This window comes from Leiobunum rupestre, chromosome 3 (assembly GCF_980474605.1).
Source record: "Leiobunum rupestre chromosome 3, qqLeiRupe1.1.hap1, whole genome shotgun sequence".
In the NCBI taxonomy this organism is placed as follows: Eukaryota; Metazoa; Arthropoda; class Arachnida; order Opiliones; family Sclerosomatidae; genus Leiobunum; species Leiobunum rupestre.
Genome location: NC_143386.1, coordinates 23584281 through 23728459, shown reverse-complemented (window position 1 = coordinate 23728459; position 144179 = coordinate 23584281). Strand labels below are relative to the sequence as shown.

At 34.6% G+C, this 144179-nt stretch overlaps 2 protein-coding genes across 2 annotated transcripts; one reads left to right on the top strand and one right to left on the bottom strand.

Annotated features, from left to right (window-relative positions):
• Positions 1-38215: 38215 nt before the first annotated feature.
• LOC149949846 (uncharacterized) lies at positions 38216-44432 on the bottom strand. The gene is made up of 6 exons (XM_090169317.1): positions 44348-44432; positions 42837-42898; positions 42415-42540; positions 39817-39909; positions 39430-39531; positions 38216-38425 (listed from the first exon to the last, which is right to left on the bottom strand). The coding sequence occupies exons 1-6, from the start codon at positions 44394-44396 to the stop codon at positions 38279-38281; spliced, it is 579 nt and encodes a 192-aa protein (XP_090025443.1). The 5' UTR covers positions 44397-44432; the 3' UTR covers positions 38216-38278.
• Positions 44433-68946: 24514 nt separating this feature from the next.
• On the top strand, positions 68947-79360 carry LOC149949845 (uncharacterized). The gene is made up of 7 exons (XM_090169527.1): positions 68947-69079; positions 75659-75763; positions 76539-76606; positions 76688-76795; positions 76932-76970; positions 78288-78323; positions 79250-79360. The coding sequence occupies exons 1-7, from the start codon at positions 68947-68949 to the stop codon at positions 79301-79303; spliced, it is 543 nt and encodes a 180-aa protein (XP_090025653.1). The 3' UTR covers positions 79304-79360.
• Positions 79361-144179: the final 64819 nt, after the last annotated feature.

The window sequence follows — 144179 nt, the reverse complement described above, 5'->3', positions numbered from 1 at the left end:
ATATATATAAAAAACCGTGATAAATAGTAAAACCCACTTATTTTTCAATTAATACATTTCAGATACACAAATTAATTAAATAAAAGTATTTAAATAAGAATTGCTTCACTAAATTATGCATTTGTACTTTAAATAATACCTGATTTTGAAATTATATTAGAATAATTATATTGTTAAACTTCTTTCATTTTTAAAAATGTAGTAGAAAATGAAAGATATTTTAATTAAAACATTTCTTAATTTCTTTATTACCTAAAAATATTTACAATATTTACAAATTTTTATATTGTTTAACTTCTTTCATTTTTAAAAATGTAATTGCTTGACTTAAATAAAGCGTGAAAATTATTAGTTTCAAATGATATTTACAAATCTTATCAACTCTAAAGTCCATTTTTCAGGTATTAGTAAGTATTTCATACAAACTAACTTCTAAAATATGGATTTAGTTCGTAAATAAAATTCTTTTAAATTACTTTGAAGGACTCTTTATACGTTTTGAATTTGAATAATATTAAAAACAATAATCTAAGATACCCTTTAAAGTTAAATTCCTTTAGTTTATCAGTAAAACCACTTACTTTAAGTATTTTTTAATCCGTTCGGTCTAATAGTAGATTACGCACCTATAATCCATGATGTTTTCATTTAAATTCGAATTATAACGAATTGAAAGTTTGAAGAAAATATTAATTTAGTTTGTAAATGAAATCCTTTTATAGTACTCTGAAGGGCTCTTAATACGTTTTGAACTTCCAAAATAAATTAATGTACTAAGTTACGTTTAAAAGAACCTTTTGTAACAATTCCAATATATATATATATATATATATATATATATATATATAAAAAACCGTGATAAATAGTAAAACCCACTTATTTTTCAATAAATACATTTCAGATACACAAATTAATTAAATAAAAGTATTTAAATAAGAATTGCTTCACTAAATTATGCATTTGTACTTTAAATAATACCTGATTTTGAAATTATATTAGAATAATTATATTGTTAAACTTCTTTCATTTTTAAAAATGTAGTAGAAAATGAAAGATATTTTAATTAAAACATTTCTTAATTTCTTTATTACCTAAAAATATTTACAATATTTACAAATTTTTATATTGTTTAACTTCTTTCATTTTTAAAAATGTAATTGCTTGACTTAAATAAAGCGTGAAAATTATTAGTTTCAAATGATATTTACAAATCTTATCAACTCTAAAGTCTGTTTGTTTTATTTAAAAAATAGGGTTGTTCACTTTCGATTATTTAAACATTTAACAATTTTTATTTAACTATTGGTTATTTAAATAAATACCACTTTTATTCAAATAAATGCTTGGTTGGGTAAAAAACACAATTAAATAAGTTAAAATGATATTCTTTTTACCAACGTTTTTTAAATTGTAGTAATTACTACCTATATTTGCATTTCAGAAATCTATTTTAACATATTGAACGCCAAGAAAAGAGGCTTTTGTAGTATTTACTACCTATATTTGCATTTCAGAAATCTATTTTAACATATTGAACGCCAAGAAAAGAGGCTTTTGTAGTATTTACTACCTATATTTACATATTGGAATGTAATTTAACGTATTGAAGGTAGAGTATAGAGATTTTGCAGTATTTACTACCTACATTTGCATTTCAGAAATCTATTTTAACATATTGAACGCCAAGAAAAGAGGCTTTTGTAGTATTTTTCCTCCTATATTTACATATTGGAATGTAATTTAACGTATTGAAGGTAAAGTATAGAGATTTTGTAGTATTTTACTACCTATATTGGCATTTCGGAAGTATATTTTAACGTGTTGAATGTAGAGTATAGAGAGTGTTGTAGTATTTTTCTTCCTACGTGACTACACCGGAAACGTCTCTGTGTTATTCGCTTTAGTAATCAAGCCGACTCTGAACATATGTTTTACTCTTTATTCTACGAGGTTTAAACATACACCATTTCAGTACATTCTTAACTTATTCCATACGCTTTTTAAAACACATGCGATAAAGATAACGAGGAAACAAGTTAACTCTGAACATATATGTTATGCTCTATACGTGAAGGATGTTGTAAGCTTAAATTCATAATGGTTAATGTGTAGTATTTTTCTTCCTTTTTACATTTTATAGTATTTCTTTATCTATATTTGTGTATCGGAAATGTATTTTAACGTATCGAACGTAGAGTAAATTTTTTTTTATATTTTCTTTATATATTTGCGTATCAGAGTTGTGTGTTGTCGTATTAAAAGAAGAAAAAGGAACTTTTCATAGTGTTATTCTACCTATTTACATATCGGAAATGTATTTATATTTTACCGTATTTAAAATATAGGTAATTGTTTTTATTGGCTTGACTTAAATAAAGCGTGAAAGTTATTAGTTTCAAAATGATATTTACAAATCTTATCCTCACAAATTTAATTTAATTTTAATTTTAGTGTTTTATAGTATCTTTCTGACTATATTTGTGTATAAGAATTATATTTTACCGTATTTAAATAGTAATAAAAGCGAATTGAAAGTTTGAAGAAAATATGAATTAAGTTCGTAAATAAAATCCTTTTATAGTACTTTGAAGGACTCTTAATACGTTTTCAACTTGAATAAAATTAAAAACAATAATCTAAGATACCCTTTAAAGTTAAATTCCTTTAGAGTTTATCAGTAAAACCACTTTAAGTATTTTTTCAATCCTTATACCTATATTTACATATTGGAATTGTTACAAAAGGTTCTTTTAAACGTAACTTAGTACACTAATTAAGTATTTTTAATTTACCGTAATTAAAATATAGGTAAGTGGTTTTTATCTTATTTTATACCTACGGAAGCGATAAATAAATTAAAGCAATAAAATTTTGGAGTTTGGAGATGGGTGGGAAAAAAAAATAAGGCTCTTCGTTTTTCCAACTGCTTTTCTGATGTACCCAAAAATGGACCAAAATAGAAAAAAAGTACCCTTAAAACGACCAAAGTCACCATTTTCGGCCCTATGTATCCCATTTCGGACCAAAAGTACCCCAAACTGGACCTATTAGCTTTATTGTAATGTTAAACTCCCATAGAGATTCCCCTAAAAGAAAAAAACTTGCGGTCCAATTTTGGGTACATGAATTATTTCGGAGAGGGAATCCATGTTTTAAATTCAAATTAATCCGCGCCTCCCAGGTAATCCACGCCTCCCAGGTAATCCACGCACGCGTGCGCTATCTTCCTGCCTAGGTTATCAAGTATCATACAACTTACATAATTTCTACTTATTTCGTACGATAAAACGCGATCGAGATATTCGTTTTAAGAAATACTCGTGAGATTGGTTCAAGTGTCAAGCATACTACAATGATATTAAAATGAAGTTTAAAAATATTTCCATTCTACTTTAACAACGAATATTCCATGACGTCAAAACACTTCAATTCAAATTAACCGCGTCCCCCGGGGTAATCTGCGCACGCGTCGCCTAGGTTATCAATTTTTACATCATTTCAACTTATTCCGTACGATAAAACGCGATAAGATATACGTTCAAGTATCTTTCGAGATAAGCGTAGATAAATGAACAAGTTGTCCTGGACACAATATGCTGATATACGGGAAAACAAATCGTCGCGAGAAATACCCTAAATACATTGACTTTTCGATGATTTTACCCCCATTTCATCCCTTAAATCCCGGATTTCGATCCCGAACCCAAACCCGAACCCGGGATCGATGCCACACCCTCACTTTCCTTCTACTCATGACTTTTTGTGTTAAGAAAAAAACAGAACCAATAATAAATTGTTAATTTAAATATTTATAAAATGTGTTAAAGGGGCTTTCAAGGGAGAGCTGTGAGGGGGGGTTGAAGTCGATTTAAAATACGCCATTCGGTTGCCGGTCGTCGCCTTTACAAAGTTACACTCTGATGACGTTACAGTGACTCTTTTGAAGCAACTTCTGACCCTTCATACCTCCTTTGAAGGTCCCTTTAAATGTTGCAGTGTACAGTCGCAGTAAAAATACTGAATTGAGATGGATGGAAGAAACATTGAATATAAAAATCCCCGAGCATAGTCGTTCGAGCGAGGGTATAAAACCAACAATTTCACGTCGAAAAACCAATTGCCGGCGAAGATGTCATTGTCTGGCAATCCGGTCGGATGTGCACATTTTATAACGAAAATTAAACCGATTTATAACTGCTTGTAGGTTGAGATAGTAATTTAGTAGATTGGAACATTAAAAAGAATACTATTCTCCATCAATATCCCCCTTTTCGGAGTTCTTTGCTAGGCAACCCATTTTTAATGTTTCGGCTTAGTTTCTCTTTTCGGTGTAACAGTCGCAAGCCAGATCTCCCGTATGGCACTGATGAGGGTCAAATAGGACGAAAACGCTATATCTTTGGAATATCTAGCTATTTTAATTCGTGTTATTTAGTTTCTACTCGAAGATAAATTTCGTCCAAGATTCACGTCTTTATGTCTGCTCGAAGTCCTACTGGTACTAGGTGTTTGTAAGTATTTTAATTTCTTAAATTTTTTGAAGGTTAAGCTAATCTGTCCCTTATAATAATGGACTATTCCACCGTTTTGTGAATTTTATCACTTTTTGTAATGAAGTCCATATGTGGCTCTTATAAACTTAACATTTCCTAGTGCTAAAGTTGGTTCTTTGGAACTAGTTACTTGCATTCCCAACCCCTGCAACTAATAAAATAGACTTTCTGAACAACGTCTCTGTCTTTCTATCCAAAGGAAATGTTTCTCGGTTTATTTTATGGTGACTTTAGCAGATTTACGGTCCTCTTTATTACCACCGAAGAAAGGGTTTTGGAATTTTTAAATAACTTTAATGTTAGTTCACATTAATTAGTGCTTCTATTTATTTGATCAGAGTTCCGTTGAGAATGGTCAAAGAGTGTATTTTTCTTAATCTGATTTAACGAAGTTTTTTCAGGAAAACCCTCTCAAGACAATAATATTCTTTGGTTAACGATAATGGTTCTCTGACCGAGTGCTCAAGCATTAAACAGCTTTCTCGGATCATAAAAAGAGCTTTGAGCAAGTATACTGGATGAACGCCCATTTAAAGTGCTTTCTTTGAAAATTTAAATAGATTCTAAGACCGTTATTCTAGTTACTGTTGTTTATTCGAATGGGAAGGACTACATATTTGCAAAGGATTAGTAAGGTGTGTAATAATTTCACGTATTGTGTAGGCGATGCCGTCGCCGTTCTTATGATTACTATCGAACCATTTAATAATAATAATAAACCAATCCACAGTAAGTAGCAAACCCTTGGTGGCCCAATTGAAATATTTGAATTAGGAGCCAAAGAAGTTGGTATTTGGCACATTTTAGTGCTTTTTGGCTGTTTTGCGTGATTTTTCGCTATTAAAATAAGTTCAAACTTAGTTGAAATATATATTTTAGTGAGCCATGGTCAATTTCACATTACGTTTACATTAAGACATTTTAAATTAAAGTTAGGTTTTGGGAAATTTACGTAACCCTTCAACTATTATTCGAATTTAGTACCGTTTGAAGATTAAGAAATACTCGTCATGTATCTCCAAATATCTTAAAATCGCCGCCTAAGAGATCGGACAATCAACGCCGTGGTTGTCTGGCAGCGACCGAAAGGTGATACCGTGCCCTCATAGCATAGTCTCAAATTTGGGCATTGGTTGTTCCTGCTGACCATAAGAGATTTAAAAGAAAGTGATTAATTGATCGATGTATGGTACTCTCACTGTCATTGTCTCAAATTTGGACATTGGTTGTTCCTGCTGACCATAAGAGATTTAAAAGAAAGTGATTAATTGATCGATGTATGGTACTCTCACTGTCATTGTCTCAAATTTGGGCATTGGTTGTTCCTGGTGACCATAAGAGATTTAAAAAAAAGTGATTAATTGATCGATGTATGGTACTCTCACTGTCTTCCATTTTTGGGCCCTTGGTCTCAGACATTCCCATTGGATGTCCTTCTTAAGTATAAGATAATAAAGGAAGAAAATTAATCAATAGAAAAGGAACGTCGAGTCCTAGCTTTCTATGTTTCAATTTTAGACATTAAGGGCCCAGAAATTAGGCATTGGCTGTCCCTCACGCATTTAAAGATTTGAATGAAAGTAATAACAAGTGCTTGCTATCAAATTGTGAACTCGGAAGCCCAGCTTTTGAGTATTTGCAGGGTTAACTATTAAATAGATCTTCTCATTGAATTTGTGGATTGCCTGTACTCAAATGTCCATAACATCTTGTTTATAATGAACTAAGTGTATTGTTTGAATATTCAAGTCAATACCCAGGCATGGCTATTTCTGTATTTCAAGGAGAATCGATACCGTAACGCTCTCATAAACGTGGAAAGGGAAAGAATCACTGTAGTGCCTCTATAAAGGCCATTTCATTCGTACAATATAATGACCTAAAGCGGAGATATGAAGCCGTTAAATGTTCTTTCTATTCTTATTTCCAGTTTTATAGTGCAAACTATGTACAAAATACTAAGTAAGGAAAAATGACTAAGAACATTAGACCGCTCGAGTTGTAGTTGGTTCAACTACAGTATTTTCAACATATTTTAGCACTCAACCATCAGATTCGATTTTACTTTTTCGTTATATTACCTCGAGCTAGCTTGGAGAATGAGAGGTGCCAAAGTAAATATACCGTTTTAAATTTTTTTAAGTATTTTAAATTTTAAGAAATAGCATCCCCCGTTGTCTATAAAATTTTTGAGTAACTTCTCAATCTTAAACTCGAAACAAATCCTTCAAAGTTGAGTTTTCAAGTTCTCTCAGTGATGTAGAATTTAATAATAATAACAATAAACCGCTAGGCTAATACCCAAGACACCACCGTAGGCCTAAGTCATCAAGCGACTTTTAAAGACATTAATTCAGGTGTGATACTATAGAGTTTTGTACTTCTTTTAACTCAATGTTTCTAAGATACTAGGAAGGAAAGTGCATATTTTTAGTTATTAGTACGAGGCCTCTAACATAAAATGCTTTTCAAATTTTGTATCTAGATTGGCCCCATAAAAAATTTAATATGGTGAAATATGATACCAAGGAATTTGAAGATTTATACTCCAGATAATAAATTTTGATCTGACGATTTTTTTACATAATTTTGTTTAAGAGATATGGACAAAATTGAAGTTGTTGCAATGATTCGCAGCTTTTGGGAATAGTATTCAACTATTATGTACATTTTTTATTTTGGCGTTTCTTTAATGGTCAATAACTAGATTGATGGAAGCCGTTAAAACATTTCACTGTTTTCTTGGCGTTTGCTTGTATTTTGAAGCCTATAGGAATGCAGATCATAAATAATTTGAAATATATAATTCAATGAAGGAAAAATTTGTTGGAAGCAGACTAAGAGGATGTCGACCACTTTCACTCTGATAAATTCACTTTTTATCTATCTGGGAGAGCTTTTAATTTTTAGCCTAAGACGGGACCGACTAAAAAATCCTTCTTAAGTATTTTAGTTTTGTTTAAGAAAGACACTTTTTTCTTAAATGAGAATACTTTATTCGTGTCCTAGCTTGGACGAAGTTGCTTGGTTCTCTATCCTCTGTTACAAAAATATTTCTTTAAGAAACCTCGGTTTGAGGGGGGGACAGACCCCCTACCTGCGCTTGTGTCCGTTCCGGAGTTTTCGTTAGCAAAATAACGCACATATGCCCGATGCTCTCTTCATTGATACAATCCCCGGCAAAACTTTCCCCAGCCACATTGGGCTTTTATATTGATTCCGCTGCTTCTTATATACAGGGATTATTTCTTGAAAACGAGCATCGGGACCAACGTGCTTTTACAAAATAATACAGAAAATAATAATTTTAACCCCTTCACCCCTTAACCTAACCCCTTGTTCCAGAATTTTCAACACACTCAACAACATCTCCGAGCACTGGATTGGGAATTAAATATTTTGAGAAGTTAAAATAATTTCTTATTGAGGTGATTTGGCCAAGTTAGGAAATTAAGTACTAAATAAGTTTCTATCATATTATACAAATTTAAATTAATTCTCCACGAATGTTTTAAGTAATTTTAATGTCAGAATTCAGCTGGAAATTGAATTTATATATTTTACTTAATTTCCAAGAATCCAGCTTAAGGTCTGAGTCTGTATGGAAATGATTTTTTAAATATTTGGGGCAAGAATAAGTTCCTAAATCAGCTTCTTGATATTTTTTAAGCTTACAGACAAATTTTGGGTCAAGTCGTATGAAATGACTTACCTCTTTAAAGCCCTCTAAGTGGCTGTATAAAATCATAAATCGATGTAATGTGCTTGTTCTTTGGGCTGAGATAGATCTGGTTGATGCTGCTTAATGAACGCTAGATAAGAACGCGATTCGGAGTACAATATTATTTAAAAAAATTTAAAATTTGGCTTAATTTTAAGAAAATTTAATTGAACCAAATAATATTTGGACCAAGGAGAACAGTAACCAGAGCTATTTATTAGGTTCCTTACTATATAATCTATATCGGCCAATATTGTTCAATGGTTTTTTAGAGTTACATTAATTTATAAGGAGTTAAAAATTTCTCTAAAGATTTTATAGTAATAATCGCGCGACCTTTAATGGCTTAAGTCCAGATGGGTGGGCTAAATTGCGAAGGAGGGTGGTGACAAGCACTTCATGCCATGCTAGCTAACAGCTCACCTCACTCACTATAACAGTTGACCTTAGCATGTTTTTACGGAAAGGAGAAATCGAAGCACTCGGGAAAAACTCCTTTAACTTGAACAATTTGAATTGATAAAAATTCATTTTGAGACCACTGGACAAGCTATTCGAAACTCGTAATTAAGTCTAAAGCTCTTTAAATTTTATACATTGTTCAATTATATAATCATTAGGGCTGCCTTGTAATGAATACGTTTAACGCTTTGAGGATCGTCTCCATTGGCATCAGGTAAGTTGAATAATCTATCTAACACGAATAATCAAAAGTGAGACGTCATGGATAAAATTCGATAGTAAAGGAAGATGGGCATTAACGTATTTTATGGGGTATAGGTATCGTTGGCTCGTGGGTAAAATTTAAAGGTCAAATATTTTGAGCATAATAAGTTTTTTTTAGATTTTTGTACTTTTTATATTTTATTGGCTGCTAGGGTTTTACGCCACGCTTACTTAGTTTTTACATTATGCGATAGATGGCGCACGGCCTTTTTATAATTTAAGCTTTCAACCAAGTACCCTCCGGACTTTACAAATTTTATGGCGTGGCGTGCTGACACATGCTCTTCTATTACTAATCAGCAGTTGAATACTCTTAACTAGATGGATAACCTTTGTATATACATTAATGATGAAATTTTAGTTTCGAAGAGTCATTTTCCCCACCGCAATTTTTTAGAAATAGACAAATATTTAATTAAAAAATAAAAGCTGGATAATAATTTTTACATTTCTGAAGCATTTGTTTCTGTTCTGGTAAAATTGATTGGGCTGAAAGAAGGCCAAAGATTTGCGCAACTGACGAAACTTATACTCGTCCGACGAATGAAGGTAAAACTAATTTTTACTACAAATCAAATTTTACAATTGCGCAATTAAAAGAATATTAAAGATAGCTGAACCCATTATGCTGTCTAAAAACCTTTGTTTAAAAAATAAAATGTTTTTCTTTTATAAACATATATGTTATTTCCATAATTAGCACACCTAAACAGATGGATTAAAAGATTCTATTGGGTGTTAATTGAAAAGATTCTTTAAAATATCGTCGCGGTTAATTAAATTAATAGTTAACTCTTTTATTGAATTAATAATATTGAGGTTTTTATTCATTTTTAATCCAGGTAAGTTTTTTATTATGATTTCCTAAATTGTAGGAAACCCTTTGGATGTATTTGTTGAAGTTATGATACTTGACTTGTACGATATCAGTGAAGAGAGAATGGTAAGTGCCAAGATAATGTTAAATGGGTAATTTAATTTTCGTACAACGTTAAAAGTGTAATATTGCATTTTTATAAATTATTGTTCCAATTAAATAGTTAAATCCTAAGATCTCGATTAACAATAAAATATTACAATGGAATTTTTTGTGAACAGCAATTCGGGATGCAAATATATTTCGTGCTTCTGTGGAGAGATTCACTGATGAATGCCAGCAATTTGAACATTGATAGACCTCACACCATCCCCGAGTTCATCACGAAGTGCCTTTGGATGCCAGACATAATATTCTATAACTGCAAAGAAACATTTCTTCTGCAATCTACTCTGCCCAATTCGGTTTTTAAATTATTGCCAGATGGAAACATATATCACTACGCACGGTAACCGTTTTATTAAACATTATTTAAAAGTATAATGTAGTTAGGCCGAGTGAGTATGAACTGCATAGATCGATCAGGTTTTAATGGTTTGAGGAAATCCTCGTTTTAACTTGGGACTACTCAATCATAAAAATATGTCCTTTATAAAATTTGGAACAGTTTGCATGATTCCTTGTTTGTCTGTAACTTATGTAACATGTTGGTGCAGTAGTGACCCAAAACATTGTTCACATATTGTTTCAAAGGGCTTCACAGTATCATGTATATGAAATGAGCATTATTGGAATTAATCAGGAAAACGTTTTACATTGAGGAAATATACGATTCTTCACTTACAAAAGAATGGACGATTTATGCTAAATTTAAACTGCATTCAAGACAAAAGAAGCGCCTTTTTCACAAGAGGCTCTTTCTTGCCAGTGACTTCAAAAATGCTTCATTCAACACGTACACTGCAGATTCAAAGTACTTTGGAAGATCACACATAGAACATTCTTAAGCCCCGTTTTCAATTACGATTTCAGTCTTTTCGCTTTTGCTTTTTTGACGCGCTTTTATTTCAAAATAAGCCATATCAAATCCATTTAGATATCTGCTTCTCGTGACTAAAAAGCCGATAGAGAAGCTTCTCCCGGTTGGTTTTGACGCAAAAGCGTAATTTTTGTTTGGAAAAATCGTCATTGAAAACGGGGCTTAAGATTACTAACAATTATAACGATCTAAATTAACTTTACACATTAACACCACACAAAGTACATTTACTTGCTGCGTGCCAATTTGCTCCATGGGTTCACATGGGCGTTCAAATTGTACGTCTTAAGTTATCTAGATCACAAGTGTAACGATAGTAGATCACTATAATTGAGTGATCACTTTTAGATAATCGCTTTTGGATCAATTGAAATTTAGCACTTACATTACAAGTAATCTTCAATTATATCAAACAAGTGGTCTTTAATGCAATCACCAGTATTGCATGCAAAAGTGGTATTATCTATCAGTAATTGGTGATATTAAAAATTAATAGGTTAACTGTTATTTGGTCTCATATCACCTTAATTGATTAATCAATATCAAAATCAAATTAACCCCATTTCTGACCATATGCAGATACCATTTAACTCATTCACTGTATTGAAACAGATTAAAAATCTATTAAGTTTCTCTTGAAACTGAATGCCCATCTATTTTTTTATCTAGAACATCAATTGAAGGCTTTTCCTAACAATTGAATAATTTACTAATAACTGAACATAATACTTTTATGTCATCAGAATGTTTTATTAACAGTGACTTGTTACTGTGACCAGAAGTTCATAATAAACCCCTTCGGGGGAAGTATTCCCCTTCGGTTTATTCGTGATGGAACATTCGGCGGCACTCACGGGCTCTACTTTAACGAGGCGGAATACAAACGCGTCCTACTCGCGGATCGTGATATCCTACACCATACGCGTGTTCGCCGCCCGTCGTCTGCAGTCGGCATAGGTAAAGAAGTTTAAAATACAATTTATAGGAATTCTACAAAGAATCATAAGTGAAAGAATAGACAAGATTTTAAATGTGAATACGTAACATCCATGGTTGAAAATGCATCTAGAAAAATTATATTAATTATGAGGTTAATTATATATTTAAAACTCAGTTTGTACAAATGTGTCTTATCCTACTAGAACAACTGTGAAAAAGAGATAAACTTTAATGTTATTATTTTATCAATTTATTTAATATAAATATTAAATTTATGTAAAATAAAAAAATAAAAAAATGCCCAGATGACTTGAAACATAGGATTTCATACCTTACTATTTATAATTGTGTTTATGTTATTAGGTAATTACATTAGTTGGTTTTCTTATAAATTGTATTTTAATTAAAACTAAAATTTATTTTCAAATATATATAATTGTATTGAAAGTAAAATAAACTTAAATCATATACACTTCAAAATTATTTCCTATTTATATTTAATTGGCTTGATCTTCAGCATGACTTTAATAATATCTATTTCTGTTCAGTTGAATCTGTAATTATATCTTAATAGAATATCATACTGAAAAACATTATTTTAAGCTTTCACAGTTTTATAAAATTAGCTTACCATTTATGTGTGCAACATTTTCCCAACTAAATAACACTAACTAATCGCTAGCTGATAGGAAGGTACGTGACTTTTGGAAAATATTTGAGGAATACTAAAATGTTTAGTTATTGACTTCATGTAATGTATAATATTTTTACTATTTTAATTAATATTTTAAAATATATATCCACTATAAGATTATTATTGTCATTATTCTGGATACAAAACCGAAACAGGTTTGCTTGTTTCTAAACAAGACTTTGTCTCAGGTTGTACAATATTGTTAATTTATTTTCCGTCAGTTGATGGTAATGTTTTTAAACAGTCTTCAACAATAACATTTATTTTCTAGACAATAAATTTATCACATTTTTTTAATGAAAACCAGTTAAAATTAGTAATATTATACATGCAGCCAAAGCTAAAAAATTACATAGTTTATCCTCAAGAGTAGACTGCAGGCTCAAATTTCATTTCTGACCAAGATCCCTGTCAATGTTAAAAATACTTAAATTTCATAACTTCAATATTTTTGTAATAATATAATTGTCAAAGAGGACTATAATTTGCTTAAAGATTTGGGCCCTCTTACCTCTATTTTGTTCTCTGTATTAATAAAAACAATTGAATTGAAATTGAATTGAATTGTTTCATATTTATTATTTACCTTAATAAGTTGATCAACCTTTAACATAAAAATTACATTACATTAACTTGTAAATTTAATTTATAAGGAAAAACAGTAAATACATTTGTAATTGTGGCCGCCAGTTCGGTCAAAAGACGCCATTTTATTTTTAAAGCCCTAAAGCCACCCGGTGACAACCTCCGCACTTTTTTTTTCAAATACATCATAATGCTAAGAACCAATGGAAAGCGCTCGCGGTATTTGAATTGTCGCAGAATGATCTATCATCAAAATAACATGGGTTCAATGAGTAGTGGAATACTTCCCCCGAAGGGGTTTATTATGAACCTCTGCTGTGACGTAGAAAAATGTATGTATTGAATCATTAATTTATCAGTGGCAGATGAGAAGCACCGACTTGATAATAGCACCACTTAATTCATGTTGTTAATAAATCTTAATTCCTTAAGAGTAGAAGCGGGTAACATAGCTAATACTTCCGGAGCGCCCCCCCCCCCCTTGAAGACCCTATTTACGCCATTGCGTAGAAGGTAAAAACAATCAATTTACTGAACCAACATTTTTTTTGAAAACAGGTACCAGCTAGTAATAAATTGCCAAATGGACTTCAAACTTTATCCCATGGATATACAAATGTGCATTTTTCAAATCGGATTCTGTAAGTCTATTCAGCAGGTCCTTTTTAGACTTTTACAAATTTTGAATAAAGTAAATTACCTTTTAACTTGAATTGGGTCTTTCAGGGACACTTAAAATTAATTGGTGGGCCCCAAGTAAAATGAAAAGTGGGCATAAGTAATCGTTGCCTACCCCTGATGGAGCCACTGTAGCCAGCGTTTCGTAAGGAAACGTTTAAAAGTACTTGGTTTTTATCGTTATACATTAAAAGTACAGAACATTTCAGATAAACACGTATACAGCATGCAGCTAATGGGATTCGTTGCATAGTTAGCTATGGATCCCCAAAAACGTAAAAAAATCAGGAAATTGAAGTTCAAAGCTGTAATTTGAGTGGGTTAGCTAGGACAAGGGATCGGTGTTCTCATTATTTATTATCGATTTCTTAATTTGAAAGTTTAGGGTTCTAACCAGAACCGATATTTCAAACGTATTATCCACTTACAAATGATTTGTTGCAAAAACTCGAATTTACTCTTAAAAAGATTTCACGGACATTCGAGTACCCAAAATCTTTCCGATTTATTCAGTAAACCTTGCATATTAAATTTAAATTTGAAAATTCAGTTATTTGGTACAATAACTAAATAATTGGACTAGAATATAATAAGATGAATTTGGTGGAAAATGAAGAACCATACCCCAATCACCCTCTTGTTGAAAATAATTAACACACTAAGCATTAACAACCTATGATGAATTTTACCACAAGTTAATATTTCTTCAACGCTTCATTAATCACCCTGTCCATTTATTATGAACAAATATTTAATAACTTTTACAATAAAATAATACGCACACTTGAAAAACCAAAGAGGAATATTTACTAAACGAAGCTTGTTAAGCAAACAACTTAAAAAAATTATAGTATCTTTTCCTGTGGTACTCTTCATTTTTGTATGTCTAAAACATTGCAGTGTACAGTCGCAGTAACGATGCTGAATTGAGGTGGATGGAAGAAACATTGGACAAGAAATTCCCGAGCATAGTCGTTCGAGCGAGGGTGAAAAACCAACAATTTCACGTCGAAAAACCAATGGCCGACAAGGAAGTCATCGTCTGGCAATCAGGTTAGATGTGCACGTATATATAAATTAATTTACTTTATTTGCGTTTACGTTTATATAACGTTTAAAGATAGGACTAATAATGGGATTCATATAACAAGTTGGCGTTATTTCCTTTCTGGCCCGCAATATTATGGTCTTTTAAAAACCATTCCTGTTCTTATTCTTATTACTATCAAATTAAATTAAACATTTATAGTTTTGGTAGTTATGAGATTAATAAAAACTATATAATATGAATTTTGTTGTACTTAATAAATATGAATTATACAAATTATCACGCTTTTACTAAATGCAACATATAAAATTAGTGCACAGCTTGAATAGACATGCTGCCACCTTCGAATGTTTCAAAAACATCCAAACAAAATGGAGATCATTCGTATTTTGTAAGCTAAGATATCGTATCCAATGACAGAATCAGCTCCAGAGACACAATATCTGATCGAGCCTATATATTTTAAGATAAAAATAATTTCAATTATCTCAACTGTATCAAAGACCACGTTTTGAAAGGGTGCTAGGTTCAATTGGCACTATTTTTTGGATGTTCTTAAGAATTATTGTGAGGCTTAACGCTGTCGCAATATCATATGCAATCGTATTATATTGGTTCTAAGGAAGCCAAGCTACTACAAGCAAAAATAACCATGTTCAAAAAGGGTTATTAATAATTAAATAAAATTGCAGGAAATTCAACTGAACTGAAATGCAAACTTATATTCGTAAGATTCATCACCTCGAGCCTTCTCAACACGTATATCCCTAGTTTTCTCGTGGTGTGCTTGTCGTTTGTCTCATTTTGGTTGGACGTCAATTCAGTTCCCGGTCGAGTGACGCTAGGCGTGACGTCATTGTTGACTCTTTCGACGCAAATCGTATCCGCCCGCAGCGCCTTGCCAACAGTCAATTACATGACGGCTCTGGACATTTGGCTTTTTGGTTGCCTTCTTCTGGTGTTTATGTCTCTGGTGGAATTCACTCTTGCTAATTCCATTGATAGGATGAAAGCGCATCAGGTAATCATATTAACAGAGGCCCTGTTTGTAATCACTTCTGCCAGAAATAGAGCTTATCTTAATCCACCGAACTTCAAGTTTTTATAAAGGTAACCATTGAAATTGGTACACATGACCATAGGTCCTTAAAAATACCATCAGTGTAAACTACCCTTTAGATGTCTATATTATTTAAGTCAAAAAACGCGTTGACGGAGAAATGGTGAAGTGTAAATTGTTCTGACAGACATTTTTCTCAAAAAGTATTACTAACTTTTTAGACCCTCTTTAAATTGTAAATTTTATTTAAATAATTTATCATGGTTAAAATTAATTTATTTTTCTGTGGAAGGTGCTAAAACGGTTACAATAAGAAAATTGTCGGTAACAATAGCTTTTTGCAGTCTTGAAAAAAATATGTTTCAATTATTAATCTCAAGTTTCGTTAATCAACAACATAATTTTTTATAAATTTAATGGTTTGGAGAGTTTTTTTAATCTAGTTTTAAACGTTTATTTCGATAACTATTCCTTCGGGGGAAACACAGGTCCCAACCGGATAAAGAATGTTGAGAAATGTCCTCTGCATCATATCCAAAAAATTTCGATTTTGATGTGTTGGTGCACCATCATACTGGAACCAAAGTCAAATGTTATTCGTCATCGGTTATTAATTTTTTAAGAATTTCTAAGTAGTTCTGTCCGTTTAGAGGGTTGATAAAGAACCGTCATTAAGTAACTGATGAAATGCTCGTTGTAGAACTTTTTAGACATAGGCCACTTTCAAACCGAAGCTCAAATTCTGGGTGAAGTGTATGTAACAAAATAGATGTCATTGAATTTACACTACAATAATTGTTCAGTCAACAAGACGTCGAGCAACGGGACGGGGACTCGATCAAATGTTGAGCTGACTTACTCAAGTAGCGTTAAGATTATATTTAAAGAAAACGATTGTAAAATATAATTCGAGCATAATTCATAAGGCATGCGGTAGAGATTTATCTCCCCCTATAATCTGTTTGGTCGGAAACCATCTCTTTCGTACCTTTTTTATTATTAATTAATAACGCATACCGGTTGATTTATATTTAGCTGCAGTCTAGGGCCGGTAGGCTAAACTAAAGATAAATTAATGCTTTACGATAAGAATTTTCAATATTTAATACTAATCAAAATATTAAAAGTAATCCATTAATTAAGTTGCTCTCTTTATACGTTTTCGCGAAAGGCAGTATCGGCATATGCCTAGGCCTCGCACTCATAGAAGCCTCGCAGGGCCAATCAACATGTCAAGTTGAACTTAACATTTATAGATGTCTAAGTTTGTAGTGCATTATACGTAACGGAAACAATGAAAACATATTTTAACCAGATATCATCTAAAAAGTACGTGAGCCAAGGGCTGAAAATGAGCTTGTCGATACCAAATGGGCGCACCATGGGTTGATCACATATTCAAATAGGCCTACTCCAAAGGTCATATTAAAAATTGTTGCACATTCGTGGGGTATGCATCCTCTTCCCCCAAATGAGGTGATGAAACTAAAAAATTGGGTTAAATATCGCGTTTTTAAACATTTTTATCTACAAAACTAGTGGCGATGTAGAACTGAAAATCATTGCATTGGATACGCAATCACCCGTAGCGTAAGGCATGTTCAGTAATGCAGTGCCATAAAAGGCACCATCCGAAAGCATTGAAAATAGTTAATGACGTCACTCAAATCGAAGCATGCATTCTGATATGTTTTATCGCTTTTTCGAAAAAGGCTACACTTAAAGGTCACAGAAAAAATGTAAAAAATTTAAGGGGGGCATTTCCCCCCAAAAGCTCGTATGTCCTTATTTAAATACTTCAGAGTATCTTTCGATAGGTCATCTTACGTACAAAAAGTCATGCTCAGTGTAAAATTTCAATATAACAAGAGGATCGGGTGCTATTGGGTTTCGAAGTGGTAAAAAAAGAACGTTTTTTGAATCGCTCAAATCGAACCGAACGCTCTTGACAATTTTCGAATACGTCTACGCCTTGGGTCAACACTTAACATCCCTTTTCCTACAGGTGATTGGGTATCTTTTGCAATGAATTTCAGTTATTATTAATCAGCAAGGCTAGGCTAATACCCAAGGCACCACCTTAGGCCTAAGTCATCATGCTACGTTTAAAGCCATGAATTCAGGTGGCCGTGTTATACTGCGTAGGAGGGTGGTGGCAAGCCAACAGCTTCCTCCACTAACTATAAAAGTTTACCTAAACAAGTTTTTTTGGAAGGGCAAACTGAAGAACTCGGGGGAAAACCCATTTTACCTTTAGTTTTTCATCGCTACTAGTTTTTGAGACAACAAGGCTTAAAAACGCATTATTAAACCCAATTTTTGAATATAATCCTCCCTTTTGGGGGAGAGGGGCAAGCTACCCCCAACGAATGCCCACCAATTTTCCCATGAACTTTGGGGTGGGTCTATTTGAAAATGTGAGCCCATTTGGTACCGGTAACTTGGCTTGCTCACGAACTAAAATAAGTAACGATTAAATACAAATTCGATCAAATCGGGCACTGTATCAAATCTTGCGCAAGAGTGTATATAATCATGCACAAAACTTGAATGAAAAAATTTTAAATCCAAATTTCATTTACTTTCTGGATTTAAACCATTATGGATCAATGTTTGATCCACAAATATTCTATCCTTTCTTGAAATGATTGGATCCAATATTAATCATATGTCCAAATTGTATTAAGTCATTATAGTAAAGGCCTTTATTATGATCTGTTAAAATACGGCCTAGAGTTTTTTGAACTTTCCACATCTCCCTAGGGCCTCGCAACCATGCCGATACTGATCGTGCATTTCGGGTTTTGCCCCACAGCGCGTCGCCTCACAGGAAAGCGTGCACACAGAGGTCCGTTGGCTCAACCTCTTTTACGTCATAGACCGCCTTCAGAATCACTTGAGCAGCTCTTTCGAGTAACAAAGGCATGAAAACTACCTCTCCTACCTGTCACTCGCGGTCAGTACTGTTGGTGCCGTTGGTTAAAACAAGTCGTTTACAGAGAACATTCGTTCTACCTGAGTTTAGCTTTTTCCTTAGAGTAAAGAGCTGTCATATTACCAACATCTCATGTTTAATATTTGTTTTTGATACAGTTTTTCTTATCAATTTTGAAACAGCCAATCATTTTTCTAATAATAATGCTATATATTTATTTTCAAGATTGAAACATTTTAATAAAGCGTCAACCGCCAGAAATTTCAGCAGTAAATGGATGATATCACTTGAAACTATTATCTAACCCTAGCTATCGTTATGGTGACGGAGTTGATATTGAACATGTGTTTCAATAAGTATACCAATGGCAGATCTTTAATTCATGATTTGAACCACTTATTCTCGGGGTTTTAAATTAAATATCTCCTAAATTATGAATTGTTATAGAACGCGCTTGAAAAATTTGTATTCAATAAAATCTATACATATAAAATGTGTGGTGGTATGATTAAAAAAACATTCCGAACAGTTTCTAATAAGATCGAACCAATTTAATTTGTACGTTTTGAGTATGACCTTCAACGCTCTCAGTGAAACATTTTGTAAACAAACTACCTGTGAAATAAAAATTCCCAAACCGTGAAATCATTTACAATTTTTCTGCAATTTACAAATTAAATTGTTTCCTTTCGACAATGTACCCCATTAATTTCGTTATTCTAGTGTACATACGCAATTTACAAGGTAACCTTTCATTTGGGGGTGCATAGTTGTCAATACTACGGGTTGTAGCGTACCGTATAATGACCCTAATCTTATGAAAGTGCCCTTGGAAATGCTCTTGTAAAAACGTTTTCAGGAATAAGGTCTGATCGAGCAATATGATAATTAATGTTAAAATGACTTAGGTCATGTGCTTTTTATAATAAGATGCCTTTCGAATACACACGCAGCAATTCATTACGCATAGCCTTGTTATTATTTGCATTTTAACAGGTTTTTCTTCCACCATTTCCGTGCCAACGTTCATAAACCATTATTGCCATAAAATAATGTGTTTCCATTAATTATTTCAGAACCAAGTTCAGCCCATCGTCACATTAGTCAAAGAACTCAAACATAAAAACAACCGTTTGAAGTTCGAGAAATTGAAAAGTAGCAAATGGAATTACACCAGTCTTGACATTGATCGGATCTCGAGATATCTATTCGTAACAGCGATGATGGTGTTCACGTGCGTCTATTGGACTCTGTTTCTTTCGTTCACAACAAAACTAAACATTTAAAAAACAATAACTTCAAAGACGAAATCGAACGGTACATTTTAAATTTCATTACTATTATAATTAAAAGCTAAAATCGAGTTTATAAAAATGGCGTATATTAACACAGGCTAGTGATAAAAGATGGAGTTCGGTTGTCAATGTTATAAATCTCGTATTCAATCATTTAATTTGAATAAATTTAATTGTGTTGTAAATTAATTTTCCAAAATAAATGCTTCAAATTACTGTAACAATTTTATTATTTTACCTTCGTAATTAATAGATCTCTAAATTCAGTAAAATTTGGTTTATATTCGACGGTTTTGATGCTAGATAGTTCAATAAATTGCCCCAAAGTTGGGGGGAATTCGTTCAGGTGCAGATTTGGCTGCATGCTACTAAAATTTACAGCTTTAACATATTTGATTGATTTGTGTGCTATTTTAATTGTGAGGGTTATTTTTGTTATAAGGTTCATTTTATTTGTGAGGGTTCTTGAAGTTGGGATTGAGCTTTTAGTTGGGAGGATAGTTTCGAAAGTGGTTTGTGTATTTTATTCCCCAAAAAAATAAATTTTTCGGTTTTTACAAAACTTTGTTATATTTGGTTCTCAATCTCTAGATCATTTCTTTTTTTTATATACCTACAGAAGTTTAAGCTTCGATTTTTATGACGTCATTGTACAATAGGACATTATAAAAATCTAAGAAGTGAAATTGAGATTTTAGCTATTGTAGTTAGAGCAAACATTAAGATATCCGAAGTATGTTATATCTTTCAATGAAGCTGGTACATTTCCCAATTATTTGTTATTTTTGAAATCTTATTATCTTTTTTTTGCAGATATTCTATTTTCAATATATTAAAAATCTAAAAAAACATTGTACTTTATTATTGTGATATGAATAGCGCTTTTTATCTAACTTAGCACATTTAGGAAGTTTGCTGTCTAACTTTCGCTGTAACTGTCAAAATCATATCTTTCGGGAGTTGTTTCTATTTCAAACTAGCATTCATTTTTAATTTACGACTTTTCGATATCCCGCTGTCAAATTGAAATATATCGACCTTCATTTTCTAAAATTCAATTCACGAACACCCGATAAATAATTTACCAACAAAATCATTTAAACGATTCCTTTGAGATTTAATTCGCTGAATATTGGAAAAGAAGTGTAAAAGTATTTTGATATTATATAACATATAAGAACAAAGCTTCGTTTTCTAGGTGTAACGGTAAATTTCTATAACGTTATTATTTGAAATCGACTTTTTCAAAAGTTTCACTGCAAAAAACGGCATTGCTAGGGCTATCCAAGAAATAATACCTGCCCAATGATATCAGTTGACAAGGTATCCCAACTAATAAAAACGATCGATGTAATTTCTTACGTAGAATCGTTCAAGTGCTTTTAATCACCTAGAAACATAAATCTACTTAGAAAACACATGAACCTACTTAACTTATGTTAAAACCGTTGCTGATAATTTTTTACCAGTAAATGTTTATGGACTGCATTACCCATTCTTTTATGGTATACAGGTATAATAAAATAATTTCAACAGACTTGATTTTCTCGTGAACGAGTTATTTAAAAAACAGCAAGACAAATGAGGGTCTTTACTATTTTAATACGTCTGATATAAGTCAAAAACCATAAAGGCGGGTTTATAAGCGAGCGAAAAGCCGACGCTGTCGGCGTCGGCTCTCGCGTAAGCGTTTAGAAAGAAGCGAGAGCCGATTTCCTATAGCAGACAGCTTACGCTGAATTCCGTCGCTGGCGGCATCAAACTCCGTTTGATATTCTCGCGTGTTTTTCTGGGGCCTCGGCTCTCGCTTGAAATCACGTGGTCGTATTTAACCAATAATAATGCAAGCATTTTTATGACCTTCGTGGATTTCTTGAATTTTTTAATTTAATTAATAAATTTTTTTAAAAATTAGCAATTTTCGTTTTTGAAGCAATAATAAAAAAAATTAATACAGCACAGCAATATTTCAACTTTCTTTCGTAGCTGCCATTTATTCTAAACAAACCACGTGATAACGTAAAGTTCAGGAACGGGCTCAGTACAACAAGCGCTATTGTTAACAGTAGCTTACTGCGCAGAGGCAGATTCCGAAAGCTTTTTCCGATAGCGTCGATCAGCTTTCAGCTTCATGCACAAGATTCTTTGGATTTTCTCGCTCCTTTATAAACCCGCCTTAATACTATGTAAATAAAGCCGATGACAGTCCCAATTTTATACTGTTCCTTTCTGTATTTTCATAATTGGAAATGCTACAATAAAAAATGCAACAAATTCTTGTGAAGATAGCGGCCATTGCTAGAAAAAAATTACAGCATTCTTTTGGCACCTATGCTAACCACAGCTAACTTAAATTTACTTAATTTTTTTGTGGTTTTACTTTAATGATCATTTTAAATACTCTACCAAGAAAATATTTACTTTCTTACAGTGTACATATCACTAGTAAACAATGGTAAATAATGGTTTTTAGGTATTTTAGTCAATAACGGTATTTTAGTAAAAGTGAAGAGAAGCGCATTGTGAAAAAGCGAGCGTTTTTCCCTGAAGGTAAGTCAACCGTCGAAGGGTTTTATGAGCAACGGGCTCGTTATCTTCGTTCGCGCGCGAGGCTACTATTGTCGGTGTGGGAGATTTTCCGAGAGAAGGAATTGGTTTGTTGTGTGGCAGAGGGTGAGCACCAGAAAAACCATCTTATCGGCAATTATCCTCACCACATTAAATCGATGGCATGACCATGGGTATACCTTTAAGCTCATTACTATGTATTTCATTTATGGTAAAATTTGAATTTCTTGTCCTCAGTTCTCCCCCAAAAAACGTAAATGGTTTTTCCGATTTTATGACGACACCTTTTGTATTTGGCCCCATAGCTTAGCTTCTCTTTATGAATTCCACAAACATCTAAACTCAATTAATCCAGCTATTCAATTTACCATAGAAACCAAACAAGACAGCAAACTGCCCTTCCTAGACATTCTTATACATAACAACCAGGCCACCCTCCAATTTGAAACATCAGTTTATCGTAAGCCTTGCAATGCCTTATTTTAATTAAATGCGAATTCATGCCACCATCCTTTACAAAAATAAGTGCTCTATCAACATTAATTCACCACGCTTTCCCCATTTCCTCCAATTCTTCCTTCCTCTCCTCCGAATTACAATTAGTTAAATCCACAGCTTTAAATCATTAATTTTAGGAATCCCAGATAGATCACATAATAATTAAAAAAAATCTCTAATACCGTCAGTTTCCAATTCTAGCTCCTGAAGTTCCAGAACGTAAAAAATATTTCATCCCAGCATGTACCCCTTTTTATCTTGGCTTCTCCCAAAAATATAAAAAAATCTTAAATCAGTAGGCCTCGATCCTATTTATCTCCCACCACCCAAATTGTGAGCTTTATTGTTTAATAACAAAGAACCAACTGCCCTAATTGACAAGGCCATAATTTATAAAATCACCTGTGAATATGGTGATTTTTACATTGATGAAATGGGCGACGGCTTTGCCCAAAGACTTAAAGAGCACAAAAACATAAACAACCCGTACCATAATTATCCCCTTAGCGAACACCTTCGTGTTTTTGGCCTTAATGCTAGGTGGGACTCAAAAGGCGTACTAGCTCAGCCGAAATTACATAAAACTTAATTTAATGTACGTGAACCTATCAAAATTTTAAATAATCAATCTGGCATGGGTAGTAATACCCTACTACTGATGGTCTTGCCCTCGGCGCAAGCCACTCACAAAAGGCGCAGCAATGGGGCGATCAGGTCCCACTTCGCACACAGCTGTGAGATAAAAAGTGGATGCTATAGCAACTCCAGCCGACACCCTAATTACCACACCCTTCAGAAAGAGCTCCTTAAGGGGAACGACGGGCACACAGCGGTCCACGTAACCCGGAACAGCTAACATCTCTACAAGAGCCGGATCCCGACTCCCCGGTAAAATCACCAGTTATTGCACACTGACCCATTAAGGCCACTTAAACAGGTGTTATTCTTAACGAGCTTCGTATCGGTTTTTTAAAAGTAATGATAAGAATAATTAATAAATTAATTCAAATAATGTACTGGCTGTTAACTATACTATAAGATATTTGTTAACACTAAATATATATAACGTAATACAAACGAAAGTGTAACCAAAAAGTTAACTTAAACAAAAATATTTTAAGTATTTGGACGACTCTGACCTTTTTAGTTGCCAAGATATTCGACCTTTTGTTTATACTATAAAACCGAAAAATGGGCAATTAATAAAAATGTCCATGCGCCTACCAAACTCGGGATACATATGCTATCACACTTTGAAATAAAACTCGGATATAAAAATTGATAGGCCTAGTTTAATAAAATTTTACTACTTTTTTTGTTGAGACAGGAACTACCTGCGCATTTAACACGCTATCAATAAAAGCAACTAAATCGTCTATCACCTTTAAGAACCCAGTTTTTGGAGCTCCTTTTGAAAATATCTTATTCTTTGTGCTATCAAATCCATTTCGAGTTTTCGTTTCAGTTTTTTCAATTCTTTATTAACATGTTTCAGTCGTTCATAGTCCTTACACGGTTACTTATTTTCTTTATAACTCATTTTTCGTCAAAGAACTTATATTATTAATAAACAACCTTGTTTTAAACGCGATGCGGTTTTGCTTTTTCCAACAGGTCAAGTGATATAAACTGCGCCACTTGACTTTAAACCTGTCACGCAAGTCGTCACGTGATAACTCAAATGATTTTCCTAGATGTGTACTAGAAGAACTAATTGTAAATTATATCAAATTTACTACAAATGCAAGGGCAAAAATATTAAATATAACAATAATTTATACCAACATTCGTAGGGACATGCTGTTGTAAAGTTCGTGTAGTAAAACGATATCCCTGCAATTACAAAACTCGGATACATATTTTCAATTTTCCCGTTTACACTGAAATAAAAATACTAAAATCAAAATATGTTTACATTTCCATCTTGGCACCCTCGAATAAATGAACACAAAGAATCTGATCGCAGATGGTAGCCTCTATCCTCGGCCGTTGGCAAGTAAAAAAGCGGAAGGTAAACACTGAAACCCTGAGGGATACAACCCGAAATTACCTCCTGTTCTATATATGTTTTTTGTTTTGTTAATTATGTTTGTTTGTTTTAATGTATCTAAACTAAAATCCAAAATTGTTAATAAAATGTTAGTAAACTTTAAATTATTTTAAAATAACTTTTGCAATGTTAAAGTATGCTATGTTAGCTGAGCTCACTTATGTAGAGTCGCCCTGTTTCAAAAGGGTGTTTTAATGACAGCTTCATTAAAAACCTTTAAAACTGGTTGAAAATGATACACATTGAAAAAGTTTAACCATTCAAGTATAAATTAGTTTTATCGATTGTTGAAAGGTTTTAGTAGTCTTTATAAAACATCATTATCGTATACGCTAAAATGTAAAATAATAATAATAATATTTATATAGGATGTATACATTCGAATCATGTACGGGTGGGTGACCTATGTTATATTTGTAAAAAGATATTTGTTAACTCTATCACTGGCGTAACAAAAGGTGTAATTGCGAATGTATTACACTAAAATATAACAAATACAAAATTACAAATTCGTTATCCTAACATTTAAAATTATCTGTACGCAATATGAAATAATGTCAAGTTAGAGGGAATATCACTTGCAAAGCAACCTTTATGGAAGACCCCTTCATCTTGTTTGAAACCTTAAGAGAATAACCGTGAACGTTAAAAAAAACTATGTAAAATCAGATTGCACGTGTCACGTGACGCGGCTTTAATCTTTTAATCAGAAATTAACGAACCATATAGGGCCAACTTGTTACCTTGAACCCATTGATCTAAACACATTCCGATTTTAGATTCGGGGTGTATTGAAATGTCCGTTACACTGGACAAATAATTTATATGCAAACTATATGAAGCACGGACTCATATCAACTTTACCCCCAACAAATATGTATTGTTAACCTTCAAAGGTCATAAACGTATTTACCGTGTTTGGCTTATTTCAAAACACCTCTTTCCAACGCATTTCTCAATTTTCAACATATTTCGGCAAGTTTAACTAATTTTTGGAAGTCTAATCAACATTCTTTCGGGACCAGGGCAAATTATTTGAAAGTACTAAACATAGGAGTTAAAAACGCGTTTTCTAATTTTTGCGACCCAAAAAAAAACCTTTAAACAAGGGATTTTGTTTCCAATTTCAACGCATTTTCCAAAATTTTAGCAAATTAGATACGATATCACTAGGTACGATGTCAATAGGAGCAATGTCGGTAGGTTCGATTCTAGACGGCCCAAACCCTGAATATAACCAAACCTCACCCTTACCCTAACCTTAAGTTAAAAGGAACCACCTATGGACTGCATTGTAAAGGATGATAAAATTGGCGAATAAGTAGATAAGTCCATAATGAAAAGCGATAATAAAGCTAAACCCTAAATAAATTTGAAGAAATTTAAAAACTTACTAATAGCTCGTACCGATAGGTCGTCGAGCAAACAAAAAACGCGAAACTCGGACCAAATAGATCTTCAAGTGAATAATTAAATAAAATAAAATAAAATAAAATAGCCAGAAAATCCAACGGTAGACCAGTTTCGTCCTATTTGGGACTTGTCAGTACCGTGCGGGAAATCTGGCTTGCGACTATAACACCGAATAGAGAAACTAAGCCTAAATATTAAAAATTTCAAAAAGAGTTGCATAGCAACGGAAAGCCGAATAGGGGGAGAGTGGTGGAGATTAGTATATACGTAATGTTAAGTTAAAGTGTTGTTTGCACGAAAAATCGATAGTAATAAAAATGAATGAATAAAAACTTTAAGTCCGAAGCTGACCTTTTTCGCTCCCCAAAATCGAGAAATTTTCGGCGAATTTTCTCCTCCGTAGCACGAGCAATTTGGGGCAAATCAAAGCTGTAGTTTTATTCCTAAAATAGAAGGAACTGAAGTGGAGGGATTCTGTTTACTTGTGGAAGTTTTCAAACCAGACGTTTTTAATCATAATATTAGGCTTATTATCGAAATAAAAAAATATTTTTTTTACGCGCGCGCGACCCGACGTTTTAAGAAGAATTTACAAGGAGCCTTCGGTTTCATATCGTTTTTCTACTACGTAGGCTTGTGTATGCCTAGTTCAATTACTACCGCGTAGTACTTTTTCCTGGGTGTTAAATCAACCTGCTTTTAATCCCAGATGTAAAGAAATGTATTACAGATAATTAGCCAATTATACGCTTCGCATTTTCTGACGTCATGGGTGCCGAGAAGTCTGGAAATTCGCCCAAAAACTCTATTTCCACCATTTCGACTTCTTTTTATAATAATTCAAAGACCACTTAACCGATTTTGATGAAATTTTCTGTACTTGCTAAAAAATGTTTGCTCTTTCTAATGAACCATTAATTAGCCATAGCTAAAATTTCGTGCAACCAACACTTTAAAAGGAACCACCTGTTAGTCAATGATAAATTTCAAAATTTTCTTCAAAATATATTTATAGATTTTATTTTTCCGGAGGATATACATATTAAATAATATTTACAAAAGCCAAAAAGGATCCAAGTCACCCATCTTCTCCACAAATATGTGCAAAGTCATTAGGTTATGGCGTATTCCTTACATTTCCTCTTTAACGCACGCCAGAAAGATTCAAAGGTTTGCGTGTGGGCACCGGTATCGGAATTGACAATCTCTCGAAAAGGATTTTTTTGAATAAGTTGCGTTCTAGCAAACCTAACAGCAACATTCCATCCACTTTGCGTCCTTGATGATACTTTCTTTCTTCTATTTTTGTTTCGTCGATTTCGACGGTTTTGCTATAGCGTATAAGATTTTCATGTGATTTGATTTTTGTTATTACACTCATATATCAAAACGTCATTTAGCGCCCCTTGGAGTTTTTTGTATCCACCACTGGAGCGAAATCATTAAAAAGGCCCACAACAATAATTAAATTGTATGAACTATATTTAAGTATTAACTATAAAAATACTTTACTACAAGTATTATAAAGGCCCGTGCACGCGATATTTCTTGATTTTTTTCTGGCATTTTATGTTGCCAATTAAGGCCGCTAGGTTATCTCTTACTTGGACCTCGTTGCTAGGCAACGTTTTCAACTGTTCAAAACAAATATGGCATTGCGTTATAACGTCGAACGTGAAGTTTTTTAACGATGTAATTTAACAATTATTTATCTTATTTCAAGAATATAAATTCCCAGATTTAATGGAAAAGAAAGGTTAGCACGTGTTTCATTAATATTAGTCATTTTAAATTAAAATGTTGATATTCGCATTAAAAAACATTAGGACTAACAATTTACAGTTCAAGAGCAGTTCTTGATCTTGTGTGTTAAATTTTGGTAATAACTAATTAAAGCATTTAAATGGTCGTCTGTTCAGTGCCCACTTGTAATGAAAGTGACAAAAAGAGAAGAAAACGAAATATTCATCAAGAAAAAATGGGGTACATGTCACTTTTCATTTGTTTCCCACGGAAGAAAACATGAGAAGGAAATGGATAGAAGCCGTATTTGGTCAGGAAGACATTAATCAATCAATTGCGTTAATTGATTCGCAAGGAGAAGCCAAAGTATGCAGTAAACACTTAAAGGAAAGTTATTTTAGCGTATCATGTACAAGACGACGCTTGAATCTCAACATTGTACCCCATGTTAGCAGTAGCGGCGTCAGCAATAGGCCGGGGTAGGCCTGGGCCTACTTGAAATTATTTAATATAAAAAAATTCTGTAATTCTTTTTCGAAATACTTTATTTATATATTAATTTTCCAATATGCAATGCGAGTGATTGGCTTAACGACACTGCTGTTTTTATTCCTTTCAAAGGTACGAGTCACTTTTCTGATGTAAGGGATGTACATGCGAAGTACCGAAGGAATGAATGTAAATTGATAGACTGAAATTCAGTGGTAGAAATAAGTAAATAACCACGCATTTGTTAAGTGTTATCAGTACACAAAAAGGATCAACACACACTCAGTTTTTAGTTTTATTTAATTCATAATTAATTTTTTCGTCGCGTACCCATTTTACGCAAGATTTCACCACTTGCTTCAAAAAATTAAATAATCCACGTGGACGGATTTGAAAAAATTGTGGTGGGGGGCCTCCATAATTTTGGTGGGGCCTCCAAATGATTGGCCTACCTCCCCAAAGATCCTGGCGCCACTACTGCATGTTAGAAATAATGTTACCCCAATTGTGATAAATTGTGATACATCTAGATCTGAAAGTGTGGCAATACCTCAACAAGTTAAAAATTTAGATATTGATTATTATCATTCCCCCAGCGTTATCCGTAAACAAAGTAAAGGTTCTCAGCTTGAGTCAACCCCAAGACAACATTTATCACTTATTCCATATAACGTTATTAACCATGAAAAGCAAACTGTGATAAGTGAAATCTGTGATAGGTTTAATTATCCTGCTAGAGAAGTTCATCTCCAATGTAAACCCAAGGGAATAGGAATATCATTATCTCCAATAGTCAAATCAAAAGTTGCAATAGAACAATTGAAGGGATTAAAAATAGCACTTCGTAATAATGACAGGAAGTTTGCGATAAAGAAACGTTTATTTACACCGACCAACACAAAGATCACAGTTCCTACCAAAAGTACTCCTCTAAACAAATTGATACAAAACACTCAAATGTCATCTGTTTCAAATGAAGTCCCTTCGCAACATATTCCTAATGTAGTGACTTCCAAGCGTGTTCCTAATGAAGATCAACGAACTGATAAAAAGAGAATGGATCAACATGAAGAATGTACTCAAAGTGAAGTTGCTCAAACTAGAGATGTATCAACCCAGGCTTCAGTTTATGTTAGAAAAAGGACCACTAAAAATTCAACTAGGAAACTTGGTAGAATTGTTTATAAATTACTGACGAAAATTGAGAAGATGAGAAAAACCATATCTAACTTGATTACCACTACCAAAAAGCTCAAAGAACTAAGCAACCGGGAAGAAGTAAAACAAGTATCTAAAATTATGGAGACTGCAAACACAACCGAGGAGATCAAAGCTAAATTTTTAATTGAACAAGTTCTATCATATGGAAAAAAGGCTGTCCGCTATCAAGAGTCAACCCTAAGAATTTGTTGTTTAGCCAGCAGCCTATAGTTACATGAGAGATCTTGAAGTTCTGCATTTACCACACCGTACAACATTAAAACGATTTATCGGCCATTTCAGTGGAGAAGATGGAAAAACAAAACTAGTCAAAGAAAGATTAGCGGCAGAATTCTCGAAAGTTAAAAATGACAAGAAATTATGGGCAGTTTATTGTTTGATGAAATGTCTATAAGAGCTAAATTAATATATGATCGAAATTTGGATAAGTTTTTTAGTAAAACGAGTACCAGTATACCGATGGAAAAGGATGAAGAACGAAAACTGGCAACACATTTACTCTGTTTAGTCTTCCAAGGACTTGCAACTTATTTTAAACTACCAGTTACTTACTTCTTTACTGAAAATTTAACTGGAGAGAAGCTACACAAACTGGTTTTAGATGTAATAAATGCAGTAGAAGAAAGTGGCTTTAGGATTTGGTGATTTTGTCTCTGATAATGCTAAAACAAACACGGCAACATTTAAATTTTTTGCAAAAGGAATTTTATAGCATCCGCTTGACCCAGAAAGAAAAATGTTTATAGCTTTTGACCAAAGTTACGTCATTAAGAACATACGATCACAGTTTCTTTCTCGATAAATGATAATTATTGGGCTTCTAATTACATCTAAATTTTTTATTCGTATTTACAATATGCAAAAAGGAAAAATAGTGAAGCTAGCAAGGTGTCTCACCCGCAAAATCCTTTTTCCAACAAGTTTTGAGAAGATGAATGTCCTTAGAGCGGTGCAATTTTTTCCCAGCAAGTCACTGCTGCCTTAAAAATACTGTTTGAAATCACAGGAGAGCATGTTTTAAGTGATGCAGAAAAAGAACATCTCAAAGCAACCATATTATTTATGGAAACCATTCGCAAATGGTTTGAGATTCATGCAATTTGTAACCGAACACAGGGCTATTATACGAGAAACGAAAACAAGATTCCTTTTGAAAGCGTTGATGATGAAAGATTGGTATGGCTTAAGGAAGAATTTCTACCTTTTATCGAAATGAGCCAGAGCAACGCACATTTAAAACATGAAAGGCTCACAGATGAAACCTTTGAGGCTATAAAAGTTACCACAAATTCAACAATTGGCCTTGTAAAATATCTATTGAAATATGGCTTTAAATACGTTCTTACTAGAAAATTGTCTAGTGATGCCGTTGAAGAAGGTTATAGTCAGCTTCGGAATTCTGGAGGTTTGAATGATGTAATGGGCGTACGATCCTGTACTTTAGGGTTGGAGCACGCCTTAAAAAATGGAATTCTTAAAGCGAGCCGAGGAAATGATATTAAAGTTGCAACATCATCGGATAAAGGCTTTGGAAAAAACCTTCTTTCCAATTCCAAAGAAGATATACAATTATCAGTTTGGCTTGAATCCCAAGATTTGAAAAACCATTATCACCTTATTTGTTGAGGATTTTAGATTCCATTGAAATTTTCAAAGGAAATGGTAAACTATACGTAGTTTTCCATCTATAACAAATGATATCTGACCCTTTTTTTCTCTTTCAGAAAACTGTCCACCAACCGTCCAAAATGTAACTTTTGCACTAATTGGAGACTGTATTGTCAGAGTCGCAGAAGAACATAGTTCATGTTATGACTGTATCGACAAGTTGATTCAACCAGTTTCAAACGCGCCATTATACAAATTAATGAAGAACCAAGATAGTGGTGGTTTAAAATACCCCAGTAGATTATTGGTCTTAATATTAGTTTCTGTTACATAATTTGTGCAATCATTCTTGCACAATCTGCCTGAGGAATGCGTACTAGCTACGGCAGTTCAAATAATTCTTCACCATTTTTCCAAAGCACTCATTTGTGACTGTGGTAATGTCAATTTACCCAAATTATTACTTGAGAGGTATTTAAGACCCTTACTCTATAATCACGCAAGAGACGTAACCAATACATTACAAATTAAAAAAAAATCAACTATGTACCTTTATCAAGAAAGGTTCATAAAGTTTAGGGATGGTCTTAGTTTTTCATTTAACTAAGCTAGTTAACAAAGTCAGTTCTTTTAAAATTAATCTAACCGAAATAAATAAAATAGTATGTTTATAAGGTTGTTACTATATGACTCAATCTGTCTTTTCACTGTTAGCCATGTTAACACAAAATATCTCTTAAAATAAAAAAACTTAATTTTATTGCATTCTAGTTCTATTTCTTCCTTCATTTTAATAATAATATTATATTTATAGTTTTAAACCTTTATTGCGGTTACTTGGATTCCTAGCCCGCTTAAATGACCCCCGTGCATAAAATAAAAGTGAATTTTATGGAAAACCCCTTACTAGGTACAATTTGCAACGCCATCTCTCGTAAATCAAATCATAGAAACAAGTAGTCGCGATATTGAAAATACCCCACTTCTTAGGGAGCGTGCTCGGACCTTTACAATAACGTAGGCAACTGTACAAATGGCACTATCATATCGCGCCACGACGGTACGTTACTCTACAGGAGCACGCATTTCCGCAATTACTGGATTTACATCCACAAAATAACAAATTTAGAATTCTTTGCGGGGCTGGTGGTTTTTCACACGATTTTTTTCTAAAATCTGACTAACTTTATTCCAACACAAATTATCTGGATTGAGTTTATTTCCAATCCAATCTTTGTGTTTGGTAATAAACACGATTTATATGGTGTTTCGCTGCTTCAGAGGTTGGCGGTAGCGTCGCTAGATCAAACGCGTTCTTGAGCCGTTGCTTTGAAACAAAACGGTTGTAAATGAAGTAACGCTGTTGGTTTAAGGATTTCGTACGTTTTTGCACTCCGTACAACCGTAAAATGATTTTCTCACCAATTTCGTGTAGTTTTTCAACATCGGCATCTGCGCCGTTGAACACTTACACTTCCGTAACTAACTCGGAAAGCGAAACATTCTTCTAATTCTTGAGGAGACGTATTCATGGAAACTATCCGCTTGAAAAGTGGAACGGGATTTATCGTTACAATATTGTCCTTAATCTTCACCGTTTTGCAATTGGTTAGAGCTAGTGTTCTAACCCGGTGGTTACGTCTAAGAATCAGTGCTTCGAATGTTTTTCTTCACAATTTTTCAACAAGGAGTCGCCTATTTCCTTAGCTTTTGCACAATTGATAGTGGCGTCCGCTACCAATCCGTTGGCTAATGATACAATATCAAAGCCAACTGTTGGTGAAAATGGAGCCAAGCAATGATTTTTGAAAGATCTTGTTTATCTCGAACTTTTCGGGAATCTCTATGTTCCCCGTACTGCTCACTGGTTACGGAAATACATCCAGCGAACTCTTAGATCACGTTACTTATAGAAATGCACAGCTGCGATCAATTACGCTACAGCACCATCGCCAAAGCCTCTTCCATGGATTAAACCTCCCATAATTTTCATTGGTCGCATCAAATTTAATTCAATGACCATCATTTCACGTTCCATTCCAAAATTTTTCTGCGTGCCGAATCGTAAACATTCCTTTGTCTGAAAAGTGCTCGTAGTCTTCCACAAAGAATGTTGATTTTATCTTTTCTATCTGTTGTGAATATAAAAGTGTTGATTTTGCATAATGAAGAATTTTAGAATTTCAGAATTTAATTATTTTTAAGTTGTACTAAAAATGACATTAGCGGGCCAAGATGTCCAGTAGCAAAAACATATGGTAGTATCTGTTTAGTAGCGAAGACATGAAGGTCTCAATTTCCAGTTCTCTCTACATAAATAAAGATCTTTACAATTTCCAGTTTTCCCGACATTCTTAATTCTAAGCATTTCATTTCTAAAATCATTATCGATTTTGTTTCGATTTTCGTTGTTAAGAACTTGATCTTCTGCTGGATTATTGTATATTATTTTCAATGTCTCTAGGTCCTAGTTTTCTAACACTTTTCCTCTCAAAGATTTTGAATACGCGTGCCCATCCAATAAATGCAAAACCGTATTTTTGGCGTAAACGGTTTGTAGAGCCTCTTCAATTCCACTCGAGGTCATTACGTATCCAATAAAACCCAAATACGACATTAATGTGTGAAAACCTGCAAGTCGAACTATAATCTTAGATAAGTGGCTTTCGGGACTCGCGGATTCTAACATTGCCGCTGCTTTATGAAACAGTGTCTGGTCGAAAGTCACGAGACAATGATCTTGATTAAGTTTTTCGCAACTTTTTTTGGCGTACATGAGAGCAGTGAAAATAGTACTCAAATTTCATGGGTCTAAATTTATGATGGGTACAGGTATAACTGACGTTTTATAGTATTGTGACGATATATTTGCTTCTGCCATATACCCACTCCACGAAGGATTCGAATTGTTCTCTATGAAATCTCCAACAAGCCAAAGTGTGTTAAGGTTGTTTATTTTTTTTAGAGTTAACGACATTTCGTAAGTTTCGGTGGTGAACGTTTTGACCTTCAGTTTAGATAAACCATTAGTGGGAGGTGTAGTGTATTGAAGCGCAGTAATACTTCCAAATTCTCCGATATCACTCGATTTAATGTTGGTTTTAGGTCTTGGAAAATTGGAAGCTATCTTTATCCAAATTTCTGGGCTCAAACAACTGTAACGGGAATATTTTATCCCATTACAATTTATTGATGCTCGCATAACTGACACTATTGGGGTTAGCGAGTTAATAACTTTTACTTGGCTAAAAAATCTTAGGGACGTGTTTCGGCTTAACTACGAAGGAAATAAAACTATTCATTGAGAATTGCCATAGGTGAAATTTAATAGTTGACTTTAGAAATTAATTTCATTAAACAAAACAAGAAATGGCGCAAAGGCCGTGAAAAGGTAATACACTGAAATATATAACAAATTAACCCGTAGGGTTAATGTCAGAGGCACATAAAAATGGTAACTTGACCAAAATACTAAAATAGAATAATTATTAAAACTACACTAACAATGTTCTACGCCCGAAAGCCATTGAAATTTTTTTGGGAGCCGTATTATCGGCTTATACCGCTAACCATAGTTTGTGGTTAACGCGGAAGTAGCGACGAATCGCTATTATGAGTTAAAATTATACTCATGTGAAATTAAAAGCAGCGTCCAACGAGGTAGGCCGTCGAGATGGAGGATTGCTGGCTCCGGTTATCTCGGACCGCACATAGAGCTGGCGTCGAGGAACCGCTACCGAGAGGCACCGGTGAACACTTCGATGTCTTTATTTTAACTTTATTTTGGAGCGGTTGGTTGGTCTCTCTTGGAGAGAGAGAGAGAGAGAGAGAGAGAGAGAGAGAGAGAGAGAGAAACTCCAACTTCAGTTCTAGTTGTCATTCTGTTTCTCTAAATCACTGATTTCTGGTTTTAATCAAAAGGGGGCCGTGACCTATTACATCCGGGTCGGATATAGTGTCACATGGACCAAATAACCTCTTGGCATCCATATTTGAATTGCCCAATAGGCCGAGGTGGCATGTGCCAAGTCTAATGACCAAGGGGGTCTTAAGTCTTGATTACCCCCAGGGTCAGAGGTCGGGACACTTTCGCTGGAAGTCGGTAAGGCCCGCACACCTCGCACAAGATCCAAGGTCAGAGACCCGTATTTTTGATGAAAGTGTAGGGCTAGTGCGCAAAATATTGGTGAAATAAATGACCTTGGTCGTACCAATGACATTATGGAATTCTCTAAGGAAAGGGCTTTAATTTCTCCATTTAAATCGATCTTATCAGTTCCCAGCAAATTATTTATAAATGATTTTAATGTTACAGGTAAATCTTGTTCACCTTTACTTAGTATATTCTCAGTCGAAGGGTGACAATCGAAATCACAGGTCATTAGTCTAATATCCTCTCTTGATATTTAAGCGCAGTTTTGACTATCCTCAACCTCTCTTCTTTTTCGTTGAACATTCTTTCTTCGTGCCATTTATTTATTATGGACAATCAGTTCTAGTGAGCCCTTGAAACAAAGTATACCGCTTCCTCCTCGATGTCTTAGCCCAGTTATAACTATGCTATCTCCAAATTGATCTAAAAGCTTGGTTTTCAAATGTTTTTCCGTAATAAAGTCATCTTCGTCTTCCATAAAGATCTTTAATTCGGCATTAATTTCCGAAATAGAAAACTGGCAACGCTCAGAACATATTAAATTTCTTCAGACCTTTTTCAGAGCGTCTTCTAGTTTGTCATTTTGAAGTCTAGCTTTATCTTTGCTTTAAATTATCGAGAAGGATGTATGGCAACTTTTGTGGTAGCTGGTTTCCAGAGCTACGAGGTCTATTTCTGAACCTATTCGTCGAAATACTTCGTTTCCCCATTTGTTACCACGAACTTTACATCTTGCTTCAATAGAATGCTTTATTTCGAGCGTTTATTCTACTTTACGAAAATCGCGAACCTTATTCTCTTTATTCTTGTTCGATGTCACAAAAAATACAATCGCTCATAAAATTGAAAGTGGGTGTGCTTATGGTTTCTGATGGTGTTGAACTACTAGAAGCAACTGCATTCTTCGTTTCTAAGTATTTTTGAATACTGGCTCTTCTAATATAGTTCAATCGACAATCTTTATGGAACGTTATACTGTCGAGTTTCTCAAAGTGTTCGTGCTTATTATCCAAACGTTCCTTACTGGCTTTTAATCTTTTATAAGCCCCTAGATTCCTCTTTTCTTCACCTTTGTAACAGATCTATTTTCTAACGGCTCGTCACATATCAAACACACTTCCATACCGAAAATTCGTATTGGCTAAAATTTATTATCCTTTATTTAACACAAGTTATATTAGTTTATACAAGTACAATTCCGATCATTCAACACTAGCTCATTTACTTTTAGCCATAGCGCGCAAGTTTCAACTCGAAAAGACCGAGAGGAACTACATTTTGAAAAAGGTCTCGAAATTATAGAAAATTTCGTTGGCGAGATCAGCCTGTTATTGAAGAAGAAACACGTGACTTAAAACAATATTTATTAGCTATCTGATATACTACAAAGGCTTTTGCAAGAGCGACTAGTTAACTTCCATTCCTGGACACTTCCACTAATAGCGTTCCTAAGGTTCATTCTCTAAAAATAATGACCTTTATTTTCCAAAAATTGGCGAATACATGTCAAAAGGTTTCCTATAAAGCAACGCGTTAAATTTTTATCACCTTAAGAACTTTTAGTGTCAAATTTCTGTATTTATGAGCGTTGTAACCTGAGCGGTCAAAGTCAGGACTCTATTGCCCCTTTCCGAAGTAATTTTTTAAATTCAATATTTTGTATGTTTTTTTTTAAATTACAAAGAAAAATTCGTATCGTGATTGGAATATCGAAATTTATAAACGTCCCATCTATGCCCACTAGAGAATATCTCATTCGATAGATAGTTGCAAGGGCTACATCTGTTGTCCAGTGACTTAACGCGATATATCTTCGCATTTAGCTTAAAAACGTAAAAAAACGAAAAATAGCCAAAATGGCGGGCGTTTTTAGACATGTTCCGCTCCGCGAATTTTTTAGAACTTTTTTGTCCTTACTCAGGACATCCATCTGAACACATTTCCGTTGCAAAACGGTTGTCCCAAATTATTTCCCGAACACCCCATTTTGAATTTAATTTTACCGTACTAGGCTCAAGTCAACATTTTAAGCTATTAATTCAGGTGGCGGGTTATACGACGTAGGAGGGAGGGTATTGGTAAGCCCTTCATGCCTAGCTAACTTTTAAGTTTAATCACAACAAGTTTTTATAAATAAAGAAACCATCAGTAGCGGCGGCGGGTGTAGGTTATGCTTGTTAAAGCTTACTTTTGATTTTATTAAGGTGTCTAATAACCGATTTAAAGGACCCAAAAATTAAATGGTGGGGTCCCAAGCCAGATTCTGTAGGTTTTGTTAGCGCCTTAAAATGACCCACTTTTAGGAAAACCTGTGAAATTTCTCGCGCCACCACTGGCGCACAATGATGTGTGTAAATATAGAAAGAAAAACGTAAAAACTAATTTAATTCTCAATTGTTTTATTATTTAAATTGAGGCTTATTTGCTTCGCGGGTCGCGGTTTCATTAATCACCCTGACGGCGACGTCCGCCTCCGCCGCGTTTCTCGCTACTGTCCCTCTCTTCGGACGATTTGCTCTCATCTGATCGAGGGGGTGGGCGAGGTTTAGGGCCGGGACCTCCAGCCTTGCATTGACCTTTTTTGCAAGTACCCTGAAATTCAAAAGATCCTTATAATAACTATGTATTATTTTAGATATCACGTTTTAAAAGTTAAGGTAACACCGAGGAGTTACAAAACAAATTTCATACCACTAATGCCTCACAAGCGCTGTAGAAAAAGTGGGTTTGCGGGTGATAATGATAAGTTAATCACCATCTATCTAAATGACCCATATTTTCGTTAAATTATTGAAAATTTTTAAAATTTGTATTAAAAAAGTTTTTTTAAAAATCACCTCTCTGTAACATATTTTAACCAAGGGTCCTCTTTCACTGTCGTGTTTACGTAGTTTTTGGATAGTGCTTTTGATTGGTACGAGTTTTAAGGAAGTTCCTAAATTACTTTAAATTGGTTTAGGGTTTTGCTTTATTGTCACTTTTGAGTATGCACTATTCTACCAATTCGCATGTTTTATCACTCTTAAGGTTAAAATGGTAGAAATACACAGATGAGAAACAAAACACAACTCATACCGCTTACGAATAGAAGTTTTTAAAGCAAAATCATACATTTTAGGGTATTTAAGGCTAAATTAATCCAACATTAACTACCGGTATGGAGAAGTTATAACTGTGGTATCAAATAATGCTTTAAATTTTAATTTAATTAAATAATATTATTACTGTTACTTTGTTAATTATCACCTTAAAATCATCCCAAAATATCTAAAGACATAAAATAATTCAATCACGGCCGTTACCCACATTTATTAAAAACTCTTTTCGAGGACATTCCTCACCCAAGCCCAAGAGTTTCAGTGGCGTTGGTCCTTCAAACGTTTCTACTCCCCATACGACAGCGCTACGCATTTGGTCGAAATCACTTTTATTGGGCACATCTATTCCAAGAGCTTTTTTGACGGCAGATTCCACTTCCGAAGTTTATATTTAATTAAAAATGTAACATTGTACAGATTCATGATACGTGTTCATAATTAACTAATAGAAAACGTAACGCAGCTAGTGTTACAATTTAAGACAAAAGTGGTATTTACTCTGATTCTTCTGCGATCGGTAACGCAAGGGCTGCCTTCTTGTTTTGTAGCCGATGTTTCTGAGTTGCTGATTTGACACAAGACTGAACAGCCTCCTGTCTCCTGCGATGACATGAGTAAAATAATAGTTCTATAGTAATAAGTGTTAAATAATCATATTTGCAAAATTAATTAAAATGTTAAACTTATTGAATTCGGTCTATATAATTTTAGTTATAATTTACTCTAATTTAAATAAGAAAATAACGATGATTACCATACATTTGCTGAAATAACGCAAATCATTTGACTTTTAAAGCTATGCTGACGCCTAAGCTCTATTGAATCATATATTTTTTCACTGAAAATACTAACGAAACAAAATTCATAACCGAATTAGATTCTGACCTCCGAAACACTTTGTAATGTTTGTCCGGTCTTTGTCAAAATAAGGCAGGCTGATAGAGATCTTGAATCTATGCAGTCGCCGTTTATACATCTCTGAAATCAAATGAAGATTATTAATATTACATTGGTTCAGTATATCTGAAATAGCAGCTCAAACAAATATGGCAAATATGTTATCCGAAGTTACTCGACTAAATGGAAAATAAAATTAAAAAATTGGGAAACATTTTTCCTATTGCGAGTGCAACGATTATACTGTTACAAGCTCTGTCTCATGACGTAAAAGAAAAAATTTATATGGCTATTTTTGGTTCAATTTATTTTTAGAAACATTTATTTCACATCGACGTCACAAAGAAGGTTGACTTAGAGTGTACTGAAAAATAATATATGAATATTTTTCTTGCTTATTTTTTTGGTTAAAAAGACAAATCACCCGGGATATGATTACCCATCAGTGGCGGATACAGAACAAGCTCAAGGGGCGGGTGCTAAAAGACATCTTGAGCTATGGGTGAAATAACAAATCATTAAGTCACCGCGCTTGGTGCTGGACCACCCGCGTCAAGGGGGAAGGGCACCCACATATTTTCCCGCTACTGGTACACGCAATCACCCCGCTATGCAGATCCATCATATTAAAGTTAAATTTGAAACTAATTTCCCATCATACTGTTTATTTACTTAATAAGCGCACTATAACTACCAAAGAGGAATATTAACAAACCACTCTCTACAATATGAACCAAATCACAATCACCGTTAACATAAATGGTGCGCTAAACCGTGAAATAACAAAAAAGACATAAAAAAATCCATTACAACGCTAATAACAATCACTTTGTCCATTAAATACGAACAATATTTGAATCACCCTGTAAATGAACTTAGTCAACTAACTATCAGAACGTAAGATTTACCTAAAGCCAAAGTAGCTTTTTCATAAGCACTTCAATACGAATAATCATATTTAATCACCCTGTCTATAAGCAAAAACCACGCACAAAAAGAAATACTTCAGTAAACTACGACCTCAGAGTAACAATGTCTTTAAAATTCAAATAAGAAAAAGATGCGAATAAAAGTCCCCAATTGTTAGACTTATAATATTGACAAATCTCAAAACTAGAGCTATCCCATTAAGAACTTTGACATCAGAGTCACAATATCAAATAAGCAAAATATGTGAATAAATTTCAATAAGAGTTCGAATTATAATACTAAGAAACCGCCAAATTAGAGCATCAGCCAGGCACCACGAAATCCAACGCCACGCTCGCCGATATTTCATCCATCACCGTACCGCCGCTGCCGATACATTTTTGAGATTTCCTACGACGTTTGAGCTGCGAGGGTTTGATCATTTCTAACAATTGATGTTTCATTCACCCTTCTCACCATATCGGTTGAAGAGTTAGAATACAGTAGAATAATGAATACTGCCACTGCCCAAATCCTTGATCACCGAAATCAATAATGGTTTATCGAGGTCATCTATTCCCCTAAAGATTAATGCGTCATAACGCCTCCTAACCCTATCGGTTGGACAGATTTGTACAATAAAGACACAGGCCCTACTGCAAAACAAAAATCGGCACTGGTCACATTTTGGGGTTCCAAACGCGAAAATGGATAAAGGGACACCAGTTCCAGTTTTGTATCATTAACTCTTATTACTCCATTATTTGAAAAGTTTATGTAGATTAGGGTGAAATTGGAAACATGGGCACGGCGAAATTTCCCGGCCCCGGTCGCCGGAAGTAGTAATAGGCTATTTAGAGTGTGTAATATCCCTAATTTTTTCCGTATCATTTTCAATTCCTACCCTAATGAACGAAGATTTATGCTTAGTATGGGAATGTTTGAAAACATTGAGAAGTGGAGAAAGTGCGTCAACAAGTTAGGTTATATTAACAAATTGCGTATCACAGAGTAGAGGGGATGGCTCACTGAAACCTTTTACGCCACACAATATAAAAGATGTTTCCACAAAATAATTATAATAAAAAGTATAACAAGTTTTTATCCACGTCACTAGCTTAAGATTTATTGTTCTTTATTTTCACGCGCGTTTCGCATGTGGATTTAATTTCCAAAATATTTAGCTAATGGAGCTCGTACTTTCTATCTTCAATAACAAAAGATAATGACTTAGAAAAACATGAACACGTAACCTCTATGGAGACATCTATTCTATTGTATTATTAATAATTAATTAAATGTACGCTAACACTTTAGTACTTGTTTCGAAGTTAATATTAGTTTTTCAAGATCAAGAACACTAAACAATGTATTTATATTGAATGATATATAAATATTTTGAAGATTTATGGTGCTATTAAAATTGAGTGGTTCATTATATTTGTGGCGTAATTGAGGGGGTGGTGATTTTCCCAGTTGTACCTTTTTGTTACAAAGGGAAAGGGGAAGTTTGCGTTACGTAATTTGTGAACCGCCCTTTGACGAACAAAAAAGTTTAATAGTGTTTAAATAATATCAATTTCATAGAAAACGTAAGACGAGGCTCTTTTGGTAAAGTGTTATTTAGCAGAAACGTTCTTCGTCTGATAATTCCATGTACAGCTGTTAATTACTTACACCCTTATTTTGACGAGGGTCTGCCGCGTTCTGGACGGTGCACGAAGTCATATCTGCTGCATTTTGGTTGTCGGCGATTTTCGAAGTTCCATTCATGCACATATACTGACAGGAGCCTTCGTAAACCTTTTTAACAAAAGAAATGTTATTGAAATATCAAGGATAAACTGATTACTGATGACAGTTGGTATTTCTGGTAAAGTGTTAGACGTTTGACTTTTTTCGAGTTATGCTGCCGAAATGCGACCAAACTCAAACAGCTGTTATAATTAGGATAGACCATGTTCATTTTGATTATGTTAAAATTTTAAAAGTAAGAACCAACTCGAAATTTTAAATGAATTATTCCGTTTGTGAGCATTGTACAAAACATTGTACGTGCATGTCTAGGACACCTCAGTTACAAAATGGGTCATACTTACAGGAATGGCCACTGCATTTTGATCCAAATTTGAGCATGCGGTGTCATCAGTAGAAGTTTGTCCTGCAGGAAACAAAATTAAGAAAATAGCATTATAACGCGAAGATAAGTGCTTTCACCGGGCGTATTCTAACCTCACTCCTATGAACTATTTCAGTAGCAAGGCCATATATAATTGATATAAGACCTTATTTTAACAATTCAGTTTCAATTGAAATTTCAAATGGGTAGGGAATTAGACGTTTACCTGAGCCGTAAAAGGTTTAATAGTTTTTAACTAAAGGCCAGACCTGAATACTCGATATTTATTTAACTAGGGATAATTTTGAGGTCCTGACTGAGGTTTTTTACATTTATATATCTAATCAGTTCATTCATCAAAAAATCATGACCCTTTATAATCTGAAAAGTAAAACATAATTCCTTTAAGATTTAAAAAGCTACATATTTTATTTTAACGACATAATTTTGAAAAAATAAAGCTGTTTTTACATAAACTTTAATATAAATTTCGTAATTTTCCCGAATAATTTTAAATATCTTATTACGTTAAAATTGTATATAAATTGAAAACAATACAAAATATTTAAATAAATATATAAATATATTTAAAAACATCGATAATAACATTAAAATATTTCAGAATTGATCCAAAAAACTTGGAATTAGATTATATTTGGCTTTTCAGGGATAATAATCAAATGGAGATTGCACAAAACTATTGCTCATAAAGTAATGTTTCTTTGGGTCATTTGTATAGCCAATTGCCTAACCGTATGAATCGTCATATATGGTATAGCTCCTAAATAAATACGATCTTAGGTATTGGGTGTTTTATTTACTGCCATAAAAAATTGCGCGTACAGCCACTACCTATGTAATTAATCAAAGCCCGTGCATGCTTGAAAAAGAAATTATGGTCTTTCAAGTTCGCTGCATATTCCCGCTAGGTGCTCAAGCCTTGTGTATAGCATAAGCCATGGTGATATAAATCACTTAGGCTACGGCCGGTAGTAATATATCACCTGGGCCTATGATATTGACAGGGCCAACGCAGTAGATTTAACGTACATGCGCACCTAGCGGGAAACTGCGGCGAATTCAAAATACTAAAAAATGTAATTATCTAAGAATGCATGGGCCTTGATTTATAACGTATTAATAACCAATTGATCCTTAAGTTACTAGACAAAATGGACACCTGCATTTTCGGTATCAATAACAGAAAGACTTTTTTCTGAGAAAGTTATCAATACAAAAGTTTGAAAATTGAAATTAGTTGTACGTAACCCGGAAATTAACTTAAGAAAATCACAAAAAAATGGTTATATATCAGTTAAATCCTCGAAAAATCAGTAATCATATGTACAAACATGTCCCTAGTGGCAACCGCCTTAGAAATAATAATATGACAAAAAAGCCAATATCAGCCAGAGGCCAGGTGCAGCGGCATCGGATACACCGTCGTGCCATCTCTAACTGTGCGAGCTTAACAGTTTCTTAAGTACATACCAAATCCTCCAGCTACCAGAGAAACGACTGCGATAAAGATGCGTATCATTTTCTTTATATTAAGTTGTTTACAATATTCGGAATCTGCCAGCGCACGGAACTTTATATAGACCACGAAGACAAGGAGTTATTTTTCTTCCATATTTTGACATATTGTTGTGAATTTATTGACAGCGCAAAGGACATTCAAATCAAACTTTTACAATTGATCATTAATTCTATGCGAGATGTTTTTCCAACTAAATAATAATTTTTATTATAAAGGGACAGGTGGTCGTGATTTATTTTATGAAGGAAGACATTTTAAACGTGTATTAGCAGGTACACTGAAGTAAAATAGTGGAATAAACATCTTACAACTAAAGTGACTTTATGCAGCTATAAGCCCTAACTACACATTTTTAATAATCTTTACTTCAAAAATCTTTGAAAAGCAAATTTAATGCTAACTAGAGAAAAATAGTGAAATATAGTTTAATAGATAATAAATAATCACTTTATTTATTTTTATCCACAAACAAAAATTATCCGGGAAAAAACGATTATTTTACATGTTAAATTGCTATATAGTCATGTATAAACAGTTAATCGTAATTTTTATGGTTAATCAAAACTTTAGCGGTTAATTTATCTGTTTCGCCGAGCTATAATATTTCCGCCCTTACTTTTATGTCCTCTCATTTTCTGTTTTAGGAGCATTAGGCTATGTGAAAGGTCTGTGGTATTGACTGCCATCTTTCAGAATGGTAGGCATTACTCTAACGCGTGTAATCGAATCGAACCAATGAGAAGTCGTTCATATTCAACGTCTCACACTTATTTTCCAGAACTTTAATACCACCATTATTATACTAAATTGAGAGATTATTAATTAAAGATCACAATATGATCACCAAATTAATTTTAATTCATTTAAAATTTTTAGTTAATATTAAAATTGAGTTGAATTACACCCCAACATTCTACACAGTTAATGCTATATGGCAGCTATAAGTCATTAACAGGCAAGCTTCACAAGATATCATACTAGAAAAGTGTTAATGAGATAATTCTTCATCTAACTGTATCAGTTCAGATAAGATTGATATGTAAAGACAATGTAAAAAAATAAGCTAAGCATAATGAGATAAATAATCTGATCAGTTCGTTGTTTTTTGGCAAAACATATAGTAAAGGCAAATTTTGATAATTTAGAATTAATTATAAATTTAAAATACATGCGTATTTAAAATAAATTTATTTCATTGAAGAAATATATCTGTAAGTACCACTTTCATTTCCCCCAGAAGTTATTTAAAAAGAAATTATAAAATTTAATTATTTCAATTTTTTTTAAATGGCGTCTACTAGGTTTTTAACGTCGAGCGCTGTTATTTAAAAAATGAAACTGTTTTTGGAAATATAGTTTTCCGAAAATTTTGGTTGTTTAAACCTATTTGGTAAAGTTTAAACTAAGAAGCTTACGCTTAAACAGCGTTGCTGATATTGTCATTGCGCCAGTTGAATTTTCTAACAGTGAGACATATCGTTGTTCAAATTTACGACGTTTAAAAAAACTTTCCTTTTCCTGAAATAAAAGTTTTACATTTAATGTTATTTTTATTAATTTATATCCGTTTTTCTAGCCATGGTGATTTTTATATCATGTTTTTAAATTTTCTGATAACGTTTTTAATTTATTAACAGCAGTTGAGTTTGATTGATTGTTTCCCAAAAGTCTATATTTTATACGTAATTTAACTAATAATCGAAGAACGTTTTAATACCAGGGGAACACTTTAAAGTTAAATTAGATTAAGGAAATAAAGAACGCACAGTTTATTTATTTTGTACTTCACAGAATTGCATCTATGGTTTTATTCTTTTTATTCCAGCTGAGGTTGATATTGATGTTAAATATTAAAAATGGTATTTATGAAGAAATATTTTTGCGAAATTGTTATTTTTAATTTTGACTGACTCTTTTTTTTCTGTGAGAATTGCTAAAATATAAACAACATTACATAGACGGATGACTATATAGATAGCTTTTCTGTTCTGATACCGTTGAAGAAGCGGATGAACATGTTAGGGTTAATGGTCGGGAGCCGTTGGATCGCGTGGCATTAAGGGTTTGTTACCCAGCCATCTGATTTAACATTAAAACTTGCTAACTGACTTGCCCAAAATGCGGTGCCTTAGGTTTAAGCCTAGCAGATAAGCTTACAAGCACTATTAATGAATTCTTGCTTGTATGAATGTAGGTTTTATTTGTTTTTCTTGCAATTTTCTTCCTCTCGGAATTGTATTAGTTACAGTCGAAAATGTTCGTTCATAGTTAAATATTCGCCTGGCATATGTCCTAGGTAGCAAATATTACAGATGCTGACTCTTGGTTTATTTTCTTACCTGGGCACGAAGAGTACCGAGTATTTGGGGCAAAAAACAAAATTTTGATTTAAATAAAATTTCTTTGAATAAAATTGAACTGGGTTGCAATAGTCCATGTAAATTACAATGAATATTTCATAGTTTACTGATATCGGCTGATTTTAAAGGATAGCTAATATTTCTACAATGTACTCTTGAAATAAAAAATGGCCAGTCTATTTTCAAAATCCTTACTTACATTTTGATTTATCAAACCTACACGTTTAATCAAAAACAATTTGAAGTTATTTTTAAATTTAACCGAAAACGTTATAAATTGAAATCCTAATATCAAACTGCATATCTGTGGTAAACCGTTCTAAATCAAAAGGGAGGTAGTCCCTATGCAAGGTCCGGTAGAGTAGAGCACCTACCCGGGCACTTGCTATATTATCTCGAGTCAGAATTAAGCCGATTTTACCCCCTCGTATCTCAAAAACTATAGGTCGTATCAAACAAGTGATGTATCATTTGAAAGGTTACAGGCACGCGACAAACATATACGAATTCCATCGAACAGGGTTGAGGCGACGTTTCGTAGTAATGGGGCAAAGTAAGGCTTAATTTTTCTTCTTCTTCTTCCATCTTCTCCTCGCAGACCGCTCTAAAGCAAAAACTACTGAACCTATTTAAATGAAATTTAAATGGTTTACAGTTTCAAATTAAACTCCCATTATGTCCTGCCAAAGGAGAAGTTCGTATCTAGTATAGTTCTTGAGCTATGGTGACAAATGTACAGTTCAGCGAGTCGGTAACGAAACCATGGAGTAATAAACACATAAGAAGTACTAAACCGGAGCGACCAGCGATTTAAAAAAATAATGCAAAAGGTTTGATGGTTGATTCTAGGTAAAAAAGTGTCGCTGTGTTCGAAAAAATAGTCTTAAAGGTTAAAATGCCCGCTATGACGGATATACTTGTATGCAACATATTTATAGGTGGATTGTAGGTAAAAAGGGGCGCTGAGTTCGATAACAATAGTCTTGCGAGTGTCAGGGTGCCACCACCCTCCTACGCATTGTAAACCGGGCACCTGAATTAAAGGCTTCAAAAGTCGCTTGATGACTTAGGCCTAAGGTGGTGCCTTGGGTATTAGCCTAGCTGATTATTATTATTAAAGTTGTCCGCCAAAGTGCTTGTCGATAAATAAGTCCAGTTTATGACGTTTATGGGAATATAATTACAGATCTTGTCCTAGGGAAATAGAATAAACATTCGAATGCTACTGATTTATAGGTTGTTTCTAAGTGAAAGAGGTGCAGTGAGTTCGAAGTGTCTCGCCAGTGTCAGGGTGGGCAGTGTGCCTCCAGAGGGCGGTAAACGATGCCAATGAGTAATAAACACAGTTCAAAACGTGTAAAGTTTAATAACAATCGTACAAGCTTATTTATTAACATTAAAAATGAATTAAAGAGCAAAATGACGTCACGTTTTAAAAAAATTAACGTAAACAATATCTAAACGTACACAATGTTGGCGAAAGAGCTAGGCAGTTCTCAATATTCCAAATAGGTGAAATTTCACTTTCCAATTTTGTTTATAAATATTATTTCCGCTTTGTTACTTTACTTCTATTGTTATAAACAAAAAGACGAAAAATCCACCCAAAAACCATTCGGTTAAAAATTGCAAGGTCCTTTAAACAAAAACGTCACGTCCTATATTACTCTAGGCCATAAAAGTAGTGAAATCAAATAACGGGAAAGATCTGTAATTATATTCCCATAAACGTCATAAACTGGACTTATTTATCGACAAGTGATGTGCTCTGAAGTAATATGCTAGACCTTGTGCGTCCTAAGTGTTTTACTGAGTTAAAATCCTTTGTACAACCATAAAAGAAAGAGAATGGCTAATATTAGAATCGCAGTGTATCAAATATATTGTTTAGATCGAAATACATTATCTACTTTGTTTAAATTTACTCTTTTACCTTAAAACCATAATTAAATAAAAATTTGTTGACTGCAGTAATTACGTCACTGCAGTCAACAACTTGTCTGCTTTCAGTAATTTGCCAGTTTCAGTAGTCGCACCGCCACCTATCGATAAAGTACAGAAATGTTCGAATACCACTAGTACGGACAGTTTCAGTAATTTTATCGAGTGTTTTTATTTTGCGAGAACGAAAGAAAACTTTAAAGTCAAGAGGTTGAAATGGTCCCGTGATTAGGTAATGCTGCCATCTACATCGTTTTTAGGAACTAAATTTTGATATTTATGCTTGCCTTTCGTCCGCTATGTTGTAAATTTTATGATTTGTTCACTCTTTATACATTCTTAAGAAAACGTTTTATCTTATATTGACCTATTTCTTTAATTAACTTGGTAAATTATTTAAGTGATATTGTATCAGTAGAATCGTTACAGCTAAGCTAGGAAATGGCTGTACAAAGGATTTTAACTTAGTAAAATACTTAGGACGCGCAAGGTATAGCATATTACTTCAGAGCACATCACTTGTCGATAAATAAGTCCAGTTTATGACGTTTATGGGAATATGATTACAGATCTTGCCCGTTATTTGATTTCACTACTTTTATGGCCTAAAGTAATATAGGACGTGACGTTTTTGTTTAAAAGGACTTTGCGATTTTTAACCGAATGGTTTTAGGGTGGATTTGAATATACTTATCACGATAAAGGGCTTAGAACAAGATGTTATAGATAAAATTGGTCTTACCCAATATGGTGCTAGGACTAAGGTGATAACAGTATGGATCAGTTCACAAACTAGACAGGTGTTATAAATGTAATCCATCAAGGATTTTATGGCTTAACCAGCTCAAAGCGAAATATATACAGGCAGGCCCCTCTCTACCATTGGGCTAGTTAGGGCTAAGCGCTAGGGCGCCGCGCCCGGCAGGGGCGCCGTCTAGCCCTTAATTTTTTTTTATTTGAATTCTAGAGTATTCGATAAAAGACCGTAGACGGCAGGCTCTCACCACCAATCCTAAAGTCTACGTCACTGTTAAAATTTCCTAACATCAAATCTGGTACAGTGGCACATTATAATCTTATAACTTACGCTGCTAGCGCCCCCAGGCCACGGGAATTTCTAGCCTTTGTAAACGCACGCCCAAATATTTCTCCTCTCAAGCTACAATTACATCAATACCGCAAGTATATTACGTCGCTGTATTTTTCAAAAACCGGATAATGTATTTATTTATATCTTATCACTAATTTGTTACATAGATTTGTGGGGTGTTATTGTTATTTTAATCATCCAGAAGTTTAATTATATCAGAATAATCAGAATTAAGAACTTACATCACTAGAGACATCGATACAATACCCACGCGATCTCAACTATCATTTGTCACGATAGTAATATTTATTAATAAAACCGGGTACGCGACGTAGATAGACTGCAGTCTATATATGCTATTTGTCTATCTTTTAGTATGTTTCATCTAATAGTTCTTTCTATAAAATATTTACGCTTGCCCAACTTGTTTGAGATGGGTCCCGCTATGTCACGAAAACGTAATTTTCTAGGGGAGTGGGGGCAGATTTTTTTGGCCTAGGGAAACACGTGTTAGCAGCCTCTAGTGGCTCGAGTAAGAGAGCTACATGTCGTATCTGATTGCCATAATATTAATTAAAAATAAGTCAGTCGGTTATTTAATTAGAATTTTACCACTTATAATAATGTGTTAATCTTAAAGATTTAACTTGATTATTTACATAAAAAATGTCATACACCATACAAAGAACGTCTACAACGAAATAAAAATAAAATACCCCGCTAAACCGCTTAGAAAATTCTTAAAAATTTCGTCAAAATTCACGGCGCTTTCTAAATTTTGTAGTAAAAGCCCCAATGACGTCGTTCGTGACGCGGCGGGTACTTGTTTTCGCTCACCCCATTTTCTAATCCCACTGCTGTGTGCGAAGTGGGGATTGGTCCACCCATTGCTGCACCTTCTGCTAGGTTGAATGGCTTGCGTCTAAGGTGCGACCATCAGTAGTAGGGTTCTGCTACCCATGCTGGATTTGTCACCTGTCCAGGCTTGGGGACGCTGGCGAAGGGCACTACGATGATAGGCCTACGGTGGTATGGTCTTTGTTACTAGGTACACCGGGCTATAAATTCTGACACACTGCCCGATTTTATAGAAAGAACTATTATTCGTCCATCCGGCACCCAGCCGCACCCTAACTTACCACGAAAAATTTAAATAAACACCGGTATTCTGCGCTTAAGGTAAGTTGAACGTCATCTTGACTAAGAGCTTTCATTGGGCGGAACGCTGACGACCCCCGCGTTTCACCCCTCTTGACTAAGAGACCTGATTAGCGAGATCAGATAGCGTTCGAGTGACGTAAATCGCAACTTCCGTCATGTTTTCCATAGACTCTCAACAGTACTCAAAAGTTTGAAATTTATTTAGTCTTTGCTATTTTCCCCATTATTTCCCAAAATGCCTAGTGCTGGAGCTGTTGCTGTTGTAGCTGCTGTTGCGGAATTAGGCTTAGCTTATAATGAAATTTAAGGTGGCAGCGACGAAATACTTTCGAACTGCCGAGTAGAGAGTTTTTAGCGCAATATCGGATGTCGAAAGACGATGTACATAACTTGTGCGATATATTAAGGCTTCATTTAGAATTGGACAAGCAGTATGTAGGCGCGTTCGTGATAACTGTAGAACAGGAAGTCCTAGCTGCTCTGATGTTTTATGGCTCTGGTTCGTTTCAACGAGTAGTAGCAAGTAGCTACGAAAATGGGATGAGCCAACCATTTGTCAGTAGGGCAATAGGAAGAGTATCTGAAGTCATTATAGCTAAAATGCCGAACATTTTGTGCATTTCCCACACAACCAGAGTACGCTGAAGAAGCCAAGGTACGTGCAAATGATTTTATTGAACATATAATACACAAATTTCAAGGTTTCCTTTTCAGAGGTAATTCTTGAGTAGGTGCGTGTTACCACACGGTCTTGGAGCCTTGGACTGTACACATGTCAATATAAAAGCACCAAAGGAAAATGCTGTTGAGTACCTTGACCGCAAGAACAATTATTCCATCAATATACAAATTGTCTGCGATAATCATCTGAAAATTACCAACCTTGTTGCTGGCTGGCCAGGCTGCATCCATGACTCATTTATTTGGCGTTCAGTGATTTCGTGCATAATAGAATGCCTGTGGGATATCTGCTTGGTGATAATGGGTATGGCTTGCAACCCTGTGTTATGACTCCATTTCTAAACCCTAACACTCCAAAAGAGGTTGAATTTACAAACGCCACAAGCGAGGTATTACATAACATTCACCCAAATAGTTCCCAAACATTTATGTCAGTTTTTCAAAGGGAGGAACGTCATTGAACGGTTGAATGGTGTCCTGAAATCCAGATTTAGGTGCCCAGATGAGAGCGGAGGTTATCTGTGCTATGAGCCTGAAAAAGCCTGCCGTATCATTACAGCCTGCTGCTATTTACATAATTATTACATAAGCAACAACGTTCAACATCCAGTCGTACCTGGTAAAAAAACACAATCGATATCAAAGACAATTAAGTTAAATAAATTTATCCGCCTGTAGCCGATGTCAATGCTGATGTTCGAAGGATTGCAACTGCACATGTAATGCCACGAGAATTGGTTGAAAGAGCAGAAGAAGGCAATCACTACCTGAATCAGGGGAGACTACTTAGACAGCAACTGGTGGAATTGTGCATTACAAGACCAAGGGTAACTTACCGCCTTTCAAAGTCCAATCCATTTGAGTTATTTCATTCCCACACCACCCCGGAGGTAGAAATAATGACGCCTTTTTGATAACGGGGTATCCCATCCCACCAATTGCGTGAAGTGACACAATTGGGTTCAGGCCTAAGTCCCCGGGCGTTTATAACCAGAAAAATGTTTATGGAGTAGGTTGCTGAGGAGGCTGCACCGGAACACCAGTAATTGAGGCAACTACTTGACAGAAGGCATCTGTCTTTCTAGAGTCATTTTCAAGAAAAATCTTGAAATCTTCACCTCTTTCCGTGGAGCAGTCAGCCAGTGTTTTGAGGTGCGCATTAGTTTCCTCCAACTGCTGTGAAATGCGAGCAAGTTGAGGTGAATCCTGGCTCGAGTTGGGGGCCAGCGTAGCAGGCGAATCCTTGATATCGCCAACATCTCTACAAATCTGCTTCTCAGCTTCCACGAAATCGTCCATCGCACTACCCAGCATTTGTTTTAGGGTACGTTTCTTTGACTCTGGAAGTAGGAAAGGGTTAAGCTTCAAGCGGAAGTTTCCCTACCTACAACTGATGAAGGCCAAGCAGCCAGAAACCGATTTGAGGAAAGTGTTCTCAAATCAGTCTTCTAGTGGATATCAATATCGTTTCATCTCAGCAGGTAATTCTCTTGAACAAATGGCAATAGATATTTGTTACTAATGGATTTTAACTTACCAGTGGATGCTGCTACTTTGTTGGTTGAAATCATTTCTCCATCGTGCTCAAGGACAGCAGATGCACAGGAGCTCAGATCACTTCCTTCCCCTTGTTCATTCAAAGTCGTGTCAGCAGAATGAACTACCTCACTGGACCCGGATTGGCAACTTATGTCATTGGCCACCGCATTAAACAAATCCAGGAAGTTGGTGACTGCATAACCAGTACTGTCCCTGGATAAAGATGTTTTGTCAATTAAGTACTGTACATTCGAAGTGCAGAGAAAAACTTCAACTTGAATACGTACTGAGTTGCGAAATCCCCAAACTGTGCAGAGACGATGGTACTCCTGTGGAAGACATTCAAATATTACAAGGTGTTTCGATCTTTTGGAGAAAGATATTACTAGTCATTGCTGTGCGTTATTCATTGAAATAATGGGTTTTGGGGGGTATGTGTTAAATAATGTTTCTATATTAATTTATCGCATGTTTATTATTTTCTTTCATTTATTCGCTTTAATTTTTGCTTGTATTTTGATTCTGGAATATTGTGCATGTACTCTGCTTTTTTGACATCTGTTATGTTTTTGGTTGGTTTTTTCAATGACTTAACGTATTGTTTTTAACATATCGTTTAATTTTGGCACTCATTGTTACATTTTGGCCTACCTAAGTAGTTAGCTTTTTCATTGGAACTATGTATTGCTAAGCACGAATTGCATGTTGGTAACCTATTGTTAATTAGTATATTTGGTATTTTTATTGTCGTACTCAGTGCCGTAACTAGGCAGGTGCGACAGGTGCGGCCGCACAGGGCCCACGACCGAGATGGGGGCCTATAAATTGACTTCCTGTGATTTATATATAATGGGGGGAATCACGTCCTTGCACAGGGCCCATGAAAGGCTAGTTACGGCACTGGTCGTACTCGTTACTTCCTGAAGGAACTGGTGTCGCTTGGGGAAGAGCGGAATCGATACTCCCTGGTATCCCTTTGTACGTGGCCTTAGCTACAAAAGGGCTAATGCGCTCCTCCGTTGGAGTCAATTTAGGCACATCGGATGAAGATCCTCCACAAGTTTTCTGCAACGTCACGGCCACTTTAGCAGCTTTGGTTATGAATTCTTTTTTAAGGGTGCTCCATTTCCTCCTAATTTCTTCGGGCTGTCTGCTGTTATGACCAACTTCATTAACACAGTTGGTGATGGTATCCCATAATTCAGATTGAGCGGATGACAGAGCCCCTCCTTTATGGTTTCCTAATGCAGCAAACCTATCACCCTCCATCTTCGATAAAAGTACTTCAATTTCTTCATTACTGTATGTTTTATTTCTTGTCTTAGGCGGCATAGCAAATAGAAATAAAAAATAAATTTTTAATATCACAGCTCGAACTAAATCAGAAAAACTATTAAAAGAAGAAATTTGTATGTCATACCTGCTTTATACGTTTACAAAATATAATACCATAAATAGAAAGAAGAACCATGGTTTCATTTTAAAAATTGTGTATTTCATGCTGTTTTAGTTGTATTTCTATGATGTCATTGGATTTAATTAATGGCAATTGGATGAATATTAGCACCATTATTGAATGTAAATTCTAAATCCTGCTGCAACACGTGAAATTTCTAGTTTCCATATTTACGTAACAGGGGGGTCGAAATAAATTTTTACAAGTTTTTGGTGTATAGCGGGGGAGGGGGGGGCTCACACCTGGCGCGCAATTTGAAAATTCAGAAAATAACAGATGATGTGCATAGATGGCAGTCAAATTACATTTGGAGGTCACGCTGTAGATGGCAGTCAAATCACGTTTGGAGGTCACCCTGTAGATGGCAGTCATATCAAGGTCAAATTACGTTTGGAGGTCACGCTGTAGATGGCAGTATTTGTTTTTGGGTTTTTTTCTCCAAATAGATGGCACTTTATTATGAGCTTTGAGTTATGCTCAAATAGATGGCAATGAAATATTTCTTCCGGCAACCGCGTAACATGTGACTTTGACTCACTCTGATCCCGCTAATCAGGTCTCTTAGTCCAGAGGGGTGAAACGCGGGGGTCGTCAGCGTGCCGCCCAATGAAAGCTCTTAAACAAGATGACGTTCAACTTACCTTAAGCGCAGAATACGGGTGAATAATGCTCAGTGTTTAACTGATTATCTCAGAAACATTTCCTCGGGGGAAAGTTACTAGGCTCAGGGTGGTTTTAACCCGACAAACGTGTGTGTGATGTCCATTGGCAAGCTCTGAACGCTCGGGAGGTAGACATTAACCCCGGAGAGATGCCTGAAAGAAACCCATATAATGCTTATTCAAACTCAATACATAATTAAGTTCGTTTTCAATCTTTGTACCTGGAATATATTTTTAACGATGTATTAAAATATAACTACCAAAAGAAGAAACATACAGATAAGGAACGTCGCAGATATAGCCCCTCAAAAAAAGATAGATACCAAAGGGCAATAATTAAGATACATAAGATACATTCTTTGCAAACAGATACGGAAAAAGAGGTATGTGTAAGAGTTTTTTTATTTATCTGTGTTCACCTGAAAATAAGTAGTATCTTTTACCCACAATTGTATCTTGTACCTAAAAAAAGTACCTAAAAACGTAGCTCTGAACTTGTTGCTAGATTATAAAAAGAAAAAAACCATTTGAAAATCGTACACCCCATTTATATAAAAAATCAATTTGGAAGATGAAAATTTTGAGTTAGAATATGTTACTAGGCATAAATTATCTTAATTTTTACATTAATATATTTAAGTTCAACTATTTAAAATCTTTACGTGATACAATGTGAAGCTAACCTTTGTGTATTTCAATAATAATTTTATGATAAAAAAATAGTGATGTAAGAAATAAAAGTGATAGCCAATTTTGAAATTTGAACATAAATATTGTTTCTAGACCAATCCACATTCCGAAAAACAATACAATACGGGAACAAAAAAAAAATTAAGGAAAGGGTCACTGTTGCTGGTTCCTAAGGAAAGACCAGTTTATTTTTATAGACAATAGGGGTCATTAATTCTGGATACTAGTTTTAAAAAATTCCTTATTTTTAATATACCATGCTTCAAGGTCCTGTCTCTCGGAAATATTACTTCTTGGCGATTTCCTTGAAGATGTTTTATTACAGCGTCTATTGGTTTGTTTTCTAGTTGCCTTTAACATTTTTTAGGTATCTTGTGCATAAAATTGCCCAAAGGAGGGGAACGAACCGATTCACGACATTTATGGCCAGTATTTCGGTGGGTTATTGATTTCCTTAATCGCAAACTAAAACAGGACATTTTCGGTACCTTAGATTAAACACATCGAAGATTGGCTTACATTAAAGCTAGAGTATTTTTTTAAACTATCCCCAGTAGCTATTGTCGCCTGCCCGACCGCGCTGATTTTCGGTTGGGCCGACTGTCTGACGGCGACTATTTCGTGGCCAAAATACAGTTGGGAAACTACACTTTTGACTAGTACTATGTCCGCCTGAATTACAGCCAGAGAAACTATTTTTACCGCAAAGAAATTACTTTCCGACTAACAATGGGTAGGTATTACGCCTCAATATTGCAATGATACCCGACTCCATTTCGGAATCATACCCGACCCGGTTTTGGATACACACCCGACACCATAACGGATTAATATCCGACCCCGATAAAGATTCTTTCCCGACCAAATAAGGGATTCATACCCGACTCCGATTAGGATCCTTACCCGACTACGTTTCAGATTCTTGCCCGACCCCGTTAATCTTTGGAATATTAAGATGTCTCTAGACGTATAATTCTGGAATTAACCTATAAAACGTATTATATTAATACATCCCGAATTTAAATAGTGCAATATTTCTTAAAAATATATTTATTGAGAAATAGTTTATAAAAGTTATAAAACTATATATTGATCATCAAGTTCGGTTTAGAATTTTTTTTAATACTGTTAAGATTTCCAACATTTCTCCCAGTTTTCAAATCAATAGGAACTTACAATTTCAATTTTGCTTGAATTATATTTCCCAACAAATTAAACTTAGTAAAGTTTCATTTATTAACTAAAAATTTAAAGCAGCAAATGTATAAAAACTCACCTAACTAATATAATCCCTTCTCAAAATTCTTAAAAGTGGCTATTTTAGCAATAGGTCCAAAAACCATAAAAATATTTGTAGAAGGAAAGTAAGGGCGAGGCTCCGAACCCGGGTTCGGGATCCGGGATTTAAGGGGTGAAATAGGGGTAAAATCGTCGAAAAGTCAATGTATTTAGGGTATTTCTCGCGACGATTTGTTTTTTCGTATGTCAACATATTGTGTTCAGACCAACTTGTTTATTTATCTCCGCTTATCTCGAAAAGTACACTTGAACGTATATCTTATCACGTTTTATCGTACGGAATAAGTGGAAATTATGTAAAAAGTCATAACCTGGACGGCACGCGTTAATTTAAAACACGGAGTGTTTTGACGTCATGGAATATTCGTTGTTAAAATGACCTTGAATGGAAATATTTTTTACACTTCAATTTAATATCATTGTAGTACTTAAATACGCTTGGCACGAATATTTCTTAAAACGAATATTTTAAATATGAGAAACGTATCGTTCTCAAGTATTGTAATTGTACACGTGATTCCGTATGAGGACCGGGTAAATTCCTATATACGTAACGCGATACACTTCAAAATGCGTATACGTGGAATGGAATTAATTTTAAACCCCATTTTAATAAATAAGATATCGAAGATAAATAATTTCAGAGTATAAAAAGGGAAAACCGTATAATAGTAAGACCATATTTAGAAAGTTCACCATCTGAATTGTATTGGAAGTGACTCCGAGGAACCTTAAAATGTAAGTAGGAATACTCAGTGATAATTCTTAACTTGTCTTAATGTATTTATTTTATAGGAATTGTTCATTTCCTGTGTCTGGTGATAAAGGGTTAATCTTTTATGCAGATGAAACCATCTACTGCGGTCTATTAGATTTAACAAAGGGCATCAAACTAACAGAAGTGGAACTGCAAGAGCTATGGACAAAGAAAGATGCTATTGGAGCTTATTTCAATAACGAAGCTGAAACTTCATGGGTTTTCACAAGTTCTGAAACCAAACGGTTTTCGGTTCATAGATTTGCCGAACAAAAGGTTTTAGATGTTAGACAAATGTACCATGGTTATGGGGTAAACTATGGAAAACTGTTACCGACTAAAGAGGGGGTAGCTTTCGCTTAATCTTCTTGGTTGAATTTCCTCGACCAGTACGAGTCTATTCAGAAGTGTTTAAGCAAATCAAGGAAATAAAGGAGGTGATGACTAACGTTGTAATTATACAATTACACGAAGCTCTTAAGAAAGCGTGCAATGGCTGTCAAATTGATCATCCATCTCAACTCCAGCATGATTGTATCATGACCGATTATTCTAAGCGTGTAGATTTGCATTTTTATGAAATAATTATGTTGGTATATTGTGAAAATATTATTGAAATGTTTACTATTCGCTGTAAATTGTCGAAAGAAATTTTAAATAATATAATGTAACTAATAATATGCAATGCTAAAAACTTGTTAAACAACTAATAAAATTGATTGCACTAATGTTCCGATTCTCATTAACCATTATGGATTTAAGCTTACAACATCCAATGAATGGGCTTGTAGCCGGGTCAACCCAATGCGGAAAGTCATTCCTGGTGGGACGGTTGATTCAACATAAGAAGACCTGCATATCCCCTCCTCCGGAGAGGATAATATGGTATTATACCGAGTATCAGCCGAAACTATTTCAATCAATATTAGAACACACACCTTCAGTCGAGTTTCACGAAGGGTTACTCGATGTTAATATATTAAACCCGCAAAATAGGAATTTAGTTATATTAGACGATTTATTATGCGAGATATCTAATAATAAAGATGTAACTAATTTATTTATTCGTGGATCTCTTCACAGAAACACCTCCGTACTAATTTTAATGCAAAACCTTTATTTCCCCGGAAAAGAAATAAGAACTTTAAATTTAAATGCTCATTATCTCGCGAGGCAGATATCTCCAACCAATAGCAACTACGTTATTGATGCGTTTCAACAAGCTACGTCACGGAAGTTTGGGTATTTATTAGTTGACTTGAAACCTCACACTCGAGATCAGTATTTACTTCGAACAGGTTTAATACCGGGTGAAGAATCAGCGGTCTTTATTCCAAAATGAAGTGTATTATAGAAGGGAATTTCTCTAGGGTTAATCGAGAGTGGATTGTTAAAGAATTAGCTTACGTAGTATTAGAAACTGAAGAATCGGAAGTGTTTACTTTAAAATCTCCATGCCCTTTCAAAGAGCTTTCAAACGAAGATAAAAGAAAATGCAGATGGATATCTCATAACATTTGTCATCTTCGATGGGATGACGGCGAACGTCCTTACAAAACGAGACGTGACATTTGCAATCAGATAGCGGAAAAAGCGACTTCGTTTTTCACCAAAGGTTTAGAAAAAGCTGCAGTATTATCGACACTCCTCGGTGTTCCAGTAATTAACATCGAAGATACCGTTTGTGCTAAATTATCAGAACTAGAAGACGTTGAATTAAACTGCCCTTTTCATTCCGAAACTGTTCATTGCGCTTTAAGAAAGGCTAAGAAAATCTCTAAATGGATGTCTCAAAACGAGTAAAGGAAAACCTAGACTTTCTACGTTTCCTGACATCCTGTAATCTAAATCAAAGAAAGACAGCTATTAAATACGCTAGCAAGGAAGCTATATTGGCTCTCCTTGAATGTTGTATAAATGTATTACACGGAACAATTGAACTGTCAGAAAGTCATCGTAAGCGGTTAAAGAAACATAGCGCGGTTATACGAAACGTGTCGAAGAAGAACCCTATATCAAAACGACGAAAGATACTGGTCCAAAAGGGTGGTTTTCTGCCATTTTTATTAGCGCCACTGCTATCTTTCGTTAGCTCAGTCGCCGGAAGTGCAATAAGTGAGCTATAAACCGATGATGGCTCGAAAAATGCTTCTATAGTACCTGAAGATGTAATGGAGAGATGAAGAAACACCTGTACTTCAAAAAGAGAAGACACTCGATGATGAAATGAAATCTATTCTAGATAATCCAGATTATACGAATCAGAGAAATTAGCATTATACAATCAAACTCTCCAACGACGGTTAACTTACGTACGTAAAGAGCAAATCACTCCCAATATTGAAAACTCTGGACGGCCTAAAACCTGGTTCGCGCAAATATCTTATTCTCTACCTGCAACTTATGTTAGTGATGCAATTTCATTATACCGAGGGACTACAGAAGATCCGAGATATATTAGATGGGCTAACTCAGGAGAGCTTTCTATTCGAGGGCAGGTGATTGGAGGATCTAATATAATCGATCTCTTGTATGATGCTGTGAGAAAAACGCCTGGAACAGCGATTGATCCTATAGGAATTAGAGTTTTACGAGGGTATTCCTAAGTCAAATATTTCAAAACGTTTAATTAAAAATCCTGTAAGATTGACACTGTTAAAAACATTTGCTGTATTTCATACACCACCAAGTAGTTCAGTGTTATCATCTTCACCTAGTCCTCTAAGACCTTGGTTGCATACTAAATAAAATATATTAACCTGATAATTTTATTATCATTTCATAGTATAAGCCTACAATGGAAGGTTGTACAGAAACGGTCTCTTTAGGACTTTTAGCCTATTTATCACAATCATTTTCAAAATCACCGAAAATTATCACAGCTGTAATAATTATCATAGTTAATATAATATTAGAAGTATCTAATTTCCTTTTTTGGCGTTACATGCCATTACATAAAAATATTACCCGATATGGAGAAAGAACTTGAGAAAATCTATAGTAATCCCGCAGACCCAGGGTCATTCGCTGGAGTTCGAACTCTCTGTAATTCAGCTCGACATAAAGGTTTAAAGGTTTCATTGGAAAAAGTAAAACAATTTCTAATAAAGCAGGATACATATACGCTGCATAAACCTGCTAGAAGACGATTCAAACGAAATCGAACTATTGTTTATGGAATTGACGAACAATGGCAAGCGGACTTGGCAGATTTTCAGAAGCTGCCTAAATATAATTTAGGATCTCGCTACGTTTTATGTATTATTGACATATTTAGCAAATACGCTATGGCTGTAGCGGTTAAAAATAAGAAAGGTGTAACAATTTTAGAAGCGTTACGTAACGTTTTTTGAAAAAGGTCGTCAACCGAAAAGAATTCAAAGTGATCATGGAAACGAATTTGTCTGTCAAGAAGTGCAGAGTTAATTACAGCGAAGAGGTATTAACTTTTTCGCTACTCGATCAGAAATGAAAGCGTCCATTATTGAAAGATTCATTAGAAGTTTTAAATCTCGTGTATATCGCTATTTAACGCAGAATAACACCCTTAAATATGTCGACGTTTTAGATGATATTATAAACGCTTATAACAATAGTTATCACAGATCAATTAAATGGAAACCCGCGGAAGTTACTCTAGATAACTCTGCTAAAATATGGAAAAATCTTTACGGTTCGGTAAATTTTTCTCCTCCGTTAACATACGCGTTTGAAATTGGAGATATTTGTAGAATAAGTAGAAATTTATCAATTTTCGATAAGAAACATAACCCGAATTTTACTTCAGAATTGTTTAAAATAGCTGAGAGACTACCACGTGACCCACCTGAATATAAGCTGATGGATTTAAATTCTAACCCCCTTTTAGGAGTATTCTATCGAGAGGAGGTTCAGATTGTTGTTCGAGATTTAAAAGACCGTTACTTCATAATCGAAAAAGTAATAAAAAAGAGGAAAAAATCGGACGGCCGCGTAGAACTGTATGCAAAGTGGCAAGATTACGACCCTACATTTAATTCTTGGATACAAGAAGTGGATTTAAAATGAGTTTTTACGTAACGCTACCTTCAGATTCCTTGTCATTATATTACCAAGATAATAGCGTTGGTAAATTTCGAACGTATTTAGCTGAACCGTTAAGATTTGAGGAACAGAACGAAGTTGGGTTAGCGGAAATAAGCTATCCTCGGACATGGCATAACGTTCGAAAACCTAATCTATTGGTTATTAAAGACCCTCTCGAATATGATAAAATGACTGATAACCCTCTAGTTAAAGACCCTCTCGAATATGATAAAATAATTGAAGTTCCCGCGGGTTTTTATAAAACTCCGGAAGAACTATTACATCTTATGAACGTTCACAACCAAGAATAACAAGTTACATTCACTTATTTAAATTATTCTAATCGAATTAATCGATCTATCAATTTTACTAGGTTTTAAGGATAGAAGAGATAATGATTTAACCATTTTAAATTCAATGATAACCCCCTACCCAGTTGATATGAACGCTGGGTTACATTCCTTATTCGTTTATTCTGATCTGGTTGAAAATAGCGTTGTTGGGGATAGTTTAGCACCTCTATTAAGAATTATAAGCGTCGAAGATAAAGCTGAGTCTAATGGGAAAACAGCTACGAAAATATTTTCACAACCTCATTACCTACCAGTCGTGTGTAATAATATTAAGACTTTAGAGATTAATATTACAGATGATTTAGGTGAGCCAATACAGTTCCATAGTGGGAAAGCTCACGTTGTATTACATTTTAAACCCCGAAAATGTGGACTTCACTTTAAACCTTTAACCATTCAGGACACACCCTCATTCTAGCTTAAGAGAGCGAACAGTTAACATCATGAGGTCTGAATATTCACCTTCAAGAACTGATTATGAAAGTTACTATTTAAACCAGGTTGGTTTCGGTGGAATACCCGTATATAGGGGTTTAGCTGTGCAAAGAGGACATGGTCTAGGAAATATATTATCGTCAGCGTTGAGATTCGCGGTACCTTTACTGAAGAAAGGCGCTTCTTACTTGGGGAAAAAACTTTTAAGTACCGGAGCGAAAGTAGCGGCCGATGTTGTTAGCGGAGTCCCAATTAAAACAGCGCTTAAATCGCATTCTATTAACGCTGGAAGGCAAACTGTAGCTTCAGCAGCTGATGAAGCTATGAGACTAACATCTTCAGCTACGGATCATATTAAAAGAATGACAGGTTCCGGAAATAAAAGGAAATGAACTCAGTCTAAAAGCGGCATTTCAACAACAAGCAGGATAGCGAAAGGTCGGTTCCCTAAACGTTCCGATATATTCTTATAATGGCCCTTTTACACCCGCACTCGGTTGAATGTATAAATTCCGAGCTAGATTTGTTTCAAGTACCAATGACACAATCTTCGATTATTGGTGGTGAATGGGTTGAGTATAATCCAATATCAAATATAGTTGATAACGCATCAATTACATTTTCTATCAACGGTAACTCTGAAACGTATATAGACCTTTCACAAACTTTGTTGCACGTTCGAATTAAGGTAACTAAAGATAATGGTCAACTACCGCAACCTGCGGTTCCAGGTGTTGCGGGTGGGGCAGCCGGAACTCCAGCCGACAATATCGCCCCCGAGAATTTGTTTCTTCATTCGCTTTTTAGCGACGTTCACGTATTTCTGAATGAAAGATCAGTAACACCTTCCAGTCAAAATTACGCTTATAAAAGTATGATACAAACTCTATTAACGTTCGGAGAATCTGCGAAAAAAAGTTAACGAGTTCACTTTTCTATCGGGATACACCTGGAAAGTTCGATTCATTTTTCGATAACGATGGTTTCTCTAAACGAGCGAGTTTAGCGCAAAAAGGGGCGATTGACTTGTTAGGCGTAGTCCATACTGATTATGTCAACAACCACGTTTTTTATTAAATATGGTTGATTTGAAATTTAAATTCGATAAAAATAGAGCAGATTTTTGCGTTCACTCCGACGTAAAATGTAAAGTGGAGATTTTATCAGCTTCCCTTTATCTGAGGAAAGTTAAAGTGATACCGGAACTATCGCTCGCTCAAGCCAAGGCGTTACAATATGGAACCGCTAAATATCCTGTAACTCGTTCGGAGTGCACCTCATTTTCTATACCCGCTGGTCTTATGACTAGTGTGCAAGATCATTTATTTACCGGACAAGCACCCAAGAAAGTTGTTATCGGGTTTGTGGAACAAAAAGCGTTTCTAGGAGATTTAAAAAATCACCTTACAACTTTCAACATTTCGATTTATCAAGCATTGGATTGTACATTGACGGTAGCAGCGTCCCTCATAAGGCGTTATCTCTAAACTTTGAGGTAAATCAATATATTCAAGCGTATTGCAATCTTTTCGTTCAAACTAATCAGTGGAACGTAGATGAAGGGAATCAGATAAGTCGGGAAGATTACCCTAACAGAAATTGTTTATTCACGTACAATTTAACCTCGGATCTTAATAACAACGCTAATCACTTGCATCTTGTAAAAAACAGCAACCTGAGATTAGAATTAAAATTTGCAAAACCGTTACCGGAGACGATTTCCATTCTAGTTTACGCTGAGTTTCAAAATTTGATTCAAATTGATAAAACCGAACCGTGATTTTCGATTACAGTAATTAATGGATTCGCTACAGATAACTAAAATTCTTGAAAAAGATTTTAGTACTAAAAGTATATTTCGAGGCGTGTTCGCGGCTGACAAGCTACCTAAATATGTAAAAATATTCCCTTCTCTATTTATTGTAAATACCGATACGAGTGCTGAACCTGGAGAACACTGGGTTCTAATATATTTTTCTAAACATAAAAATAGTGAATTCATGGATTCCTTTGGAAACCCGCCAGATTATTTTAAATTTAATGACTTTATTGAACGAAACAGTAAAACTGTTACTACTAATATATATTTTGCTATTAACAGGTGTAAAGGAATAGAAATGTATAACATTGTGTCTAGGTTTAAGAAAGATAAAAATGTAAACGATAAAATGATTAAAGAGTTTATGTGCAAAATGTATTCAATAAAATAATTTTAACAATTTATAGCAATAGCAGTTTTTTATATATACATAAATACAAGCATTCAATATCTTTATGACCGTGCGCTAAGGTACGAACCCCGCAGGGTAGAATATATCTCTTATCATCATTTGGTGATAAACCAAGTTTTCTAGTATTTAAAGTAAATACCTCATGCTTGAAACTAGCTATACGCATCATCTCCGCTGACCTGGTTTCTTGATTAAAAAGACAACGTTCATAGTCTTCGTCGCCGATGACGTTTCTAATAACGTTCATGGCAACGCCCTTGCAAACCTTTTTATGGTTTAAAATTGACTCTAAAGATTCCCCAATCGCAACTCCTTTTCTATCTCTTCAGCGGTCTTAGATGAAGTCCTACAAAGCTTTGAATTAACTGTGAATTTGTCTCTTCTTTAAAATAGCCGAGAGCTTTTTTATTCTGATTAGAATGAAGGAAATGCGAAGGTGGATAATCAGAGAAGTCAAAGCGGTTTTTATGACCTTCAAAGTCTTTATAAACATCATCCGTCTTAATGTTGTACGTTAAAGTGTCTGTAAATATTTTATATATTAGTACTATTTAAATAAAAAATTCATATTAAATTAAATTACCAGTGTCTGTAAATAATAGTGATGCTTTGTTCCCGTACGTATTTTTAAGGAATCCATAATGGAACCGATACATGAGCTCCTTGGATAAATCTAGAATGGTGAATCCGGTAAATATAGGCTGGTTAAGAACAATTTTAGCTCTCTTCTTATGAGCGCCGGCTAACTCTTCATTAAAGATGGTAAAGTGTTCAAACTGCGGGGAACTTGTAACTTTTAACATTCTTTCTGGTTTATGAATCAACTCGAAATTTATATGCGTCCGTAGATTTTTTTCTAAAGAATTAAATGAAGTAAGGGAAAAAACAGCAATAAATAATTTAAATTGATTTACCCGAAAACAGAGTTAACCATAAGTTTCCAGAAATTCTTTTCAAATGAGCTCTTGGATAATTTCCTCTGTTCAGTGTTGAATCTAACATATTTTTCCAACCATTTTCCGTTATTGGGAATACTCAGAATATTTTCACAGAGTGCTTGCAAATCATTATCATGAACCCACTGGAAGTCGCCTAGTGGTAGTGGTTCACACATAACAGCACCGTACAAATTATTCGCATCTTCAATTAAGTTAAATTAAGTTAATTAAAATAATTAAAATTAAAATAATTAAAATTAAAAAAATTACCTAAATAGCATATGCTCTCTTTAGACGAATCATATGTGTCGGGCATATATTTGTTATTCGCTTCAGAATAACGAGTTGAGATCATTGAAACACCGCCTCGAATACCTAAAAAATTCAATGTAAATACAATAATATTTAAAATATCAAAAAAGCGTTACCCTTTTCAATAAATAAGTGTTGATCTATATCAAGTACGTGATCGAGGCGAACATCGGTCATCTTCAAAGCTGCTTGCCAGGCTAAACCTGGTGCGGTGTAAGCGTGAGCGGGATCTAATTTATAATGAGTTATAGATAATGTTCTAAAATTTTCAAAAACGTCGGCTAAGAGCAACGCATCGCTTTTCACATAGAGGTCGGTGTATTCCCCATACGAAAACCGAGGTTAAGAGAATTGAAATATTTATACTATAGTAATTTTACTAAATGTTTGAATATTAAACGCTGTTCAAACATTTTGGGCGTGTAAATAATCAGATACTAAAATATTTTGATTTTTCAATGAACTGAAAAACGCTTCTCTAGGTGGCAGCATCGTCTCGTCAAATTTCTTTTCATCATCCATATACTCGTACGGGTAGACCCTCTTCCGCAGAAGCAGTTGAACTTCATCTTTTTCAAAATAGTTCTTCACAATCTGAAATTTACTGGCTCCTTCCAAAACGAGATTAGATACTAGAGCATCGAGGCTATCACTTAGAAATCGATAAGAGTCTAAAAACCGAAATCTCCCTAAAAATCAATAAAATTAAAGTTAAGGTTAAATTCATAATTAAATATATTTTACCTAGTTTCAGCGAAATATAATTTTCACTAGTGGAAGGAATACAGTCAAGTGTCTGTTCCTTAAAATGACCAATCTCCTGACATATAAGATGTAAATCGTATCTATGAAGATTTATTATTATTAGGTTTATTTCCTGGTTAATTAACTTAATAAATTCACCTGCTAAGGTTATGAACGTAAATAGGGATAAATTCTGGAACTTTCTTTTGAAGATTACAGAGGTTATGCGCTGGCCCCCTATATTTATCGTGAAATGACAATGATCTCGAACAGCGGGCATATTTCCCTGATTTAGCTGTTTCTGACAAATGTAGCAATGCGTAGCAGCTTGAAACTGTCCCTCCTCCTCCGGGGTAATAATCATTGGTACATTGGTCTCAATGAGTTCCATCAACTCCGTCTCTAATTCCAGAATAGACTCTAGAAATCTTCGAGTTGCATCTTGTCCTCGATAGCAGTCGGTTCGAACAGGTACACCTATAAGTATCCTATTGTAATATATCTAAAAAGAAATTTTGCCGAATAACTTACCGTTAGGTCCAACAAGCACCCACGAATACGCGCAACTGATATGCATGTGTACTTTGCTTGTATTTATATCAGGATCTAGATCACATCCTTGAACTCTCGGTAGGATTGCTTCAAAATCGGCGTAAAATACATACTACACCTAATAATTTCATTTTATTAAGAGTTAAATTAAATAATTTTTATTTTAACTTTTTCCGTCCTCTCATATTTATCAAAATAAACCGTGTTCTTCTTGGTAGGGAAAACTGTTTTTTGGATGCCGTGGGTGGCGCATTCTTCGATATGTGCATCACGCCGCTGTTCCGCGTTGTTTCCACTGAATCGGTGAAGACACATTATTTAACAGAAAATAATTAGTAGATTGCAAACTAATATATTGGAAACTAAATTACCTGCAGTAATAACTTGTGCTTCTGTTTTTTTAGATGCTGTAAAAGTTTTCCTAGGTCTCGTATAAGACAGTAATGTCTATTCCTATCATCAATATCTTTAGTTTCATCGGGGATGTATAGCAAATCAACCTCCCTTTCCTTACCACACTTGTTAGCGCTTACGTAAAGAGGGAATATATCTCCCGAGAAGCCAAACAAAGATATTGATAAATTATCCATTAATTAAAATTTTTTAAGTTCTGTAGCATTTAATTTGAAAGGAAAAGATATATCACTGGTATCAAGTTCATTTTCATAAGGTCTATATTTGGAAACACTAATATTAAGAATCGCGTGACATCGAGATAGTTTTTCAGGTAGTTCCATATACGATGACCCCCGCAACGGTTGGTAAGATGCTACATTTAATTCTACATACAGAGTACGATCAATTACCCAACCCGATCCTATCAAAAATATAATGTTTTAGTTCAAAATATAACTTATAAATTTTAGTACATACCTGTCGCTTCAAAGTTTTCCCCTGCTGACTGTATTGTTTCAATGCAGTCATTCAGCTGGTTTTCAATGACGTCGAGCGTAAATGTTGTTTGCATAGCGCTCCGGAAATAGGGTCGTACTTCCGCTCTTTGTTCCACACCTCCTAAAGGTCTCATATAAACAGATCTTACGAGTAAGAACCATTTTATTCCGCGTTTACTGGCAAGTCTTTCCATTAGAAATTTACGGAAAGCAGCTCGGTAACGTCCAATAAACATCCCTGCATCAATATCATAGTCTTCGGCATTATAACGAATAGACGCTAGCGTATCATTCAAGGCCAGGACCGTACTTGGGGATGCTGGTGGTGTTTCATCAAGTATTGGTGAGGCAGGAATAGGTGGTGTTAGGTTGTTGGGTAAAGCTGATGTAGATGGTTGTGTACGGAGGGTCACCAGTTGAATATCGTGAAGGTGGACGGTATGGCGATGGTGTACGGGAAGATGCTGATGAAAGTTGTATTGGTGACGGTGTGCGAGACAGGTCCATGGGTTCAGAAGGACCGGGTACATTCAAGTCATGCGTTCGTTGATGACTCTTGAAATGTTCCAATCTAGCAACTTTCTTACCACATACTTCACAGACAAACGTATGTCTATCACCGTGTACTTCTCTAACATGCCGATTTAAGTAGGACTTGGTAGCGAAACTCTTCGCGCACGTAGGGCAAATATGTTGAGCTTTCGGCATCTTGAATATAGCTTCCGCAGTTAACCATGGAATGATCTCCCACAACCCTATACAACCCCTTTTATAGTATATTCAAGTATCATTTGAGAACGATACGTTTCTCATACTTAAAATATTCGTTTTAAGAAATACTCGTGACATAGGTTCAAGTGACAAGCGTATTTAAGTACTACAATGATATTAAAATGAAGTTTAAAATATTTCCATTCAACGCCACTTTAACAACGAATATTCCATGACGTCAAAACACTCCGTGTTTTAAATTAACCGCGCCTCCCGGGGAATCTGCGCACGCGCGCCGCCCAGGTTATGACTTTTTACATAATTTCAACTTATTCCGTACGATAAAACGTGATAAGATATACGTTCAAGTGTACTCTTCGAGATAAGCGGAGATAAATAAACAAGTTGGTCTGAACACAATATGTTGATATACGAAAAAAAAAATCGTCGCGAGAAATACACTAAATACATTGACTCTTCGACGATTTTACCCCCATTTCACCCCTTAAATCCCGGATCCCGATCCCGAACCCAAACCCGAACCCGGGTTCGGAGCCTCGCCCTTACTTTCGGGATTTAAGGGGTGAAATGGGGGTAAAATCGTCGAAAAGTCAATGTATTTATGGTATTTCTCGCGACGATTTGTTTTCCCGTATATAGACATATTGTGTCCAAATTCCTTTAGAGTTTATCAGTAAACCACTTACTTTTAAGTATTTTTTCAATCCTTATACCTATATTTACATATTGGAATTGTTACAAAAGGTTCTTTTAAACGTAACTTGGTACATAAATTAAGTATTTTTAATTTACCGTATTTAAAATATAGGTAAGCGGTTTTTATCGTAATTTTATACCTAATATCATATGTAACATAATTGCTCATAAGTATGCCTATGTATAACATTTCCATTGAAAAAATTCAATAAGACCTTGTTTCACGCGGAACATACATTAAGCGGACCTAAAAATGCCAAAATGCTTATAATCCTTGCGCTATTGAAAAGGTTACCAAGGAAACAAAATCTCGTGATCGCGAGACACGAGCTAAACTTGAGATGGATGGAAAAAAAATAAGGCTCTTCGTTTTTCCAACTACTTTTCTGATGTACCCAAAAATGGACCAAAATAGACCAAAAGTACCCTAAAAACGACCAAAGTCACCATTTTCGGCCCTATGTACCCCATTTCGGACCAAAAGTACCCCAATCTGGACCTATTAGCTTTATTGTAATGTTAAACTCCCATAGAGATTCCCCTAAAAAGAAAAAAACTTGCGGTCCAATTTTGGGTACATGAATTATTTTGAAGAGGGAATCCATGTTTTAAATTCAAATTAACCGTACCCCTGGGCAATCCGCGCCTCCCAGGTAATCCACGCTCGCGCGCGCGAACACTATCTTCCCGCCTAGGTTATCACTTTTTACATCATTTCAACTTATTCCGTACGATAAAACGTGATAAGATATACGTTCAAGTGTCAAAAAACAAATTCCATTCTACGTTACTTTAACAACGAATATTCCATGACGTCAAAACACTCCCGCAAAGTACTTAACGATTCTATCTTATTGATTAAAATAGACACTTAATGACATTGAATGTTGTTTAAAAATAATTTCATTCTACTTTAACAACGAATATTCCATGACGACAAAACACTCTTAAATTCAAATTAACTGCGTCCCCCAGAAAATCTGCGCGCGCGCCGCCTAGGTTATCACTTTTTACATCATTTCAACTTATTCCGTACGATAAAACGTCATAAGATATACGTTCAAGTATCTTTCGAGATAAGCGGAGATAAATGAACAAGTTGGCCTGAACACAATATGTTGATATACGGGAAAACAAATCGTCGCGAGAAATACCATAAATACATTGACTTTTCGACGATTTTACCCCCATTTCACCCTTTAAATCCCGGATTTCGATCCCGAACCCAAACCCGAACCCTTGTTTGGCGCCAGACCCTCACTTTCCTTCTACTAATATTATCTCTTTAATAACTCAATAAAACGGACAGTTTGGAATATATCCACAACAAGTAAAAATAGTATACTTGCGATGTTAATATTTATCCCTCACCTGAACGCTGAATATTCGGTTGGTCACTACGTCGCTGAAATAGTCTTTAAACAATCGCCTAATCCTTTCGATACCGAAACCAAGGAGGACAGAAACTTAGAAAGGGAGACGAAGTAGGAGGCATGAACGCGCCAGTATCCTTGTAAAAAGTTTAGCGCGCTTGGCGGGAACAATTCGGAAAAATGGCAGCACGTAGCGCAAGGTTGGTAAAATTTAAACAAGAAAATATTGCCTAGAGAAGGGGGTTTTGGTTTACGCATCGTCTGATTCTAGGTCTGTTACTCAGCCTTCTACTGTAGTACATGTCGTCACTGGTTTGGAAAATGCTAGCCTTCTCAAAGTTACAGGTGACGTCACCTGGTTCGGCCAATATGCATTTTTTCGTACATGAGACCCCCTTGGCGTAGCGGCCGTCATCTTACCGCCCTTTACACGTCTTACAAGGATGCTGGCGCGTTCATTCCACCTACTTCGCCTCCCTTCCTATCCTTGTTAACCGAAACTAGACTAGGTGGCAGGGTGGGAAATAAGGAATTTTTTTAAAGTGGACATGTGACCATTGCTTAGAATAAATAAACTGGACCTTGACCAACGGGGTCTCGATCGAGAAACGGTTTGAAAGAATTATTACATTGCCTCAAAAATTCGTCTTTTGCTGACGTCACCCAGATGAGATCCCATTGATTTTCAATAGGATCTCATCTCAGTGACGTCACGATTTTCGTTAGCAACGAAGTAGCCAGCCTTAGCCCTTAGAAACCACAGCGTATCGAGGCAACCTTTTACTACTAAAATTTACTAACCTTGGACCATTGAACGCCGTCTGCTATATTAGAATATCGTGTTTTAACCTGTACAAACTTATAACTAATTAGTATTTTACAAATTACTAACAAAAAAAATAAAACACCTCGAATTAACTAACCCCTCTCCGATTTAATTAAAAAACTGGTCCGAGCAATTTGTAAACTGGTCATTTGCCCACTGCCACCGCCTTCTTTCCCACGCTGCTAGGTGGCGCAGCGACGCTGTAGCTATAGCGTCTGCTATGGGGGTATACTTCGTATCAGTCGTCTGTTAAGCCTGTGCTTAAAGGTCGACTACATAAATCTTCGGTTTACTCTGTCTTTCACTGGAAGTAGGCTTACTGCAATACACGTGTGCCATGCAGTCAACCTACTTCCAGTGAAAGACAGAGTAAACCGAAGATTTATGTAGTCGGCCTTTAAGCATTACTATAGTGATTGTTACGAAATAATTATTTTATATTTCGGTCAGTAGACGGCTACAATTCGTAGAATTTACTCTACGCACGGGGAAGCAGGAAAAAAACCATGTAGACATTTAAGAATAGAGAAAGGCACTTTGTAAATCCCCCGGCCGACTGTCGGCTGTATATACTTAATTGAGGCTATTAGAGACCTTTAATGCAACGAGTAAACCACCGAAAGTTATTTGAACAGTCGGCCAATTGTAATTTTACCTTCTACAAAGAGACCTTTAATGCAACGGTCGGCGCCAACTGTCGGTAATCAGGCCGGAAACAAGTATACCGCCGACAGTTATTTGAACAGCCGGCCAATTGTAATTTTTACCGTCTACAAACTTTGGACTCTTAACCAACTGTATTTCGGCACCTATGTGCTACTGGGGATTATACCTTTTTTTTGCTAGAGCACATAGTCAATAAAAGTGTTTTGAAGCAAATCTAAATCTTTCGTCAGTTATTGAAAAACATTTGCTCACTATTTTGGCTTTCGATGTTATGACAACGATTTCTGACATTATACATAACCAACTACTTTTTCATTGTTCTTAAATATTTAATGGTGGGCTGACTGTTTTGGAATTTGATAGCTTGTCGATGAGAATATCGGCTTCCTTAAAAAGATCTAAAGCTGTACTTTGATATGAAAACCTTATATTTTTTTTTATAAATTTGAGGGAAAGAGATACTTTAATTTTTTAATGATTTGAAGCTCGCATTTTAATGCAGTTTAAACAGTTCTTTAATATGACAAGGAAATGTCATCTGGTTGTTCTTCACTTGACTTTGCCTCCAATAATTATGATCTGATATTTTTCCGGTTCATGAGTTAACCTATATTTAATGACATCTGTTATTCCGATCTCTCCATGCATCTTGCCCATATAAGTCTTAACAGTCAAATTGCACCGTGGCTTCAATAATTTTTAATGAATCAAAATTTCCGTGTTCTTTGAGTTACAAGGAGTAAAAACGTCTTATGAGATAAGTGAATAAATATTTTTACTAGCAAAAGCTTATTTAGCGATCACATCCAGTGGTTATGATTTAAAATACCAAGAAACACCGTAAAAAAATATTTTCTTTGTTTTATGGTTTCTCAGAGGATACACGTACGGTTACCTAGAAACATTTCATTGATCATTGTTATTACAGCAAATATTCAAAATGGTCGCAACTGGCGTGAAGGCAAACATGGACTCGTTTTCGGAAAGATTTTCGAACACGACGAAACATTTCTGGCGTGTTTCGGATTGTGTTGCCGACGTCAATTATATGTTGACGTAAGTCTTCAACGTCTCGAACTTCAGTCTTTTATACCAAGTCCTTGATATGTCCCCAGAGATAGAAATCTTATGAATTCAAATCAGGAGATCTGTTTTGCAATGAAACAGTTCCGGCCCCGACCTAGTACACACCTCTTAGGAAACTCATCAAGATGAGTTCTAACCCGAAGGCTAAAATGAGGGCGTGTTCCGTCGTGCATAAACCGCATTTGTTGTCTTACTGCTAGTAAGATCTGGTAAAGTGTATTGTAGAAAGCTTAAGTACGACTCACCAGTTAGTCTTGGTGGTAGAAAATAAGGTCCAATTATAAGGTCGCTAACAAATCCGCATTAGACGTTGAGACGTAACTGTACTTGATGTGACCTAAAGGTAGTCGTATGCGGATTTTCTTGCTGCCACTCATGGCGATAATGTAAATTGAAGATTCCGTCACGGGAAAAATTAGCCTCGTCAGGAACTAGGAGTGTTCTAAACCAATTGACTTCGTTAGTCTGCTCCGGAAACCACTGACCAAATTCGACGTTCAATTGGCCTTGTACTGGTCGTAGGATCATCCTCGAAGATAGTTAGTACTTAGTCCTCCACGTCTTCTGGAACGTTTCTTTCTGCAGTAGTAGGCCCCGTGGTTTGTTTTTTTTTTCAGTTTATCTTAAACGTCTGTCAACCGCCGTCAACGTTTGCCGATTTGGAAGCAGTCTTTGAGGAAAGTGCTCCTGATATAAGCGCCACGCTTTCACCGCATTTCCCTAAGCGAGTTCATACATAAGATACATAAGATGCATATCTGCATGTTCCGCATTCGTGTAGTACGCCATAGCATAACAGCTTTAAGATACGAAATGTTAATTTAATTATTGAAGTACCTCAGTTTTTTGCAAATTCGAGCCTCGTACCCGTCCAAAAAATTATAAGAACATGTGTTATAGACTAAATCTATAGACTAAAAACCTTTGTTTGCTAGTGACTATTTAAATTATTTTTTTAATTAACTAAACAAGCCAGCTTCAAGCAGTGATCTAGCATTCGGGGAAAAAACAGGGAGATGAGCGAGATACGTTCCAAAACGCCTCACAATGTATTTAATTTTTACTTACTTATGGCATTAGGAGAATAAAAAAACGAAATTTAATAATTCCCTTTTTTAATAGGCGTAGTCACTTAGAAATACCTTGTTTTTGTTTTGGTTTTTCTACACGTTGCTTTCTTCTTTTAATTTAATAACGCACTTTTGATACTAATTTTTGTTTTTTATTAGTGAGAGAAAACAATTGGGTCCAAGGAATAATAGAAACGGCACATTTGCGCGTTTTTCGTCGTTTTGGAGGCCGATTTTTGACGGCCAATTACTCGGATATGGTTCAATTTAGGAAAATGTTTCTTAGAACCTTATTCACTCCTTGTTACCAGAGGAACACGCAAGTAAATTTGTGCCAGACCTTTTTGAAACACCCTGTTTATATCACAATTAGTTTTCTTTAATTATCGTATATTGAAAAATGTTTTACTTCCGTTAAAATCTATATTTAAGATGTCAAATTACAATATTTACAGCCTTAGTTATACTTCCGTTAAAAGAATATTTTTAGTTTATTTCCGATTTTCTTAATAAAGGATATAATTAAGAGAGGATGTTAAGAAAAATTAACACTGATAAAATTCATATCAATCATATAAATATAAAACGTAATGATCAAATAGTTCATTACACATTTATAGTTGCCTTTTTAAAAATAAATATTTCTTAAATTAGAAGCGATGCAGTGGCAAATTTCGTTTATCTTATTTTGTTCGTTTTTGTTTATAAAATCATCGTCAACTGGCGAGACTGAAGAAATTGAGGCCGAGTCATATTGTGGTAAGATATTGGATTAATTTGAATACCTTTTTCCGATAATGACATTTTCGCTCAGCTCCAACTTAAAATGAAAACTTCTCTTAGTAGCATATTATCGTCCTTGCTAGTAGTTTATTTGGCCCCAGGCATATTTATACAGTAGGGAGCTTGGTGCTGAAATAAACCTGGATTAGGTGCATTTTCTAAAATTCAAATAATTAACGAATATTCTAATTTGCTATCTCTTCATTTTTATTTATTTATCTCAGTTTGAATGCATTTATTGTAACGTTTTTCCATTGATTTTGGTTGATCTGCCATATCAGCATATCAAAATTCCATGTAAATACCAAGATTTAGTTATGTTCTTACATCGGATCCCATCGAAACGACACATAATCTAATTGTTGATAAATTGAGGATATATTATTGAACTTCCTAACTCTCTGGCTGCCATACGGAGAAGAGAAAAGCACCAAGCATAGATTGTCTTTTTAAAACGCTTATGAGAGCTATATCACAAACTAATTATTTTTCAATTATTTCGTATTAAATTTAATTTTCGGATGAGTAAACTGGTTTTAAAAGAATTATTTCGTAGAATAATGATTTAAAAGGCTCTTTACATCTTCAGAACATTTTCTTAGTCGTTGTCAAATTAACGAAAATCGTCTCTTGATGTGAGGTCTTATCTTGTCGATGCTAATAATATGAATTTCGATGGAACACGTTTAAATAATTTTCAAGTATATTTCATAGACTGCAATATAAATTGTAATACTAGTTTGATTTTCAGAACAATTACTATCATCTAAAGGTGATGCGGAGGTTATTGAATGTAAGAACACTCACATATCAGCGGATGTGAGTGCTTGGCAATTTCATTGTCCATTTTTATCTAAAGTTTGTATTAATTTGTTTTAAATTTATAAATGAAACTGTTAGCTAGCGAATGTCATCGACAGTTGTCTCCGAGACGCTGCCGGAATCGATTTTGTTGAAATGTTGCGTCGTTCGTGTAGAAACGAAGGACCTGATGCAGATATGAGAGCGGTATGATCGTTTACTTTTCATATTCGCTTGATTAAGTCAGTGGGTTTGTTAGTGTTGCTAGATTTTGGCATACTTTAAAATGGATGAAAAGACAGGTTTTAATATCTAAAATATAATTTTTCGTTCATTATTGTAGGTGCGTGTTTGTATGAACCAGCACGGTGGTCACCTTGACGTAAGTTTAATATTTCAAAACGAAATAAACTTGAGACCTACGTTTAAGTTTAAAATCAAAGGGACAACTGGAAAAGGAAACAATAAAAATAATAAGTTTTGAAGTATTAAGTTGGGAGGGGATGGAAGCAGGGTCTGAAATAAACTTGCCACTCTGACTTAGCCGAACAGCTCAACGGCACAGGCTACTATCTCTTACGTTTGTGTAGGTCCGTTATTTCTCCCAACTTATGCGTGGAATCTTTATTGACAACTTTAAATTCATAGCGAGAATTGATTTGCGGAATTTAAAACAATAGCCGCGTCCACACGTATTCTTGTAAACGTTTTGTATCGTACCGTCGAAAACACTTTGTTCACACGTTTAATTTAGAGTGCGTTTCGATTGAATTAGGGCATGTTCAAGACGCGACATTCATCTCAGACTAAAAGGGTGTCACTTAAAATTAATTTTATCTTGGTGAAAGATGGACAGGTGGTACGCGAAAAAGAACTCGATGACGTAAGGATTCTTGTAAAATGTATCGGCAAATGGTATCTGAAAATATCGGACGCGGAATGGTGGCTGCTCACACCTAATGATTCATATGTTGAAGAAGGCAGATTACAAATCAAAGAATTCATTTAGTCATACGATTATATAAAGAATGATCATCAAAATGAGAGCAAAAATTAAGCTTCATTTTGGAAATCAAAAAATAATCTTTGATGGACTTTCTTTACTAGCTCGCGTCATTGAAAGTTTTGTTACTTCAGATTTGGATTATCCTTTAAAATTAGATGACGAAGTTTTTATATAAAATTTCACATCGACTTTTTGAGTTATTGACTGAGTCTACAAACGCCAAATAAATTAAGAGTGTCTCATGTTGGGGATTCTACCGAATACCCGAATCCTTCGCCCAGGCAAAGAAATTATTCGATTGTTTGTTATTTTTATAATTAGTACTTAGTTAAAATTACTGACCCTGATTTTTATATTGAAAACCATGTAGAAATATATTTAGGACTTGAAACTATTTTTAAGGACTCAAGTCCAATTTATTTAGACCCGGGAATCAATTACTAACGATTAATTTTACCAAGATTTAAATATGTACCAAGAGCAAAATTTAGATTTCGCTTTATATAGTAGGAAAGAAAATGTTTACCGTGATTCATAATCGTGGCAAAATGGGTTTTTTTTAAATAACAAGTGAATTTTCCGTAAAGTACCTTTTGGGGTGGAAACATTTATTAAATTATCAATTATTCTAAATCTTATAATTGTAAAAAAGATATTAACTAATTAATAAAAAACGATTTTATCATTTCGCAGTCAACTCATGTGCAACAACAAGCAATAGCTACTGAGGTGAGTTATTTACTTTTATGGCACTTTATCTTATTACTAAAAATATTATATTTTTATATTAACCCACATCTCGTTTGTATAACTATTTAATCTTAATATTTTGTCCACATTACGAATACTTTAAATATATATAATATCGAAATCATTGTCAGTACATTAACGATAATTACAACCAAAAGGTATTACATTGGATCCAATTACAATGAATTAAATTCAACTGTTTTACAATTTCTGTCAAATTATATGAACTAAACAGAATTTTTTACAAATTGGACGTGTCATAACCACAGTTGAATCCAAAATTAGACATTAGGTTAAAGTATTTTCGTAAAGGAAGAGTTTCGTGAACGGAAATGTATGGAATTGATTTGGGGATTGATAAACAGTTGAGATACTAGTTGCAAAGACTACGTCACCCTCTAGTGACAGCAAGATATAATTTCAGGCTTTAACGTTATATTAGTATTTTCTGTTTGAATTTAGTCACGTATTTAATTCTAAATTTATGATATTAATGGAGTTCGTGCGCTTTAATATCTTACCAAATACTTTGTTGACGACATAACTTAAGAAGGCGCACATCCTTAATGCATTCTGCTAACTAGCGGGTTCTTATATCTGGCAGGAAAACTATCTAAACGAGGTTCATCGAAAAATAAATTTTAAACTGTTGAGAATTTACTCGCTTTCACTCGTATTTTGATTTGTATACTTCAAACAAATATGCGATGTTCAATTTAATGTGTAAAAACATTTACTGAAATTTAAAAACATTTTAGAACTGGTTGAGATTATTTTTAGCTCCCTTAATATAAATATGCATTTAAGGAATATTCGTAAGTACTGGGTTTGAAATTGTAGAACGTTTACGTTTTTGTTTAAATTTGATAGTACAAAATATAGTACCTTATATTTATTTTTTGTAGGAGTGCATTTTGGAGAAGTTTGGCTTCCGGGCGCCCAGGAATGACGTTGAATAAGTATAAGAGGCCAATTGATATTACGAAGATTTCTAATCCTTGTTTTTTTGGCTAAACAAAGCGAAAATTATTAAATAAACCTTATCTTTTCAATTATTTTTTGTTCTTCTCATCTACTTTTGTTATTAAATAATTATAGCATTGGGAATGGTTGTTGTAATTCAACCATGTTAAAAATTACATTTCTAACTTCGAAATAGCTGTAAGTCTCTTAAATTTAAATTTTCAAATCTGACTTTTTAGTTTTTGGTGGGTAATTAATCCAATTTGTTAATAAGAATATGGTTTTTCAGAACATTATTGAAATTTTGCAATACTATAAGTTAATTCTTAAAGATCAAAATTTATTTACATTGAAAGGACAATCTGAAATAAGTGTTTGGTTGTCCTTATTTCTATGTACCGGCTCTAATTATAATTAATATTTTATATCCAATCAAATTTACCTCCATTGATTTTAGATTTGGGTTAAGTTGCCATGTATCGGGAAACCTCATCATCAAATGTTTTATCATACTTAAATTTTAACACTTTATGATCAAATAATTAGGCGATCTTTTATTGTGTCCATTCTCTATATGAAAAATGAATTAACGTGCGTCTAGATAATATAACTCTTCATGTGTAGTTAAAGAATTGGCCCCATTTAAAATCTTAAACCGTCACACGGCCTATTTTTTAAATTGCCGATTGGCAATTAATGGATATCAAAACCCAAAATTTCAGCTATATTTTTTAGTTTAACATAATTTATATAGAACTTTAAAGATGATTACTTAATTATTCAATAACGGTAAACCATTGCAGATTTAAAATTTACGTGAGAAAATATAAAAATTTTATTAGAAAATTGCATTAATACAGAAGGAACCTAATAGGTATTAATTGTTGTTATTAGTTTTGGTTTTGTCAAAGCGAATTAAAATTCTCAATTTAAATGGAGAGATTTTGGATAAACATCAACCAGAATGTTCTCTGATCCAGAAAATATTGTGAATTTAAAATTTGTTTTTTTTTAAACATTTTGATTTTGGTGTTAGTTAGAAATAAAATGTTTTATTTTTTTCAAGTAATATAATAAAATTGTACGATAGTGGTTTTGTTACATTTGAAAACCTTATATACGGTAATTTTTATGTTATGTTATTAAATGTGTAGTATCGGCAATATATTATGTTGTTGTACGAAAAGAATACTTTCATTCATGGAGTAAATTAGTGCATGGCGTACTTTTATCTTTTCGACTTGGATGGGAACAACATTACGCAATTAAAGCCTTTTGCCATTAGATAAATGGTTAAGAGTGTAAAAATTAAAGGTTTTAGCTTTTTCAGATGATTGGAATTCTAAAATATTTAATTTTGATTGGTTGCTTTTTAAAAATTTTAGAATTTTTTCATTTACCTACATGATAAATGTTAGAGATATTTTTATAGATGATTTTGAACAATTATCACAATTATAGATATTTGGGTAATCTTTTTATAAAACAAATTGTGATGATATAACTATAACACTCAAAAATATTCCAGGGGGTTATTATGACAACAATTTATTTGTCATAATATGTGAATACCGTAATGTACAGAAAAGCTTTGCTCCTTTAAAGACCATTTAAAATATAATTTAATAATAAGAAATATATATTAAAATTTAAAACTCAAAACGCCTGAGTAAGCCGCCTGTAAGACAACCAAAATTAGAACTGAAAATAGAAGCTTAACTATCTGTAAATGAAAAAAAAAAGTGTTTCCATGAAATAAAACCATAAAAAGTTGAAAGTTTAAAATGTCACGATCGAGCTTAAGCTTTTTAGTACTTAGTTGGCACGCGTGTTTCAAACGTGGACTTAAAATTCTAAAATCTTTATCAATTGCAGCGAGTGCTTTCTGTCTTCTGTAACTTAAGCTAGCAACGTTGAAAGAACATTTACAAGTGACCTCCTGTATTTTATAGAAACACCCATAGGTCTTTAAAGGAATTTATTTGAAACATTTTAACGGTTACATTGTATAAATGAGCGCACGCTGGTTCGGGAGGGATAATCTTATTAGCTAAGACAAATGCAAGTAAATATTGCTAAGCCCGCGTGATTAGAGTATATTACCAAAATGAATAATTACACGTGCGACAATATTATCGAGAGTCACGGGCTTTGAATTTAAAAATATTTACGGTTTTATTTTCAGGCAAATAATGTCTTTAAGCGTCTATTCCCGAGTGAAACGGAATTAGAGTGAGCGTGAAAATTAAAAACCAGGATAGGGGGACTATGTCACTGTTAGATTTCTAATTCGTTCAGGGTTAACTGTTATACAGCGTAATATTATAGTTTAAAATCACTCTCAGAGTTCGAAATTTTCCACGGTTAAATGTAATGACAGCATATAATGATAGTATACAATTTCTCAGGATTTCATATGTTTACCGAGAAGTGATTTATACAGGTTGATAAGAAAAAGCGGACAATGACGAGTGTACATTATTAAGCGGGAAATAATTTTTAAACGATTTAACAGCGTTTGAATTTTAGTTATGTTATTAAAATGGCATTGGAGGCTTGGAACCGGAACTGGTCTTATCAGAGTGGATATCAAGCCGCGTCTCCACTACAAGTTCTTCAATACCTCGGAGCCAAAGCTGAAGCCTTATTGAGCCGAGCGGGGCACTAGTGAAAACAAAGGTTTGTAGAGTTGGAAAATCGAGGTGGATTTGGCAAAATGAAAATTATGAAACGTATTTGTTAATTTAAAAAACTACTATTAATCGATTGTAAACGATGTTGCAACAAATCATTTAGAATTTCCCAGCAATTTACTTCCCTTAAGCCATTAACAATGTTTGAGATTTCTATGTAGTTGCTACTCCTTATGTATAACTTACAAGACCTGATTTCTATGCTAGGCAGATAGTGTGTCGGAACTTAAGTTCAGCCTTGTGGTAAAAGCTTTTTAAATAGTAAATTTTCCTACAGCACCTTATAAAATTCAAAGGTAGATAGACGCGTGGTAGAGAATATCGGTTGTTCATTATTATTTCAGTGTTAATTTTCTACGTTAAATTGGCAATCTATGTAACATTTATAAAAATACCTAGTTTTAATTTCTACAGGAGTTTTTATTTACTTAGGGTAAATTAGGTAAGTCGTGAATATTATAGACTCTTAAACGCGCATTATCTACAGTCTACGGGGAGGCTGATGAAAAAATTGGTTTTGGGGGAATAAAATTTCTGCGGTAGAGGGCTGGCTCGTTGGTTGTCTGTACGATAAAAGCGGCGCCCAGTAAATGTTTCTAAAAAGAGTGTATTGTGATATTCTTTAGGAAAGTGAAAATTTTACTAGCCAATATTCCCAAAGTTGCGTTGGGTAAAGATAACCTGTGATACAGTATCGGTTGTTCTTACTTTAATATTTCAGTAATAAATGTTTAAATTTTTCATGTTATATTTGGGTATAAATAATTCCAGTTATTCAAAGCAGTTCAGTTAAACAACAACTAGTATTCGTCAGGATGAAATGTATCTATTTATTACTACAGCGGGATACACTTCGAGGAAATAGTAAGCGGGTTTGATGAGATTTTTAAATTGCTGTAACATCGTTCAATCTCTTTTTTTCTTCTTCGGGTATCTCGCTTTATTTATAAAGAGAGTACGCAAATGCTTCTCTCACTATAACTAGACGCCGAACCGTTTTCGCCATTGAATTGGGAATAGTACCGCTAGAATGACATAGGCGGGTAGTCATGGTTTCGCGAAATATAATACATAATAATTTTAATAAAACATTTAAATTGAAATTACCGTAACAATCTTGACAAATTTCACTTACCCTCCCCCCAAACGTACTCTCTTCGGTACGCCCCTGGTATCAATATTTATAATCTTCAACTGATCTCTAGGATAAGTCTCTAATTCCAAAAGTTAATTCAAAAATAGTCTTACGGTTTCAACTGATATCCAGGATCTCTTTCACAATTTTTAACTCTTTTATCAATGTCACACATTTTATCAAGACCAACTTTTAAGTTAACCCCGTAACGCCTGATTCTTTCACTCGGAACCCAGTGTTGGCGTCCGTTCACTCTCTTGAGCTTTTCTTCTAAACTTAAAAATGATGATGATAATAATAATACAGTAAAAAAACAGTTAATATATACTCGTCCTGAGGTTTTTATGATAACATAAAAATTAGGAAAAAGGTTTATTTAACTAAAAAAATAATGTTATCTTATTTTACGTTGACCTCTATTTTGTAATATAGAGGGCGCTAGGTTTGAGTTTTCGAGATTAACCCGAGAAATTTTAACTAATTAACTGGTTGAACTTATACTTTGTTAACTGTTAATATTAATTAAAGCGAAAAGTACGGAATTATTATGATTTTTGAACCCAAAATGGTTTAAATCGTTATAATTACCTTTAATGTTTATATAGTGTTAAAAGTAGCTTACTCTAAAACAATGTCATAATATCACTACAAACTGCTCAAGATATTTGAAACTAAAAATAATTAATTTTACTCTACTTTATGTCTCGCTGTGATGTCATTATGTCTGCTGTTTACGACAATTCTAAATTTACTTAACTACAACTCTATATTTCAAATATTTGTTAAGAACAATTATTATTTAATTTTCAAGCTTCTACTCCTCACAGTTCATAGAGTACTTAAATTATAAATGCTTAACATTGTATGATTTTACGGGTTTAACTGGATATCAAAATTTATTTATTTGCTCTCATGTTAAATTTTCGTACAATACATGCATGAGAGAATGGGGGGCATGCAGTGTGTTGGACATTTTAAAGTTTGTGGTTGCTTCCGCTAGGTATTTCTGGAATAGAAATGTGACTAGTCCGAAGTGTATGTTGTAGTCTTTGGATCGTATTGTCGGTACTCGGTAGCTTTTCTAGTTTCTTTCGTCTCCGGTTTAATTTTTTAAATAATGCTATGTTAAACAAAATGTAAAAGGTTAGTTTTATGGCGCGTTGAAAACAGAGGTCAGGTTTTACTGAAAATGGCAAAAAAGTAAGTCGTTTAGTCCAAATAATTTAAATTTTCTTTACGAAAATGAACTTTTTAACGTAAGCCTTTTATGGTTTAGGTAACATTTCATTGTTTATCCAAAGAAAAGAACCTAATGGCAAAATGTGAAACCATAAAATACATGGTAGTTAACATTATATTTTTAACTATATAAGGTAGGTTCTATCCGGACACTCTTCCCTCTTGGGCGGTTCCACGTACTTCTGAGTTGTTGGTTCATATTTGTACCCATTGTCTTTTAAAATCTTAACAAAGCTACAACATGATTCCCAGCTTAACACTCAGTCACAATCAACAATTGTAACAGGCTGTGTTGTTTTTATCGCCATAATTGGGGTATTATGGCTCCAGCCTCTGGCGAAAACTCCAAAAACACTTTCCCTTGACATATACAACTTTAGTTACATCGAAATGGTTTCATTTAAAATTAAAGGTCTAATACTTAATAGTAAGGTTATTAAATAGTAATACACCCCTATTGTATGACATTTGAACCGATTCATTATTCAAATAACTTTCAATGGCAAATTTATAACTTCTTTCAAAAGGCCATTTGGTTATTGATTTCTTTTCGTAATATGATAAAATCTCCTCAACGCTAATTAACAATTTGTGAATCCTATAATTGGAAAAATTAATCAATTATCTTTCGAACCAAGCACTTGGTCATTTAAAACTGTTAAACCTTTGCTTAAACTCGCGATCGAGCTACCGCTCCCATCGGCCGCCATCTTCAATTTGACCGGATATCACGGTTGCCGGGCAAATATTTGAAAACGAAAGTTTTACAAAACTTTATAATGGCGCGCTTAACATTTTGTCCCCATTCTCTCATTTGTGTATACCAGGCGTAGGAGATGATAGCCGTGGAATACAGTTAATTATAACTAGAAATTTAATCATTTAGACATATTTAAAAATATAAAATAAATAAATATAATGTGGCGTTTCTAACAGAAATGTGGTTAAAAATAAAACCACAATTTGCCCTAAATGTGAATTTGTAGGATTAAAACCAGGTCATATTATCACTACAAACTGCAACTATGTCGCTGTGATGTCATTATGTCTGGTTTGCAATAGGCATAGCGCACACGGTTACAAAAGTAACTGGAGTAATTCTAAAGCGCGGGCGCCAAGCACAATGGCAACTTGGGGTCGTAATATATTTTTTTTCAAGACTGTGTCGGGGTTCGTAACTCTTCCCATAGCGGTTGTTCCGTTTTCTTTTTTTCGCACCGAATCTGGCGCTTCTCTTGATAATCCCTTTCGATAAGGTCCGGGGTTTTAATTCGAGCGGTGTCCGAACGACTGAGGCTTTTCTAGGCTTCGTTGAAAAGGTCAATTTTTTCCTAACTCGGGAGATGGTTTTCTTGGAGGATCCCGTAGGCGTAAACAACGCGTCGAACTTGTTCCAGCCGATGGGGGGGGGGGGGGGGGGGGGGGTTCGTTTTATATTTATAGCCTCGATGCCGTAGCTTACGAGTGTGGCGATGTCTGACCCGGGAACGCGCGTCTTATCTATAAACAATTCACCTTCCGTCGATATAGAAACTCTATCGCCTAAACTAACTTGGGGTCGTAATATATTTTTTTTCAAGACTGTGTCGGGGTTCGTAACTCTTCCCATAGCGGTTGTTCCGTTTTCTTTTTTTCGCACCGAATCTGGCGCTTCTCTTGATAATCCCTTTCGATAAGGTCCGGGGTTTTAATTCGAGCGGTGTCCGAACGACTGAGGCTTTTCTAGGCTTCGTTGAAAAGGTCAATTTTTTCCTAACTCGGGAGATGGTTTTCTTGGAGGATCCCGTAGGCGTAAACAACGCGTCGAACTTGTTCCAGCCGATGGGGGGGGGGGGGGGGGTTCGTTTTATATTTATAGCCTCGATGCCGTAGCTTACGAGTGTGGCGATGTCTGACCCGGGAACGCGCGTCTTATCTATAAACAATTCACCTTCCGTCGATATAGAAACTCTATCGCCTAAACTAATCAATCGGTTAACTAACTCATTAGCACTTGCCCTAAACTGAATCGGTACGAGGTTTAAGAAGGCCGTGTCCTGTCCGGATTCTTTTCTAGGTTTCGACTTCGTAGTTATATCCCCAATGTTCTCATATCGGTGAAACATCTGCTCGAATAAGTTAACTTTATCCCTAATGTCAAGATTGGAATTGAGTACGCCTGTCAAGCCATTATTTAATTAACCCATGGAGGACCCTAGCGGATGGGGAAAAGAATATTGAGGGGTATCTCGTGGGGGAGGTTCAGATTTTTTCTTACGCCAGGCTACTTTCTTGGAGGCTATATGTCTAAGGAATTTCTTTTGTTTAGCGAGTTTACGTTTCTGACAAGGGTTTAACTTTAATTTACCTTTCAAGGTATTATGACAGCACTCTGATATAGCGTCAATTAGAGTCTGTTTAGCGTGATAAAGGATGGCGCGTCGTTGTTTAAAATTTGATTTAGAGAGGGCCGAGAGAAAATCTTTATGTGCGACAACCAGGGCTGGCATTTTCGAACTGGTTAGGGTGTTCTTTCTCTTCCGAGGTTTTATACTGCCTCCCCTAATTTTTTTCAAAAGGAGATATACCATTTCGGTTTCGCAGGGAAAAATATCCGTTCTTAATATGTAGTCATCAGGGCACTGCTGTCTATTATCAATAAGGATATACCCGTGGGGGCGTTTGGTCGCGTCGAAATAGGCCTCGATAGCGAATCGGTAATTGCAGCCTCGAAGTTGACAGAATAATATACCTGGTTGGAGTTGATCGCGAGGGTTCTTAAACAAGATGATGTAATTCGCGTTCAAGGAGCAATCACGTGCATCCTTTGTCTTCGGGAAAATATTCTGGGTGATAAACACGAAGCTAATATTGCGATGGTGAACGCCTTTCGTGAAGAAACCCCCGATTTGACCGTTGTTCTCATTCATTAAATCATCGGCAACCAAGAGAATGTGTTCGCCTGCTTCCCCGGGATAATCATCGAGATTCGGGACTCCTTCCCGGAACAAGACGCGAATCAATTCCAAATCTTTGAGCCAATTAGGGATAAAACGAGGTAATTCATCTAGGCAACGGGTTAGCGTAGCCCAATTGAAAAAGAAACCGTAAAGGAAATTTAGACTTACTGGTCTCTTATCCGATTTAAATTCCCGCAGCGCGTCAAGCAATTTTCGTTCCATATTTTTGAGAAAAAATATCGAATGGATCTTTTAATTCGATCCCGGGCCTATTTATGGTCTCGGTTTTAGGAGTCCCTCATCCTCTTGGGGTGTTATACCAGACAGGTAGGGGCGTGAAAAAACACATTTCTAACGGGTTTTTTTTTAAAACACGTCAATTAATCACAATTTGAAGAAAGGTTCACTCGTATTCGGCCGTATTCTGCAGACTTTCCTAGGAAAGTTGGGATACGCCTTCTTTCTTTCAACTTTCTTCTGCGGTTTTCATTGGGCGCGACGTCACCAGTGAAGAGGGACCGTACATTTGCGACCCCTTTGTTCTGATTGGTTCTTATTACGTCATGCAATGACGCCACACGAGAGTGATGTTTATTCTGCCATCTGTGCGAGCCCAATGGAGCTAGATCAGTTCTGTTCAGTACAGCACGTGTTTTGCTACCTAGGTTCGACTTATTTTTAGCCCTATGAATTCTATCGCCATCTAGGCTACGCTGAAGGAGCTAGTTCAGCTCTGTTCGGTTTAGTTGAATTTTTGTCATGAGCTTATATTTAACTCTATTTATGTTGTTGCCATCTAATACTGTTTTGGTGTAATAAATGCGCCAATTTTGAATTGTACATTAATCATGTGGCGCTGACTGTTCTTTTTGATTTACTTTGAAAATAACTATTACTTAGAATTAATATGTATTTATTAATTATTTTATAAATAAAATTAAAATAAATTTGCATTGTTGTAATTAAAATAGGAACAAATAATATTTGTAGGGATAGTGTTCATGCACAATGTCTGAGAAACAAGTCACTTGTTAATTTGCTTTTCACGAGTTAACAAATAAATTTTATTTCCATAAAAGTTTCTTTATTTATGTAAAATAGCATATATTTAACACTTAAAATAGGCCATTTATTTTGAAATACAATGGCAAGTAGTAAAAGTTCCAGGTGGACTGAAGATGAAAAGGAGGCATTGATGTCAGCCATGGAGACCCAGGTTTATGAAGAGATTAGATTTCATAAAGGAGGGTCTCTTACTCAAGCCCAACATAAAAATTGGGAAACTATAACCGCAATGGTAAATTCTGCTGGGGATAACAACAGAAGCTCTGCTGATGTTCGTAAGAAGTGGAGCGTCCTAAACAGTGAATCCCGGAAAGCCGCAGTTAAGGTTTTAGTTTTCATAAAGAAAACCGGGGGTGGATCCGACACAGACGCTCCACAAATGACGCCCACTGAGGAGAGGGTAAAAGCACTATTACCATCAGTTACCTACGCAGGAATAACTGGTGGTATAGATACCTCCCTACCTAGTTCAAGGTAAATTTAATAACTTTTCAAGAATAAAGCCAGTAACGTAGTTCAAATAGAGGGCATGTGTAACCACAGACATCGTTCAAAGGGGGCCAATGTCCAGGGTAGTGCAAAAATTGTAATATAAAACCTCGTAATTGCATAGGGAAAACGTTAATTTAAGGGAGATCAATGGGGCACAGACAGTCGAAGCGGGGCAGTTGCACCATTTGCTCCAACCAGCGGGTGCCCATAGAGGGGTTATGTGGTCCCTAAAACATGTTTGCGTATGAAATTGTTTTATTTCACAATAATAAATGTGCTCCCTCCCCCTGAACTAAAATCGTGGCTACACCGCTGACATCAACACAAAGTTTATAGAATTTTATTATAAAACAGTGGACAATCAACGGTGCCTGATGCTGGAAATTCTAGTAATAGTAGTGGTTTCCTTGCAGAGGGTTCTGAATTGACTAGTGGTACATGGTAAGATTTGATATGAAAATAAATTAGCCATCCTATACAAAATGTCCTGGTTTCAGTGAATCGTTTGAAGGACCAATTCTATCCCTTGGTGATAGTTTTACGTTTTCCGAGTTCATGGAAGATTCTTGGGGAGTTGATCCAGAGGATACTGCAACTAAAATGTAAATATTAGTTATACATATTACTTTAAAAATGTGGTTTGATATATTACGCTCGCTATATAGCTGTGATGATAGTAATATTGACGATCCCATGTACTTGGGTGAAAAGTCTGGAGTGCCTGAAAGGTCAAAGTAAGTATATGTATTTATCTTTACGAGCCTTCGTTGATTAATAATAATCAATAGGGGTGTGCAAATACCTTTTTTCGGAGACCAAATCAAATATAAAATCAAAAATTTTAAAAGTCAAATAATTTGGTCAAAAATATATGATCAAATATTTCATAGTATTCAAATATCAAATACTAGATCAAATATCAAATAGTTTGGTTTTCAAATAGTGTCAAATAATTTGACTATTTGGTTTTCAAATAGTGTCAAATAATTTGACTATTTGGTTTTCAAATAGTGTCAAATAATATGCATATTTGGTTTGCAAATTAATAAATTATTGAAATTATGCCAAAATTTAAGGGAAACGCCCGAAACGTTTTAAAGGTTAAAATACAAGTTTAAATTCAAATTAGTAAAGTAACTTAACCTCCATTTCATTTATATTTAACAATAAGTCAATTACTCAATGAGACAATGAAAGCTTTTAATCCAGCATTATTAATGCAGGTTTGGCAGTTTAACATAAATTTAAATAATTAATAAATCTAACTAGTAACTAAATAGTATTATAGTAGTAAAGAGACCTCAGACCAAGTTTCTTTTACACTGGTCCAGCTTATACTTTTATTTTTGCTTTCATTTTTCCATTTTAAATTTTCCACTTTTCAGCCAATGGCAAACGTGCGCCAGCTTTAATATTGTTTAGCGGGGAAACCTAGACAACTTCTAGCTGTCAATTGATTATTTGAGCAATTAATCAAATATTTGAAATCAACAAATACTATTTGAAGACCCCAAAGTATTTGATTTTGGAACTATTTGACCAAATACCAAACTATTTGATATTATCAAATACATTTTATAGCTACTTTCAAATATCAAATTATTTGATCAAGAAATCAAATATTTGACAAAACGTTTTAAGCACTATTTGATTTGGCAAACCGGTTATTTGATTTGGTATTTGGTCCAAATAATTTGATAGTACCAAATATTTTGCACACCCCTAATGAACAAATGATGTTGATAATTTATATTGATAAGTTGTACGACATTTAAGGGAAATCTACGTCACTTCAAAAGTAATTTGCTGATTGGAAGTCACTAGGACATATTTATCTTATTACTGATTTCCAGCAATGGTCAATGTCAATTCCAGCGATTGTCGATGTCAATTCCAGCTAATTTCTATGCGATATTCAATTCCATTACAAGCTATATATGATGTCATTTCCGGTGATAGTTGATGCCATTTCCAGTGATTTTAAATGTTATATCCCCTTGCATTTAACATAACATAGACCTTCAAATTGAATACAAATATAAATAAGAGTAAGAAATTAGGAGGTAGATTGAGACTTACACCTACTGAAGAAGATTGTTGATCAAATTAATCTAAATTTACATATACTTGAATTTTAAATAACTCAGTTAAACATTGCACAATGTAATAATACATTTGATATTTGAAGGGACACGGCTAACATCTTGCAAAGTGAAAATGATAGTGCACAGTAAGAAAGTCCATTGATTTTTAACTCGTATCCAATTCGTCAAATAGCATTAATATTTTCAGAGACAACATCTTTGAGTTATTTATCACTTCTTTTACTGAGCAGATCACTGGTGGGATTCTAAGCCTTCACAGTCATTGCTTTCATTCACGTTTATTTTATCAAAGGGTATCGTTATGAAACGAGTGTGGCTGGAAGTAGCTCTGAAGCGCAGTTTGCCGTCGGTCAAAAAGTGGGCCAGACATCTACTCCCATTTCCAAGGCAGGATCATCTACTGGTAAGGGTTTTAATTAATGGTGGCGACCAAAAATGGCTACTACAGTTACCTGCAATGTCAAGGCGTCTTGGCTATCCGCTACGAGACTATTGAGGACACTCTCCCCAATAGTTTCTGGCTATTTGGCCGTCGTCAGTCGTAGGTAGGTTCAGTTCCACCTAGGAGCATAATGCCATTACGATCTGTAGGTAACCAGAACAGAAAACGCCCACTCCCTTTCAAAGAGAAGGTTACGGCGACATTTGATGAGATTGTCCAAGACGAAAAAGAATTGCTGGTAGGCATTGAAACAATCAGTGCAAACCAGAAAGCGCTACTTCAGGAGTCAAATAACAAACTAAAGCAATGGAGAGGCAAGCAACTGCTATGGAGAGGCAAGCAACTGCTATGGAGAGGCAAGCAACTGCTATGGAGAGGCAAGCAACTGCTTTGGAGAAGCAGATTGATGTCCTCTGGACGCTGTTGGCAGCCCGTTACTGGACAGGTGGCGCAACCTCAACATACAAATGAGTAGTCATTAATTTTTTCTGGTAATAGTGCCCGAGGATAGGCCTGAACACGATAGTGTTATAATGGGATACCTCGTTAAAAAAACGCGCCTTTATTTCTACCTCTTGGGTGGTGTGGAAAAGAAATATCCCTATTGTGCTTGCTAAACTGTTGCAGAAATTAAATATAACATTACCTCTGCTTCTACACACAGGTCAACTAGAATTTGCCTTAATCTACGCCCCCTCTGAAGATAGTTATTACCCTCTTCGGCAACAGCGATTACTTCTGGAGTCATGTGATGCTAATCAGCAATCCTACGAATTGCAACCTCAAGTTGACCTGTAAGTATGGAAATTTGTAGAAATAATAATAATGTTACCATTTGTTTAAAATCTTGCTACCTGGAGGAACAGGAATTGGAACATTTCTGTCAAGACAGAAGTTATGTAGCAGACAACAAGCGAAAGTTATTGCTACGACTTTTTCTGGTTGATAACATAGAGCTCCTCCTGTGGTATCAAGACATCTAAACCTTGATTTCAAGATGTCATTGACCCTTTCGATGAAATTCCTACCTGTTAAATATTTATATAATTAAATATATATCACGTTTCTACAATTCATAATAGATAGTACAATTGTTAATAAAAAGAAGTATTTTTTAACCTCTCTTATGGCGTTTATTAAATTCCAACTCTTTGGGTGTACTAGGGTTTAGGATTGGAGTTACAAGCCAAGGCTGTAGTCCATATCCATTATCCCCTAATAAATAACCAGAAGGCATTTCTCCATCTGCAAACCTCTGGTACAGCCCACAGTGACACCAAATAAACGAATCATGAACGCATCCGGGCCAATTGACTTCAGCATCCAAAATTCGTGTATCATTATCAGAAACCTACAAAAAAGTGTACAATTATGGTTACAATAAATAGTGATACTCTAAGCTAATTAAAGTACCAATTGAACATTGATCGAGTAGTTGCCTTTACGATCTAAATATTCTTGGCTATTAACCCTCGGTTCCTCCATGTTAATGTGGGTGCAATCTACCGCGCCCAGAATATTGGGTAACTTACACCACCTCAAAAATGAAATCTGAAAATATACAGCAATATATTATATTGTCCATGCATACAAAGTTTATGAAATTTACCTTGGTATTCTCAGTCATTTCATCTCCTAATGGATACGCTATCAAGTATCGTAGCTTTTCAGTTATGGCAGTTGTCACTCGTTCTATCGCCCGACTTACGGATGGCTGGCTCATACCATTTTCGTAATTCGCTGCCACTACTCTTTGAAATGACCCAGAGCCATAAAATAAAAGAGCAGCCAAGATTTCTTGCTCCACAGTAATCACATACTTGTTGATGATTTCTCTTTCTAAAAGAGGCCTTAATTCCTTAATAAGAACACTGACATCGTCCTTCCGCATTCTAAACTGATTGAGAAATTATCTATCGGGCATTTGAAATGCATCTCGACGTGTTCTTCTATAAATTTCTTCTCTATTTGCAATAGCAGCAGCAGCAGCACCAGGAAACGCCATTTTGAAAAAAAAGCAGACGACATAATAAAACTTCATAATCGATAGATGGCGATAGAGTTCATAGGGCTAAAAATAAGTAAAACCTAGGTAGCAAAATACGAGCTGTACTGAACAGAACTGATCTAGCTCCATTGAGGTCGCACAGATGGCAGATACAACATCACTATCCCGTGGCGTCATTGCATGATGTAACAAGAACCAATCGGAACAAAGGGGTCGCAAATGTACGGTCCCTCTTCCCTGGTGACGTCGCGCCCAATGAAAACCGCAGAAGAAAGTTGAAAGAAAGAAGGCGTATCCCAACTTTCCTAGGAAAGTCTGCAGAATACCCTCGATTATTCCCCAAATTCCTCGATGGCTATCAATATTGACTTGCATAATCTCGCTTAAGAAAAACAAAATCGTCTGATTGTCACGTTGAAAAAATCGCATTCCTGTCTTTGTATTTTTCCCCGTCCGTTATAAAAAGGAAACCTTACGCCGTAAACTTCCCGATTGCGTAAAATAACTTATTCCTACGCATGGTTTATTACGTGAAAAAAAAAACATCTAGACTCCCTAACAACCTCTAACGGTAGAATATGCGGGGGTCCAATGAAACTCCTTAGGGGTCAACCCCGTAGAGGTCATGCGGGTTTCGACCCCACCCCGGAAAATTACCCCTATATCTAGACTCGCAGATTTACCAATGCTTAGAAAAACGTAAAATAAAAAAATGTCGTCGGGAAATTCCCGTAAACGTTGGTAAGTTTTATCAAATTTTATTCCCTTTGATTACTTAATTCTAACTTTAAAAATATTATCTAGCCGTCAAGTGTCTTCTTCATCCTCCGATTCCTCCTCCTCGAGAGAGGAGTTAGAAGCATTAACTTCGTGAGTTAAGAATTTATATATTTTCGTTTCATAATTATAATAATTATTTTGGTTATTCTCCTTCTAGTCCCGCTCCGGGCTATTCTCTTTGGAGTGAGAATCTCCAGGAAGTGGTGACGATTTCCTCCTCCGAGTACGTTTTGTTTAAAATATTTCAGCTGATAAAACTAAAATGGCCTAAAACATGTTTTGTTTAGTTCGCACTCGACTCAAATTTTCTCGCCGCTCCCCACGGTCCTACCAGGGGAGCACCGCTACATCGCCAGTCTTATATCTTTGGCGGAGGTGTTACGCGGGGCTTTTGAGGCCGTTCAAAATATGGACGATTCCATGCTCCTTTTTTCTATGGATAATCGGGAACCGGCATCACTTCTAATCGCTGCCCTCGATTATCAGGTGGTAGGCGGCCACGTATGTGATCCCCAACACGCCGCTGCCAGCCATATCACTGAAGTTATATCGGGTAACTTCAGATGTAAACTAGAGCTCTAACATTTTGTTTTCAAACCCGATTCTTCGTGCCGCCTCCTCTTCCCGAATTCCTAAATGACATCGATGTGGCTATCTCTACTCCCCCTATCGCCCCCTCGTAAGTTCGTTTATTTTTTTGAAATTAAATGTTTCTTTTTACAGTTCTTTCCTAACGACTTCCCCGCCAATCTCACCTCCTCGAAACTATTTTCACCCGCGAATTTATTGTACAAAATTATAATCGGGATTCCTTTATAACCTTGATGTCATCCTCCCTTCTCACCTCACCAATTCTTTTTCTAAATATATATTTTTTACTTGTAAATTTTGTATATTTTTGTAGATTTTTTAAAGGTGCTTTTAAATAATTTCAGTAAGCTTATATTTCGTCTATTTTCACCTATATTTTCTAGATTTTACTCGTACCCGGCGTGAAAAGCTCCATATTACCCCCCGCTGTTTGACTCGCAGCAGTTTCTATTTGCAGGTGTTGCCTACGTGATTCGCCTCTTCCGGCTATGAACCCCCTTCTTTCTCTCGACTGACCCATTGTCACCTTCTTGCTCTTTTTTGACCCTGTTAGAATTCCCTGGCTTCATTATAAAATGCGAGCTCGAGGGTCCGTGAGAAAAAATTCGGTTCCGATGTTGGAGAGCATGTAAGTCCAATTTGGTCTATTTTTATTTACATTTCTTAAAAAAATATGATAATCATTAGCCCCGAGGAAGGTCCACCGTGGCGGCGGGTACGACGCGGGCGGCCTACGCCCGACGACGGGAGGTCGTTTCCTAAACAATTTGGCGATTATTTTTTTAAATATCTTTTAACGTTAGCGGCTGTCAACCCTTCAACGGACGGGGAGTCTTTCGCCGTTGTCGATGTGTAAGAATAAATTGTAACTATTCGCAAAAAAATAATAATAATAATAATATTTCTTTAGACTACCCCCCGTTACCAATTATCAGGTGGTAGTCGGCCACGCAAATGATGCCCAACACGCCGCTGCCAGCCATATCACCGAAGTTATATCGGGTGATTTAGCGGCCACCGCTTTCGCGGCGGATTTAGGGTCGAATGTAAGTCGAATTTTGTCAATTTTTATTTACATTTCTTAAAAATTATGATAATCATTAGCCCCGAGGAAGGTCCACCGCGGCGGCGGGTACCGGGGGTAGGACGCGGGCGGCCTATGCCCGACGACGGGAGGTCGTTTCCGGACCCGTAAGCTGTGTTTCCTAAACAATTTCGCGGATATTTTTTTTAAATATCTTTTACCGTTAGCGACTGTCAACCCTACAACGGACGGGGAGTCTTTCGCCGTCGTCGATGTGTAAGAAGAAATTTAACTATTCGAAAAAAAATAATAATAATAATATTTCTTTAGTTTACCCCCCCCCCCGTTACCAATTATAGTGGCGGACGAGACCCCCGCCATGCTAGCCCCGGTGGCTGAGGGCCCTATTATTTTAATAATATTCGTTATTATTATTATAATGTCCTAAATCAAAAGTATGTCTTACTTCAAATCGTGACTCTCGGAAGTAATTTTTTTTAAAACCTATTTTTTTTTTTAAATACAAATTTTTTAAATTCAAATACTCATTCTTATTTCGCCTACATTTTTTGATACAATCCGGGGGTGGAAGGGTCAGTTGTTAATATGTATTTATTAATTATTTTATAAATAAAATTAAAATAAATTTGCATTGTTGTAATTAAAATAGGAACAAATAATATTTGTAGGGATAGTGTTCATGCACAATGTCTGAGAAACAAGTCACTTGTTAACAAATAAATTTTATTTCCATAAAAGTTTCTTTATTTATGTAAAATAGCATATATTTAACACTTAAAATAGGCCATTTATTTTGAAATACAATGGCAAGTAGTAAAAGTTCCAGGTGGACTGAAGATGAAAAGGAGGCATTGATGTCAGCCATGGAGACCCAGGTTTATGAAGAGATTAGATTTCATAAAGGAGGGTCTCTTACTCAAGCCCAACATAAAAATTGGGAAAGTATAACCGCAATGGTAAATTCTGCTGGGGATAACAACAGAAGCTCCGCTGATGTTCGTAAGAAGTGGAGCGTCCTAAACAGTGAAGCCCGGAAAGCCGCAGTTAAGGTTTCAGTTTTCATAAAGAAAACCGGGGGTGGATCCGCCACAGACGCTCCACAAATGACGCCCACTGAGGAGAGAGTAAAAGCACTATTACCATCAGTTACCTACGCAGGAATAACTGGTGGTATAGATACCTCCCTACCTAGTTCAAGGTAAATTTAATAACTTTTCAAGAATAAAGCCAGTAACGTAGTTCAAATAGAGGGCATGTGTAACCACAGACATCGTTCAAAGGGGGCCAATGTCCAGGGTAGTGCAAAAATTGTAATATAAAACCTCGTAATTGCATAGGGAAAACGTTAATTTAAGGGAGATCAATGGGGCACAGACAGTCGAAGCGGGGCAGTTGCACCATTTGCTCCAACCAGCGGGTGCCCATAGAGGGGTTATGTGGTCCCTAAAACATGTTTGCGTATGAAATTGTTTAATTTCAAAATAATAAATGTGCTCCCTCCCCCTGAACTAAAATCGTAGCTACACCGCTGACATCAACACAAAGTTTATAGAATTTTATTATAAAACAGTGGACAATCAACGGTGCCTGATGCTGGAAATTCTAGTAATAGTAGTGGTTTCCTTGCAGAGGGTTCTGAATTGACTAGTGGTACATGGTAAGATTTGATATGAAAATAAATTAGCCATCCTATACAAAATGTCCTGGTTTCAGTGAATCGTTTGAAGGACCAATTCTATCCCTTGGTGATAGTTTTACGTTTTCCGAGTTCATGGAAGATTCTTGGGGAGTTGATCCAGAGGATACTGCAACTAAAATGTAAATATTAGTTATACATATTACTTTAAAAATGTGGTTTGATATATTACGCTCGCTATATAGCTGTGATGATAGTAATATTGACGATCCCATGTACTTGGGTGAAAAGTCTGGAGTGCCTGAAAGGTCAAAGTAAGTATATGTATTTATCTTTACGAGCCTTCGTTGATTAATAATAATCAATAGGGGTGTGCAAATACCTTTTTTCGGAGACCAAATCAAATATAAAATCAAAAATTTTAAAAGTCAAATAATTTGGTCAAAAATATATGATCAAATATTTCATAGTATTCAAATATCAAATACTAGATCAAATATCAAATAGTTTGGTTTTCAAATAGTGTCAAATAATTTGACTATTTGGTTTTCAAATAGTGTCAAATAATATGCATATTTGGTTTGCAAATTAATAAATTATTGAAATTATGCCAAAATTTAAGGGAAACGCCCGAAACGTTTTAAAGGTTAAAATACAAGTTTAAATTCAAATTAGTAAAGTAACTTAACCTCCATTTCATTTATATTTAACAATAAGTCAATTACTCAATGAGACAATGAAAGCTTTTAATCCAGCATTATTAATGCAGGTTTGGCAGTTTAACATAAATTTAAATAATTAATAAATCTAACTAGTAACTAAATAGTATTATAGTAGTAAAGAGACCTCAGACCAAGTTTCTTTTACACTGGTCCAGCTTATACTTTTATTTTTGCTTTCATTTTTCCATTTTAAATTTTCCACTTTTCAGCCAATGGCAAATGTGCGCCAGCTTTAATATTGTTTAGCGGGGAAACCTAGACAACTTCTAGCTGTCAATTGATTATTTGAGCAATTAATCAAATATTTGAAATCAACAAATACTATTTGAAGACCCCAAAGTATTTGATTTTGGAACTATTTGACCAAATACCAAACTATTTGATATTATCAAATACATTTTATAGCTACTTTCAAATATCAAATTATTTGATCAAGAAATCAAATATTTGACAAAACGTTTTAAGCACTATTTGATTTGGCAAACCGGTTATTTGATTTGGTATTTGGTCCAAATAATTTGATAGTACCAAATATTTTGCACACCCCTAATGAACAAATGATGTTGATAATTTATATTGATAAGTTGTACGACATTTAAGGGAAATCTACGTCACTTCAAAAGTAATTTGCTGATTGGAAGTCACTAGGACATATTTATCTTATTACTGATTTCCAGCAATGGTCAATGTCAATTCCAGCGATTGTCGATGTCAATTCCAGCTAATTTCTATGCGATATTCAATTCCATTACAAGCTATATATGATGTCATTTCCGGTGATAGTTGATGCCATTTCCAGTGATTTTAAATGTTATATCCCCTTGCATTTAACATAACATAGACCTTCAAATTGAATACAAATATAAATAAGAGTAAGAAATTAGGAGGTAGATTGAGACTTACACCTACTGAAGAAGATTGTTGATCAAATTAATCTAAATTTACATATACTTGAATTCTAAATAACTCAGTTAAACATTGCACAATGTAATAATACATTTGATATTTGAAGGGACACGGCTAACATCTTGCAAAGTGAAAATGATAGTGCACAGTAAGAAAGTCCATTGATTTTTAACTCGTATCCAATTCGTCAAATAGCATTAATATTTTCAGAGACAACATCTTTGAGTTATTTATCACTTCTTTTACTGAGCAGATCACTGGTGGGATTCTAAGCCTTCACAGTCATTGCTTTCATTCACGTTTATTTTATCAAAGGGTATCGTTATGAAACGAGTGTGGCTGGAAGTAGCTCTGAAGCGCAGTTTGCCGTCGGTCAAAAAGTGGGCCAGACATCTACTCCCATTTCCAAGGCAGGATCATCTACTGGTAAGGGTTTTAATTAATGGTGGCGACCAAAAATGGCTACTACAGTTACCTGCAATGTCAAGGCGTCTTGGCTATCCGCTACGAGACTATTGAGGACACTCTCCCCAATAGTTTCTGGCTATTTGGGAAAGCAATAAAAATAAGTATGAAGGCGGGGATGATTGTCCAGAAAGTTTCAATTTCTTGGCCCTCTAGTAAGAGTCGATTTGAGAATTTATTAATTAATGAATTAATTATTATATATGAAACTAAGATAGTGATTAAGATTAAAATAATTAAAGTATGGTCATGGAAGAAGATTATTTGTTCCATAATAGGTGAAGCTGCGTCTGGGAAGAGAATTTTATTTCAAGTTGCCATAATTGAATACTAAATTTAATTGGGTGTTAGTATGACTTATTGGTGGGTGTTGATGGGCCCATTCTACAGAAGTTGGTATATGGGAAGAGAAGATTATAATTCGTTGGGCTACTATACTTTCTCAAATGATAAAAATTAAATAAATTATAGCAATCATGGACAGGGTGGAACCAAGTGAAGATATAATATTTCATGAGGTGTAGGCATCTGGGTAGTCAGAATAGCGTCGGGGTATCCCCCCCCAAACCCAGGAAGTGTTGGGGAAAGAAGGTTAAATTAACTCCCAGAAATATTAGGATGAAATGTGTCTTTAATCATTTAGGATTTATAACTAGTCCTGTGAACAGAGGCATTCAGTGAACAATACCCCCTATAATGGCAAAAACCGCTCCTATTGATAGAACATAATGAAAATGTGCGACCACATAGTAGGTGTCGTGGAGGATGATATCTAGTGAAGAATTTGCTAAGATTACACCTGTGAGCCCCCCTATAGTAAATAAAAAGACAAAGCCTAGACTTCAATACAGAGAGGGGTCTAAGTTTAGCTTTGATCCATGTATTGTTGCTAACCAGCTGAAAATTTTAATTCCTGTGGGTACTGCAATGATCATTGTGGCAGCAGTGAAATATGCCCGTGTGTCCACATCTATCCCGACAGTGAATATGTGGTGGGCTCACACGACAAAGCCTAAGATTCCAATAGCTAACATTGCGTATATTATCCCCAGTGTCCCAAACGGTTCTTTTTTTCCTGTTTGGTGTCTAATGATGTGGGAAACTATCCCAAATCCAGGAAGGATTAAGATATATACTTCTGGATGTCCAAAAAATCAGAAGAGGTGTTGGTACAAAATTGGGTCCCCTCCTCCTGCGGGGTCAAAAAAAGAAGTATTAAAGTTACGATCTGTTAAAAGTATTGTGATAGCCCCTGCGAGAACTGGTAGCGAAAGTAGGAGAAGAATTGCTGTAATTTTAATTGATCAGACGAATAAAGGAACTCGTTCAAAAATTATTCCTGGGGTTCGTATGTTAATAACAGTTGTAATAAAATTTACAGCCCCCAAAATTGAGGAGACACCTGCTAAATGCAAAGAAAAAATAGTGAGATCAACAGAAGGCCCTCTATGGGCAAAGTTTCTTGATAGGGGGGGGGGGTAGACTGTCCATCCTGTTCCGGCTCCACTTTCTACTATAGTAGATCTTAAGAGTAAGAGAAAAGAAGGCGGGAGTAACCAAAATCTTATATTGTTTAAACGGGGGAATGCTATATCTGGGGCTCCTAGCATTAGGGGGACTAACCAGTTTCCGAAACTTCCTATCATAATAGGTATAACTATAAAGAAAATTATAACAAAAGCGTGAGAGGTTACAATTACGTTGTAAATTTGTTCATTTTCTATTATTGAGCCTGGTTGCCCTAACTCAATTCGAATTAGGATACCTAGGGCAGAGCCTACTATAGCGGCTCAAACCCCAAAAATTATATATAGTGTTCCAATATCCTTATGGTTAGTTGAGCATAATCATCGCGGTAAAATGTCTGAAAATAGGAGGTAAATTGTAAATTTATTGATGGGTTACTCCTTTTACTATGGTTTTATAGTTTAAAAAAAATTTAAAATTGCAAATTTTAAGATATAGCTTATTAAAACTTAATTTTGATTAATGTAAACTTTGAAGGTTTATAGTTTTTTTAACTTAAAGCTTTAAAAGCTTAGGATGATTAGAGGGCCTAATAAAAGGAATAAAGTTGATAATCAGTTTTGTTTCTTTTGCATATTTGGGGGTCTTTGATTAAATATAGCTAAGGCACTATAAGTAATTCGTAGATAAAAATATAAGTTGATTATAGAACTTAATAACATTAAGAGAATTAGGGGATATCTAGCATTTGCCAATAGTAGTATTAGGACTAGGATCTTAGGGAAAAATCCAATTATTGGGGGTATCCCCCCCAAACTTAATATCAGTAAGTAAAGGGGTAGTTTTGACACCTTGGATATAAATATGGTTTTGTTGAGTGAATTAATATTATGTTTATTTAAAATATTCTATAAAATAGCTAAGGTGCTTGAGTAGACAAGAAAATAAATTATAAAAACTTTTAAGTTAAGCTCTAGTGCCACTAGAAGCCACGCTAGATGGGAGATAGACGAAAATCCCACAATTTTTTTGGGGAAGTTTGGTTGAATCCTCCCATGGCCCCAAAAATTAATGATAATACAATATAAAATAAGAGATTTATTTTAGTTATTGTTAAAGTTACTAGAAGTAAAGGGGTTAATTTTTGTCATGTTAGGATGATAAATGTGCTTAGTCAGCTGACGCTCTCTAATAGCGTTGGGACCCAGAAATGTATAGGGGCTGCCCCTATTTTTGTTATTAATGCTAAGAGTGTAAGGGAAGAGGATGAAAAACTTATTTCCATTTGAACGGATCTGATAATAAGTATCGAGGAAGCCACCCCTTGCACAAAGAAATATTTTATAGCAGCTTCTGAGCTACTAATATTTATTTTATTAATGATTAAGGGGATAAGGCCTATCAAGTTTATTTCGAGGCCAAATCAGACTAAGAATCAGGAGGAAGCTCTTAGGGAGATTATTGGCCCTAATAAAACTATCATTAAGAAAATTAGGTTGGCAGGTTTTATGATTATAAAAGGAGTTATTCTCATCGTTAGGTTATGGGCCTAAAAGCTTAGTTAGCTTACTTTTAAGTTTTGGTGTTGCTGCACGGTGCTCTTTGAAGGTACAGGAGATAAGTTGTCTTTATTAAACTTAATTTTTTCTTTTTCTTTTTACCCCCAAACCCAAAGAAAAAGGAAAATTAGGTTTTATTATACTTTATTATTATTGTTAGGCGGTTCAGTTAGGTATTCTTTTGGGAGGCTATTGTTTTGTTCAAGTTATTGGATAGATTAATTTAAGCTAAAATCTTTTATAGTCGCTTTAAAGTTTTATACGCCTTTTGATAGATTTTGAAGGTAGAAATATTATTTATGTTTATCTAATTTCTTTATATATAGATTAAAGTGAATTAGCCAGCTAAAAGCGTGCCAGCCGCTGCGGTTATACGTAAGGTTTATATAAAGTTTGTTTATGCACATTTTGGCTATAATTTTAAAAAAAAATTTTAAGTTAACTAGTGAAATAGTATCTTTTAATAAATTTTATGGTTTGTTGGATGAAAAGTTAGGGTAAAGACTAGGATTAGATACCCTTTTATGCTAACTTATATTGTTTTAAGGAATAATTTTAAAATTAAAGAATTTGGCGGTGTTTTATCCTCCTAGAGGAACTTGTCCTGTAATCGATGTACCTCGATAAATCTTACCTTGGTTTTTATTAAGTAATTGAGTTTATATACCGTTGTTGTTAGATTACTTAGCTAAATAAATTGTTAGTTTTCGTTATAGATAGTTTGGTTTTGTCACTTCAAATCAAGGTGTAGTTTATGCTAGGGTAGAGATGTGTTACTTTATTTAAGGTTTGGATCGTGAATTGAATTTTTATGTGAAAAAGGATTTATTAGTAAATTTTTATTAATAAGATGAGTTGAATCAGGCTCTAGAACATGCACATATCGCCCGTCACTCTAATTTTAATATTAGATAAGTCGTAACAAAGTAGATGTAAGGGAACTTGTATCTAGAGGTTAGAGTAGAGCTTTAAAGCGATTTATTTACATTAAATAGTTCTTTGTATAACGGAGTGATCTTATGAATATTTTTTAGTTTGGATATTAGAGTAAATTTGGTTGAATAAGCTAATTATTTTTTTTTTGCTATATTAAATTTTTTTGAAAAAGTTAGATAAGTGTGAACTGTGAAGGTGTTGAAAGATTTAGTTAAAAGTAAAATTTTTTGTACCTTTTGTCTCAGGGTAGGTTAAAATTTTAGATATATTTTAGTTTCCCGAATTAGAATGAGTTAGGTACTTAAGTGTTAATTGTGACAAAATTAATAGAATAAGTATTTAGTAGTGAGATGCTATACGAATTTTAGGTTATCTGGTTTCTTTAGAAATTAAAAAGGTAGGTGTTATTCAGCTACAAAGAATAGCAAAAAGTTTGTTAGGGTTAAGCTTAGCATATGATTTTTATATTTTTTGTTAGGGGTAGTTAGTAAGGTTTAATAGTGGCTTGTTGTTTAATAACATTTTTTTTGAAAAGAATTGAAGGGTTATAAAGAGAAGATTGTAGCTTTAAAAAATTGTTCATAATGATTTAATTAGTAGAGATAAGAGCTGGTTATTTTTTGGTTAAGTTTTAGTTGAATTAGTTTGGATTTAAGTTTAATAGAGGAACTCGGCAATCATTTACCTTAACTGTTTATCAAAAACATTTCTTTAAGAATGGTTATTTAAAGTAAATTCTGCCCCCTGGTTGTACTAAAGGGCCGCAGTAGCCTGACTGTGCTAAGGTAGCATAATCATTTGGTTTTTAATTGAGATCTGGTATGAAGGGATAAATAGGGTATGTCTATCTTTTTAAATATTTTGAATTTAAATTTTTAGTAAAAATGCTAGAATTATTCTATGGGACGATAAGACCCTATAAAGCTTAATTTTTTTAGTTTTAAAATTTTTTTCTAGTTTTACAGCTAAGATAATTATACTGGGGCGGTAGCTAATAAACTTAGTTTAGTTAAAATTAATGAAGATCCATTTTTGGTGAAATAAGACTAAGTTACTTTAGGGATAACAGGATAATATACTTTTGGAGTTCTAATCGAAGAGTATGTTTGTTACCTCGATGTTGAATTAATTAAACTGTAAGGTGAAGAAGCTTTACTAGTTAGTCTGTTCGACTATTAAAAAATTACATGATTTGAGTTCAAACCGGTTTAAGCCAGGTTGGTTTCTATCTATAGTTTTTAAAAAGTTTCTTAGTACGAAAGGACCAGAATCTATGAATTATTTATATAATGTTAATAAGTGAAAATTTATTTGGTTAATATGGCAGATTAGTGCGTTGAATTTAAGCTTCATTTATAAGACAGTGTCTTTTTTAACAATTTTGTTAATTTTAAGTTATACTTTGATATTAGTGTGTCTTCTCGTAAGTGTTGCTTTTTTTACTTTATTAGAGCGTAAGGTACTAGGGTATATTCAGATTCGTAAGGGGCCTAATAAGGTGGGTTATATGGGTCTTTTACAACCTTTTTCGGATGGTCTAAAGTTAATGACTAAAGAGCAGATTTGGCCCTTATATAGTAATAAAATGATTTTTTACTTAAGACCGGTGTTAGGTTTATTTTTAGCCTTAGCTTATTGAGCTTTATGTAATTTAGGGGGTACGGTTTTTTTTTACCAGTATGGTTTAATTTATTTTTTAGTTTTATCAAGTTTAGGGGTTTATTCCCTTTTGGGGGCTGGTTGGAGTTCCAATTCTATTTATAGAATGTTAGGGTGTTATCGGGCTGTGGCCCAAACTATCTCTTATGAGGTAAGTTTGGCTCTAATTTTATTGGGTATTGTGCAGTTGGTGGGAAGTTTTAATTTGGGGGAGAGTTGGAGCTTTTCTTTAGTAAAGTCGGGTCTTTTATTAGTTTTATTAGGGGAATGGTTTTTATCTTGTCTTGCTGAGACTAACCGTAGTCCCTTTGATTTTGCTGAGGGTGAGTCTGAACTAGTTTCAGGGTTTAATGTGGAATATGGCTCTGGGGGTTTTGCTTTAATTTTTATTGCAGAATATGGCAATATTATTTTCATAAGTTTGTTAAGTTGTTACTTGTTTTTTAATATAGACTTTTTTTAGTCTTGTTTGTGGTTATATTTTTCTTTTTGTGAGTGCGAGGTTCTTTTCCTCGTTACCGTTATGACAAGTTAATAATATTAGCTTGAAGGGGTATTTTGCCTTTGGTTTTGGGATATTTTGGGTTTTTATACGGAGTCTTAGTATAAGTTTTTAATTACTTTGTCAGATAGATTGAGTTAAATTTAGAATTTAAATAGGGCTTAGGTCAGGTAATAGTATTAATAAGAATGTTAATTCTCCCTTTATCTCTTTTGCTTATAGGTGCCCTAAAATCTAGTTTTGAATTAAATAAATTATTAGGTTACCTATATTTTGCTTTCAAAGCAAATTGCTTTATTTAGCTAAATGACTAGTTTAGTCTATTATCTTGAATCATTATAGCTAGTGGTCTTAATAAGAAGTAGGTGAAGTATCTAATTGTAAAAACTTGTCCTAAATTGAGGTAAGGTTCCTCGATAGGGGAGGCACCAATTCATGTTAATAGCATAATTAAGGTAATAAAGCTTCAGAATATAAATTGAATATGATGAAAAATTGACTGTGTATCCCCCCCTCTCTCTTTGTATTAAACTGTGAATTATTTTAACATAAGCATACTATCTCAAAAAATTAAAAGTAAATTATTATAATAAGTAACGATATAACGTTATGATAAATTCAGACAACGGGAAATCTAGAGTGTATACTTCAGTTTGATAGTACCCACTTTAGAAATTAACTTGGGGCTACCTTAAGCAGTGTTGTCATGCGGCAGCGCAATTTAAATGGACCCTTTACTTATCAATGATATAATTATTTATCAAAATTATTAAAATGCCCCCATTTGACCTTTTACTATTTTATGAGCTTTAAAAATAAAATAGTAAAAAGTTAAATGGAGAATAATTATATAGTCTTTACTGGAAGGATAGATCTGTTAATTCGTTAAATTTAATATCTATATTAATATTAAGTATAGCAATATACTCTTAATATAATAGTATTAATAAGAATGTTAATTCTCCCTTTATCTCTTTTGCTTATAGGTGCCCTAAAATCTAGTTTTGAATTAAATAAATCATTAGGTTACCTATATTTTGCTTTCAAAGCAAATTGCTTTATTTAGCTAAATGACTAGTTTAGTCTATTATCTTGAATCATTATAGCTAGTGGTCTTAATAAGAAGTAGGTGAAGTATCTAATTGTAAAAACTTGTCCTAAATTGAGGTAAGGTTCCTCGATAGGGGAGGCACCAATTCATGTTAATAACATAATTAAGGTAATAAAGCTTCAGAATATAAATTGGTTAAATGGGTAGAATTGAAGCCCCTGAAAGTTTCTTTTGCTTAGGGGTAGCGTTAATAAAATTAAGATTGAAGAGATTAAAGCAAGGACACCTCCTAACTTATTTGGGATTGAACGTAAAATAGCATATGCAAATAAGAAATATCATTCAGGTTGGATATGAGGTGGTGTTACAAGAGGATTAGCTTGGTTAAAGTTCTCAGGGTCATTGAAGAAATTTGGGTCAATAAGGATAATTATAATAAAAATTGAAAGTGTGATTGTATAGCCTAAAATATCTTTAATTGAAAAATAAGGGTGGAAAGGAATTTTATCTAAATTTCTATTTAACCCTAATGGGTTATTGGATCCTTTTTGGTGGAGAAAAACAATATGGATAAAAATTAGTGCGGTTAGGATAAAAGGTAGTAAAAAATGTAAGGTGAAAAACCGTGTTAGTGTGGCGTTATCAATTGAAAATCCTCCTCAAATTCAGATTACTAGATTGGGGCCAATATAAGGAATTGCTGAGAATAGGTTTGTGATAACTGTTGCTCCTCAAAAAGATATTTGTCCTCATGGTAGGACATAACCAAGAAATGCTGTTGCTATTAGTAGAAGAAGAATTATAACTCCTGTTACTCATGTAGTTAAGTTTTTGTAAGATGCATAGTAAATCCCTCGTGCAATATGGATATAAATACATACAAAAAATATTCTCGCGCCGTTGGCGTGAGAAAAACGGAAAAGTCAGCCATAGTTAACATCTCGTATGATATGGGAGATGGAGTTGAAAGCTATATTAGTATCAGGGGTGTAGTGTATGGCAAGGAAGATACCTGTGATTACTTGAATAGTTAAACAAAGGATAAGGAGTGACCCAAAATTTCATCAATAAGAAATGTTAGAAGGGGCTGGTAAATCGATTAATGCTGAATTTAAAATTTTTAGAATGGGATGTGTCTTACGTATAGGTGCTGTCTTTCAAATTAGTGAAGAATCTAGATTATGTCTGCTTTATCAAAGCAGCCCTTTAAGTTTAAGGTACTTCTCTTTAATATTCTGTTTATGGTTAATGATTCTCTAGAAAATTGAGCGAAGTGGGCCACTTGTTTGTGTTGTGATTTTTACGATTGTAATTAGAGTGATAAGAAGACATGTTATGATAATTGTTATTCATGCAAGTTGTAATATTAGGGAGTTGATTTTAATTATTGTGATTGTATTTAAAGGGAGAGAATTATGGAATAGTGAAATAGAGGGGGTTAGTAGAAGTGTTCCTACCAATAGATTTTTGTTTTGAGTAGTTGAGATAGGTTCGTTTGGTGAAAGAGAAGCAATGTATAAAAATAAAATAATTAAGCCCCCCAATAGTACTAAGATAATAATGTAACTGATAAGACTTATTTTAGTTAAAAAAATGCCTTAATTGCTAAACTTACGGTAATAAGAATTAATGCCACAATTAGTGTAATAGGGTGGTTTGAAAACGTAATTAATAGTAGGGTAAAGGTGATAAGGAGGGTAATTAAAACCAGAAAATAGTTAATTTATAATATCAGTTTTGGGGATTGAAGTAATTTTAGATTTTTCTGAGTTTAGCTAAAGGGTTAATTTCCTATTTTGGTTTACAATACCAGTGTTTTTAATAAACTACTAAAGCAGAATTATGGAAAATCTCAATTTTTTTGTTTACTTAGTTTTTTTGGGGGGTTTTATAAGTTTAGTTTTAAGCCGCTCCCACCTGTTATCCATAATTTTAAGATTAGAGTTTCTAATATTAAGTGGTTATCTTCTAGTCGTTAATAGAGTTGGTTACATACTGTTAGATAGTTTAGTCCTTTTTTTGTATCTTTTTGTTGTTGTTTGTGAAGGCTGTTTGGGTTTGGGTATTTTGATTAGCCTTGTAAAAGGGTTTGGGGGGGAGATATTTAGTATAATGAATTTGTTACAGTGTTAAGGATTTTTTTATGTAGCCTGTTTTTGACCTTCTTTCTGGGTTTGTTAGAGTTTCCTCTCATTGTAGCTTATCTTTTATTTTTAATGGTGTGTATAGTTTCTGTGTATCCTTCGGGGGAATGGGGTTCTTTTAGAAGATTTTTTGGTTTAGATAGTTTAGGGTATGCTCTTTTGTTTTTAACGGTTTCGGTTATAGTAGTAAGTTTATTGAGCTCTTATTCTTTATTGTTAAGGGGTGGAAGCGGTGTGTTTCTTTCCCTAAGTTTTGTTCTTATAAATTTTTTATTTTTAAGATTTAGTGTGAATAATTTAATGCTCTTTTATATTTTTTTTGAAGTGTCTTTGGTCCCTCTTTTAGTTATTGTTGTTGGGTATGGTGCACAACCTGAGAGGGTCGGTGCTGGTCTTTATATGCTATTTTATACTATTTTTGGCTCTCTACCGTTGTTAGTTGGGATTTTATTAATTGGGTTAGATGTGGGGAGTTTAGACTATAGCTATTTGTACTTCATTAATTGTGACTTTGACTTAATTATGTTCCCTCTAATTTTCTTTGCTTTTTTGGTTAAGTTGCCTGTATATATGGTGCATTTGTGGCTTCCTAAAGCTCATGTGGAAGCACCTGTTTTTGGTTCTATAGTATTAGCTGGTGTAATATTGAAATTAGGGGGTTATGGACTTATTCGATTTTTACCTTTTTTTGTGAATACTCTTAAAAGTTGACTAGATTTAGTAGTAAGTTTTTCTGTTGTGGGTGGTGTTTTGTGTAGAGTTATTTGTTTATCACAGGGGGACTTAAAGTCCCTTGTAGCATATTCTTCTGTCGGGCATATAATAATATTTTTAGGTGGTGTTTTTAGTATAAGAGTATATGCCTATAATGGGGGGGTTATTATGATGATTGCCCATGGGTTTACATCTTCTGGGTTATTTAGTTTAATTAATATGGTTTATGAGCGTCTCCATTCTCGTAGTCTTATACTAATTCGTGGGATATTGTTAGTAAACCCTTTTATGGGGTTATTTTGGTTCCTTTTAAGTGCAAGAAATATGGCTGCTCCCCCCTTTTTGAATCTGGTAGGGGAATTAATTTTATCTTTTGGGATTTTGGGTGTTGAAAGATTATACGCAGTTCCTTTAGGGCTAATATTTTTTTTAGGTGCTGCATACTCCTTATATTTTTTTTCTTTAGTTCAACATGGGCCTTTATTGTGTAGTTATAGATTTTATAGTTGTTTTAATTTGCGAGAAAGTTTTATCATTCTAGCACATATTATCCCCCTTTTATTCTTTGTTTTGAAGTTAGATTTTTTTTTAGCCTTAAATAGTTTAAGAAAAATATCAATTTGTGGTGTTGGAGATAATATACAATTTTTAGGTAGTGAATATTTTTAAATTTTGATTTATACTATTAAGAGTATGTTTCGTAGGGGTATTGTTTTTTGGGCTGAATTTATTAATAAAAGGCCAAAGTTTTGTTTTAGAGTATTCTCTTTATGAAGGGGGTGTTAGAATGAGTTTTATACTTTTGTTTGATTGACTAGGCTTATTTTTTTTTCTGTGGTGTTGATTATTAGAAGATTTGTACTTTTTTATAGAAGAAGCTATATAGGAACTGACTTAAATTTTAGGCGATTTTCTTATTTGGTCGTTTTATTCGTTTTGAGTATGGGTTTATTTGTTTTAAGTCCTAATTTAGTATCTTTGTTACTAGGGTGGGATGGTCTTGGTTTAATTTCTTATTGTTTAGTAATTTTTTATCCTAATATTAAGGCTTATAATTCTGGTATAATCACGGTTTTAATGAATCGTATTGGGGATGTGGGTATTTTATTAGGTATTTCTTTTTTGGCCTCGAGAGGGAGATGAAATTTTATTTGGTTTTCTCTAGAGGATTTGGGTAGAAATTTAAGTATAGTTGGAGCTTTAATTATTTTAGGGGCTATAACTAGGAGAGCACAGTTACCTTTCTCTTGTTAGTTGCCCGCTGCTATAGCAGCTCCTACTCCTGTTTCTGCTTTAGTGCATTCTTCTACTCTAGTGACTGCAGGTGTATTTTTACTTCTTCGTTCTGAGGGTCTTTTAGGTTTAGAGTTAAGGGGGGTTTTAATGGTTATTTCTTTATTAACTCTCATTATGGGTGGTATAGGTGCTTGTGTGGAAATAGATTTTAGGAAAGTTATTGCTTTATCTACTTTGAGTCAATTAGGGTTGATAGTGTTTACATTTTCTTTAGGCCTCTGAGAAATAGCCTATTTTCATCTTTTGATTCACGCTATTTTTAAGGCCTTATTATTTTTATGCGCTGGTTTTGTTATTCATAGTATATTTGGTTACCAGGATATTCGGGGTTTGGGAGGATTAATACAGAGTTCCCCTCTTGTAGGCTTGGGGCTCCTAGTAAGTTTTTTAAGATTGTGTGGGGTTCCTTTTTCCTGTGGGTTTTACTCCAAAGATTTAATTATTGAGTTATATCTTATAGGGTCTAAAAATTTCTTTATTGTTTTTGGCTTTTTTTTTGGTATTTTTATGACGGTAATTTATAGATTTCGTTTAGTTTACTATTTATGTATAAGAGCTTACCAGGGGAGATATTTACTAGCTTACAAGGAGGATAGTACTATAAATTTTTCTATTGGGGGTATAAGACTTTTAGGTGTAATTTTTGGCGGGGTAGTTCAATGGCTTACTTTGGATTATGTCTCTGGTGTTTATTTATCTTTTTGGGGGAAAGTTTTTACTTTTACTTGTGTTCTTTTGGTGTTATTTTTAGTAGCCTTAAATGTGTTTTATAGAAGTTTTTTAGCAAAATTTGTTAATGTGATAATAAATTTTTTATTGGGAATATGATTTTTAAGTTGGGTTAGTTCTTACCCTGGGATACTTTTAGGGGATAAAATTGGCAGGATGATAGTCCTAGGGGACTTAGGTTGAAATGAACTAATAGGAGGTGTAGGTGTTTATAAAGTTTTAGGTGAGATAAGAGTAAAAATGCAAAGTTATCAGTATAATTTTTTAGGCTCACAGTTAGGGTTTATTTTACTAATTACAGTTTGTTGTCTTTTTTTACTACTTGTATAGTTTAATTAGAATATAGTTTTGAAGCAACTAGGGTAAGAATTTTATAAGTATTTTTAACCAAAGGTAGTTTGGGTCTGAAAATCCCACGTGTTTTTTACACCATAAAAATAAAGACTATGTTATCAATTAACATCTTTAAAGTTAGCGGCTTTATTTATTTAGTCTCTTTAATAGGAGTATCCCCAATTTTCTTATTAACAATAAGATACCTCTATTTGGTTTCTATTAAGATTAATAGGGTTTTCCTTCTTTCAGGCCGAAACTGAATGTAATATTATACTACTATTAAGGGAGTAAGGCTAGGTAAGGTCACAATTTTTAATTGCAAATTAAACTTTATTTTTTAAATACTAACCTTAAGCTCAATTAAGTGCCCCTTGGTGTCATTCGTGTAATAGCCCTAATATCAAAAGAAATATTAGAATAATAACGGATGTTACTATTGTTATTGAGATAAAGTCTCTAATAGGGATGGGGATTATAATTACAATTTCGATGTCGAATACGATGAAGATTAGTGCAATCAAAAAGAATTGGAGGGAAAACGGGATTCGGTTTTTATATAAGGGGTTGAATCCACACTCAAATGGAGAGATTTTCTCTAAGACGGTGTGGGGGGTAAAAGCTAAATTAGAGGTGAGTAATATAAATGAGATTCTAATTATTAGGGTGATTAAAACTAGTGTAATAATGATTATCTAATTTATTTAAACTTTTTAGTTGGAAGCTAATTGTACTTTGATTATACTAAGTAGATAGCTACCTCATCAGTAGATTATTGAGTATAGAAGTAACCAGACAACGTCTACGAAATGTCAATATCAAGCTGAGGCTTCAAACCCAAAATTATGAAGACTTGAAAAATGAAAGTTGTTATGGCGTAGAAAGGAGACTATTAAAAGGGTAGACCCTACAATTACATGTAAGCCATGAAATCCTGTTGAGACAAAAAATGTGTTGCCATAAATTGAATCTGCGATGGTAAAAGGGGCTTCGAGGTACTCTCACGCTTGTAAAAGTGTGAAGTACACTCCTAAGGCTAGAGTAATTGCTAAGGCTGATTTAGCTTGTGAAAAATTATTATGTAGGAGTCTATGGTGTGCTCATGTAATTGAGATGCCCGAAGATAGTAGGATTGTTGTGTTAAGTAATGGGATTTGGAGTGGGTTAAAAGGTTGAATTCTTTGAGGTGGCCAGATTATTCCTACTTCGATATTAGGGGCTAATCTTCTATGTAAAAAAGCTCAAAAGAATGAGATAAAGAAAAATACTTCTGAAATAATAAAGAGGATTATACCCCATTGGAGTCCTCTTATAACTTTATTGGAGTGTATGCCTTGGAATGTTGCTTCTCGAGTAATATCACGTCATCATTGGTAGGCTGATAGAGATAACATCATTAGTCTAATTAATAGCAAAAAGTTAACTTTTAGGTAGATTCATCTGATAATACCTGAAGTTATAAATAGGATACTAAGTGACGTTATTAAGGGTCATGGGCTTTGATCCACAATATGGTAGGGGTGAAAGTTTTTCATAATGGATTTCTGTTGAGTATAAAGAGATTAAAACGATAAAAACGTAAGCTTGGATTATAGCCACTGCCCATTCTAGGGTTAAGAGTAAGAATTGTGTCGAAATAATAAGTCTTCTTTTAGTTAAAGAACTAATTGCTCCCTGGTTACCAAGGAGTGTTAGAAGCAGGTGCCCTGCAATTATATTAGCAGATAGTCGGATAGCAAGAGTAATAGGTCGAATTGTATTTCTAATTGTTTCAATTAGAATTATGAAAGTTATTAAAGCAATTGGGGTGTTGTTGGGGAGTAAATGTGCAAATATCCTATTTGTGTTATTTAGTCATCCGAATAGTATAAATGTGACTCAGATTGGAAGGGCTAAGCTTAGTGTAATTACTATGTGACTAGTGGCGGTGAAAATAAATGGAAATAGCCCTATTAAATTATTAATTAGAATTATCCATATTAGTGCGATAATAATTAGGGGTATCCCTTGTGTCGCAGTTCTCCCTAGTAGGGCTGTAAGCTCCTTAGTTAAGGAGCTTATAGCCTTACTTATTAAAATATTACCCCGCGTTGGTAGTAGCCAAAATCAGAAGGGTATAATGAAAATAGGGCTAAAGGCTCTAATTCAGTTTATTGAGAAATTTTGTGAAGTAGATGGGTCAAAAGTGGAGAATAAATTAGTTATCACTGTCAGTTTAAGTTTTTGTTCTGTTGGATTGGGTGTTTGTTTATAGCTCTTGGATTGAATTTTTTGTAAAAACTTAGCATAATTAAAGTTAATCTTATTAAAATAAGAGGGTAAAAGAAAAGACTAGTTCATATTATGGGGGCTATTTGTGGCAATAAAAGGGGCGACTGCGATTGTATTTTGACAAAATACTGTTATTTGTTAACTACCCTTTGCATTAAGGGGGGACCCATAGGATGGTTTAAGAGACCAATGCTTATACTTTCAGTCACTTAATGATATTATTTATGTATCTGCCCATCCCCCTATATTAATTCAGTTGATATAATTTTGTGTAGGGATACTTTCTAGAATTATGGGCATGAAACTGTGTTCTGCTCCACAAATTTCTGAGCATTGGCCGTAGAATACTCCATTTCGTAGGGATAAAAGAGGGAGTTGGTTGATTCGCCCTGGGATAGCATCTGCTTTAATTCCTATTGAGGGCATTGCTCATGAATGGATTACGTCTGTGGCTGAGATTAAAAGGCGAACATTAATGTTAGTTGGGACCACTATTCGATTATCTACTTCTAGTAGTCGGAAATTATCTTTTAAAAGGTCATTTGTTTGGATTATATAAGAGTCAAAAATAATGTCTTTAAAATCTGTATATTCGTATGACCAATATCATTGGTGCCCCATAGTCTTAATAGTTATGTTTGGGTGGTTTGTTTCATCCATTATATAAAGTAGTTGTAGCGATGGGAAAGCAATAAAAATAAGTATGAAGGCGGGGATGATTGTCCGGAAAGTTTCAATTTCTTGACCCTCTAGTAAGAGTCGATTTGAGAATTTATTAATTAATGAATTAATTATTATATATGAAACTAAGATAGTGATTAAGATTAAAATAATTAAAGTATGGTCATGGAAGAAGATTATTTGTTCCATAATAGGTGAAGCTGCGTCTGGGAAGAGAATTTTATTTCAAGTTGCCATAATTGAATACTAAATTTAATTGGGTGTTAGTATGACTTATTGGTGGGTGTTGATGGGCCCATTCTACAGAAGTTGGTATATGGGAAGAGAAGATTATAATTCGTTGGGCTACTATACTTTCTCAAATGATAAAAATTAAATAAATTATAGCAATCATGGACAGGGTGGAACCAAGTGAAGATATAATATTTCATGAGGTGTAGGCATCTGGGTAGTCAGAATAGCGTCGGGGTATCCCCCCAAACCCAGGAAGTGTTGGGGAAAGAAGGTTAAATTAACTCCCAGAAATATTAGGATGAAATGTGTCTTTAATCATTTAGGATTTATAACTAGTCCTGTGAACAGAGGCATTCAGTGAACAATACCCCCTATAATGGCAAAAACCGCTCCTATTGATAGAACATAATGAAAATGTGCGACCACATAGTAGGTGTCGTGGAGGATGATATCTAGTGAAGAATTTGCTAAGATTACACCTGTGAGCCCCCCTATAGTAAATAAAAAGACAAAGCCTAGACTTCAATACAGAGAGGGGTCTAAGTTTAGCTTTGATCCATGTATTGTTGCTAACCAGCTGAAAATTTTAATTCATGTGGGTACTGCAATGATCATTGTGGCAGCAGTGAAATATGCCCGTGTGTCCACATCTATCCCGACAGTGAATATGTGGTGGGCTCACACGACAAAGCCTAAGATTCCAATAGCTAACATTGCGTATATTATCCCCAGTGTCCCAAACGGTTCTTTTTTTCCTGTTTGGTGTCTAATGATGTGGGAAACTATCCCAAACCCAGGAAGGATTAAGATATATACTTCTGGATGTCCAAAAAATCAGAAGAGGTGTTGGTACAAAATTGGGTCCCCTCCTCCTGCGGGGTCAAAAAAAGAAGTATTAAAGTTACGATCTGTTAAAAGTATTGTGATAGCCCCTGCGAGAACTGGTAGCGAAAGTAGGAGAAGAATTGCTGTAATTTTAATTGATCAGACGAATAAAGGAACTCGTTCAAAAATTATTCCTGGGGTTCGTATGTTAATAACAGTTGTAATAAAATTTACAGCCCCCAAAATTGAGGAGACACCTGCTAAATGCAAAGAAAAAATAGTGAGATCAACAGAAGGCCCTCTATGGGCTAAGTTTCTTGATAGGGGGGGGGGGTAGACTGTCCATCCTGTTCCGGCTCCACTTTCTACTATAGTAGATCTTAAGAGTTAGAGAAAAGAAGGCGGGAGTAACCAAAATCTTATATTGTTTAAACGGGGGAATGCTATATCTGGGGCTCCTAGCATTAGGGGGACTAACCAGTTTCCGAAACTTCCTATCATAATAGGTAAAACTATAAAGAAAATTATAACAAAAGCGTGAGAGGTTACAATTACGTTGTAAATTTGTTCATTTTCTATTATTGAGCCTGGTTGCCCTAACTCAATTCGAATTAGGATACTTAGGGCAGGCCTACTATAGCGGCTCAAACCCCAAAAATTATATATAGTGTTCCAATATCCTTATGGTTAGTTGAGCATAATCATCGCGGTAAAATGTCTGAAAATAGGAGGTAAATTGTAAATTTATTGATGGGTTACTCCTTTTACTATGGTTTTATAGTTTAAAAAAATTTAAAATTGCAAATTTTAAGATATAGCTTATTAAAACTTAATTTTGATTAATGTAAACTTTGAAGGTTTATAGTTTTAATGCCATATCACCGAAGTTATATCGGGTAACTTCAGATGTAAACTAGAGCTCTAACATTTTGTTTTCAAACCCGATTCTTCGTGCCGCCTCCTCTTCCCGAATTCCTAAATGACATCGATGTGGCTATCTCTACTCCCCCTATCGCCCCCTCGTAAGTTCGTTTATTTTTTTTGAAATTAAATGTTTCTTTTTACAGTTCTTTCCTAACGACTTCCCCGCCAATCTCACCTCCTCGAAACTATTTTCACCCGCGAATTTATTGTAGAAAATTATAATCGGGATTCCTTTATAACCTTGATGTCATCCTCCCTTCTCACCTCACCAATTCTTTTTCTAAATATATATTTTTTACTTGTAAATTTTGTATATTTTTGTATATTTTTTAAAGGTGCTTTTAAATAATTTCAGTAAGCTTATATTTCGTCTATTTTCACCTATATTTTCTAGATTTTACTCGTACCCGGCGTGAAAAGCTCCATATTACCCCCGCTGTTTGACTCGCAGCAGTTTCTATTTGCAGGTGTTGCCTACGTGATTCGCTTCTTCGGGCTATGAACCCCGTTCTTTCTCTCGACTGACCCATTGTCACCTTCTTGCTCTTTTTTGACCCTGTTAGAATTCCCGGGCTTCATTATAAAATGCGAGCTCGAGGGTCCGTGAGAAAAAATTCGGTTCCGATGTTGGAGAGCATGTAAGTCCAATTTGGTCTATTTTTATTTACATTTCTTAAAAAAATATGATAATCATTAGCCCCGAGGAAGGTCCACCGTGGCGGCGGGTACGACGCGGGCGGCCTATGCCCGACGGCGGGAGGTCGTTTCCTAAACAATTTGGCGATTATTTTTTTTAAAAATATCTTTTAACGTTAGCGGCTGTCAACCCTTCAACGGACGGGGAGTCTTTCGCCGTTGTCGATGTGTAAGAATAAATTTAACTATTCGCAAAAAAATAATAAAAATAATAATAATATTTCTTTAGACTACCCCCCGTTACCAATTATCAGGTGGTAGTCGGCCACGCAAATGATGCCCAACACGCCGCTGCCAGCCATATCACCGAAGTTATATCGGGTGATTTAGCGGCCACCGCTTTCGCGGCGGATTTAGGGTCGAATGTAAGTCGAATTTTGTCTATTTTTATTTACATTTCTTAAAAATTATGATAATCATTAGCCCCAAGGAAGGTCCACCGCGGCGGCGGGTACCGGGGGTAGGACGCGGGCGGCCTATGCCCGACGACGGGAGGTCGTTTCCGGACCCGTAAGCTGTGTTTCCTAAACAATTTCGCGGATATTTTTTTTAAATATATTTTACCGTTAGCGACTGTCAACCCTACAACGGACGGGGAGTCTTTCGCCGTCGTCGATGTGTAAGAAGAAATTTAACTATTCGAAAAAAAATAATAATAATAATATTTCTTTAGTTTACCCCCCCTTTACCAATTATAGTGGCGGACGAGACCCCCGCCATGCTAGCCCCGGTGGCTGAGGGCCCTATTATAATAATATTCGTTATTATTATTATTATGTCCTAAATCAAAAGTATGTCTTACTTCAAATCGTGACTCTCGGAAGTAATTTTTTTTAAAACCTATTTTTTTTTAAATACAAATTTTTTACATTCAAATACTCATTCTTATTTCGCCTACATTTTTTGATACAATCCGGGGGTGGAAGGGTCAATAAAAAGTAGCTCTCTAATATAGTTAGAAACCCCTTAAAAACGTTAGAAGTTATACTTCTTTCATTGGTTTTTTTTGAAATTTCGGTTCCATATTTTAGAACCATATTCGTTTATAAGGATAATAAAAACTTGTCCGGGCGTAATTGAGATCGGGGGGAGCTCTCGGGCTTGTGTCATTTCGAATTCGAGTTTTAAACTGTTAAGATGTCTCACGATTTTGGGAAAAGAAATAATACCTCCGCCTACCAGAGGAAAATGAACTTCAGGTGTCGTTTCGGGAAAAATTCCTGTCGGTCTATAGGTTTAAGGGGAGAAGATCAGGAAGTGCTCTTTTTGAATGATATAACTTTCCAATCGTCGATATGTCTCCCCCTATGGCTTTTAACAAGATGTATCAGAATTGGTATTTGATAGAATCGCATAGGCGGGAAGTTGAAAAAAATAAATTCACTTTGGAATTGGCTAAAATTGAAGGGCGTACGTATGAAATTCTGGCTAGTAAAGGGAACGTTACGATTTTAGTATATAAAAGTTTCGGTAAAAAGGAGGAATTTCAACTAGGTGAGGCCGGCATATTAGCGTTGAATTTATGTATTCACGCCGTGGATAAACATTTGACCGAGATTGAAAAAGAGCGCCCCTACATCGAGGCGATGTTTGAAGTACTCAAACTTCACGTCCAGCGAGTAGCCGGATATCCTGAAAGCGAAAAGTTTGAAGATATCAATTTCGGACAGAGAGATTCGGATATATTTGAAAACGTCATGCGTAAATGTGTGTGTTATTCAAATCCTTTCAATATAATTAGCAATTATACCAATCTGATTGAAAGACGTAACCTACCATCTTCCCTTCAAGCGTACAACCTGTTCTTCATTTGTTTTACTCAATTACCTAACCCAGCAAACACAAATCGTCCCTGGGACGTCCCAGCATGGTCCATTGAGCCCAGCTTGGTCCCGTCCAAAATTTAACGTGAATTAATGAAATTACGTGTAAAATCAAAACCACTTAATTATTTAATTAATTTCATCTGTTCTTAATTTTATATTTTTTTATATTATTATTTTCTTAATTTTTATTTCCATTATTTTCATTTGATGAATTATTTCTACAATCACAGCCAATTACTGCGAAAAAGCTGATCTAAGTTGGCCGCGCTAAAGTCCTTTTAAAATATCTGGTAGCCCAGTTTGTAGTTTCTTTTGTACGACGCCATTACTCGATAGTTTGGAATCGGTCACCATAAAGTCCATAATGCGTTCTACACAAACGTTAAAGATTATAACATAGTAATCTCTAGTATCGCTGATCATATATCATAATAGTAAGTATTTTATTAAAAAACTGTTTGGTTTTTTTAATGATTTTAATTCGATTTTTTTTATGTGTCTTTTACAGAGGTAGGAAGAAAATATGTTTGATCAAAGTCTATTTTGACTCGTTACCTTTATGGAGTATTCATCTTCACTCTCACTGAATGGTGGACTTATAGCTTAAATGTGTTCCGTGAATAGATTAGTAAAATTTGCAGTGTATTCTCCGAAAGTTAGGGAAGGTTCGCTGTTCTTAAAGTTCATTTTGGACCTGTACATGTTTCAATTTAACTTTTTAAGTTTATTATTCATTACTCTCACTGAACGGTTCGCCTAAAGCTTTATTTCATACTTTGATATTTTATATAGTTAAATTGTAATTCCAACAGTAAGATTTGGAACCCCAACCGGAGACCGACGGCGATACGGAAGGAATCATCATCCAAATGAGTACCTAGAGGCGGCGACGGAAGAGCTTTCAACCACGCCCCGGACTCTTTCGAATTCACCGATAGGAGCCGGGCTTTATTACGGTCAGTTGAAGCCCGAGCGGCTAAAAGTGATAAAGTTTTCTCGATCACAGGGCCTTCCCAAGTGCGTTGGTATTTCCAAAGATCTAGGGAAGGTATACTTTGTTTTCCTCTTTAAAATGCACCCTTTTCAAACCACATGTTAAGTCGTAAATAATTGACAGGCCATTAATTAACCCTCATTAATGATAAACCTTTTTTCAAAACACATTTGCTCGTCATGCACCTGCGCCCGCGGGGAGTAGGAACGCGTTTCCCCGCTTCGTACCCCCCCCCCCCTCGTAACGCGTGCGGAGTGCCACGCCCACCACTGTAGGAATAGGGTGCCTAACTACTCAGGTTAATATTCGGTATAGCACCAAATTATTCGCTTTGGTGGAGGGGAAATAATAAACTCGTTGTGCTTTATAACGTTGGCCATAAAGCTTGATTTCTACTTTGTGTTGGCCCTGATACGAGTCCAGTGAAAGGAGGTTTTATAGTTGAATCCATTACTGAAAATGGATAGTGAAATAAAGAACTATGAAATTTTTTGAATTGTTTTTATTGAATCGTGACAATCGTCCTTATACAATTTGTATTTCGCGTTCCATACAATATCAAACATATTATTATCAAGAAAGTCTTCACTTAAAAACGTGTCAACTTGGGACGTTATTTCTGAGTAACTTAATTTATTCAAAGCCCCAACAAAATTCAATTCTACTCTGGAATTCCAATCTTCCATTATATACTCATGTTGCGTTTCAGACGGGTGTTCAATTTTACATCCATAACCTATTTTTAATCTCATTAGAAAGTCCTACGATAACCTTTTCCCTAATTTTATTATAAATTTGTTTCACTTCATTGTGGTAAACCATCGCGACATATTTATTTAACAAAAATTTCCAAGGTTGATTGGTAATAGTGAACCCGTTTTTCGTTACGTTATGCTTTCCGTAGTTCGCGCCACAGCCTAGTACAATTGCTCTCGCATCAATTACTTTCCTGTTTTTACCTCTCCGAGGGGACAAAGTCCCCTAGGAGGGGTTATACAACGACCGTGTCTGTCTGTGGGTGGGTGTGTCTGTCTGTCAGGACTGCGAACGCGTTCGCATTTTCGGTGCAAAGTGTAATCACTGCGTACGCAGTTTCTCAAAGGGTTGGCAAAACCACCGTGTGACGGTGAGCGTTAACGGATGCATTTGCGGTTTGGTTTGGATGGTGTTTTTTCGCTCACCGTCGTGACGGTTTGGTGTATTACGGTTTTTGTAATGTTTATGCGTAGGTTGTGAGTGTTGAATTTGTTGTGTTTGTGTTCTGATGGATGTGCATGTTGAGTCTGTTGTGTTTATATGGGCGTTTTCTCTCCAACTTCTTCTTAATGACTTTGGGACGGACCGAGTGCTGAGTGTAATGCTACCTCTCAACGTCCAATGGCAGGGTTTCCACCAGTTGTACACGGTATTCGTCTTAGTATCAATTTGCGATCGCATCGGGCGGGATTTGAACCCGAGACCTCCTGATTGACAGGCGGACGTTCTACCACAGAACCACCGACACTTGTTACGCCTTATTGAAAATTAGACCTTCAGCTTTATCGGAAGCGTATTTAATAGAGTACGAAATTTTGGTTTAATTGAAATAGAATTGAAATTGAAATTATTGCATCGAAGAAATTCTAATTTAGCGTTTCTCTATTGATTAAAAACAAATGCGCCACCCAGGTTTCGAACCCGGACCATTCGGCTTGGCAGTCGAGCGCTCTACCACAGAACCACCGATAGCTGCTTAGATTCACTGAAATTAAGACAGGCATCGTAAGCATAATAGGTAATAAAGTCTTTTTTTATTAATGAATTTATGAAGGCCTAATCTGGTATTTTTTAAAGGTTAAATCTTGTTTTAGCGCAGTCAGCCGAGATTAGAGGGTTAAAGGGTAGACCCTGTGGGTGGTCCACTTTCTTAACGACCTATATATAGTTCTGTTAATTCAAAGGAGATAATTTAACGTTAATTGCTTTAAAAGCTGGCGGTTAGTCAAGTGGCTCTCTGTGCTTTGTTGATGGTAAGGTTTTTGCTTCTTGTAAATACATTTGGTGTGGATATTTGGATATCTACGATTTCTAACGCAGTCAATGATTTCTTGGGTGTGCGAGTCATTATATGATATTGGAAATTGGACGGCATTGGTCTTTTTCATGTGGTATGCGTCACAACGTCAACAGGAAGTGAACGAGTCGTCCACTACCAGATATCTACGGTATCTTCATCAAGGGCGAGTGTTGAAATAAAATGAGCGTTAAAGATGCGGCAAGTATTTCGTAAGCGAGTAATTCCAAAAAGCCTCTGTAGATATTTCATTAAAATTTGCTTCGTATTATATTTAACTGATAAACTTGTTCTGTAAAAGGGTTTAATTCAATTGTGCATTGTTATAGTACGTCTAACTTACTGTTGTAACTACTTAACTTATGATATTCTGAATAAATTAAAATTGGTCGTTTCGTCTCAATTATTTTAATTATAATTAAAATTTTATACCGGGCGGGATAGAAATGGGTTAATATTTTTAACAAATAACTCTAAATTGCGGAGATATATCTTTAAGGGTTATCTCGAGAAATTAATACCACTAGGGACAATTCTTCCGAGGAGAGGTATATTTTGGCTTGCCAACTTGTTTTAAAATACAGAGCTTAACACGTTTTGTGTCTGATCCGTCAAAAAGCCAATCGTAGGTTTGGGTAGAATGGCTGTCTATGAACGAATATATTTAATGGCTTTTCCTTGAAAATTCCTTGAATTAATCTTACTTCACTATAATTGTGGTACTTTCATCTCATCTACCTATTTGGATGTAGAAATCAGTTACTGTAATGCCTTTCACACATGAATTTGGGAATATGCTTCTGGTGTTGATTTAATTTAAGGGGAAGTTAGAATATTTCGTAAAACCAATAAGGTGATGGAAGTTTCCCTTATATTTCCGAGGAAATTTTTCGTACTTGTGGGATTTCCAAAGCGATCTAATGACTTTAAGACCGATCTACGTCCTTTTATACTGTATTTTGGCACTTTGCACGTTCATTTTCGTAATGGTGCAATATTTTCACTTCATTCACTATTGTCCCGTTCAAACTCACAACCTAATTTTTATTAAGAATTCCAACCCGTCGATTTCATAGGTCTAATTACATATTCATATTCGTAAAGACACAATTATTTTCACTTCATTAGCGAAAGAATATCAATGCTGATGCTTTATTCTTTCCTCATATGGTATCAATACGTTGTTCTTTTTCTCTCATAGAGTAACAATACCCTGTTTTATTTTTGTTACATAATACCAATACTCCACACTCTATTATTTCTTATATGTTAATAATACCCAGCTCTTTTTTTTCATAGGGTGATTGATACCCCGTCAATACCGCATAGAGTATGAATATCCCATCGTAACCCCATGGGGTATCGTTCCATGGGCGATAGCCGATACACAACTGTAACTAACTTCATTTTGGTTCTTGCTTATTTCAATATTTCCATTATTTGGAGCCTAGGAATTCTAAAACTAGTCTTTTTATTATGGCTCAATTGCAAAGATCTTTGTTTAAAAATGTACAGACAAGGCCTAAACAATGCTTAACCCAAATGAAAGTTAACACTAGATCCATTTAAAGAATCCCTAAAGTATGCCTTGTTAAATCATTTTCGTCGCGAGCAGCCTGGAGATCAGATGTTTGTAATTCTGCTTTTGATAAAGAACCTAAATTTGGAGGGCCCCCAAAAATGTTGTTAACAATGATCACATTTTCGGGCAAACAAAATTCATTGCTTTGCCAGCTAGTTCTTTTTTTTTTCGTTCACGACGCCGAAATTCGTGATTGAATGAACTACTATTGAGAACCGCGAGTAGGTTTTAAGTATGCGACTTATCTACCCTAATGTAGAAAACCACGACACTAGTTATTTTAAAGTGAAAACTGAATAAATTATTCATAAATTTACGGAGAAAATATTTGAAAACCGTTTGACCTCTGTGGGTCTTCCGTGAGAACTGACCGTTCTTGCTCGGCCTCGGAATTTCTCCAATTTCAAATTAGGAGTGCCCGTTTGCCACCTACCACGGGTTTCTCGGAAAAAGTACCCTTTTAGGCTTGTTACAAGTACAGTTGCACTCAAAGAATGCCACGCTGCCCGAATAACAGCCCTTGAGGTTTTTCCCCCGTTACAACCATTTCACCAAAGTTGTAGTCCCGAAAAATATTGTAGGGTGAATTTCTCTACATTTCGCAACAACAACTAAAGAAGAAACAAAACTGAACCTCACGCTTCCAATTTCGACTTTTTAGTACAATTTATAAGTTATTTATATGTAAATTTTGGCATTGTGTATCGTGCTTTATCACAAAAGAAACTAAGCACATATTGAACAATCCGTAAATACAGCCGATCGATATTCCATAGAAATTTAGATCGCAATTTAAAACGCATATTAGACGTCGTCCACTACAATGCCTTCAATATTTTTTACAAAGAGTTGCCAATGTAAGAATTTTTTTTTTAGAATTTATATATGTTGGATAAGTCTAAGTTTGTGGAACCCCTTTCTGTGCAGAAGGCTCGGATATAAGGATTTTTTTAGAAGAAGTACATAGAACCACTGACCTTTCGTGTTTAGAATTATTAAGTAGTCCTTAGGACCACCGACCCTTCACCTATTTTTTTTCCACTAATCCCCATGCTCATTCAAATAAATTATACTAGACAGTTTAAGCAACTCATAAAACTGTCATTAACAAAAACGTCTTTGACTTTCCCTAACATTGGTTCCAACTGCGCAAAATGTCGTAGACGTATGCGTTCCCGCCTGTTTTACGAGTTGCTACAAATATTTATTATTTTTACAAGTTTCAGCTCTTAGTTCTATGAAATAAAGAGTACTAGAAACGAGTACAAATTTATGTTTGGAGTAGTAAACTTCATTTTATTATATAAGAAATAATACAGGTAACAAAAACTTCTGTTCAACTTTCTTTCAATATTTATTAACCAAGGGTTTCAATCTTGATTTGTATTAAAGGGGCTATACAACTTGTAAACACGTTAACACATTATAGGTCTGTTTACGTATTTTTGGCGTATGCCGCAAAATATCTGGGGTTTGTGTAACTTCTAGGTAACAATGGCCAGAAAACTCAAAAAGAGAGCTTTCGGTCCAGGCCTATTGATATGAATATTAAAAGGCATTCAAAAGTGAAATAAGGCTTTCTATAGTAAATAATTAAATATTTTTAAATCGAAATATAATATGGTAAACTCGCTTGATGGTTAAAGGTAAAGCATAATATTAAAGGGCCCATGTATTAACTTAGGCAACCTACCAAAAAACCCGATGCCGTCAATGAGAACCAATAGCTTGCTTCGTTTCATATCGAGGTACAAGATAAAAAAGACTGATATAAAAAGCTTAGGTTCTGGTTAATCTGGGGTAATTTGGACACACCGAATTTTTCTAAAATTCAGCCGGTGAAGGATACGTGTATATTTCAATGTTTTATTGGATTTTTTATTTCTTTTATTTTTAGTTTTTTTTTTCACCAAATCATATTATATTATTTTAGATCTGTTATATCAATTTGGTAGTCGGTACGTTCGCCTTACAGCAAGAGTGGCCGGCATCGATTACAGCTTGTGGAACTTGGTAAAATCTCGAAACAGCTCCTTGTGCGCTAATTTTCTGCCCAAGTTCTTCGGTTTTTACACACAATCCTAAGGATTTGTGTGTATTAGTCTCAGGTACAGTGTAGCCGTTGTCGCCAATGCCGATGCCGCCGTGTCGCGCATATCTCTTCAACGGTTAGGGCTAGAAGAGTCAATGATATCTCGTTCGAATGTACATACATCGCCATTGATAGCCTTTCATTAAGTTTTCAAATCGGAGCCCTAGAAGTTGGGCATTTGCCCAATTTACTATTTTCGGTGGTTTCTCTTTATGTGGTAGATATTTTATTTAAAATTAAGTCCGACAACGTTAAAAAAATATTATTGGATAGGTTAGGATTCAGCGGACCTACAACTTCGGTTATATCAGTAAATATTAAATTTAAGTATAGTTTTCAGGGTAATTTACGGAACCCCAATTTTTGTGGTTTGATATTTTCGCCTAAAAATCTACATACAGTTCCTTAATTTAAGTCTGATTTTCATGAAAGTTATATTTTTGAATAGCTGTGGTTTACATATAACTTAGAGTTGCAAAAACGTTCCTTAATTTTAATTCTAAGTAAGGTTTTTTGGGCCGCGTATACGGACCCCCGCCATTTCCAACATTGTAAATACGCGTGTCTATAGAGGCCTACGCGCCCGTTTCCCTCTAGCTTTTTTCAAGGCCGTTCAGAGTGCGCCGCGCTTTCAACGTATGACCAGAAGTAACAATTAAGTATGACACTGATCGATCTAGTCTTCGGCGTATGACCAGAAGTAATAAGTCTGACACTCAACGTAACAAATAAGTGTGATCAGAAGTAACAAATAAGTATAAAACTGAGCGAACTAGTCTTTGTCGTATAACCAAAAATAATTTTTTCGTATTTGATTGGGGTGACGTTTTCTAGAATCTCTGCCAGCTTAAAGCAAGAGCCATAATGCCGCGGTTAAATTTGAATCAATCTTCAGATTTCCAAAGGGAAAGTTTATTTCGCATACAAAAACTGGTCATACAAACCGATTTGGTTGATCAAGTAGAAATAATCTGAGTTAAATATCTGTACGTTTTACAGATATTTTTACAGTATTGAAATGTACCAATCTTTTAGTGTTTTAAGGTAAAAACGAAAAACAGTGAAGTCGTTTTAACTATACACAGTGTACGTCTGTATCTTTTATGTAATTCATACTATTTTCTTAAATATTAATATGCTGTGTTTATCTCAAAAGTCTCACTTGCTTTGTGGGAAATAGTAATACTAAACATTAATCGAACATATTATTATTTTTCTTATTTATGTATAAACCATTAAATAATTATAAAAAAGTTTCTACGAGGGCAATTAAAACTGAAAAAAACAACGCAGCAAGAAATAACAACATAATGAACTTTTGGTCCTCCATATTTATGGGTCTGTACGTTTCGATAATTTCCTCAAATGTAAATTTTCTCCAAATATTTTTCCTTTTTTTGATATGATATTCGAAAAAATTTGATTCGTAGATCCGCAATATCCTATAGAAAATAATGAACCAATTAGTTATGTATACTAAAAGTGTATGCTTATTTTTACCAAAAATAAGGTACAAACTCATGTGCGTGAATCACGCTGAATTCTTAAATGAAGTGAATTTATCGAGCAGAATAGAAATTAATATGAAAACGTTTATAAAGAAAAGTGAATGGATATACACGCATTTTTGGGCTTTCAATGAACGGTACAGTTGTTTACAATTCTTAAAATTTGTACTTGGAAAAGAACAGTTTTCATCTAATGCTGTGCTCCCTGTAGGATTTAAATGAAAACTTACATTTACTTTATAATGCGCATTGCACCGATTATCAAGTAATTTTTTTATTAATCGTGACGTCTCATGCGAATAAAATGTTAAAAATTACCCAAGTGCATTGCTTCAGTCTAAAGTCGCTCGTAGCGCATACTTAAGATACAAACGAATCACGTTAATAAGGTTATACTTAGATCAAAATTAGCGAATAAGTAGATTAGTCCATTGTGAAAATGGATTATAAAGTGAAACCCAAGGCTTAGTTTCTCTATTCGGTGTTATAGTCGCAACCTCATTTCCCGCATCGTACTGAGGAGTCCCAAATAGGACGAAAGCGGTCTACCGTTGGAATTTCTGACTTTTTAATTTAATTTTTCACTCTAAGATCTATTTGGTCCAAGTTTCGCTTCTTTTTGTTTGCTCGAAGACCTATCGGTACGAGCTATTAGTATGTTTTTAAATTTCTACAAATTTGTTTAGGGTTTAGCTTTATTATCCCTTTTTATAATAGACTAATATACCTATTCGCTCTTTTTATCATCCTTTACAATGCAGTCCATAGGTGGTTCCTTTTAACTATACTTAGATCAATACAATGTTTAAATTTAATTTGTAAGGTCTGATTGACGGATCCACGCACTGACTAAAAGGGTGTTCCGTGGCCCCTTGGACCAGATACTGCTTTCCAGCAACACGCGGGTGTATTGCCAGAGTGGAAGGACTGATTCGCAGAGTAACTGACTCTTTCCTTTTCCGACCGTATGTTATAGTTAATTGTAAAAAACTTAAAATACAAGGTGTCTCAAATATTCTCGATTATACCATTTTGCACTAAAGGTCTAGAATGTCAAATTTTATTTTATTTAAATTATATATCCAATAAAAATCATTTTAGGTCTGTTAATTATAGAAAAACTATCATATTTTTTACTCTTTTTAACCACTAGGTGTCAGATAATATGTTACAATAAATTATTTAAAGATATACTCCAGCACCTCAAATAAAATATTTCATTTGCATTGACCTATGAAGTCCTAGAAAAAAAGATAATACCACCCAAAAATAGTCTTTTAAAATATTATTTCTCTTTTTCCGTTTCCAGAAACATCCTCAAATTTAGGTAGGAATTCAGCAATTCAGAGATTTTATTGAATAACAATTTTTAAAATTATATTTTCCCTCTCTGCCACAATGCAGAAATAGCTGGTAAACATTTTCTCTGTAACAGACCTCAGATAATAAGAAAGCATTGACAAAAATTGTTTGAGACTGTTTCTCACATTTTCATATTTTTCCCCAACTGTCCGTTAGGATCGTCTTATGAGCCAATTTATCGTCAAAATCGTCTGGATGGGGAAAAATAATAAATTCATCTTTAAGAAAGAAATCACGAACGAGTTGGATTGATGCATTTGACCGAAAACTGACGGTTTGATTCACGCACATCAAACTGGTGATGTTGTAAGTCTTTCAACCAATAATTTCCCTCAGCGAATGATTGGTATTTCCGTACCATCAAGAATCAAGTGTACCATACACATGCTACAAGGATTGCCCACATTAAGTCCATAAATGATACCGAACTCATATCGTAATGTTTGACTTCGCGCAGACCTGAATTGCGTTCCAGGTATAATTTACCGTGATAATCTTGAAAAAGAATAATTTACTCAATCAATAAAATCTTTGAAATGGCCTGCTGAAGAGTAAAACTTATTATCAAACATATTATAATTTAAGTTTCGTGAGTGGTTTCAACTTGGTTTTTTTCATGACCTCATTACTCAGCGAGAGACAGGTCAATTGTGAACGAACCAATTTTGTTGTAGGTTTTCAATATTTTTATCAAAATACTTTTTAAGAAATATGAAAAAAACGTAAAAAATTGCGAAATTCTTCGGAAATATAAAATACGGAGATTCGATATACCAACGCTGACCAAGTAAATCGAGATATACGGAATATTCAAGAAGCGGGGTCTGGTACAGGTTGATCTATATGGCTTTTGAATTAAGACCACCGTTGATACGATTTCTATGATGGATAATTTTAACTAATTCATGTAGGAAAAACATAATGTTGCTAGTGGAGGCTAATGAAAGGGTTCTGAAGAGTGAAATACAAGCTCTTTTTTATAATAAAACATGAAACTTTTAGGGTCCACATAATAAAATCATTATGGTGCACTTTCTTAAGTTCAGATAGTGAAAATAAAAATAGCGTGATTTGTAGCCGGGCAGGGGAAAATCTACGTGAGGTCAAAGGGTGGGAGTTGAGTTGGCGAAACCGAAACAACGAAAACCTTTTTCGGCAACAACCCCCTTTCATTTACTTTCAAGATTCCTTTTTGCAATACAGATAATTCTACAAAGTTGAAGCGCTCTAAGAAAAATAGTATGGACGTCAAAAGACTGACATACAGACCAACTTGCGGTAGTTAAATAGATTTAACCTATAAATTTATATTAATAACTCAAATCTGGCAAAAATACATCAATGTCATTTATATTTTAAATTTCGAATTATGATGATTATAAATAATAAAAGTTTTGAAACATATGGGAAATATATTTTAACATTTATAGAAAAGATTGTGTAACAGTGTACTACTTGTATTTATAAGTACACTTATATATTTTTTTAAACATTTTCAAATTGTCGGTCAGTCTTAATTAAGTTTTTCGCCTTGAAGGCCTATCGGCTGAAGTACCGCATATTTTCCCCCAATAAAGCTTAGTTTTCTCCCCCACTTCTTGGCCTCTTTACTTGTTCGCGTTTTTACTACTCACTCTCTAGACCATTGGTTGTTCTCGTGTTTTTGCTCTAAGTATTCTTCCATTCTTAACTTTTCGCTGGGATGACATTTTAACTGTTTTGTATATTAATTTTATTTATTTGTTATAAGAAAGAGCAATCCTGTCAATAGTTTAGAAACGATTGAGGAGAGTTAAGACCTTTTCACACGAGCCAACTTTTCAAATCAAAATGCTGAGTCAGCAAAAATGGATCAGTGATTCATTTTTTTCTCGCGTACTTTTTTGGTGGATCAACTCATCGAACTTTTATTCACACGAACCAACTAGTTGACTAAACTCAAAGTTGACTCATCTAGTTGGATCAAAAAGTTGGCTCGTGTGAATAGACCTTTAGTGGGGTTTAGAGCTCGGCGTTTGGATAAAAATCAACCACTTATTTTATTTTTATCCATAACCTTCAATTATTCGAAAATATTAATTATTTTTTGCATTTTTAATCTTTGTTTATCCATGGATAATATCCATAAATAAACAGTTAACCAAAATATTTACGATAAATCGAAATTTTGTCAGTTAATTTATCTGTTACGCAGAGCTCTAGAGGGGCTCGATTGGAATTAAAGTGAACGAGTGCCGATTCCCATAAACTTTCACTACGAAGTGCCACATGCCTTCTTCATCGCAGGGAATTAAAATCACTGAAAGGTATAAATAGCCTAAGGAAATTAGCGAGTCCCCGAAAGTGGTCATCGGCCCTTAAAGCCAAACTAAGAAGGCAGATTTTATTTTGAAGCTCTAAGTATATTTTTAGCCATGTCCTTTTACGAATTAATTCAACTACCAATAATACAGGTCCTTGAGCGCGTTTAGTAAAAACCATACAATAATGTAATTTGTATTAATACTTATAACATTTTTTATTATAATGGTAGTTGCGTTTGGACGGTAACCCTTTATATGTAGGCTCGCTTCCGGCCCGAGGTGATGTGATTTTTGTCAGTCACTGTGGTATGGAAACTTTCGTAGAAGTATTCCTTGGATGTATAAACCTTAATAATTTTTATATGTTTTAATTTGTTTGTTTAACTTAATACGCAACCATTTAATAATTATAATAATAATTCCGGTTATAAATAAAGTGGAATCGGGCGTATCATTTCACACCTCTTACAATTGAACTTCTTTGGGGCAAGTCAATATGTAACACATGATCAAAATTGAAAACAATATCGATATTTGTTATAATAATAATGAAGTCATTGACGCTGATTGACACTGCCTATGTAAGGCAAAGGAAAAACTGAGACAAGACATTCAGTAAAAAACGTTTAGGAAGAAACACATACCCCACGTTAATGATTTCCATGCAAAATGGTGAAAGATTCTTAGAAAACGGAACAAAATGTAGCTTTTCTTCAATTATTTCCTTTCCAATGTATACTTTGTCTCTTCCCAGTTGGAAATTTGGGAACATTACATCGATTTCATGTTGATAAAAAAATGGATCCGCATTGACGCAAGCAAAAGGAACATTCATCTCCAAATTAAGGGCATATTCACAAAGGTCGTTGAAGTTGCGCAAAATTCCGACATTTCTCTCCGCTTGTTCGATTACTTTTCTCCCCAATTCGCCTTTTTTAGTCTATAAAAATAATATTTTGAAATTTCATTTGTTTAAAATTTAGAAAATTAATTTGAAGACAGTGCACTATTTTGGGAAAGAACAGCTTTGTTCGTTTTAGCTTTTAAGCCAAATAAAGTTCAATGTAGTCCACGTGTATAAATTAAATCCTCAAGGTTCATAAAATAGTTAATTATGATTTTATCATTTTAAAACTATAATGTTGAAAATTAAAAATTAAATAAAGATCAGATTTATTCACGATTAATAATTTGACGGTCAGTGTTTATAGTTAAGGGAGCGTCCTGTCCTTAGCTTTTTATTTCGATTTTTATATAGTGAAAATGCGAATAGTTGGATTAAATATAATAAATTGTCGATTGTAACGATGGAAATTAAAACCGTGGCACTCTCTCTAGACCTTTAGATGGACTACTTATTAACGACACTCGATGTATTCTAAAAACCTTCTTCTGCTTAATTGTGTTTTGTAAATGAAACTGAAGATGGCGGTAAAGTTATTACCAAAAGGTAGCTGCTTTGACAAGAAATTACAGTAGGTTGAAAGGGAAATATTTTGATGAAACTAGGGTATTTAGGGCTTATTGCTTTTAAAGGAGGCTGTGATATGGCTCCAAGGACTCCTTAACGAATTATTGTTAGTTCAATCATTTAAGATCGGCTCCGTTGTAATAAATCGGTTCCAGATCCGGCTGCAGTTATAAATGATTTGGCTCCGACATATTTTTTAGTAGTTTTTCTTGGGTTTTATTATTTAAAAATTATTATTAAACAATTATTTTTCCTCTTTAGTGTAGTCAGTGGCGTCGCCAGACCCTTTAAGGGGGCCATGACCCCCTAAATTCCAAATTGGCTTCTCCAAAATGTTTTCAAAGGCGCCCCAAAAAACCAGGCTGTAGCTCCCCAAACTCATCTTCGAAAAATAATTAATAGGCTACTAAGATAATCCTTTTTTTCGATCTACCTGCACGCTGAAAATGCTAAATCTATTCACGGTTTATATGTACAATCAGTTAGTTTAATTAGAACGAAATATCTATCCAAACCTAGCTTTTTATAGTCGTAGGTTCTCATTTATTTTCGCGTTATTCAGTGTTCAATTTCGTGGAAATAACCATCCACAATTGGCAACCCTATCTCTGACATGTGCGCTAAATAAGGAAAGAGTAGCGACACGACGCGACTGCTGGATTGTTCCGGTATCGGCACGCCACCACGTGGAGAAAGTGAGAGAAAACCAACTCCTAAAGGTGGGGTGGCGGAGTGATTAGCACTTACGCCTCGCAGCAAGAGGAGCCAGGTTCAATCCCAGCTTGTGTCACTGTGTGAAAACTCGGAACAACTCCTTCTGAGTTGAGTTTGCAAGTTCTCTCCCCACTGGTTTAAGGGGTTTTTCCCAGAGCTCTTCGGTTTCTCCTTCCATGAAAACTTGCTTAGGTTAACGGTAATAGTTAGTGTAGGGAGCTGTTGGCTCGCGTGGCGTGCAGGGCTTGCCACCACCCTCCTACGCATTGTAACCCGGCAATCTGAATTAATGGCTTCAAAAGTCGCTTGATGACTTAGGCCTAAGGTGGTGCCAAGAGTGATTAGTCTAGCTGATTTATTATATTTATAAGCTACACTTTCCCTTTCACTGTAAATAATAAGTGAGAAATACCAAATTTAATTGTTAATTCGTCTTAAGATAAAGATCAGTGACCCAGATAAAAAATTTAATTGCTTTCATTTAAAGAATGGCTACTGACTGAACATTTTGAATTAAATCAAGCACAAAAGGAGATAAAAAGGACACATTATGGGAAGTTACAGACAGCTGGTACTTATATTTTAAGCTTCGTCAAACGAATTTTCCGAAGAGCTACATATTCTGAAAGATTATAATTTTTTAACAAAAATGACTGCACATAATTGATATATTTAGGCCAAAATTACTCCAATATGATAATCGGCTAAGCGAATACCCAAGGAATCTAGCGAATTGCCATTATTTCTGTGGCCGTGTTATACTGCGTAGGAGGGTGGTGGCAAGCCATTCCCAACACGCCAGGCTATCGCGACGTGCAAGAGTACTGTTAACCTCTGCAAGTTTTTGTTGAAAGGAAACTAAAGAACTTGAGCGCAAACTCTTCAAACTAGCGGGGAGATAACTTGCAAACTCAATCCAGAGTGAAACCATTCGATTTTTTAACCGGTGGCACTTTCTGGTATCAAACCCTGCTCCTCTTGCAACGTGGTGAAAATGCGAACCACTCCACCACCCTCAGCCTTTTTTCGGATTTAACGTAAATTAGTAGGATAAACTCTTATGTGTTTTATCATTTAAGGGGGAAGACTATAGTAAAAACCTCTTTTTCGTTTAAGCTGAACGTTTTAGTTTTAACAATTACACAATCGAATTATATTTTTATTAATAGGCTGAACCTTCCTCTAGTGCTTAAAATAATTTTGATAATTATAATATTAATAGTTAACGAGATATAAGGCTATAACTAAAGGGTAGTTTGGGCGCTTGCCCAACTCGTTTAGCTCCGGGGGTCCGAATTAAAACGTAATAATTAAATTACTTTGATATTTAAAATTGTCAAAATTATTTTAAGCACTAAACACGAGGCTGTTCTACACATCAATATTAATTTTATAAGTTAAAACACAAAAATAAAACAGTTCAGCTTGAAATAGCGCGAAACTAGACAATGGCCACTGTAGTCTTCCCCCTTAATGTCAAACTTCTTAAAATACGTAAAAATAAATAAACGCTAAGGAGCTTGTCATCAGTTGCTCCTTTTTATGTTAATAAATGTTATCATCAATGTTAAAAACCACCTTGCTTATTCATTTAAAATTTCCTGTAGCTTAACACGCCTAAGCCCTAATAGAATTATTTTCCTATTTGAAGTAACATAATTATAATACTTTTTGTCAAAAATGGAAAATATTGTATTCCTTCCCTTACATAGCAGTCGTCATTAAGAAAAATTCTGACTTCATCATTAAACAATTTGGTCTGAACCTGAATTATTAAATGTGAACCAATATGTTTAATATGATATGACTGTATCGTAAGCTTAACATGATGAAATAGGTAAATATTTTTCCAATTCTCTGCTGATATAAATTTAGAGGGTAAGATATCTGCTTCAATTGTTAAATTAATTTCCTTATTGTGAAAAAGCCCGATCCTATCGGAATTATGGGCTTTTGAGATCTGCCATGTTGTTTGGGATATGTTATAGGATAGCATGCGTTGAAAGTTACAATTCAAATAAAAATATAATGCCATGTTAATTCTGATTTCGATCAAATGACTAGAGAAGAACAAAATGGTTGTGATTGCTGAAATAAATCTTTCGTCTTAATGATTTACTTGTTTCCGAATTTATTCAGATCTTAATAAAAAATTTGGTGAAAACCCAAAAAGGTGGTAATTTTTAGGTATCGTTTTGTCAATCGCACCATAGGTACATTTAGATGCCTTTTGAGTTATTTTTTTAAAATAATTAATTTGAATTATGTCGAATTGTTTTTTTATATTACAGCACCTGATTGGTTTTTAAACTTCGAATCTATTATAAATAGACTTAATACTCTTAAAGGTATATTAATTTGTAACTGAAAATTTTACCTGTATAAAACGGTAGATGTAATGTGAGTGATATATAATAGGAAAAAGATTGGGTTTTTTGATAATGTCTTCAAGATTGTTAATTTTATCATACACCTTCGGCTCGCTTGATTTTTGAAAGCTCAGCAATGAATTTGTGGTAAAGAAACAGCAAACCAACCAGGAGCCGAAAATGATTCTTGCTGTTATTGACATAATCCTCGAAGAAGAAGCTGCATTGAAATTAATTATATACTTAACAGTTGTAAAGTACATCAATTAGTAAAACAAGTTAGCAAGCTTGCCAAAATATACCTCTCCTCAACTACTGAACACGATACACAATGATATTCCGCCATCAGAAGCGGCCTCCAAAAAATTATCACGGTGCTATTCTAACCAGCAGATTATTTTTTATTTTAATTATAAACATTACAAATGTTATTAAATTAAACAAATTTATCACTAGAACAAAAAACCCACTTTAGACCCAAAACGTTATTAAATTACCAAAGCAATAAAATGAAAAATAGAAAATTCCAATTTAAAATTATTAGATCGCTCACGGAACGTAAAATATACGTGCAAGAAACTTTTTCACAGAGAAAAACCAACCCATGGTAATATAGGTCTTAAACAATCAAATTTATATGGAAAAACCAAAGTTAAAGCGAAAACCAAAACTGTAAGTTAAGGCAAAATTAAAAACTACGTGGGCTCATGACGACAACCCAACGAAGCCGATAAAAATGAATGCAAATAAAAGTCATTATCAACAAAAAAGGAAAATAACCAATAGAAAATATATAATATTAACCCAACTAAGTATAACAAGTTAATTAAAATACTTAAGAATCAAGAAAAAGTCAATCTAAATACTCACAGTAATAAACATTGTATTAACAGAATTATGCAATAAAAATATATAATTATAACCCAATCAAACAACAATGTAATTCAAATACTTCGAAGTCAGAAAATGTCAATCCATATACCCACGGTAATGAAAATTGTAATAGAAAAACAAAAACACCTTAACGTTATCAATTCCCGGCATATAACGCACACAAAAACCTTAACTGAATAGTGAACGCTAAACAACAGCGCATATCTCAAAATATAAAACCAACGTAATGAAAATGAATCACACATTTAAAGCCTATAAGAAAACACGTAAAATAAATAAACTAGCGTTAACGAAAAGACAACCATACGCAACTCAACCGCAAATTTATCCGTTAACGCTCACCGTCACATGGTAGTTTAGCCAACCTTTATATTGCAAACACAGTTTTTCAACTTTGCTCTGGTAACGCGTTTTGGACTTTACTCCTGTAACGCGTTCGCAGCACACACATAGACAGACAGACACGGCGATTGTAAAACCCCTCCTAGGAGACTATGTCCCCTCGGAGAGGTAATTAGGATTTTATTTATCTGTACACTCAAAATGTCGAAAGATGATTAACGTATCTCGTGGCCTTGGCGACCAAAAAGGCTTAAGCTCTGTGTTCCCTTGCCTACTTAACTGTTTTTGGTTAACCTTCTAATTTCGTGAATATAGCCAAAGAACGTGACAAATTCTCCGAGATGTTCAGAGTGATAACAGATCGGGGATTTAAATTAGTTTTCCGATAAGTAATTTTTTCTGAGTGACTTTGTTTAATCTTTACGAGGCGCGGCTTCTTAGCAAAGGCAGGCAGACAATGAATTCTCCAACGTGCTAATTCTTACATTTGACGTTGCTTTAACCCCGTCCGATTTTCGAGTATCGTTTGCAGCACGGTGGTAATTATTCTAAATTTAGATATTCCTAGCGAATAAATATTTATTTCCCTTGTGGAATAAATATGAAATGCCATTAATATCAATTTCGTGAGTCGAAGCTGTTAAACAATTCGCAGTTAAACCATTTAATTTAAAAGGTTGTTTGAAGTTGATTTTACTGACATGTTGTAGAAAAATGTGTCGATGAGAAAGCTGTAGATACTTCAACAATAAGTACATATTAAATTGTGGCGGTCGAAAATGTCGAATTATCTTTCTTTGAGCAAATGTAAAAACCTAAAAGAAGAACTGCCAATTTGTATGTAATTAAGGTTTGTTCTCGTGTATTGGCATTTAACGACACATTTTTTTTATTAATGTAAGGTTTCAAATAATTATGGAATTGTTATAACTATGTTTAGATATTTCCTTTCGCGTCCGCATTACAGGTCTATAAGTAGAATCGGGTTTTTACAAACTAAACTCTGAATCATGACAATCATTACAAATCTGCAAGTTTTGTTTATTTTCTGTCATATTAAGACTTCTCGTGAAGTAAAAGATGTCTAATAAACGTGTACCCCGATGAAGCCTGATAAATAGATGTCAGGTCTTGGAATTTAAGAGATCTTTGAGCGGACAATTCCAATGTATCGCTGAGGAAACTTATTGAATAGAAGTTTCAATACCTTTAAGTCAATAAAGAATGGCCTTATCCAGCAATTTGAAACACCCTTTTATACTAGTTCTGTAAAGATAATGGCTGCCTTTAAACCATTTTTTGAAAAGTCTGTGCGTAGCTTCTCAAACGGGGCATTTTCCCGGTTTGCACCTTCCACATGTTTGAAATTACTTTGAAATAATAAATTATTTAAATTTTTTACGTTTCAATACTGATGAGCTAAATGTTTTAATGGTTTTATTGACTAATTATCACTTTTAAATTTAAGGCAGATTAACAAATATGATTAATAGTATCTTTTTAAATACATTTTTTGTAATTGGAGCTTGTTGTCTCGTCAAATTAATTAAATTCGAAATTACAAAGCTAACTTTAAATAGTAAAGTTTATCTAGTTGGATTTTTTAAATGCATAATGAATTATACAAGTAACATTTGAAAAATGTTTAATCATTTCATATTTTAAACATACCTTTAAGTAATTGAATGGGGAATAATTTCCAAGCAAAATTTATCATGGTGTTTGCTGTTTCTTTAGTTGTCTTAATAAATTTTTCGATTTCACTTGTAGGTCTGTTGTTAATTTTTTTCTTCTGCATTGAATATTGCAAAGTGAGCACGATGGAGACCATTAACAGAGCAACCACGTATAACACGAAAACCTGACAAATAATTTAAAATGTAATTTTCCGACAACACTATAGTTGGCGTTTCAATTTTATCACACTTTGTAATGTCCAAATATTAAACACAGGAAGATATTGCGCTTTCGTTAAGTTATCTCAACCATAAACATCTCTCTCATGCTCCCATACTTTAAGTTTCTTTTAAAATACCTTTCGTTGCGTTTGAATGCTGGCCGTTGTTTCTGACGATTTTTATATTCTCAATTGGCGTCCGCGAAGGTGCCCCCAGGCACTGTAGAAGAGTCGTCCCCAAATTGGTTTAGAAGGCTAGTGCGCATAGTCTCTATTCCCTGACCCCGTCTTTGTCCTTGGTCCGATAGGCTCAACCCTCTCTCTCACCCTTTTACTTTTGGCGCTTTGTTATAAAACGCCCGTTCCCAAATGTTAGTCCCATAAAGTTCCTTATATTTTTTATTCATTTTAAAATCAAATTCCAAGAATTGAGAATTGCCATAAAACCAGTAATGTGTAAAATAAAGCATCGGTATCGAGGATTTCATGTTAGTAAGTATTTTTGTTATATTGCTTTAAAAATTGATTGTGTCAAAGTTAAAGATGTTATTTATGGTCTCTGACCCTGGATCTTGCGCGTGGGGTGCGGGACTTCCAGTGAAAGTTTCCTGACCTCTGACCCGGGGGGTCATCAAGACTCAGTGCCCCCTTGGTCATTAAAACCTGGTACATCCCACCTCGGTCTATTGGGCAATTCAAATATGGATGCCAATAGGTTATTGGTTCCAAGTGACGCTATTATCTGACCCGGATGAAATAGGTCACGTGTCCCTGTGGTTAAAACCAGAAGACAGTGGTTTTTGTAAAACATCTTCTCTCAGAGGTCTTAGCCCTAGTGAGACTGAGCTTGCACCTCGGGTGGTCAAAGCAAAGAAGAAGAATCCGGCTCTTTTCGTTAACGGTTCCTCTTTACCAATACTCCGTATATGCGGTTCGCGATGACGTTATCCCACGAACAACAGCCCAGGACGACAACTTCCTTGGCCTTTGCTTAAGCATTTAGTTATCTTTTTAATATCTTAACATTTAAAGGCGATTCATCGCTACTTCTACACTAACCACCAATTATGGTGAATTGTGTGTAAATAATTTTATTCAACGGACACTAAGGTACCAGAAGCTTTCATTGTTAATGCAAATTAAAAGTAATTGACCCTTCTGGTCAACTTTCAATGGCCTTCGGGCGTAGAACATTGTTAATGTAAATAAAGTAATTGACCCCTTCTGGTCAACTTTCTAAGAAAAGGATTAATTCCTTTTTTCAATAAGCCTCTGGCATTAAACCTCTGGTTTATATTTGAAATAGACCTCCGGTCTCCCTTTTAATTTAGTAGTGTGATAATTTTACTAAGGCTTTTGCGCCATTTCTAGTGTTGTATACAATTACAGTTAAATTCTTGAAGTCAATATTAAACTTATCCACATGTGGCAATTCTCAAAGAGTAAATAGTTCAATAACTTAGAACTAAAGTCGAAACACATCACTAAACATTAATGAACCAATTATCAGTATATATCTCGCTAACCCCAATAGTGACAGTTATGAGTGTCCGGAAAAAAAATTGTTAATGGGATCTGTGCAAATTCATATTAATTATCCTCCTCTTATTTAAACGCATAGAAAATCCTGCTACAACTTCAAATGAAATTAACTTACCATTTTAGCAAACATTAATGGATAACTTTATATCGAAAATTATTTTAGCAAACTATATTTAATAAAACTGAACGGAACCGGTATTTAAACCAAAATACTTAATAAAATTGATAAAGTTGATTAAAATATATTATCTTTGTTTTCAATGTTTTGGCAGCGCGTTTGCAGGGAAAAGAGATTTACTGTAAAAAGGGCATTATTCTGTATGACGATCTGAGCGTCGAAACCAAGCTGAAGTTCATTGATATGTTCTCTACACGTTAGTTGTTGATAACAATGTTTTCAAATCATTTGCGGCAAGCAAAAATATTTTTTATGGTTACATTCCTAGTATTTTACCTGAGGTTCCATTTGAAAAAGCTTTAAAGCAAGACTATGTGTGATTTCTCTCGGGTTGACGGAGAGCAACCGCCAACTCTCGCTGGTTAAGAGAGAAGAGAAATGAGCAGTCTGGTGTTTCTCGTAAGTTACATCTGTGTCCCAAAAGAAAGCGTCGTATCCCTAAAAGATAATAAAACTTAAGATAGAATATCATAACAAAATAACAACTGTTTGTACATTTCACAAAATAAAACAATCTGACAAATTGCACAGAAGACTTTTAAGTGACTTAAATCAATTAAATTTAACCAGAAACGCCAAAATTGAATAAACCACTGCTTCAAATATTTTTTTAAGAAAACCCCTAATGAAAGCCTCGATATTAGCTAGTTTGCTAGTAGTTGAACCTACATAGTATGTTTGAAGGTCATTGAATGTGAAATTTTAATTTTTGACGTTTTTCTTAAACAAAATACTAAATTATTATCATTGCCCTTTTTCCCTTTAAAATAATAAGTTTGATTTACTTGTTTTTCTAAGAAATTCATCCAAGTTGTCCAATCAAATTCGGAGACCCACTCGAAATCCATAATAACTCTAAAGAAGATTTGGAAGATTTTAAACAATCCAAAGTTCAGAAACTTAACATAAATATTAAAGTATTATTTAGTAGTAATTAATTTTAGCACTGAAAGATTTTCGTTAATGTTAGTCTCTCATAGAGCGATTGCAAAATTATCTTATTTTTGTTTGTAAGTCACGTTTTTGGTATGATGAAAAAAGGAGAAAATGTATTATTGCACATAAAATTTTGAAACAAATACTTATAGAAACGAAGTGAGTGTTTATAATATGCCAATTCATTTTTGAATTTAAAAAATGATTATTATATTTAAAAAACGGTTATCATTTAAACTTTTCAAACATTTCAATCTTTTATGGGCATTGCTTAATCAGGAAACGGTTTTCCGAAGCAATTTTACATCCGTCATTTACTTATTCTTTAAAAAATAGAAACGACTTGCGGAGGATTACCAGTCCTTAGCAACGATATTAAAAATATGGTCATTGGAAACACGAACTATCATTTAAATTAAACGTTGGAAGAAAAGAAGAGCCAACTTGTATTGTAATTTATGTTAATCATAAAAGCGTTTATAAGAATAAAGGTCATTTTACGGCTTCCAGCCCAAATAATATTAATATTTTATTTGATTCGAGGTGATTGCAGTAGAGACCTTTCACCAAACTATAGAACATGTTAACCTAATAATATGTCTGTATAAATCCATGGGCAATCACGGTCAGCCTGTTGCGATGAAGCATGACACAGGTGCTCAAAGACAAATTTTAATTTGATTTAAGGTTTTTGTTGGTACCAAAAAAAAATTTTTATTTTCACATTTCAGTAATGTTTGTACCAAAATTTTGATAAAGCTGTAGTCTTAGCTTCTGTGAATTCCTTTAACGATATGTCTTTAAAAATTAGGTTTTAGAAAGTCATTTGGGTGTCTTGTGCAGTTGCCAGAGAAGCGCTACAGTTATGTGGTCCTAATTTTTAAAAAAATGTTTGGTGGGGATAATGGCGCTCTTTGAAAAGTTCCTCAAGTCTGACATTGTCCTTGGCGGATGTCTCATCTAAAATATTTTTAAAATTTTGTAAAATTGTTTTGTAGATACGCTGAGTTTGACGCGAGCTATATCACAATCTAGATTAGCTTGAGATTTTAGTATGTCTAACTACAGAAGTCAATTTTAAATTATGCTTACGTCTTATTACATTTTCCCATTAAAATGCAAACACGTTTTGTCCATTCTTGATAGATTTGGTCAGTTTTCCAAGGATACTATAATGAGCGAATTTATAAAAATAATAAGAAAGGTTATGAAAATTGTTGCAATTATATTATCAGGAATATATCTCTTGGCTACTTGGGAGGTTGTTCTCATTTCAGTGGGTTCAAATGCATTCTTTATAATTGCATCTTTTTTCTCTTTTGAAAAGCATCCATGGCCACGTGTGGACGCTGGTGGTTGCCAAATTCCTCTAGAGAGCTTAAAACTATAGTAAACCTCTTTCCTCTTTACGGGTTTGACTTATTTTAGAGAGGCTTGTACACTTGGTGAATGACGGTCTCCATTTTTTCCAATTAAAATGGATTAATTGTGTGTGTTTGCTCCTGTCCTATAACGGATAACTAAAACACTGATGACTTAGAGAAGAACTTTTTGACTGTCCAATTTACAAACCTCGATGAAATATTTATTTGGCACCAACACAGATCCGAAAGATTAACAATAGAATAACAACCAACAGGAAGAGCTGACAATGAACATTGTTGTTATTGTGTGCGCATATGAAACTTAAAACGTTTAACGAAACAGCTCGCAAATTTTATTAGCAGTTGCTCCCATCTCCGAAGAAGCAAGATGCAAAGACCTTGAACCGTTTCCACAAGGTCATTGATCAAGTTTCTGGTGTTTATTTTACTGGCTGCTCAATGTTAAATTTACATTGGCTCAGAGTCACTTAGACATAAACCGCTATAGCGTACACCTATCTAATTGGAGCCGTGTCTTTAATATAAACTGTTCTGGAGACGGTTTATATGACCTTGAGGACATGATTCAAGATCACTGAGTTATTTATCATCTTATGACCCTTTACGCGTGCTTAACGATCTAAATATATCTAGTTCCTAGGAAGAATCGATTTTTAATTATTAGACTGGATCTTTTTAAGTGAACACCTTGTATAAGTATTTCTATGGTCGTTTAAGCTAAATAGGTTCCCAGAAACTCTGAGCTTTTATTCAGGTTCTTTACGAACATTTTTAGGTTTTTAATATCTTTAAATAAGTATTTATCACTTTTGATGGTGCATTAAGTAAGGTTTTCTTTTAGTTCAAATTAAATGGTTTTCTTTATTTTTATCTTCTTCATTTACCAAATAGGTGCAGATCTAACAATTGCATACCAATGCCTACAGCAGCAGAAAGTTTTTGTTGCCCGGAGGTTCGGCAGATAAGGGAAAAAGTCATTGAGCATTCGTGTATACAAACATTTCAAAAGTTTGTAAAAAATTGTACTGACATGGATGTGTTAGAAGTCAGCTACAGACAATATTCCCAGCAAATCCATGGCAAATGATTTCAACATTCATGATTAAGTTATTCAGGAAAATTAAATTTTTTAACAAATAA

What these genes read in the sequence shown, in the direction of transcription:
- LOC149949846 (XM_090169317.1), bottom strand. Translation starts at nt 44,396, where the DNA reads ATGATACGCATCTTTATCGCAGTCGTTTCTCTGGTAGCTGGAGGATTT. An exon ending in ACCCTCGTCAAAATAAGGGT is followed by an intron (nt 39,910 to 42,414) that starts GTAAGTAATTAA and finishes ATTTGATTTCAG; the next exon opens with AGATGTATAAACGGCGACTG. An exon ending in CCGATCGCAGAAGAATCAGA is followed by an intron (nt 38,426 to 39,429) that starts GTAAATACCACT and finishes TTTGAATTTCAG; the next exon opens with GGTACTTGCAAAAAAGGTCA.
- LOC149949845 (XM_090169527.1), top strand. Translation starts at nt 68,947, where the DNA reads ATGGTTGTGTACGGAGGGTCACCAGTTGAATATCGTGAAGGTGGACGG. An exon ending in CTGATGCAGATATGAGAGCG is followed by an intron (nt 76,796 to 76,931) that starts GTATGATCGTTT and finishes TCATTATTGTAG; the next exon opens with GTGCGTGTTTGTATGAACCA. An exon ending in AACAAGCAATAGCTACTGAG is followed by an intron (nt 78,324 to 79,249) that starts GTGAGTTATTTA and finishes TATTTTTTGTAG; the next exon opens with GAGTGCATTTTGGAGAAGTT.